General features: G+C 38.1%; 2 protein-coding genes across 3 annotated transcripts in view; one reads left to right on the top strand and one right to left on the bottom strand.

The window, feature by feature from the left end:
• Window positions 1-32,415: 32,415 nt before the first annotated feature.
• alg5 (ALG5 dolichyl-phosphate beta-glucosyltransferase) lies at window positions 32,416-120,090 on the bottom strand. Its single transcript, XM_028799281.2, has 10 exons — window positions 119,852-120,090; window positions 111,313-111,484; window positions 105,961-106,007; window positions 102,709-102,777; window positions 92,079-92,171; window positions 78,318-78,431; window positions 75,778-75,837; window positions 73,050-73,201; window positions 55,511-55,596; window positions 32,416-32,775 (listed from the first exon to the last, which is right to left on the bottom strand). Exons 1-10 carry the CDS (start codon window positions 119,915-119,917, stop codon window positions 32,660-32,662), a joined length of 975 nt encoding a protein of 324 aa, XP_028655114.1. The 5' UTR covers window positions 119,918-120,090; the 3' UTR covers window positions 32,416-32,659.
• A 6,732-nt stretch (window positions 120,091-126,822) lies between these two features.
• The window catches only part of exosc8 (exosome component 8), a 35,073-nt gene continuing 26,540 nt past the window's right edge, over window positions 126,823-135,355 (top strand). Inside the window, exons 1-6 of one of the 2 annotated variants that reach the window (XM_028799279.2) lie at window positions 126,823-126,878; window positions 128,121-128,157; window positions 132,888-132,951; window positions 133,368-133,441; window positions 134,234-134,279; window positions 135,293-135,355. The exon at window positions 135,293-135,355 is cut by the window's right edge and continues 43 nt beyond it. In XM_028799279.2, the coding sequence (XP_028655112.2) occupies window positions 126,838-126,878; window positions 128,121-128,157; window positions 132,888-132,951; window positions 133,368-133,441; window positions 134,234-134,279; window positions 135,293-135,355 (325 nt within the window). In that variant the 5' untranslated portion in view covers window positions 126,823-126,837. Of the gene's footprint in view, window positions 126,879-127,277; window positions 127,342-128,120; window positions 128,158-132,887; window positions 132,952-133,367; window positions 133,442-134,233; window positions 134,280-135,292 lie in introns of those variants that run through there. The other variant, XM_028799280.2, reaches the window with a different exon arrangement.

The raw sequence follows: 135,355 nt of genomic DNA, 5'->3' as shown, positions 1-135,355 counted from the left end.
TTTAGGACACCAATGATTTCTGGTGCTATGTAAACTCAGCGATGACGGGTAATCAGAAATCTAAACCGTGTCCTTCCCAGCTGCCTGACCCAAGCTATGTATTCCTGACATAACTGTGTCACTTATAAATTTGTGATATTTTTAAACGAAATTAGATCTTTACATGCGCTAAAGTGATAAGCAATCTGTAGACATATACAGTACAATTACTTACTAGGTGGCTTGATCTTTTACCTCAATATGTTATAATCTGCTTTACTCAACATTTGCTTTCTAATAAAGGTACTGTATAAGTACTGATTAAGTGGAATAAGACATACAAAGAAAAAAAGTTTCCTGAAAAGATAGTACAGTACTCCTTAAACAAGTGTATAGGGACACATTCTCAAGCAATTAATGTTGCTATGTGCTGAACTCACCCAAGTTTACCATCTGTTCAACACTACACCTGCTCATACTTTTGGTTTATATCCATATAATCTTACAAAGCATCGCTTCCATATATAAACTGATAATAAATTATAAATACAACACACCAGGGAATAACATTAAATTAAATAATTATATACTCCATGTCAGAATCAATGCTTCTAAACTGGTTTTATTTTGTATTGATAATGTTTGCCAGTTTTGGATAGATACAGCTTTTAGTTTAAATTAAGAATCCATTTTCTGTGTAAAACATCTATACGTATATTTATCCTTTGAGCCACCTTCTATCCTATTGATCTAATTGAGGGTCATAGTAATTGAATGCTTATGCCAGGAACATTGGGAGCAAGCCTGGAACCAACTCTGATCAAAGTGCCACTCTACTGCAAACAGCCCAGTTTTTCAAAGGACATACAGGTGCTGTTCATAAAATTAGAATATCATGACAAAGTTGATTTATTTCAGTAATTCCATTCAAAAAGTGAAACTTGTATATAAGATACATTCATTGCACACAGACTGATGTATTTCAAATGTTTATTTCTTTTAATGTTGATGATTATAACTGACAACTAATGAAAGTCCCAAATTCAGTATCTCGGAAAATTAGAATATTGTGAAAAGGTTCAATATTGAAGACACCTGGTGCCACACTCTAATCAGCTAATTAGCTCAAAACACCTGCAAAAGCCTTTAAATGGTCTCTCAGTCGAGTTCTGTAGGCTACACAATCATGGGGAAGACTGCTGACTTGACAGTTGTCCAAAAGACGACCATTGACACCTTGCACAAGGAGGGCAAGACACAAAAGGTCATTGCTAAAGAGGCTGGCTGTTCACAGAGCTCTGTGTCCAAGCACATTAATAGAGAGGCGAAGGGAAGGACAAGATGTGGTAGAAAAAAGTGTACAAGCAATAGGGATAACCGCACCCTGGAGAGGATTGTGAAACAAAACCCATTCAAAAATGTGGGGGAGATTCACAAAGAGTGGACTGCAGCTGGAGTCAGTGCTTCAAGAACCACCACGCACAGACGTATGCAAGACATGGGTTTCAGCTGTCGCATTCCTTGTGTCAAGCCACTCTTGAACAAGAGACAGCATCAGAAGCGTCTCGCCTGGGCTAAAGACAAAAAGGACTGGACTGCTGCTGAGTGGTCCAAAGTTATGTTCTCTGATGAAAGTAAATTTTGCATTTCCTTTAAAAATCAAGGTCCCAGAGTCTGGAGGAAGAGAGGAGAGGCACAGAATCCACGTTGCGTGAGGTCCAGTGTAAAGTTTCCACAGTCAGTGATGGTTTGGGGTGCCATGTCATCTGCTGGTGTTAGTCCATTGTGTTTTCTGAGGTCCAAGGTCAACACAGCCGTCTACCAGGAAGTTTTAGAGCACTTCATGCTTCCTGCTGCTGACGAACTTTATGAAGATGCAGATTTCATTTTCCAACAGGACCTGGCACCTGCACACAGTGCCAAAGCTACCAGTACCTGGTTTAAGGACCATGGTATCCCTATTCTTGATTGGCCAGCAAACTCACCTGACCTTAACCTCAAAGAAAATCTATGGGGTATTGTGAAGAGGAAGATGCAATACGCCAGACCCAACAATTCAGAAGAGCTGAAGGCCACTATCAGAGCAACTTGGGCTCTCATAACACCTGAGCAGTGCCACAGACTGATCAACTCCATGCCATGCCGCATTGCTGCAGTAATCCAGGCCAAAGGAGCCCCAACTAAATATTGAGTGCTGTACATGCATGAATCTAATATACAAGTTTCACTTTTTGAATGGAATTACTGAAATAAATCAACTTTGTCATGATATTCTAATTTTATGACCAGCACCTGTATAGTCCATGCTGATGTTCTTCAGTAGAACAACAAGAACCAAATCTGGATGGGATGTAAGTCCATCACAGGGCAGCGAGGACATGCTTACACATACACACACAAGCAAGACTAATGTAGAGGTGCACGTTAAGATAATGTGTGTCTCTGAAATGTGGGACAGAAAACTTGTACACATAAAGGTGCAAAATCCTTGATGATGGATTGTGAAGCTGAAGCAGTAACTTTGTGCCACCATCATTACCCATTTTCAAATTCTTTAGTCAAAAACAAGTGCAAAGCAGTAACCAACCATGTATGAGATATTGGACCACACTCACACAAGCACAACCTCTCATTTGGTCAATTTCGGCTAGTAAATGAACCTAAAAAATACAGCATATTCTTAGGATGCGGAAAGAAACTGGAGTACCTTGAAGCAGTGGCATAGCCAGAAATTGCAAAGTGGGGAGGCCTGGAAACAATTGAGTCAACAAGCCATAATTGGTTTTTACAATCAGAAACCTTTATGGGCCGGGGGAGAGTTCCTGGGATGGTGTCAGGGTGGGATCTACTTGGAGATTAGTGGGGCTTGATTTATTGCCATTTGATCTAAGGTTCACTGTCTCCCTTGGACATGAGCGGCTCAATTGATTAACGATTGATTAAAGGTCCAGGGTAGATCACATAAAAGCATTGGAAGGGCTCTGGCTAGGACCCCACCAGGACTTCTGTAGCTTCACCCCTGCCTTGAAGAATAATATTATGGACAATGACAGAATGTGCAAGCTCCATATGGACCAAAAAAAAAAAAATTCAAGTACTAGGAGCCAAGAGACAAGAGTGCTATCTCACCTTCAACATTCCAACCAAAACCCCATGGACTGAACTTCCTTGCATTCATTGCAGGATCACAGAGAGAGCTAAAGCACACGTTGGAGTTATACTGTAAGCTAGATGCCAGTCTACCACAGGACTGTTATACACACACAATCATATGTATGTACTGGGGTGACATAGAGCCATCAGTTCACAAAAGATGAACGTCTTTGGGATGTGTGGCAAGAAACCAGAATATCTAAAGAAACTCCAATCTAACATTAGGTAGCATATGCAGACTCCACATAGATAGAAACAGGACTGAAAATTGAACCTGCAGCTACAACTTCAAAACTGTGCTGCACCAGTATTTAATGTAATTAATCATTTTTATTTCCGCCATTGTAGTGCAGTGGGTTGGACTGCCACAGGACAGATACAGAGTCCTGGGTTCAAATCTGACATTTGGTCATTGTTTGCGTGGAATTTGCACATTCTCAGAGTGTGTGCATTTTCCTACCACATCCTTAAACACATACGGAATCAGTTAACTGGCAACTCAAAATTGGCCCTGTGTGTGTGTGGTTCTGGCCTGAGTGAGCCTTGTGATGGACTGGTGCCCTGTCCAGTGCTGTATTCATGCCTTTTGCCCAGTGCTGCCAAGACAAGCTCCAACATACTGAGAACATGAATGGGATTAAACAGGTTAGAATGTGTTGCATATGTTATTTTATTTTCCGGTTTTTATGGTCTTTTCATTCTCACAAAACACAATAAATAACATTAAGTTTCATATTTTAAGTTTATTGGTTTGGAGAGTACAATGTTGATTAGGGCTGAGCAGGGAAAAAATGAAAAATGAATAGTGTTTAAACTTGCTTTGGCCAAATACTTTGCTCCTGGAGAATATACAGTAGTTTTGTGACATGATAAGGCTATTGGAACTCTCTGGCCAAATTTGCTCATGCTAAATGGATTTCTGTTTCTTTCTGGGCATGTTATTTTATTTTCATGTAGTCTGTGAAGTTATTTTGCAGTGTTAAGCATTGTAGTGTGTGATATTCATTATTATACAGTAACTCTGATTTTATGCTTTAAATGATTATGTAGACATATATGTCATTTATTTGATATATTTACATATAGATATATACAGACATACAGTACATGCTTTTTTAAGGGTGTATTGGGAATATGAGACACTAAGTGAGCTGCTGACCAAAGCCCTTTTGTAACATAAACATTCAGAGACAAACTAGAAAACTGAATTACATATCAAGGCCAAGAAACTGCCAGAATATTTCTGATTATAGGGGGGACAGTAAGAGGAAAAGGCACATACTGTAGAGAAGAGTATCATTTATTCAGAAAATATTTCATATAATATTTGAATAAGAGAAATAAAAGCAGGCTGATACCACACACTGTTGCTGCTCTCTGTTTGTCACAATGGTATAACATCTTAGTGATAACTTGTTGAAAATCATCAAGCCGTCCTGCTTTGGAAGCTTTTCACTAACTCGAGTCACCTGGACCCAGGTGGTTTGACAAAGCCTGAGTCTCTGACAAAAGACTTGCCCTTCTTTTTGTTATATGAGAGACACTTGCTGGATGACAATGATGTAGTTCCTTCACGGCTCTTTGTTAAAACCTTAAATCAGCATTACAAATTTAGCTAAGTGGTATTTTTTCGTGGGTGGCACGGTGGCGCAGTGGGTAGCGCTGCTGCCTCGCAGTTGGGAGACCTGGGGACCCGGGTTCGCTTCCCGGGTCCTCCCTGCATGGAGTTTGCATGTTCTCCCCGTGTCTGCGTGGGTTTCCTCCGGGCGCTCCGGTTTCCTCCCACAGTCCAAAGACATGCAGGTTAGGTGGATTGGCGTTTCTAAATTGGCCCTAGTGTGTGCTTGGTGTGTGGGTGTGTTTGTGTGTGTCCTGCGGTGGGATTGGTTCCTGCCTTGTGCCCTGTGTTGGCTGGGATTGGCTCCAGCAGACCCCCGTGACCCTGTGTTAGGATTCAGTGGGTTGGAAAATGGATGGATGGATGGTATTTTTTCACTAACATTCCAGTATTTTGTGCTTTTCTGCCTGATTTGAGCTGTACAATGTGTGTTTTTGCAATAGCATTAGGCCACAAAATTAAAATCTGTTTTACAGTGATTGTATGCCCATAGCAATGTGTAAACTGGATATGTAGGAGTGTGTGAGGACTTAGGTTAAAAACAGTGTGGGGGTAATACAAAAGCTCCAAGTTAGAGTAGGTCTAAACCAGGGATCTACTTTAAGTTCTTACCTATTAAATCTGGTTATAGATGTGTTGACTTCTGGGGTAAGAGATCAATTCCCTCAGTCAATGTTTATTGCTAAAGACATTATATTGCATAACACAAAAACGAGCAAGTGGGGAGGCATTTGGAAGAATGGAAAAGGACTTTAGATGATAGAGGATTGAAGATAAATAGAGAATATTTGAAGTTTTAATTAGGGTCAGGAGTCAGAATTTAGCCTGCAGGGAAAACTGTTGAAAAGAGTGGATACGTTTGTATATCAAGGATCAGTGGTAGCCTAAGATGGAGAACTGGGTGCAGGGATAATTCTTACATTGCAGCGTAGATCACACAATTGGAGGAAGGTATCAGTAGTATTGTCCGACTGAAGAATTAAGGTGAATTTAAAAATACAATTTTTAAGACATTGGTAAGACCAGAAATGATATATGGAGCTGAGACATAGCCAGTAAAGGGAATGCAGGAGACAAAACTGGATGTGGAAGAAATGACAATGTTGGGATGGATGTGTGCACTTACAGTGAAGGATAGAATAAGAAATGAGAAGGTACAGTACAGTACAGGAAAGTAGGTTGGAGTGCGATGAACATGTGGTGAGGAGAGATAATGAATATGTAGGTAAAAGAGTAATGACAATGGAAGTACAAGAGAGAGAATTAAATTAAGTTTAAATGGAGGTGGATGGATAAAGTAAAAGAATATTTGAAGAAAGCAGGTCTGGCTGAGGAGGATGTGCAGGACTGGGCTGTATGGAGTGGATTGATCAAACACACCAACCCCACATAGAAGTGGGAAAAGATGAAGAGGAAAAAAAGAAGAAGTATGCCATAGCAAAACACAAGTTTTTCATTATTTCTGAGATGAAGATTGTATTTAAAGTTTACTTGCCTTTACCACAAATGTCTGGTGTGTAATTTAGACAAACACAGAAATGATAAGCTGGACAGCTTCACTTAAAGTTGTTATAATTCTCAATTTCAATAGTAACTGAAAGTCTCGCTTTTCAAAAATGTACTCTCATGTCAATTTTACTGGTAAAGTCCAGAGAAAACAGTGCAAATTTGATTTTTAATAGAAAAAGAAAAGACTGTGGAGAAAATGTGACAAATTATTTGGGGTATCGAAGACTGAACAAATCCTGCAGTGAAGACAAAACCAAAATGAGCTATGCAGTATGAGTGTGAAAACAGATGTTTGGACAGAGTACCTTTTGACTTAATAAAGCTCCCCTTACATGAGGCATGTTTTGACTGACAGCACTTGGTGAAGGCAATCCTGCTGTTGTACTTCAGATGATGAGGTGGCCCAGGTGGGGTTCTGGAAAAGGAATACACAAAATGTAAATGGATGTGAAGAGGGCCTGCCAGAGTAAAAGAGCTGAATTGGAGCTAATTGAAAGACATTCACCTCCACTTAAAAGCCTTTTTAAACAGACATTTAAAACAATGGCAATTTCATTTATGAACACAAGATAAATATGCCTGTCTGGGTGCTATGTTTAACTGAAAATCAATGCAATTCCAGGACATAAGATTCAAAAGGCAATTACTGGCTGGGTAGAAGCAGCATTCAAGTGGGCACACTGTGGACTGCTATAGATGACACTGAAGGCAAGATCTGAGGCCACAGTGTTCACAATAGTATTAATCACTTACTGCACAAAATACAAATATTGTGAAAAATCTAAAGGAAAAACACATAATGTGTGATCTGCATTTTTAAATGATCTGCATTTATATTCAATTAATTCTACAAGCAATACTTACAATAGTCAATTTTAATAATTAGAAGCAAATAATTTAATAATTTAGAAGCAAACATTCATTTAATATATACACAAATTAATTAAGCAAAAGTAAAAGAGGGACTTGCAGCCAAGTTAATTTGTCTGCCATCTTCTACATCAGTCAGTAACACTGTGGCCTGTAGGGAAAAACCACAGCACCAGTCTTTTAATATTATTGTCAAACAACCCATTTTATATGGGATGCTGTGGTGGGAAGACCAGCAGGGGTCTGTGGTGGAGAAACAAGAAAGGCAGGATGTTGGGGGAGCTTTTACAGGGTGAGGTGTTAAGGGGTGGGGAAGATGTTCCGACCCCGTACTTTCTTTTGTATCTGCATATAATATGCAGCAAGACGCAGGTGATTGAATGCTTTTATTGCACTGAGCAGCAATAAACTAAAATAACATTATCAGAAGATATGAAATCACCACCAGCTTTATTCTCCCTTCTCTTTAGAAAATGTATTGATGCCGAATCGTCAGAGCATACATTCGTGTTTAAAAGAGAATATCATTTTACACTTCAAAGTTAAGAAACTGTAACAACAGGCAATGCCTTTAGCTACCAGGCTCTCCAATTTGGAGACAGTCTGTCTGCTATTATTGGAATGTCCCAATGGTCTGAGCATTTAAATTCAAGCTGATGTGCTATTACCTAAACATTGAATTCTTTTATCTTAGCTTCAGCTCTGTTAATTACTGGGCAAAACTAAAGTATAACATTTGCAGCCATCAGGATTAGTTGTTCTTTTTCCATTTGGATTGATTATTGCTATCTCACTGTAGCATTTAGCACTACTCCTTCCACTACCACCTTTACAAGGAATAAAAAGTCAGAGTGATGGAGAAACAATGTCATCAGTGACGAAGATAATCATCAGACCATTATATGATGTAATCACAATTGTGAAAACCAAAGTGTAGCATTGCATTCTCAATGAGCTTTTAAACAATTTGGTCAGCCAGATTTTGACTTTATTAAAATAATCAGAAAATATCTAGGACTCCAGAAGCTTATTTATTCCATTAGTTTAATTTAACTTTCCTGGGAACATTATGAAAAAAGTATAAACAACTTTAAAGTTTTAATTTGATTACTATCAATTTACATACAGGTAGGTGTGTGTATATTGTGGCGGGGACCCTACCCAGCCAGGACGCCTGGACGGACCACGAGAGGGACAATACTTCCCCTGGGCCACGAAAGGGCAGCCGCCCTGGTCTGCAGGGGGGCCACGGGAACAGAGCTGGGAAGCTCATCCTTGTTGGGGCCCGTGGGCACCGCCAGGGGGCACCCAGAAGATTAAGGAGCCCTGGAATACAGCACTTCCGCCACAACCTAAAGTGCTACCGGAAGTAATTCCAAGTACACCAGGAATGCTTCCGAGTGCTCGTACCGCACTTCCACCACTCCAGGAAGTGTCATCAGAAGACTATCAGGAAACACCTGGGGCACTATAAAAGGGGTCCACTTCACTCCATTAGACAAGCTGGAGTCGGGAGGAAGGAGACAGAGCTTGTGAGGAGGGGAGTGGAGACGAGAGAAGAGAAAGAGAAGAGAGAGAGAGAAGTGAGACTATTGGGGTTTGTGCACTATATTGTGGGTGCAGATGTATTTAAAAGAAATAAACGTGTGTGTTTCTGGACATTTGGTGTCTGTCTGTCTGTGCCCGGGGGCTGTCTTTCCACAATATATATGCAGATATTCCATGGTGTTGTGTTTTCATAGTATTTTTATAATTGCAAACCTGCAGTGTCTGGAGACTGTCATTTGAGGAATAGTGCTATATGCAGTAAGAATAAATTTAACTGAACTGAACTGAACTGGAACAATAAAGCCAGGAAGAATTTGTGGGTGAAACAAAAATAGAGTACAGCACTTTTGAAGCTGCTTTCATTTTTGCAAAAGTAACGTGTAAAAATGACATGTCCAGTGGGTAATTATAATTTTATTTTAGTGCTACATATATGAGTGACCACTTAATTAATTCAGAAAATTTTGTCTTTCTCTTAAGCTTTAGCCACCATGCTGTCTCCTACAACATAAGCATAGGGATTCACACACACTTCTGTAGGACTTGATGGTAACCATGGTCAGTACCAGGAAGTGAGAAGGGCAGCTGTAAGGTCTCTGAGGGAAGATAAGGAGGCATTTATTAGAGGAATTTGTGAGCAAGTAACACATCATCTATGGTCTAGTGACCCACATCCTGCTAAAAGAGGAATCAAAGCATTATGCACACCCGAATCTGTTCCTCAGAGAGGCACAGTCAGGACAGGTGATGGAATGTTTCTTATGGATGATGCTGCAATTGTGACCTGTTGAGCGACTACTTTGAGCAGCTGTTTAAAGCTGATCCTCCAGCTAGGATGTTGCACATCTCACAGTTCTTGAGGGTGATCCTCCAATTAGCTGTGAACCACCCAGTTTCACTGAGATTGCACAGGCGGTGAACCAGCTCAAGGTAGGGGAGACTATAGGGATCTGTGGTAACCAGGGGGGAACTTATCCAGGCTGGTGGTAAGGTGGTCCTCCTTGGATTGCAAGCAATCTTTGCTTTCATTTGGGAAATGGGCATCATCCCAACTGACTGGAAAACGGGACTTGTTATCCCTATCTGGAAAGGGAAGGGTGATCACCTGGATTGTGGCAACTACAGGGAGATAATACTGTTCTCGGTGCCAGGTAAGTTCCTTGCTAGGGTCATCCTCAATTGGATCCGTGATCACTTGCTCACCTACTAGCGATCGGAGAAGTCTGGTTTAACACCTAAAAAGTCTACCATTGACCACATCCTGGCACTGAGGGTTCACATGGAGTGCAAACGCCAATATTAGCAGTATATCTTTACAGTCTTTATTGATTTTCATAAAGCATTCATCTCACTTGATTGAGCTGCCTTGTGGAACATCTTGAAATTTCACAGGATCTCTAGCCTGTACACTGGTACTGTGAATACTGTGCAGGGTGGAGGCAGAAACTTTTCTCATTTAGGGTGTGTTCTTGATACAACACTGTTCAATGCTTGAATGAACTGGGTGTTGGGCAATGTAGTGGAGTCCAGCAGCTGTGGAGCATCTGTCAGTGAAGATTCACTGATCTTGACTTTGTCAATGGTGCTGTAATCTTCATGGAGTCCATGGAAGCTCTGTTCGGGTCACTTGGAGTGAGGAGTCTAAGGGTCTGGGTTTGCGAATGTCCTGGATAAAAACCAATATCCAGGCCTTTAACGACATCTTGGGCACCACCACCAGCAGAAGGTCTGTCTGCGGAGAGAGTGTCGATCTTGTTGAGAGGTTTACTTACCTTGGCAGTGACATTCATGTCTCTGGTGACTCTTCCTATGAAGTCAGCAAACGGAAGTTGGTCCAAGCCTTTAGAGTCCTGATGTTTACTGTTCTGCTATATGGTTGGGAGACATAGACGCTATCCAGTGACCTGAGACAAAGACTGGACTCCTTTGGTACTGTGTCGAATCAGAGAATCCTTGGGTACCGCAGGTTTGATTTTGTGTTGAACGAGCGGTTGTTCACAGAGTCCCGAATGAGGCCCATTACCTGCATTGTGAGGGAGCGTCAGTTATGGTACTACAGCCATGTGGTGCGATTACCCAAGTGTGATCAGGCTCACAGGATCCTCATTGTTGAGGACCTGAGTGGCTGGACCAGCCCACAGGGAAGCCCACGAAATACCTGACTTCGGAAGATAGATCATCATTTCCGGGGGGTTGCCAACCAGGATCCTGAGCTGTTTTGCCATGAGGAGGGTGCAGCAACATGCTTTATTAGAGCATGCTCCCTAACTTCACCTGATTTGATTGTTTCTTCTATACACGTTTTTTTCAAATTAGGCCTTGTGAAGTGATGCAAAGCAAAGAGTGCTGTGACCACAAAGTAATGTTTAGCATCACATTTACCAGAATTATTACTATGAATCCACTTGAATTTTACAAATAGTTTGACCTAATGAGGTCACAGAAAGCCATCTTAAAAGGAATGTGTAATGGCAAAACTTGCCAGACAAAAATTGACAAGTGATTATTAGATTACAGTTATCAAGCTGTTAAAAAGGACACTCCAGAATCCTCTTTTTGTAAATCCTCAGTCAAACAAATCTCAAAAGCAGCTGGAGGAGTTTGTTAAGAATTACTACAGTGCCCTACATTGTTTCCCTCAGAATGGTGAAGGAAAAATTTGTCAAGTGGACTTTTACTCTTTGTAGGGGCGGCACGGTGGCGCAGTGGGTAGCGCTGCTGCCTTGCAGTTGGGTGATCTGGGGACCTGGGTTCGCTTCCCGGGTCCTCCCTGCATGGAGTTTGCATGTCCTCCCCGTGTCTGCGTGGGTTTCCTCCGGGCGCTCCGGTTTCCTCCCACAGTCCAAAGATATGCAGGTTAGGTGGATTGGCGATTCTAAATTGGCCCTAGTGTGTGCTTGGTGTGTGGGTGGGTGTGTTTGTGTGTGTCCTGCGGTGGGTTGGCACCCTGCCCAGGATTGTTTCCTGCCTTGTGCCCTGTGTTGGCTGGGATTGGCTCCAGCAGACCCCCGTGACCCTGTGTTCGGATTCAGTGGGTTGGAAAATGGATGGATGGATGGAAGATTTCAATAAAACCTGGAAAGAAGGAAAATAAGGGTAATCCCACCAGAGGCCTTTAAATCTGAGCACTTTATACAGAACTACAAGAAGATAAATGTGATAAAGCCTTGGAAAGAGAGATACAATGCAAAGAAACAGCCAAACAAGAGTATACTGTACATAGAGATATCATATTGAATTGACAGATGAGCCATGACATGATCGGCAAGATCTTGTAAAGTACTATTTGTTTTAAGCAGTTTCACTATCGCAAGGGTTTATAGTCAGACTGTTCAACTCAATCATTTACTACACTAAAGATAATTCAAGTCATATAATTAAGAATAACCACCATATAATTGGACTTCTTTAAATATCATCACTATCTTAAATATCATAACTATATTTAGAATTTTAAAATCTCATAAACAAATCCGTAAATATTTCAGCTCCCCACATCTTACAGAATTCCTCAGACAATCTGAAATTGCAGGTTTCCTTTATATGCCAATGATAAACTAACCTAGTGTAGGAGGTGTAGTCTTATCAGTAGGGCATTTAAACTCTGGAATGATTTACCTATGAATATTTTAGATGCCCCATCAGTCTCATCATTTAAATCAAGTCTGAATTCTCATTATCTTAGCACAACATAATCTTGTTAGAGCTGCATGCTGCTGTTACTTTATGTTACTCCTCTCTATTTCTTTTTAATTATTTGGAATAATTGTATTTGATTTGCCATTACTAATTGATTTCCATTTCCTTTCTCTTCTTGGTGTGTCATCACATATGACAGAGCTGTTTTCAGATTGTTTTGTTGTAAAATATCCTTTTCAGAATGCAACAGACATTACAGACTTAAAATCTCTCTCTCTGTCTCTCTCTCCATATGTAAGGTCTATATATAACATATACATGTACAGTATATATTGTAAAGGAGGATACGGACGGATGGGCGAATCAGGTTGTTTACTGGTACCTTTTTCAGCTGGGAGGCCATCATAGCAAAGGACAAAAGGAGACTACCTTCTGGGGCCACATGTTACCCCAAAACACTGGACGGCAGTTTCCCTCTGGTATGGCTCCAGCTTGGACTCCTGCACGGCTTCATGGGAGTTATAGTTCTGGTGGGCAGCCCTGTTACAGCCCTCGGGTGCTGCTTTGGCCCAGAAGTGCTTCCAGGTGGCTATCTTGTTGCACTGGAAGTACTCCTGGGTTCAGGTTGAAAAGGAACCGGTCCCTCCCTCAAACCCCATGCCCAAAACCCCACCCCCCAAGGATAAGTCGGACTTGGATATGAAGTTATGCAAGGAGTGGAAGAGGAAAAAAAACTAAAAATACTTTTTAAAAATTGTTGGCTTTGTTTTTTAGAAGGAGAAGAACATGTAAGAAGGTATTTTATGAATAATTAAATACTTCATTGGCAGTTGTGTTTGGGACACAGTGACACCATAGTGATGCTCTCTACAGGCCAATATATATGTAAGTTTTAGTATATACTGCAAGATTGTTTTGTATTTGAGCTGTGATTCATATAATATTTGTAAAGGCTCTGTTGTAGGCACAGAGCTGGACAGTTTGACATCCGTGGCAGAGCGACAGGCGCTGAGCAGGCTCCTGTCAATCATGGAGAATCCACTGCATCCACTAAACAGTATCATCTCCAGACAGAGGAGCAGCTTCAGCGACAGACTGCTGTCAATGTCCTGCTCCACTGACAGACTGAGGAGTTCGTTCCTCCCCCACACTATGCGACTCTTCAATTCCACCCGGGGGGGTAAACGTTAACATTATACAAAGTTATTGTCTGTCTGTATACCTGCACTGTTATCACTCTTTACTTTACTATTGTTTTTTATCAATATGTTGCTGCTGGAGTATGTGAATCCCCCTTGGGATTAATAAAGTATCTATCTATCTATCTATCTATCTATCTATCTATCTATCTATCTATCTATCTATCTATCTATCTATCTATCTATCTATCTATCTATCTATCTATCTATCTATCTATCTATCTATCTATCTATCTATCTATCTATCTATCTATCTATCTATCTATCTATCTATCTATCTATCTATCTATCTATCTATCTATCTATTATAGAGCCATGAACTCAGGAGTAGAAGTGTATTCAAATAAGTTTAATAATTGCTGGGCATTTTTAAGCACATGCATGACTACTGGTACATATTGTATACAGTAGTATGGGTAATTCTTTATTGTCTCTAAGGTGGCACAATGGTTTATTCTGCTACAACACAGCTTCAGTAACTTGAATTCAGTTCCCAGCCAAAATAGTGACTGTGTGTTTCTAGCACATTCTCCCACTTTCCTTTAGGGGCTAAATGTCTATAAATACTCAACTCACTAGTGTCTTAACACCCTGTTATTAGAAGATAAAAATGAACAAAAAAAGAAATTATCTCCAATAAGATTATTTTCTGGAGATGAATGAATTCTTAGAGGTACTTGCAGAAAGGCTCTGGGTAACAATGAAGGCTCTCTTAAGAGGACAAATGAATTCATACCTCTCTCATAAAATCAAACTGGAGACTAGGAAGGCGTTAGAACTGATTACAGAGACTTCTAAAATAGATCACAAATATGCAAGATCTCATAGTGAGGTTCTCTGTAAGAAAAGACTGGTCTTACAATCAAAATTTATTCTCTTTTGACATTCAACTGAAAGTCTTTCATCAGTCAGTCAGTCATTCTCCAACCCGTTATATCCTAACACAATCACATTTATCTCACTTACACATGTCCAAAATATATCCAGTGCAAGACCCAACTTTGGAGCGTTGCATTCTACATCACTAAGCCACATGTTCTGGAAATGCACTAAATTAAAATAATTTTGGACAAAAATCTATAAATACTTCACAAACAGCCTCAGTGCTACAATTACTCTTAATCCACTAACAGGACAATTTATTGTACTCCAGAATGGCATTAAGGCACGTAGAGCTAAGGTGTATGTAATAACCTATACTACACTAAAAGCACACAGACTTACCTCGCTTAACTAGAAAATTTCAACCCACCATCTATAACTCAGTGGGTAAGGGATGTTCTACATTGTATTGTTTATTGTATTAAATTACATAAAGTTAAATTCTCTCATAGAGGATACGTACAAAATGTTTTTTTTAAAATAGTTCAACAGTTAAAAGAGTTCTTTAATGTTATTTTAGAAAAAGCCTGCTCAGTCTATGAATAATTGTCTCATGTTATGATTTGTTTAATCATATTTAAAAAAATATTTTTTTCTTTTTGTTTTTTGCTCTTGTCTTTCTTCTTTCACTTTCTCTTGGATAGGAGTTGATTTTTTTTTTGTACTTTATGTTTTTTATACTTTGCCTGTACAAGTAAACAGCTCTATCTGTTAAGTTATTGTTACTTGTTTGACTATCATAGCATTGTAAAGTTCTGGTTTTTGAAAATGACTCAAACACTGAATTATCATTTGGTTGTTTTTGTGTTTGTTTCCATCCATTCATTTTCATAACTTCTTAACCTAGTTCAGGATTACAGGGTCTGAAAACCAATCAAGGAGATGATGGGAGCCATATCTTGACTGGGCACACTTATCATACACCCCATTCACTCACACCGGACCAGTTTAAAGTTTCTGATCAAACTTATTGGCTGTGTGTCTCATGTATAAAAGGTGCGTGTGCACTAAAATGCTGCACACGCCCTTTTACAAACACACTTTCAGATGTACAAAAACTAAACTTGACGTAAAGTCGCACACATTTTCACAGCAGAAACCCCCCTTGCATAGATTTCTGCTTAATTTTGAAAACTGGCAGCACCCAGCGTCAAAGCAGTGCTACTGTTTCTGTGTGGCCTCCCTTTTCTCAGATTCACATCAATGACACAGGATTTATAAAACATATCGGAATTAATTGCATATTGTTTACAAATTTAAGGCACTTGATTGTAATCATTCTGTAACAATATAATTGTGCATGCAATGGCCAAACTATTCCAAATACCATAGCTGCTTTAGCGTTGTTACTCTCAGTGCACCACTCAGAGCATTTTAACCCACTGTATCTGTGTGTGGAATCACAGCTATACAGTACCTGATCAGAAAGTCCTGGAGAACATTTACAGCACATGCTGCTTCAGGAAAGCCACCCGCATCTGCATGAACTCCACTCAGCCATGCGCACAACTTCTCCCATTCAGTAAACACTTCAGAGCTTTTTCTACACCGACTGTGAGGCTCAGAAACAGTTTCATCCCAAGAGCTATAAGCGCACTCAATCAGTCCATCAAGTGCTCCCAGTAGAACTGTTTGTACTTATAATTACAATTACCTCACTGTAAACTTGCATTACAACTGTAATCTTGTACAACCTGAGCCACTTTATGAACCATCAGCACTATCTGCACTATATGTACATGTATATTGTACTTATGCTTTCATACTATATATTGTTCATTAGAACATTAGAACACTCTAGACGAGAACAGGCCATTCGGCCCAACAAAGGTCGTCAGTCCTATCCACTTAATTCTTCCAAAAAAACATCAAGTCGAGTTTTGAAAGTCCCTAAAGTCTTACTGTCTACCACACTACTTGGTAGCTTATTCCAAGTGTCTATCGTTCTTTGTGTAAAGAAAAACTTCCAAATGTTTGTGCGAAATTTACCCTTAACAAGTTTCCAACTGTGTCCACATGTTCTTGAGGAACTCATTTTAAAATAACAGTCTTGATCCACTGTAGTAATTCCCTTCATTTTAAACTCTCTGTGCCCCCATTCCCTAGTTTAAACAATCCTCGACTAGCCTACTCATACACCTCCCCAATACATCAGTACCCCTCCGGTTCAGATGTCACGGCGGAACAGGTCCCATCTGTTCCAAAAGGAGTTCCAATGCCCCATAAACCTATACCCTTCTACCCTGCACCAAGCTTTCTAATCTCCTCAATCTCCTCCTTAACTGGACTGGTGCGTGGAAGAGGCAGAACTTCAGAGAAGATTGTTTTGCATTGTGTTATTATTGTTATTATATAATTTCATAGGTAAAAAAGTTTATGATGGATTTGCATATTGAATCTCATTGTACCATACAATGATTCATCTCAATAGAAGAGAGAGTATATTTACAGATGATGATAACTGGCTTCTAAGTTGATTTAGATTTCCAAGGGCTATCCTCTTGGCGCTGTTTTCTGTTAGAATATTAGGATGTATACTTTATGCCATTTTTATGATGAAATGCATTAAAGTACAGTATGTATATTACATTTTACAGATAAATTGTTAATTTAAATGTATACTGTTAATAATGAAACATGTGGAGGCACAGTGGCACAGTGGTAGCGATGAGCTGGTGCCCCATTCAGGGACTATTCCTGTCTCATGCTGTATGCTCGCTGGGACTGGCGCAACCCAGGACAGATAGATTGATGAAATAATTAAGCATGTATTACGAAGATTTTTCAATGTTTCTTAAAAGTTTTGAAGAATCAGCATTCTAAGCTTATAGCTGGCTTTAAATTTATTACAGAGCTTATATTGTGGCGATTGGTTATGTGGAGAAAGAAAATGGAAGGACAGGAACTGTGGGGTGTTACATTTGACAGACACAGTACTACTGCAATAAATGATTTCATCAAGGGTCGTGCACATCCCAGCAAGCATTCTGCAGGAGGCAGAAACAATCCCTGGATGGGGCTCCAGTTCATCGCAACCACTGCGCCACTGTGTCCCCATGTTTAATACATGCTTTAATGCATTTCATCATGAAAATGATATCAAGTGTACATCTTAGTATTCTAAAACGTTCAGAGAGCTATTAATAACATGACTGTAATGTATTCTGTGTGGCGAGCACTGCCTGTACACTCCTGTCTGCGAAAAAGAAAGCCCATTTAAGTAGCACATAGAACACATAGAATACGAAGCATTTAACATGCTACTTTAGTTAAGATGGGATTTGAGAAACTCTAGTAAATTAAACATCGATTTTAAGAAGTTTACGACGTTCTATGTTAATGACAAAATAAGCTACAAGATTAAAGTGGAAATTTAGAGATTAAAGTTGATATTTCGGCCTTTTTTTCTTCACTGTGTCCCTATTTTTTTTCTCCATATGACATTCAGATGGTGGGCTACGACTTGCATTTTCACGTCGACTTTGACATCTGGCCACTTCTTTATTTTGGGCTCTGTGTGACTTTCTGAGCTTGAACTTTTGAGTGTCATTCCATCCAGTTCCTTTTGTTGCTCACACCACTGCCTAAGCCACCAAAAAATACATTTTTCCTTGCCTCCACTTCACTGAGTAGAACCTCCACTTCGCATTTGGTAAACTTTTTCTTTTTTATTTGCGCTTTTGCCATTGTCTATTAAAAGAACACTAAACTAAAAGGGCTAGTTATATTGATTTACATATTCAAACATGCAAAATTCTGGGAGGAGTCAAGGTGGGGAGGCAGGCACATGCATGTGCATTGCATTTTATGCTGACCAGGATTTATGGAGTAGAAGTACGTGGAAGTTGGCTTACGCACGGTTTTGTGCATCTGAATTTTTTTGTGTGTACGCACATTTCCACTATTGTCTGTACACCATGTTTAAGTGCAAATTCTACGCACAGCATTATACATGAGGCCCCATCTCTTTGGAATATATGAGGAACTCAACAGTACCTGCATGGAGACATGGGTACAAAACCCATATAGACAGTGACCTGGGCTGAGATTTGAATCCACCTCCCGCAGTGAAGATGGCAGTACTAATCAATACACTACTGTGCCAATCGAAATTTGCTGCTAGTGCATATTGTGACTGCAAAAAGAATTACACAGTAGGCATCTATTGAAGTCTGAATCTTTACTTTCACTGCCAAATGAGTTTAAAACATTACTGTTTTACACATTTTTATCTTAGTATTAACTGCTGAACAGCTTCTTGTGTGGTGAGAAGTTCATGCCTGGTTTTCATACCATTCATGCATGTAGCGGTCTGATTGTGGCTTTACTTTACTTCAGTTTTATGAATATTTCAAAAGTGCTCCACCACTTATAAGCCCCAGTGTGGATAAGGGCAGACTATGACAGCAGAACATAAAAATGATACGCACTAAACTACACTAAAAAAAGCAATGCTACAGAAAAAATTAACACCATGAAACACATTATATATAAACACATATATCGTACATGAGTTGAACTTTATAAAGTAGTAAAACTTTGTCAATTCCAAATTCCAACCTTCCATACCTGATGCACTCTAAGCTAGATAATAATAATAATAATACATTTTATTTATATAGCGCCTTTCCCATGCTCAAGGCACTTACAGAATATAATAAAGAACGGCAGAATATACAGTATATAGCATTGTACAAACCAGAAAAATAAATAAAGAAGATTAAGACAGTAAATTCTGAAAAAAAAACAGACAACATAATTGATGGTCTCGCACACACATACAGGTTACGTTGGCATCTTGACAGAGAAGTAAACTGAGAGAAAGGTAATAAAGTCAAGTAGAGCTAAAAGCCTTCCTGAACAGATGAGTTTTGAGTTGTTTTTTAAAAGAATTCATGGAGTCAGCTGACCTGATTAATTTTGGTAGGTCAATCCAGAGTCTGGGCGCTATACAGCTGAAGGCCCTGTCACACATGGAGTGTAGATTAGTGAGGGGCACAACAAGATTACCAGAATCAGAGGACCTTAGTGGGCGGGCAGGCACATAGTGATGGAGAAGGTCACTGATGTAGTTTGGTGCGAGGTTATTTAAAGCTTTGTAGGTTATTAGTAGGATTTTATATTCAATTCTGTAGGACACAGGGATCCAGTGAAGACGGAGCAGGATGGGTGTGATGTGCTCGCTGCTGCTTGTTCGAGTAAGGACTCTTGCAGGTGAGTTTTGAATAAGCTGGAGCTGTGATATAAGATTAGAAGGGGCACCTGCCAGTAGGGAATTACAATAATCGATGCGGGATGTGATAAAAGCATGGACAAGTTTCTCAGCATTAGAGAAGGAGAGGAAGGAGCGAACACGGGATATGTTACTGAGGTGAAAGTAAGAAAGTTTCTTAATGTGATTTATGTGGGCGGAATAAGTGAGGGAGGAATCAAAAATGACACCAAGATTTTTTACAGTAGAGGCAGGTCTGATGAGATCACTGCCAAGATGGACTGGGAAGGAGCTCATTTTATTAAGTTGCATTTTAGTCCCAATTTGCAGGAGTTCAGTTTTATTGCAATTTAATTTTAAAGAGTTCTGCTCCATCCAGGTTTTAATTTCACTAAGGCAGGTTATGAGCTGAGAAAGCTCTGATGAAGTTCCACTTTTAACATTGAAGTAGAGCTGAGTATCATCTGCATAAAAATGATAACCCAATCCATAACTACGGATGATATGGCCAAGGGGAAGCATGTAAATACAGAAAATCAGAGGACCAAGGACAGAGCCCTGAGGGACTCCTTGTGTGACTGGCACGGAGTTGGATCTGCTGTTGCCAAGACTAACAAACTCTTGCCTATCAGTCAGATAGGACTTGAACCACTGGAGGGCAGTGCCAGAGATACCCAGCATGTTCTCCATTCTGGACAGTAGGATGTCATGTCTAACAGTGTCAAATGCTGCACTGAGGTCTAACAGAATTAATATGCTAGTTTGTCCAGAGTCTGCTGCCATAAGCAAATCATTGGTTACCCGTAGCAGAGCAGTTTCACAGCTGTGCCGCGCCCTGAAACCAGACTGAAAGGGTTCCATCAAATTATTAGAGGTTAGGTAATTGGTGAGTTGGGAAGCTACAACATGCTCAAGAACTTTTGACAGGAAAGGTAAGTGGGAAATAGGCCGGAAATTGTTAAGATTGTCAGCATCAAGGCCAGACTTTTTTAACATTGGGGTTACAGAAGCAATTTTAAAAGTGAGCGGCACGGAGCCAGTGTCAAGGGATGAGTTTATTATTGTTGTAACAGTCAGGATTATGGCATGAAGGCAGGATTTAAGTAGTGTGGTGGGGATGGGGTCCAGTACACAAGTAGTCGGCCTCATCTTACAAAGCAGGTTATTAACAAACGCAGAAGTGACTGGTGAGAACTTAGAGAAGGAGCTGGATGGAGTGGGAAAACAGGGAGAGATATAAACAGACAATGTATTTATGTTAGTTGAATTATTTAGATCTTTAATTTTGTTACGAAAAAGTGGAGGAATTCCTCACAGACTTCAGTAGAAGAGGTAGTTGGACCAGATGCGGGTTTCGAGTAGTTTATTAACTACAGAGAACAAAACCCTTGGGTTATCGTGGCCACTTTCTATTATTCTGCCATAATGGGTGTTCTTGGCAGAAGTTAGTGCTTCTCTGTAAGCTCTTTGGTGGTCAGAGAAAGCCTGGATGTGCACGGTGAGGCCAGTCTTACGTGACATTCTCTCAAGGCGTCGGCCAGCTGCTTTCATAGATCGCAATTCTGAGTTATACCAAGGAGCTGAGCGTTTAAAGGAAACCTCCTTATGTTTTAAAGGAGCTGTTTTATCTAATGCTGAGTGAAGGGCAGAGTTATAGTGGTCAACAAAACTATCTAGTGTTGATGGAATAGGTGAAGACAGTAAAAGATCAGAAATGGATCCAGAAAGGATAGAGGGACAGATATTTTTAAGGTTTCTGTAAGAAATTTGTCGTTTACAGGTAAGAGGAGGGAGAGGCAGTGAAACAGTGAAAAATACTGCTTTATGGTCAGAGAGTCCCAAATCAGTGCTGTAAATGTTGGCAACAGATAGTCCAGAAGTGCAGATCAGATCCAATATATGACCGCCAGAATGGGTTGGAAAATCAACATGTTGCGTCAAGTCAAAACAGTCCAGTAAGGATAGGAATTAATTTCTCAGTTTAGATGTGGGGGTGTCAATATGGATGTTGAAATCACCAAGAAGCATAATTCTCTGAGAGTAAGAGCTTAGGTGGGTCAAAAGTTCAATCAGATCGGATAAGAAGGATGCATTGTATTTTGGGGGACGATAAAGAACAATGAGTGAGACAGGACCTGATTTCGTTATTAGTTTAAGAGCCAGGCACTCAAAAGACAAATCATACTGCTGTTAAACAATATTCAAAGCAGAAAGGTTGGAAGATGAGTCTACAATTGGCAATGACATATTGACTACAAAATACACCAAATGTCACCCCGAAATAAAAAACTTGGGAGAGACTTAGAGTAACTATCAGAACAAAACAGAGGCTACTATTAATAGAAAAAAAAATAAAGGAAAAGCCTTACCAGCTTTAACAAGAGTACACTAATCAAAAATAAAGATTCTGCAATGCTGTGACTGATGATGCTTTTTAAATATTTATAGATAGATCATTTCATAATTTGGTGGCAATATAAACTGTAGTTTTATTTGTGCTTTGAACTGTATACACACTTTATTAAGTTATGTTAATGCACACAGGGAGCTAAACCACCTATAACTTTATTTATGAAAAGGGGACCTTAAAATTATAATTCATCCAACTATTTTATTAACACAGCAAGTTACAGACAAGGATTTTCCACAATTTCACTTTACATACATTTTAGTTTTTCTTTGAAAATGAAAAAGTGATTTTCCTTATATGTATATTGAAAATGTAGAAACATAAACATTAGTTTAGTTTTTCATATAAATCATTTTTATATACAACATTTTTAATGTATGTTCGCAAAATCTTAAAATATGTGCCCCTTGCTATCAAATCCCCTTGCAAGTTCCTAGTTAATCATCTAAACATATCCCTCTATTTTCCACCAGTGGTCTTATACTACTGAGAAGAAAAGTCACTTCATCTTCTGATGACTTTAAAATTATCAATCCATCTATCCATTTTCAAATTCATACTATCCATCTATAAGGTTGCAGAGGGGGTCCCTTTGAATCCCTGAAAAGCTAAGTCTGATTCCCACAGAATCCTCTTACTGCAGAAGAGGCTCAGTGCCTTTAGTCTATATGAGTAAGATATGCCCCCCAGTGAAAGGCTGCACTCTATGACTTTTCTCTATACAGGTTCAAGAAGAAGGCACATTATATTTTTTGGTAGTAAGGTGTCAAGGATTTCAAAAACCTCTTTCATTCATATTGTACATTGTTTTTTCAACAACTCTCACCTTACAAAATGCTGGAGTGTTTAAAAACCCTTCAATGTGGTCTTTTTAGAAATATAGAAATAACACATAAACCTAAATGCTTCATAAATATACATGATAAATATCGTGAATAAAAAAAAATCAATTAGAACTAATATATTATTAGATTGTAAGATATTCTTGCGTGCAAAAGTAAATGAACCCTTTTTCAGTCAGTAACTTATTCCACTTCCTTTCACACAATCACCTCTTATAACAAATTAATTATCAATTTCTGGTATCTTGCAGGAGGGATTTTTTCCTCTTCTTTTTATAAAATGACACCAGCTCTTTGCACGTTGAAGGATGCCTTGCATGGTCGGGCTTGGCCACGGCACTTAAACAAGATTCAGGTTAAGGCTTTGGCTTGACCATTACAGATTATGAATCTTCCAATTCCTAAATGATGTTCTCAGTGGATTTACATGAATGTTCAGGATCGCTGGCTTTGATAAAAACATTCATTTTAGTGTACAGCTTAAGTTTTCAAACTGATGGCCTGATATTCTTTTCAATAATTTTTTGATATTTCTCAGACTTCACGATTCTCTGAATGATATCAAGCTGCCCGGGACCAGACTAAGAAAAAACAGGACGCTCCCACCAACATGATCAAATTAGAGAAAAGGTTCTGTTGGTGGGATTTGTATTGGCTCTCCTGTTGTGCACAATAAGTCCAATCTGGGTTCATTTGTCCAGAGAACAGACTTCCAGAACTCTTCTGGCTTGTCCAGGTGCCAGACTGCTGATGGACAGTTTTATTCTTTTCTGACAAATGAGGCTTCTTCCTGGCATTTATCTACATATTGCTGATCTTTGCACCATGGCTCCAGAGACAACTAAAGAGGTCTGTAGATCTGTGGATGTTATTTTATGATTAACATTTATTTCTTTTATCATTCTCCTTATGGCCCTAGGTGAAATGTAATAAGGAGATCCACTTTTGGCAAGTTTGTAATTGTTTTAAATGCCCCCACTTTATTTACGTAACAGATCATTTGTGGAGTCTAAATCTTTAGGAAGCAGCTTTATCAATAATAAAAAGTCACTGACCTGCAATAATCAATGTGTTCTCCTCCCTAACACATCATTTCAAATCTTCAGCTTCATTTGATAGTTTGTTCAATTGATACTCTGTTATTAGCCAACCAGATCCTTCTTTAATGAATGCGGATGATTATTTTTTGTATCTTAATTTAGGTTACTTTAACTTAAATAACCATGTTTGATGATATTATGCAACTTTTTCTAGTTACGTTGACATTGTATTCTTAACTGTCACATTAATAGAATTAAATGACGCTGAAACAAAACCATTAAATTACTAGTCATTTAGCCCGTTACAATAACGGGCGCTAGAACAGTAGTGCATAAACATTAGTAGGTACAGTCTATATTAAATGGCAAGGGACTTTGACCTCATTCTTTTTGTTGGTCGTATTTTTCTTTCTTTCAGCCTTTCTTTTATTGATGTTTACTTGCTGAGCTGACTGTTCTTCGTGGGCTGCCGCCGTGTATTGTGTGTCTTTAATTTTCTGTGACAGTAATACTGTCTTGTACGGCTCTATTCAATAAGGGCGCGCACAAAAAGGCGAGCTTCAAAAGGGCAACCTCAATTGAGTGCGGCGAATAAAGACGTTCGTAGATAATTTAGTTCAAATGGCTCTGGAATATGTGAAGAGCAACAGGTGCAGATCTTTATTTACGCGCGCCTTTATTCGCTGCGCCCAATTGAGGTCGCCCTTTTGAGGCTCACCTTTTTGTGCGCGCCCTTATTGAAGGATACCGGCTTGTACGTCCGCTGGCTTGTACGTCCGTAATATACCTTTAATTTTCTCTGGCGGTAATACAGGCGTGCGCGTCGGTAATATGCCTTTAATCTCCTCTGACAGTAATACTGGCTTGTATGTGGCTGTAATATGCGTCACTGTATTGTGTACCTTTAATTTCCTCTCGCAGTAATACTGGTTTGTATTTCCGTAAAACGCCTCTAACTTTCTCTGACAGTAATATCGCGCATAGCACCGTGCTCCGCGCAGTCGCACTTCACCGGAAGACACCCACACACGGATACCTGGACGCACATAGGGATTTTATATATATAGATTTTCTTTTAACAAATCCACCTTGGGTACTGTTGCCATTATTCACCTATTTTATGTTAATCTTACTCAGAACTAACACTTTTTCAATATTCGAAACATGGTTTTCGCATTTTCCCTATACACAGTTCAATTAAGTTGATTTAATATTAATAATGACAATAATAATACATTTTATTTATATAGCACCCTTCACAGGCTCAATTTAACTTAAAATAAATAAGTTTTATGTACATGACTATCTTAAATTTGCATAATGTATGAAGTTTTGCATCAAGGCCTGAACGTTTTTATTAATACATCGACATGTTCCATGGGATTGCCACACCTCTCTCTGTACAGTTGGAAAGAGTTTTGATAAACTATTTTTTTCTGAGTGTTGTGGATTTTGTGAGGTTGTGGAAACTGATTTATGAAACTTCATCTTCTTAATACTAACAACACTTTACATTGTGAGACACTTCAACCACCACTGCTGTGTAGCCTCCCTGTGGATGATGTAATGGCAGCCATTTTTGCACCAGCACGCTCACTGCACATGAGCTGTTAGGCAATGACACAGTTACCCAATCAAAGACAGGGGACAATTAGGGGGCCAGAATGACTAGGCCATGAAGGGAAATTTAGCTTGGACATCAGGATTTACCCTGCTCTTTACAAAAGATGTCCAGGGATCGATGACCACAGAGTGTCAGGGCCTCTGCTTTACATTTCATCCTAAGGACGGCACCATTTCAACAGCAGTGTTCCCATCACTGCCCTCTACTGGCCTCACCAACACCTCTTCCAGCAGAAGGCCAAGCTTTTTCTGTACTGGCCAGGTCTGAACATGCATACCTTTAGGTGGATGATCTGGTCTGAAGTGCATATGGTATGGCTGCTGTTAAGAACACAAAACAAGTGCAAATCACTCTAAACAAGAAATGTGTTTCACATTCTTTACTGTTTGTGTTGATAAAATAAAAATGCGTATGTGAATGTTACTTATACCCAATATACCTAGTTAACTTGAAAATAATCTCAATGAATGGTATCAGGGATTTCTTTTTTATTGCTAAAATCACCTGCTAACCAGCAGTTTAATTTCTCAAAGTTAACATAAAGTAAGTATATTAAGTAAACACAACATATTATATTTAAGTAGGATGTCATTAATTTATTTAGTGGGAAAATTTGACATAAAACTTACTTAAATTAAAAGGTTTACTTTTTATTGTATGTTCACTTATTTTGCTCCTGAATAATTTTTGTCTAAAGAACTGTGAATTATTTTTCTAGATTGACATTTCACTCAAATAGGTGAATACTTTATTGCAACTAATAAAGACACAAATTCCGATTAAATATGAATTTTCTGATAAAAAAACTCAAATTATGCAGTCTGTTAACAAACTTTGAAGTATGTGAGCTTAATACACATATAAAACAAACGCTGCTCGCTGACTGCTGTAGAAGAAAATAATTTGTAGTTTTTGTTTCTGTGTTGCAATGAGTGTTGATATTTTTTAATCGTCTCATTTCGTCCTTGAGGTCGCCGCTTTGTTTTCTGCCAGTGTTGAATTTTTTTTCCAAGTGTTTGTCCAAATTAATGTTTGAAAAGCGTCAAAGTTGTTTTCGGCAAAAACGTCTCACTCATTTTTGTCTCCACGAATAAAAATGTGAACGCTACATGATAAATATCGTTACCCTGCCACTTTAAATAAAAAGAGACACTTCCATCACCTTTACGCACATTAAGTGCATTTGGACAACATACATCTTGTATTACGCAAGAAAAACTGTTTGGATTGTAGCACCGCTTTTCTGAAACGTTATTCATTACCTCTGTTTTAAATGCTCTCTTTCCTTTTTTCTTGAAGACTATGAGCGCGAAGCGAACAGACGCCCGACTACGACACTGTCCGGGTCTAACACTGCCCGTCACTGCCCGTGCGCGGCACTTTTCTCCCTTTTCTCACATCCGCAGAGAGGAGATGCGCGAGCACGAGGGCACCCAGGTTTACAGCAACGCCTACTGCACTTTCTGGAATCGCGTCTACAGCGAAGTGATGAGTGTTCACGGGCGCGCTCTTTCTCTTATCCCTCTGCTCGTCACCCCCCCCCCCCCCCCCCCCCCCCCCCCCGGGGGTGTCTTTTACTTTGCGGATGAAGACGGCTTGATATCCTACGCTGCGACTAGTCCAAAAGATGACGCAAGTTTGTCTGGCGACAGAAAGTCTGGGAGTTTGACATTTTCACGGAGTTTACAGCGGCTGCAACATTAATGCCAGTGCGATGTGCTCCATAACAATACGCGTAATGCACAGCGTGTCAGTCGGAGAGTTCACATCAGATGCATTCTTCATGGAAACTGTCGGCTGCAAATTAGCCCGTCGCGTACTCGACATGTTCCCATATTAAAGTTAAAAGGTACCGTCAATGCCTTAACCGGCCTCTGCACCTGGTGGCTTAAAAGGGCGTGCGATCACTGGAAAATCAATGTGCGCTCTATTTTTATGCGCAATGCCACCAAGTAAAATTCTTAGGCCTTATTTTTCATAAATCCGTTAGCCTTTTGAAGTATTTTAGCTATTATGTCGTCTTGTTAACGGAAACTTTAACTGCTTATGGCACATGAAGTATGCAAGGGTAACATTATGAATGCCAAAAGCACAAAATTGAAAGTTTTTTTTTTCCTTTCATGCTTCTAGGATTGTTTTCCCCAAAATATAGATTAATATTAATGGCATCCAGTATTTGCCTAAATACCAAAAGTTAACAGGTTTCTTACTATGCAACAAAATGCAATTTATTGCAATTCCTATACTAAAAAAAATGTAAAAACAATTTTTCTTTTTTTTAATAATGCCTGAGCATGGTATATATGAAGCATACTGCAAAGATCAAGGGTGTGTGACAGACAGAGGAATGCCATTAGCCTCTTTTCTCTGACTGCTGGTAAGAGGCCCTAAATAGGACCATTGACATCTTCAGTGCCGCTACCACTATGCCACTAATATCTTCACTGGCAACATGCTGCCTCATCCCTTTGTCCACTCACATATGCCAATCAGCTCTGCCTCACTCCATTCATTTGGGGTCAGAGGCAACCTGTATGCCACACTATCCCAGACTCTGCGTGCCAACCCAAGGACAGGGTCCATATCCGAGGATTGTTGGCAGCTACACATCAGGGCCAACGGGCTTTAGCAGCTAAGAGAAACAATCAAAGTGCTCTCTTAAGTGATGTGTGCCCCCACTGTGCTGCATAAGGAGGTGCTTTTTATAGCCAGCTCCTCTGGGTATTCCCACCCCCTCGCCTACCAGAGGAGCATGTACCTCTCAGGTCTGGAGTCAGGGGCGCACCAATACATTTATAGAATACTGATGGAAAAAGAATCGCAACCCTTTTTGTGCTTCATTTTGTCATATTTTCTGAAATAACAATCAATGTAATCCATAGAAAACCACAACAAAGAAAAAAAAGGCAGAAAAATAGCTGTGACCATTAACATCAGTCTTCTTGAAGTATCTAGTGCAGGGAAGATCAACTCCGATCCTGAAGCGTCACAGTGTTACTAATTAAGAAAATGGTTAGAATGAAAGCCTGCAGCATTCATTCTAACCATTTTCTTAATTAGTGCCACTGTGCCCCTCCAGGATTGGAAGTTGAACAACCCTGATCTCGTGTGACTGCTTCTCACAGCTTGACATAAATATTATTATTTATGTAGAAAGGCCCATTGAAGTTAATGAGCATTGGCAGGCAGAGGTTCTCACCTACAAATTTATGGGATTAAATTGCTCAGATGGAGCAATGGGTACCCTACTCAGGTGTGGTGTGGTCACCTAAGGGTGAACAGATCTTGAACAGTCACCTGTTCTGCCAGACTGCTGAATCCTTGCCTGCTAGTTTGTTTAGATTAAAACCAAGACTAATCCCCAACATCAAGTAGCACACCAATGGTTCTCTCCATTGCTTCTGAAGATAATCCATGTAATATGGAATACCCGGCAAACTGGCCTAAGTGCGGCTTTTGTGTTGCTGTGACCTACAGTAAACCTTGAATTAGTGAATTTTTAAAAGTAACCAGATAATAAATTGTTCCCTCTGGACCTGTTTGGGTAAAAGTGTACCAAATTATATTTGTGTGTTGGGCAAGTTGCAGTGCTTTGTTGCACATGCTGTATTGCTAATCAGAGTCTAAAACAAATTGACAACTTTTTGGGAAGGTAACTACAGAAACTAGTTCCTTTGTTTTGGAATAGTGTGCCATCTTGTAATGTTGGACATACTTTAATGCGAGTATCCCATCCTCAACATTTATTTATCTGTAGTATCTTCATCATTAAAAAAATACAGATTTTTAACCTCTCTGAATACACATCTTTTATCAATTGGCTTTGCGTACATTAAGTCTACATATTATTATAATAAAAGTAAAAAGAGACCACTTCGTAACTGAAGAATAAATTACCAAAACTCAGTGTTTGCTCATTTTTATTTATCTTTATCTTCAATATCTATCTAATTTACAGTGAAGTGAAAAATATCTGCCCCCTTCCTGATTTCCCCTATTTTTGCTTATTTATAACACTCATTATTAGTCTTCAAATAAATTTAGTACAATACAAAAGATGACCTGAGTAAACACAGTACACAGCTTTTAAATAATTTTATTCATTGGAGGAAAAAAGTTTGCCAACACCTATATTACCCATACGAAAAAGTAGATGCCTTCTTAGTCACTCAGTTAACCAATATGCCAAGTTTAAATGACAATGGGTTAAATTAGATGAAACAAACCCAAGGATGACTACTGGCAGCCCTATTGAATCTAAACATAATTTAAGTAGAACCTTTCTTGTGATGTGAAGTTGGCTAAAAGGTCTCAAAAAGCAGCACACTATGCCTCTATGAAAAGAAAGTGAAGTTTATCACTGGGAAAAGAGTTACAAAGCAACCTCTAAAACCTTGGGACTCCAGCAAACCACTCTGACAGCCATCACCTCCAAGTGGAAAAAACCCAGCAAAACTACTCCAAGAACATATAGAAAACTTGTCCCAGAAGAACTTAAGACAAACATTTAAGGAAATGTAGGTCTCTCTCAGCTCAGCTAATGATTTCACCATTAGAAAGACACTGGTCAAAAATGGTGTCCATGGGAGAGCTGCAAGGTGAAAACCATTGCTAAACAAGAGGAATATAAAGTCTTGTCTAAATTTTGCCAAAAAACATTTGGAATAATGTTCTGTGGACTGATGAATCAAAAGTGAAACTTTTTCGAAGATATGGGTCCAATTACATCTGGTGTAGAGCTAACACAGATTTCCAAAATAAGACCATCATGCCCACAGTCAACCATGGTGGTGGTAATGTGATGATGTGGGAATGCTTTGCTGCTTCAGGGCCTGAGTGACTTGCCATAATTGAGGGAAACATGAATTCAGCTCTCAACCAAAAAGTACTGAGGGAGAATGTCTTGTCATCAGTCCATGATCTGAAGCTGAAGTACAATTTGGTTATGCAGCAAAACAATGATCTAAAGCACAAGTGAAATACCACATCTGAATGGCTGAGAAGAAAACAAAACCACCAAAATTAAGGTTTTGAAGTGGTATCATTAAAGTCCCGACTTAAACTCCATTGGGATGTTCTGGCAGGACCATAAACTGGCAGTTCATATTCGAAAACTCATCAGTGTGGCTGAATTAAAACAATTTTGTAGAGAAAAGTAGGCCAAAGTTTTTCCACAACAATGCCAACGTCTGATCTCCAGGTACCGGAAAGCATAGGATTTCAGTTTTTGCTGCTAAATTTGGCGCAACCAAGACTTCAGTTTATGGGGTCTGTAACAAAGGCGCTATATAAGCGCCTGACCTGGCACAGAACAACACAGAGGCATGTAATAAATCAATGGACTTTTATTTTTCTTCAGCCGTGGGGCACGCCTTCCCCGTGTCCCACAGGCTCAACACAGTCCCAAAACACTTACAATAAATCCACAACACTCTTCTCTTCCTTTACCACCACCACCACCACTCCTCCTCCTCCTCCTCCTCAGGCTCAGTCCTCCTCCTCCCGACTCTCACCCTCGAGTGGTGGTGGCTGGCCCTTTTTATAACCCACCCGGAAGTGTTCCAGGTGCTTGACCACCTGGTCCTAATTGTACTTCCGGGTGGGGCTGTAGAATCGTCCAGCTGGGCTGTTGGAAGGAGACAGCCCTCCCTAGCGGCCACCCCGGGCCCAACCAAGCTGTGGAAGACTCCATCTCCCATGGAGCCCTGCGGGAGGTTGGGGAATCAGCGTCGGCCAGGGAGGCTGCCACCTAGTGCCCCGGGGGAGGTATTGAGCTGTCCATGGCTGCTCCCCTAGAACATACACAGCAGGGGCGTCCCGGCCAGGCATGGAACCCAGCCGTCCATCACAGGTCATTACTTTTTTTCTTTAATAAATCATTAATTTAAAAATATAACCAAGACACTAGAGTTTCTAATGGTTATTACTGCTTGAAACAACAGATTGTCAATTTATTTTTCACATAAGTTATGACTGCAAAGCTCCATTTTCAGCAGGTAGTCCATCCTTTAATGTCCAAATGGTCAATTCCCTTAGCTTATTCTTAATTGGTTGTTTAAATGTTAATTGGTTAATAGAAAAACCTTTGTAATTGCATTAGCACTGCTGAAACTGGTTATGCTGTTCACTTGGGTTGTAAGGTACTAGTATTCCTAAAGTTCAGTTCTGGCTTAAAAAAAATTCCAAAATGAAACAGCTTACTCAAGAAACACGACTTTTTGTTTTTGCAGAATGAAGTTTTTTCCATGTAATAGATTGCCAAGAAACTGAAGATTTCATATAAAGATGTTTGCTACTGTCTTGTGAAAAGATGACAAACTGGATCTAACTAGGCCAGAAAAAGAGGGGAAAGGCCCAGGTGGACAAATGTATAAGAGGATATGGACATCAAAGTCTGTAGAGTGAAAAACAAGCACCTTACATGTTCTCAGTTTGCTTCTTCATGAAATACACACCAAATATCAGTGTTGTATAACAGAGATGATTCCAAAATGCTGCACATAATATGCTTTCCAGTTATCTTCTATCCAATGCCTGTGCTTTTTGCCCATTTTAACCTTTTCTTTTTATTTGACAGTTTCAGATATTGCTTTTTCCTTCAAATTTTGCCCTCATAGGCCAGCATCCCATAGTTGTCTTTTTACTGCTGCAGATAAAGTCCTAAAAATGGGCACTATATTGGACCTCGTTGGTTTACATACATCAGTGCTATAGGTGAGTCAGTTTGGTGAGTCAATATTTATTAAAAGTAAAATGTTCACTAGAAGCTTGTGAAAATGACCAAGTCTGTGAGTAATTTAGTTATAAAGGTGACTGAATTTTTCAAAAATGAATGTTTCATGCACTTGCTGTGCAGAGTAAAATTTATGTAACCAAAAACATTCCATATATTTAATTCTTGGGTTGTGTGATTTATTTTTTGGTAACATATAATTCCAATGATAAACAAATCCATTTATGCTTTGAATCCTGACAGAAATCTACAAATAATATAAGCAGTGGGATCAAAAACAACTACTCCCTTATTTGTCATACAGTACTTCTTCATTAAAGTTTTGTATAAAAGGTAAATAAAAATAACACATTTTTTTTACTTATATAGCATAAACCCATTTTCCCCATTCACCATATATTTCAGTCGTGTTTTTTCTGGCACTCTAGTGTCCAGGCACCAGTGAGATATCTTAGACGTATAAAAATCAGATCTCTGCCCATTTGTAACCAACTCCAAAATGGGACCAGTTTGGAACCTAGAGGGGAAAAAGAATTAAAAAAAAAAATTAGACGAAAAATGAAAATTACAGTTATTCTAAATAATCAAAATAATTATAATATTGTTTTAAAAGTATCTGAATTTTAAATTTTAGGAATGTTTGGACAATTTCAATACACTCAAAAATATTTTGCTAGTAACCTTTTTAAGTTTAAGTAATTTAAGTCAAAGGTTTTAGATATGCTTTTATCTGTGAAGAAGGACAAACAAACTGTAATTGCCTTTACCTCACTATTAGCATGTAGACTTACCTTTTTCAACTGGAAGAATCCTAGCAAATCTTTTTTAAGTCAGTGGGTAACTGATGTTATATACTAAAAAAAAAAAAAATCAAATTCTCACTTAGTGGATCTGTTCAAAGCTTTTTAAAAATCTGGCAGGATCCCAATCAGTAACATTTTAGAATAAGCTTTTACATTGGGGAAAAGGATTTGCCTCCCTCTTCTCTACTTTCTTCCTCTGGCTGTTGGCCTTTCTCTCTTTTTTTGGATGGGTGTTGAACTGAGTTTAGTTTGTTAAGTTCGACTTGTTTGTATGGTTTTAAAAAATTAAAAAAAAAAAAAAAAAGATATACTTTTATCTATACCTAAAAATGTCAAAGATTACCAGCAGGTTAAGCCATACAAACCTGAGAAACAAAGTTAAAATTATAAAAGCTATGCTACTCAAAATAAAAATTAAATAAAAACTATATTAATATTTATCCATTTTCATAGCATTCTTAATCCAATTTCTGGATCAAAAGGAGGTTGGTTCATTTACAATTATCATTTAACATTGATGTTCAAGGTATAATGAACTATGAGCTTGAGAATTTGATCTATGAATTCAAAATCTTGTTCCTTAGGCATAATCTAAGCTGCATTTTAATGAATTACACCAAGAGTGTCAGAGTGAAGGCCCACAGGTTCTTGGACCTTTTGAAGTAAGCCTATTTAATCAATATTCAAAACATGATACATATACCTCTGATGACTGTTAATTTTCTCAAATGCCCTCTTTAATGTGTGTTTTATGTACATATATCTATATAATTTCACTGGATTACATTTACAATTAGCAATAAAATGAATCTCCAGTGACTGATTGTGTTTATTTATGCAGCGCATGGTACCACAGCTACTAACCTGCAGTTAGAATAGAACCAGCTGCTCGTAATGACCCAACAAAAAACAGTGTGAAGGTAACATGCCATACTGGCCATAAATTACCGTTTTAGCATTACACCAAAAATGTGTCAGTCTCATGAAGGAGACGGTAGCTTACATATGCCACTGCTGCCACTCTGCTTAGTTTTTAAAGACACACAGATGTCAGGGCTGGCCACCTGATTGCCCTACATGATTCTTTTGTCATTTCCATGGACTCAGTTGTTGCATGTGGACAGAAAACTCACTGCCATTTCTACCTATTTTCAATGTGATCACAATTACTTTCTGACAATTTCCAAATGCAGTCTGCATGATCCAATATCACCAGCACACTCATTGTACACCCAAGTTTTTTTAACGTATTCATGTACCATCCAGTTATTGGGCATGTTAAAGCAAGTGTGAGTGGATGTGATTTAGCTACAAATTGTCGTGTGTCCATACTGTGGCTCTCACTTGAGTTTATGCACTGACGTAATTTTCTTTAACTCAATACTGATTTTGGTCCCATGGTTACCAGCAGCTTTCCCAACCCATTGTAATGTACAAGAGAAGAAAAGTAGATAAAGAGGGAATACATTGAAATTAGGGAATCCATTCCCGGGCTCCCGGTCATTTTTTATTCCCGTGAATGAAACTGCTGTAATACCCGGGAAAATGGGAACGGCCAAGCTCGCATATATAGCGTGTAAAAGTGTAGAAATTAATCAAGAAATAACAGAGATATAGTTGAAAGTAATTAAGGTGGCGCCATTGCTGCAGCTTGCACTTTATCAGACAACAGCTTTGAACAACTTGAAATTTCAATGCGTCAGTCTGTTGCATCTGCATTATCTGTGCCAAGAAATTTGCCATCACAGAATGATGACAAGAAACTGGATGCATCAGTAAAAGCTGAAATGGCGGTGTTTCAGAGCAACGGCAAGCATGGGCATTGTTTAGAACAAGTGTGTCAGTATCTGATGAATGTGCCGCCTACTTCAGTGGAGGCAGAGCGTACTTTCTCAGTGGCTGGCGTACTTCTGCACGAAGGTGCGCTCTTGCCTGGACGACCGCACGCTGGACACGTTAATAATAATAATAATTCATTCATATAGCGCTTTTCTCAGTACTCAAAGCGCTATCCACACAGGGAGGAAATGGGAAGTGAACCCACAATCTTCCACAGTCTCCTTACTGCAAAGCAGCAGCACTACCACTGCACCACCTGTGAGGACGTTGTGCTTTCTACGCTCTTATTACCGCAACTAAAGATACATGTACTTATATGACAGCATGAATAAGGTTAGTCTTTTATTTGTGTCAACATATTGCAGTAGTTTTATTAAAAATAAGTGTTGGTCGTTCTAAAACTGTTCACATGTGAGATGCCCGTGCACTGTGTCATCCCCGGGAGCCTGGGATTCCCAGGAATGAAATGCGGATTCCCAAATTCCCGGGAATGGATAAACCCGTCCGGGAATGGATTCCCTAATTGAAATAAAGTGAGAGACAGAAGGCAAAATATAGAATTCACAATTGTGCTGAGGATAGAGATACCTGTGTCTCACCTCGGTAACAAAATTAATGCACCTTGTTGATACTGTATATTCAGCCCGCGTTGGTTATATAAAGTGTTAATTTTGACCCTTAATGAAACTGGGTTTGATACCCCTGAACTACACTGAAAGTAAAACCTGAACAGGAAATTATTTGCAAAGTTTTTTTTTTTTTTTTTGCAGAAGTTTACACCTCAATATATTTTTTTCTTTTAAAATAATTAGGGGGCTCTGCCCCCTGCTCACTTTGCTCGCCAACCCCCATGCGAGCGCTATGCACGAGCCACTTCTCAGTGCTGCTTGCGTATAGGGAAAGGGATGTACAATTTAAACAGATTGTTATTTTCATGGGAATTGTTACATATGCATAATAGAACTGACTATTTTACATTACAGCAAGTAATTAACCATAGTAAAAAATAGTAAAACATAATAGATTGAAAGAAAATTATGTTTCATGTTGCGTTAGAGGTATTCGTTGCATTATAAGTTTTCGTTCTGTTTGGCTTTGAAAATAACACGCAAATACTTTTTAAACTTACACTTTTACAGTAAAACTTCAATAAAAACAATATTTGGAATTAACCTTTTGTCAATATCGCATTGAATTTTGATTCCGTATTTGGACTTCCATCGTGACAACACAATGTATAACTGCCCGTGAGTGAATATTACTTCTTTCTCTCTAATAAATAAACCGACTTTTTAGAATATTTGTCCCTGTGATTTGTTGTCATAGAAAAAGCTATTCTAATGGGAAACTGTAAACGTTTTAATACGAATGGCAAATCAAAATCTCCTTTGGTGTCTAATGTTATCCACGAAAAATGTACTGCATTACCTTTCTTGTCGCCTGTTAAAATTTTACATGTCAGAATTCTTCGACCAATTCTGAATACAACTAATCTTGTCCTATTGCGTAGCCCAACACTCATTCATAAATTTCACAATAACATTATGATACATCCTTCTTTCAACAGTAATTTGGCTGGTAGAAGACATATTCTATTGCTACGCATTTAACCAATTTGCCGTTTAACCGATCAACAATTTTCATGTTAATTCGTTTGACTTCATTGTTTCTCGGTGCTAGGATTGCCCGTGTACTCATTTCTTCTGTTGATAACTCTTCGGGAAGAAATTCTTCTATAAGATTTGGACATAATAAGTCTTCTTTTATTGGGAACTTAAAAGTGAGGAAAGCATAAAAATTCTTAAGAGCTGAGAGCACAGGAACTGTGTCTGACAAAACCATTCACACGAAAGAGAGGTGAGAGGACTGCGGGCATGAGCCATTAACCATAAATGGTTGAGATGAGGACGGGACTTGAAAAAATCTCTTGGCAATTGTCTTATCTCAAGATTTTCTTTTATAATAGAGAGAGACAAATGAAAAGAAATGAAATGAAATGCCAATTTCAACTAAATGGCCTAAGCCAAATATCAAAGCAAGATTACCCTCCACCAATTACTTTTATAAGTTTTATTTAGAAGATGCAGACTGCCAATGTTGCTCTCCATGAGACACTTAAGGTCTGTCTTCCCAGATCCCTCGATTAAGTGCAGATCTTTACACATATCAAATGAATGCACAGACATGTAATATGAGCTTGAGTAGAAAGTAAGAATAGAGTTGTTCAGTGCTGTTTGTCATCAACAAAGTTTATTTTAACAACCAGAGCTGCAATTTACAAGCACTAAAAAGCGGGAGCTTGAACAGGAGTCAGGGGTTAAACTGTTGCTTCCCATTTTGAAACAACTATGTTCCTTTTCAAATCCTTTATATATGCATCTAACACACACACAGGATAAATCGGCACTACGTAACTTAAACATAAGCCCACTAATTAGTTTTCTTCATTTGACCTAACCCTGATAATTCTGTTTTGCTCACAACTATGCTGCTCACTAATTACTGTATGTTCTTATGCCATAAAACCAACTGAAAGCATTTTTCCCCAAGGTTCAAAAACAAATAAAATTGTCAGTCCCAGTTCTATAATGCTGTATTGTAACGTGATATGTTATTTGACTATAATAAATGCATTATATTAATTCTGCATCCAAAGGCAGAACTATGGGACAACCCTCAAAAGTACTAGTGGTGAAAATACTGTACATAATTCTTTCAATGTTTCACTCTAAAATGAGCATATCCAAAGTCTACAGTTCTTGCACACCTTGGCAGTTATGGGAGACTTGTTTTGATCAAATTTTATTTTGTCCAGATTTAACTCTTTAGTGTAACCCTTACAAACAGGCACATTCACAATTACTAAAGATATAATTCTTTTGCAGAGCTACATATTGGCAAAAATTATCAGTCCTGTGCATCATGAAGACCTGCTGGTCTATACCTCACTACATGATAATACAATATGTCAAGAGTATAAATAAAAAAAACATTTTGCAACCACAGAATGTTTTCCAAAAGTTAATTATTGGTGCTTTTCTTTAGAAGTCACTATTTACCTCAGTCTGGGTTTGAAATTTTCAGCTGTTAATATGACATTAGAACAATCTCGATGAGAACAAGCCACTCAGCCCAACAAAGCTCGCCTGTCCTATCCACTTAATTCTTCTAAAAAAAACATCAAGTCTAGTTTTGAAAGTCCCTAAAGTCTTACTGTCTACCACACTACTTGGTAGCTTATTCCAAGTGCCTATGGTTCTCTGTGTAAAGAAAAGCTTCCTAATGTTTGTGCAAAGTTTACCCTTAACAACTTTCCAACTGCGTCTCCGTGTTGTTGATGAACACATTTTAAAATAACAATCCCAATCCACTGGACCTTCATAATTTTAAACACTTCAATCATGTCTCCTCGTAATCCTTTTTGCTTAAATTGAAAAGGCTGATCCCTTTTATTCTTTCTTCATAATTCATCCATTGTGGTCCTAGAATCACCTTAGTAGCTCTTCTCTGGACTTTTTCCTAGAACTGCTATGTCCTTTCTGTAGCCTGGAGACCAAGACTGCACACAGTACTCCAGGTGAGGCCTCACCAGTGTGTTATAAAGTGTGTGCAGAACCTCCTTGGACTTGTACTCTATACATATTAACCTAACATTGTTAACCTTATTAATTACTTCTGAACACTGTCTGGAAGTTAATAATATAGAGTCCAATATGACTCCTAAACCCTTCTCGTAAGGTGTACTTTCGATTTTCAGCCATCCCATTGTATATTCAAACCTAACATTTTTACTACTCACAAAGTAGATTTACTGAAATAATTTCATCTGCTACAAATCTACCCAAGCCTGTATGCCGTACAGTCCCTCTGTAATGATTCAGTGGATTCCAGATTATCTGCCAATCCACCTATCTTGGTATCTTCTATTCCTATCCAAATCACTTATATCTATTAAAAATAGCACTGGCTCAACACTGACCCCTACGGGACACGACTCTTAACATCAGCAGGTACTGATGAGGTTCCTCGCACCATCACTCTCTGCTTCCTGTGTCTGAGCTAATTTTGCACCCATTTATAAACATCACACTGAACTCCCACTTCTTTTAGTCTGATACCCAACCTGTCATGTGGCACCTTACCAAATGCTTTCCGAAACTCAAGATAAATAATATTATGTGCTCCACTTTGATCATATACTTTTGTTGCTTTCTCATAGAATTCAAGCATGTTAGTAAAACATCATCTCCTTTTTCTGAGCCCATGGTGACTGTTCAGTAAAACTCCTATTCTTGCCAGGTGTTGCTCAATCTTATCCTTAATAATTCCTTCCATTAATTTTCCTGTAATGCACATTAAGCTTACTGGCCTATAGTTGCTTAGATCTGCCTGTTCACCCTTTTTATATAAAAGGATAATATTTACCACTATCGAGTCCTTTCAAATTTCTCCAGTGTACACTGAATTCCTAAAAATATGCATCAAGGGTTTATATTTGTACTCGCTAACCTAAAAAATGTACACCCTAAGTAAAAGTGACAGACAGCCTCACACTACATCTGTGTGTTCTGTAAGCCATGTCTAGAGTTTTTTTTTTGTACTATCTAAGTGTCCATTCATAATGTTTGAAATTTGTTAAGGACCAACCTGTACAATATTACTGCAATACAGGGGACATGATAAGATAACAATCTTATTTTGTTATATTTAAACATATTAAATGTTGTAATTCAATTATGCAATATATTGAAATTTATTCCCTTTTGTTTCACTAAAGTTAAAGGTGACTCCAACAGTAAAAATTGTTTTAATTTGCTGCATTCAATAAAGAAAACCCTAGAAACAGAGTATCTTATTTGCCTTCACAATAATACTGAGGATACTCATTTATGGTACATAACACAACAATATGCTGTCTAACATTAGTAGAGTGCAAGTTTGTAAGGCTGTCAACTAATAATTGAGATTATAATGTTTCATATTTAAAATTTAGTTTCAAGTATATACAAATCTGATTTTAAATTCTACAGCATGTTTAAATTACAGGATGTAATAAGATATTTTTACAGTAACTAACTAAGTTTCAAGCACAAGCAAAACAGATTGAACACTGTTCCTCAAATGCTAAGAAACATTCCATGTTAACTATCAATGAGGAAAAATGAATATACTGATACTTTACATTCATTTTTCCAGAGTTTTAGTTTTAATGTAAATCAAATTATATAAAATCGAATTGAGTAATACATTATTTAACATTAGGCAAGTTTTTATTTTTTTACATACATCTTTGCATTATGTTTTGATTTATAGCTTTTCCTCTGCAAAAACAACCAAAGAAGTGGAAATAAATATTATATTTCCTGTTAAAAATAGGTATGTTCAGACTGACAATTTTGGAAGAAAAATGAGGAAAGGAATCAGTAAAATACATATATAGTATCATAAATATGATGCACTAGACCTGAAAAATAATCTGAAAAGTTGGCACAATCGTACCAAACCTTTCATAGAGTGTGGGGTGAGGGACTGATAAGTAAAAAAACAAAAACAAACAAAAAAAAAACACTAAGGGATATTTTGAAAAATTGTCTACTGATACAACTGTTATAAAAAGGTAAGTATTCTTGTGAACAGCTGATTGTTTAACAGTGTCTATTGATTAGTTTTTATCAGACACAGAATAGATATGAGAAATAATATGAATATGTCTTAGAGCTCTATATTTAAAAAATATGTAAAAACAGGGTGTGTAATTAACAGATAAATCTTTGAAGTTTGATATGTCTGGAAACAAAGCAGACAAATCTCCAAAATGGACACATGTATAGTAAATGAACTGTAGCAAGAGGAAACTTGTTTTCTCACGTAATTAGAACTTTGAGTTGTTTACTTTCTCATCTTGTGGTGCTAATGAGAAATTCTGATATGTGTTTACCTCACCTGACACATAATAATTCAATAGATAGTGTTCATGTTAATCATCTGCTTGTTTTGGTGCATTTCAATGTAATAGTTAAATAAAATATTTCAGAACAAAGTTAGGATGAAGATGTGAGAACCTGTTATTTAAAGCAATTAGGAGACCAAGCCATACTATACATGTTCTGACAAATGTTTAGTACTGTATTAGTTTATTCCAACCCACTATTTTTTCCTTCATGCCACATACTGTAAATATACCTGTCTATATTCAGGCCTTTTCTATTATGCCTACCCAATTTAAAAAAACACAGGTGACACAATTATTAAAATCTTTTGGTCAATGAAGTGCTGCACGCTTCATTTGCAATTTACATTGTATTGGCTGCATATAGGTAGTCGCCTAATAGTCGTCTAATGGTTAACTGCAGTGCAAACTATCTGCATTAAAGTCAACCTGCAGCTGTATTATTGAAGCCTTTCAGTGTTTGGCATGTTGTGAGTGGCAGAATGTTTATGTCTTCCTAACAGCAATTTATGATTCACCCACTCTTTATGGCCACAGGCTTTGAAATGGGCTGAACTATCACCCTATCACCTGGTATCCTGTGGAAGAGTGGATTCAGAAAAACAAATAGAAAAAGATTCATGGTTCATTGAAACACTTTGGTTTTGACTTCACTCTTCCCCATTTCCTTAAAGTTCCCCCATCATATGTAATGAAAAACGTAGAGTGCAGAAGTAAAAAACTGAAAGTTAGAGTGTGTAAAAGAGCTGTGTACTCTGCATCTGTATACTCTAATAACCTACTACAGTGGTGTGAAAAACTATTTGCCCCCTTCCTGATTTCTTATTCTTTTGCATGTTTGTCACACAAAATGTTTCTGATCATCAAACACATTTAACCATTAGTCAAATATAACACAAGTAAACACAAAATGCAGTTTTTAAATGATGGTTTTTATTATTTAGGGAGAAAAAAAATCCAAACCTACATGGGCCTGTGTGAAAAAGTAATTGCCCCCTGAACCTAATAACTGGTTGGGCCACCCTTAGCAGCAATAACTGCAATCAAGCGTTTGCGATAACTTGCAATGAGTCTTTTACAGCGCTCTGGAGGAATTTTGGCCCACTCATCTTTGCAAAATTGTTGTAATTCAGCTTTATTTGAGGGTTTTCTAGCATGAACCGCCTTTTTAAGGTCATGCCATAGCATCTCAATTGGATTCAGGTCAGGACTTTGACTAGGCCACTCCAAAGTCTTCATTTTGTTTTTCTTCAGCCATTCAGAGGTGGATTTGCTGGTGTGTTTTGGGTCATTGTCCTGTTGCAGCACCCAAGATCGCTTCAGCTTGAGTTGACGAACAGATGGCCGGACATTCTCCTTCAGGATTTTTTGGTAGACAGTAGAATTCATGGTTCCATCTATCACAGCAAGCCTTCCAGGTCCTGAAGCAGCAAAACAACCCCAGACCATCACACTACCACCACCATATTTTACTGTTGGTATGATGTTCTTTTTCTGAAATGCTGTGTTCCTTTTACGCCAGATGTAACGGGACATTTGCCTTCCAAAAAGTTCAACTTTTGACTCATCAGTCCACAAGGTACTTTCCTAAAAGTCTTGGCAATCATTGAGATGTTTCTTAGCAAAATTGAGACGAGCCCTAATGTTCTTTTTGCTTAACAGTGGTTTGCGTCTTGGAAATCTGCCATGCAGGCCGTTTTTGCCCAGTCTCTTTCTTATGGTGGAGTCGTGAACACTGACCTTAATTAAGGCAAGTGAGGCCTGCAGTTCTTTAGACGTTGTCCTGGGGTCTTTTGTGACCTCTCGGATGAGTCGTCTCTGCGCTCTTGGGGTAATTTTGGTCGGCCGGCCACTCCTGGGAAGGTTCACCACTGTTCCATGTTTTTGCCATTTGTGGATAATGGCTCTCACTGTGGTTCGCTGGAGTCCCAAAGCTTTAGAAATGGCTTTATAACCTTTACCAGACTGATAGATCTCAATTACTTCTGTTCTCATTTGTTCCTGAATTCTTTGGATCTTGGCATGATGTCTATCTTTTGAGGTGCTTTTGGTCTACTTCTCTGTGTCAGGCAGCTCCTATTTAAGTGATTTCTTGATTGAAACAGGTGTGGCAGTAATCAGGCCTGGGGGTGGCTACGGAAATTGAACTCAGGTGTGATACACCACAGTTAGGTTATTTTTTAACAAGGGGGCAATTACTTTTTCACACAGGGCCATGTAGGTTTGGATTTTTTTTCTCCCTAAATAATAAACACCATCATTTAAAAACTGCATTTTGTGTTTACTTGTGTTATATTTGACTAATGGTTAAATGTGTTTGATGATCAGAAACATTTTGTGTGACAAACATGCAAAAGAATAAGAAATCAGGAAGGGGCAAATAGTTTTTCACACCACTGTATAAGTGGATCTCTTGTTTTTAGCTGTACTGCAAGTTTAGGGCTTTTATTTTTGGCTGTATAACTTACAATAAAATACCGTGAAAAACACTTAAAATCAGTCTTAACCACTCCAAATGTGTGCCAGAGCACATCTACCGGTCTAGCAGCATTTTATGTAAATTACTGTGATTATAATGTAAGAAAACAGAATAGCATAGCATTCCTTTACTTTATTCAGAACTAGCAAAATACCCACGATTCGCAGCAGAGAAGTAGTGTGTTAAAGAAGTTATGAAAAAGAAAAGGAAACATTTTAAAAATAATGTAACATGATTGTCAATGTAATTGTCGTAAGCTTATTTTAGTATTGAGACTGAATTTGATGATTGTATAAAGAGTTTAATTTATGATTGTAAATGTGTATGAGAAATGCACATTTTTAGGATGTAAGGATCTCTTTGTAAACGACGTTTGCAGTTCTGCCCTCGGGCTGTAAAATGACCAAGCTCTCTGCTGAGCATACTGTTCAGCATGCAACGTACAGTTGGCCATGTGAGAAGCAATCTTGTGTCAAGTCCATGCCAACCTTTTTTAGAGTCTGGCCCTGTGACTTATTTATTGTCATAGCGAAGCAGACCCTTACTGGAAATTGGAAGGCGTGTGAATTTGAATGGGAGGTCAGAGGGTATGAGAGGGAAGTGATAAATAAATACAGTCTCCCCTGAGCCAGTTCCAGTGAAGACAGTTGCCTCAATGTGCAGAGATTTGATCTGAAGCCTGATGCCGTTACAAAGTTTTGATGGTTGTAAGTTTTGTAGTAACATAATTGGTGCACTGACCTTCAAAAGTAGAGTATGCGGAGGCATGCCCGGAGGATGAAGAGTGTGAAGAAACTAAATGAAAAGGCAGCAGTCACCAGAAGGAAGATGTGAAGCAAGGCGGACAATAACAGGCTTGAAGCGGTGGAGTAAAGAAGAAGGGAGCAGTGAGCACAACGAACAGCTGAGGAAAGTAAGGAAGCGAGTGAGGAGGCATATGAACGTGGGATGTCGTTAATGTATATAGGCAGGGAGCCAACCACGTGGTAGGTGCGCGGACAGCAGCCGTGCGGAAAAAGGAAGGGACTGGGGGTGGCCCTTGTGTGTCTCTGCTGTGAAATAAATCCTCTGTTAACGGAAATAACGAATGAAACCACCAAAAGAAGAGGTCACTTCCGAAAGTTCCTTACGGCATAATGGTGAGAACCGCCAAAAAGATGACGTTATTTTCCAAAGTTCGTTACGGGGCACGGAGCGAAATGAAAAATACTTAATGTTTGTAAGTACAGCGTAAAGGATGAGCATGGAAATTTAGGCTTCCTATGTATACTGGAAGTTTCATAAATAGTGAGGAGGGATTCCCCCTATCTATATATACAGTTTAGGGGTACACCCATCTTCCCCCTTGGGTGTTGCAATAGGACATGAAACATACCTAACTTTTGTAAGTACACTGCAAGGAATGAGCATGCGAAATTTCAGCTTCCCACCTATATGAGGGGTTTGCCTTTTATATGTATAGATTTGCAAGGATCATTGTTCTACAGTAAAACTGTCGTGTTGAATCTTTATCTGTTCCCCTTCACAAAGATATATTACATTATTTGAAACAGTGTTAAAAGGATGACATTGCGAAGATATAATGCAGATGGTAGCATAGTATTAGCAAACTTCATATTTCACTTGTGGGTTTTGAATATTCATAATTTGAGGTTATAGAAGGAATTAGAAGAAATTATGTGATTATCCTTGAAAAGTAAGTCTTGCTCCATTAGAAAACTCTAGACGGGAAAAGACTACTCAGCTCAATAAAGCTTACAAATCCTATCCCCCTAATTCCACCAAAATAACCTCAAGTCGAGTTTTGAAGGTCCCTGAAGTCCTACTGTCCACCACACTACTTAGTAACTTATTCAATATATCTATGGGTCTAGTCTTCTTACACTATTAGCTTTGTGCTGCAGTCATAAATAACTATCATCAATTTACTAGCAATTCCATTGTCAGTCAATGAGATGCTATTCTCTCCTACTCTAGCTCATGGTAATTATATACAGTATTCCATATCTCTTTAAAATATACAGTACACATCTAGTACATGGAAGTCATTAGGTACCCAGACTTTAAGAGACCTCTACATTGACCATGTGTATGAATAATGATGAACTACATCGTAAATAGTGAATTCCTGCAACTCACCTCTTTTGTTCGTAACAAAATAAAATGTTTCAAAAGGCACCCCCCCCCCCCCCCCACCCCAACTTGCCCAATGTTTCATCAATATCTATGCTTGAATATACAGTATTTAACTAATAATGAGAAGAATATCAGTTGCATTTTTTGTCATAATGTGTATCTTTCATTATAACAAACACAGCTGGACATTTAGGTTTGCTTGGATTCACCTCAAATGCTGATTACCCAATTACACAAACAAATAAATGTTAAAAAAGAGAAACAATATCACAAGTAATGTCACAGAATACACTTGACTTGAGCTTTTCTAGTTTTCATCCTCTTTCTCTGTACATTTAGCATTCATTTGTTCACTCAAGAGGTTGATGCGCTTGCTGCTTCCTGAGCAGCTTTTCTTTTCTCCAGCCTAGTGGCCCACTTCTTCTCTTCTTTCATCTGCATCATTTTGCGTTAAAAGTGATTAAGTCTGTGTTTGGGTTGCAATTACTTAGAACGTTTTCCTTAATTTTTCACTTAAGCTGGCACTTAAGTCTTCAATCTGCCTCAAGAACGATTTAAGATACGAAGAGGTAAGGGAAGTGATGGTGAAGGTGGTAGGAATAAGAACGGCGCACGTACATATGAGCTGCATGGCTGCCCTGCTGGCCACTGCCGAAAGTTGATTCTACAATAAAATAAAATAAAAAGAGGAATAACCTTGGAGGTCTATCATCACCCCAAAAGCGGATAGTAGACGTCACGTAGTATATTTGTACCAAATTTCAGGTAAATAGGTCAAACGGTTTATGAGCTACAGGTGATTTAAAATCCTTTACAGGCAAACAAACAGCCACGGTAGTGTATTATACATAAAGATAGTTCAGCGTTTGTGCACAATCAGCACTGTTACAGCTCAGGTTTTACTTAACTGTGTGATACAAACAAATCAACTTTGTAGCTTTTACCTATGTTTTATAACAGATATCTTATTATTATGTATCATCTTGATATACATAATTTAAATGCTTTCAGATTAAGATGTTAAACTGTATTTGTTTTTATAAACCACTGACGTGTGTAATTTTGCACTGGAACTATAAGTAATACTAAAAATATAACAGTTCTTATAAAAGGTTATTTGCAGACTAGTACAGAAATCTCACAGAACAACTCAATTTATTTATTGTGAAATTCATAAAATGATTTTTGTTAACTACTCACCCTAAATCTCTTAAAGTGAGTAATGGTGCTTCTCATGTGATACAAAAACTGTACAGTCCAGGCATCAAAAACACTCTGTAAAGTGTCAATTAACTAAGGATTGTGACTTGAGTGCACCTACACATCATGTCAGAGGGAAAAAGCCCAAATTAGAACCTCAGGATCTGACATCTTGATAAACACTTACTATAAATCTTAAAAGCAGCATATCAACATTTATTTTATATATGGCACCTCTGACATGTCCATTCCATTGGTTTTTACTTATTTTAATATATACATGAATAAAGTTTTGCTGTTAAGCACAGTGCTTCTTGTGCTGTATAAACGTATTATTTAATTAATCTATTAGAACATATTTCTGTAAGTGCTATCATTATTATCTTCTGTGATTTTTACACATAAACAATGTTTATTATAATAAATTCACTTTAATTAGTTTTAATCACTGTCTAAATATTTTTTTCCCATTTAAATAGCTCAATGGAACAACGACAATAAAGCAAAATTTAGGAAACTGGTTTATAGCACGATTGCTACAAATCTTTAGAAAGTGCACTGCTGCTACAAAACACGGTCTTATGATCTACAATTAAGCAACTAAAAAGAAAAAGAGCAAAAAAAATGAATAAAATTAAAACATCTCTCATGTAAAAAGGCAGAATTTGTGTAATCTCTCTCATTCTGGGAAATCTCCATAATTGTGCTTTAAAAAAACTTAACCATAGTTATTTATGTTTTGAAATATGGTTGTGTTTCATGATTCAATTTTAATATGTACTGTGGATTAGTATGTACTTTAGGTTAGATACAGTAGATTAGATGCACAGGCATACAGTTACAAGAAAATAAGTTATTTTTCAGCGTGAACACATTAATTTTCTGCATGTAATGATAGGACACCTAGCATTCATGCTTACTGCCTAAATTTTAAAAATAACTCCACCATATTTTTTTAAACATCTATGACATAATGTCTGTGTTACTTAAGGAACATGATTTACTGCAAGCTGTGAGCTTGAAATAAAACCAACTCTTTATTTAAGCTACTCATTTCTGTGTCAACATACCAAAATTATTATCGAAATGCAAATTAGGAAACTGAATCTAGACTAATCAGTTAACAAGTGAGAAACCCTGCTTATATTATACTAAGAAGTGGTGCATGTAGTAAGAAATTATTACCTTCTGTTATCTTGTGAAGAGTTATTTATTTATTTGTAAGAACTGGTGAAGAATACAGGATTAAAACTAAGAGAAATGACAAAGAAATGTAATAAAAGACATCCACTGAAACCCATTACCCTGGAAAAAATTTAGTGCCTGTGTGAATTTTTTTTAATAATTGGATACATTAAAGGTTAGTATTTTCAATTTATGAGTTTCTTTTTACAGCCAGCATTTCAGATAGGCGCAGTGTCTCAAAAAAGAATTGCTACTGACATTCTTTAAGTATAATCATACTGAGATCAAAATCACTGTTTTGTTGTATATGCTACTAATTTTGATGTAAGACTGAAAAATGAAAAAGAAAAAAAAAAGTATAAAATCAAGTATTTGCAAACGCAAAGGAAGCTGTGATTATAGTTGTGCGCTCCAGCTTGACTGGAAAGTGTGACAAGGAAGTTCTGAAAACAAACTCTTTTCACAAAACATCCTGGGACTACACAGGCTTCATACAAGCTCTGATCTCCTGCTGAACTTCTAATTTCTCCTTGGGGACAAATGAAGTAAGGTACAATTTACAGGTGTGTCCATTTCATGAAACACTTGCTTTGAAACAACTGCTTTGGGTTAAAGTGTCTACAAAATTAATGATAAAAATTATGAAGCACTCAGTACAATACAATATTTAGTGTTTTATTTCTGAATCACATAAAGACTTGCTATGCTCAATTTCACATCAAAAGAAGTTATTATTATTCTTATTATGTGTTTTACCTTTAGGAAGTGTACAGAGAGGTGCAAATAACAAAAATAGATTAATAACTGTGGGTAAGGTGTCAAACACATGGATTTCTGTCAGGGATGATTCTGTACAACTTTCAGGAGGCTGCATCATATGTCAGGTATAAAGAGATCCATAGTGTGAAGTATCAGTTATGTGTGCAGAGAATCCAAAATATCATGTACAGTCATGGCCAAAAGTTTTGAAAATGACAAATATTAATTTTCACAAAGTTTGCTGTCTCAGTTTATGTGATGGCAATTTACATCTACTCCAGAATGTTATGAACAGTAATCAGATGAATTGCAATTAATTGCAAAGTCCCTCTTTGTCATGAAAATGAACTTAATCCTAAAAAAACCATTTCCCCTGCTGTTGTGAAGAAGGCTTCAGAGCACCCAACAAAGTTTAGCAAGTGCCAGGACTGTCTCCTAAAGTTGATTCAGCTGTGGGATCAGGACACCACCAGTACACAGCTTGCTCAGGAATGGCAGCAGGCAGGTATGAGTACATCTTCACACACAGTGAGGCAAAGACTTTTGGAGGATGGCCTGGTGTCAAGAAGGGCAGCAAAGAAGCCGAGAAAGCCAAGAAAAACATCAAGGACAGACTAATATTCTGTAAAACGGTACAGGGATTGCACTGCTGAGGACTACTGGGGTAAAGTAATTTTCTTTGATGAACCCCCTTTCTGATTGTTTGGGGCATCCAGAAAAAAATTTGTCTGGAGAAGGTAAGATGAGTGCTACCATCAGTCCTGTGTCATATCAACAGTAAAGTATCCTGAGACCATTCATGTGTGGGGCTGCTTCTCAGCCAAGGGAGTGGGCTCACTCACAATTTTGCCTAAGAACACATCCATGAATAAAGAATGGGACCAAAACATCCTAAGAGAGCAAATTCTCTCAACCATCCAAGAACAGTTTGGTGATGAACAAGGACTTTTCCAGCATGATGGAGCACTGTGCCATAAGGCAAAAGTGATAACTAAGTGGCTCAGGGAACAAAACACTGAAAATTTTGGGTCCATGGCCAAGAAACTTCCCAAACCTTAATTCCATTGAGAACTTGTGCTCAATTCTCAAGGGTCAGGTGGACAAACAAAATCCCACAAATTCTGACAAACTCCAAGCCTTGATTATGCAAGAATGGGCTGCCATCAGTCAGGATTTGGCCCAGAAGTTGACTGACAGCATGCCAGGGTGAATTGCAGAGGTCTTGAAAAAGAAAGGCCAACACTGCAAACATTGACTCTTTGCATAAACGTAATGTAATTGTCAATAAAAGCCTTTGAACCTTATGAAATGCTTGTAATTATACTTCAGTATACCATACAGTTAGGTCCATAAATATTTGGACAGAGACAACTTTTTTCTAATTTTGGTTCTGTACATTACCACAATGAACTTAAATGAAACAACTCAGATACAGCTGAAGTGCAGACTTTCAGCTTTAATTCAGTGGGGTGAACAAAACTAGGCAACTAAAGCATTTTTTTTAACTGTAGAAACATCTGACAAAAAGATCTAAAAACACTGAAGCAGCAAACTTTGTGAAAATCAATACTTCTGTCATTCTCAAAACTTTTGGCCATGACTGTATAAATCTGTCTTTGACCTCCCCTGCCAGCTGATGTTTAGATATCATTTGACACTCCTCAAAAAATGTAGTACAGGGTGTTATACAATACAGCCAGAGCTGGCTTAAGGAAAGGTAACAAAAACACCAAAGAGGCCTATAAGAAGAAAATACAAGACCACCTCACAGAGGACAACCCACAGGGGCAGCAACTACAGGTCTGTTGGCTCAAATGCCTCTCTGGCAGAGGAACTGAACCATTTTTTTGGCTGGTTTGAGGTGAGGAGGTCCAACATGACCACATTGACAACACTAGCCCCCTGCATCGACATACTCACTCTGTAAGAACATGAGGTGACACAAGTGCTCAGGATGGTGAACCTAAAGAAGGCCACTGGCCCTGATAGAAAATCTGAGAAGATACTCAAAGCAATTGCTGACCAGCTTGATTGGGTATTCACAAACATTTTTAATCTTTTTCTGGCATTAGCCACTATTGCACCCTCCCTAAAATCGTCAATCATTAACCCTGTCCCTAAGAAAATAACCACTGACAGCCTAAATGATTACAGACCGGTTGCTCTCATGCCGGTAGTAATGAAGTGCTTCAAGAGATCAGTCTTAGGGTTCATTTATACTTCACGGTCAGAACGCATATGCGCCCGCATCATGGCTGCCATGCGTTTCCAGCGTTCATTTGATGCGTCCTCTGAGCAGGTCCTCAGAAATTAACGCGACACATGCGCGAGTTGCAGTACCAGCAAAAAGTCAGGGGGCGCAATGTGCTAAAAGTTGGAATGTGATGTTAGAGTCTCTGGTGACATGTGACGGAAAGCCGCTTTGCGGATCCTATGAGATTGGTGTGCGTGCTTCGATGTTTGATGAATGGTTCGAAATGGTGAAGCAAAATGCCAACATACAGATGCATTCGTGGTGCTTTTATATTCAAGCGTTGCATATTCCCCTATCGCAGGGGTCGGCAACCCGCGGCTCTGGAGCCACATGCGGCTCTTCAGCCTCCTTGTAGTGGCTCCCTTTGGCCTTGACAAAAAAAAAAAAAACATGAAAATGAATAATGGCAATTTCTTAATTTAAGTTGTATTTATATATATGTTTATTTACGACTACTACTGTTATACATTTTAACATCTAATTTAGAGAGTTTAATTCTGCGTGGACAGAAGCAATTGCCTTCACCGCCAACGACGCTGGCTTACCGGTGTGCTTAATATGTGGCGATAAATTATCGAACAACAAAAAATGTAACGTTGAAAGACATTTTCGAAACAAGCACTCAGCATTCAAAATACCCAAGTGAAGATAAGCGAAAGAGAGCAATTTCGGAACTGCAACGGAAAGCTGAACAGAGCAAACATACTTTCAAAAAGTGGATCACTTCTACACAGTCAACTACAGCTGCTAGTTTTGTGGCAGCTCAAGAGATCGTAAGGAGGGGTAAGCTGTTCACAGACGGAGAATACATGAAAGAATCGTTCATAAAAAGATCAGAGCATCTATTCTCCGACTTTAAAAACAAACGGGAAATTGTTCAGAAAATGCAAGCTGCATTTAGAGAAAGATTCAGTGAGTTCAGAAAGGAAAAACACACACTCTCTCCTTCCCTGTCACACCCCTGGACATCGACCCATCCCTGCTGAACACATCCGTATTCACAGGAGTGAGTAAGTAAGCCCGATCTAGAAATTGAACTGGACGACATGGCAGATAAAGATTAATGGGTGTCCAAGTTCAAATGCCTGACAGCGGATCTTGAAGAAGTCGCCCGTCAGAAGGCTACTGTCGCTAAAGAGCACAAATGGAGTGATATTGAAAACCTCCCCAAACCCGACAAATTTGTTTTCGACACATGGAGTGCCATTCCCGAAACGTATATGAACATGAAAAAATATGCACTTGGAGTCCTGTCCGTCTTTGGCTCAACATACTTAACAACAAATTTTCTCAAGCATGAACTTCATAAAGTCCAAATATCGCTCCCGCCTCACACATGAGAGCCTGCAGTCCTGTGTGAAGGTCAAAGTCACATTGTACAGCCCCGACATAGAGATGATCAGCAGTGAACTTCAGGAACAGAAGTCACATTAAACAGGTGAGAACAATAGCATTTAATATGCTACTATTTTTCAGAAAAAAAAAACACATTCATTTCGGACCCGGACCTGATGTAGTTTTTTTTGTATGTTCAGGTGCTTCAGTTGATTCAGCACACTGAAATGGAATTTAATGTTTACTTTTTTAAAGCTGCTAAGCTACAGCTAAATGTTTTATTTATATTAAAGTGGGCTAGTTTTTATTTTAATTTTACACAGGTATAGGAAGGACCCAAATAGGCCTGCATAGTTCAGTTTAATTTATTTCAAAGTAGCCCTACACATGCACACTGCACTTCTGTTTGTTGTATTCCGTGGTTGTAACATGTAAAATCTAAAAATAGATTAAAACTTTTAAAAGTTTATAAGCTGTGTTATGTTTTGCGGCTCCAGACTATTTTTCTTTGGAGGAAGGGGGGGCAAATGGCTCTTTTCATAGTGAAGGTTGCAGACCCCTGCCCTATCGTAATGACACAATACATTTTAAAAGTCTCACATACCGTCTTCTGTGCCGTGTTTTTGTCTAGGGCTTCCTCCGGTACTGACAGCAGCGGCAAACAGCAATAGATTGCCACACTGAGCACATTAAATGTATGATATTCCAACTCTCTGCACCTTTAGTATCCTCAGATTTACACTTGATATCACTTTCATGATGAAATGCATTGAAGTATGTATGTTACATTTTACAGATAAATCGGTAATTTCATTTAAATAATAAATACTGTTAATTACACACAAGGGGATGACATGGTGGCGGAGCGTTAGCGCTGTTGTCTTGCAGGGAGTCATGTCGCTGATATTCCCTGCCTGGAGTTTACATGTTTTCCTGCTGGGTTTCCACAGTGTGCTCCGGTTTCATTCCAAAGATATGCAGATTTGGTTACACTATAATGACGCCAGCGTGTGTGTGTATGCTTGTATTCACCTTGCGATGAGCTGATGCCTAGTCCAGGGATTGTTTCAGCCACGTGCCCAATGCTAGCTGAAATGGACAAATCCCTGGGCTGATGGATTTAATCATTAAAAATCCTTTTCAGAGATATTGCGATAAGGTGTCATCAGAATTTAATGGGTGTTCCAGGCAATTCACAACACTGCGAAGCCGAACCTGTTCTCCCCGTGATAATATCTTGCACTGCCACCTGGTGGATTCCTCCAGATTTACGTAAAGTACATGCGCAAGTATAAACAGTACAACGCTTGCGTAGCAGGAGCGTCCGCTGCAGCATGCGCCGTGTCACGTGAAGTATAAATCCAGCCTCACACTCACTTTCGACCGGCTTCAGTTTGCTTACAGGTCAAACAAGTGTAAGTAAGGTGCCATTGCAACCACTCTACATGCTGCGCTAAGCCATGTAGACCAAAAGTGGGAGCTATGTAAGTCTGCTCTTTGTAGACTACAGTTCAGCACTTAATACAATAATCCCTGACATATTGGTAAGCAAGCTAATAGATTTAGGCCTCCCCTCCTCCACCTGCACCTGGATAAAGGACTTTCTGACCAACCGCTCACAAAGGATTACAATTGGCCCTCATCTCTCCTCTTCCCTTCTGCTCAACACAGGATCTCCACGATTCTGTGTGTTGAACCCAGTAGTTTACCCTTTATACACATATGACTACACCCCTACCCATCCCACAAATACTATCAATATGCTTGCAGACACTACTGTAATAAGGTTCATATCAGAAGGAGATGAGCCGGCCAACAGAGATGAGGCCCAGAGACTAACAGAATGGTGTTCAGAGAATAACTACAAAAACCAAGGAACTCATTCTGGACTTCAGAAAGCATAGCACAGAACCAGTTCCTCTCTACATCAACAGAGACCATGTGGAAAGGGTTCATACCCAGAGAAGAGCAACTAGGTTGATTCCAGGACTAAAGGGGTTGAAATTATGAGGAAAGATTAAAAGAGCTTAGCCTATACAGTTTAAGCAAAAGAAAATTACGAGGTGACATGATTGAAATGTTTAAAATTGTGAAGGGAATTAGTCGAGTGGATCGAGACTGTTATTTTAAAATGAGTTCATCAAGAACACAGGGACACAGTTGGAATCTTGTTAAGGGGAAAATTTCGCACAAACATTAGGAAGTTTTTCTTTACACAAAGAACAAGAGACACTTGGAATAAGCTACCAAGTAGTGTGGTTGACAGTAAGACTTTAGGACCTTTCAAAACTCTACTTGATGTTTTCTTGGAAGAAATAAGTGGATAGGACTGGCGAGCTTTGTTGAGAGGAATGGCCTGTTCTTGTCTAGAGTGTTCTAATGTTCACACTTTCAAATTCCTGGGAACCCACATCTCTGAGAACCTTTCCTGGTCTGAGAACACCATAGCAATGGTCAAAAAAGCGTAACAGGGACTGTACTTCTAAGAGTGCTCAGGAAAAATAACTAGCAAAATCTATTTTTTTTTCTAAGCTTTTTATTGTTCAACCATCGAGAACATCCTGGCATACTTTATCACAGTATGGTTTGCCAGAGGCATTGCAGAAGGGTCTCCAGAGAGTCAAACTCAGCACACAAATATCACAGGCTGCTGTCTGTCTGCCCTCCCCGGAAGACACTGCCTGCTCTCACTATCTCACCAGAGCCACAAATATCATTAAGGATCCTTCACACCCTGGTCACCACCTGTTTGACCTGTTGCCCTCTGGTCGGCGCTACAGATCTTTGAAAGCACAGAATAGTTTCTTTCCAATGGCCATAAATACATTGAATAAAAATAAGCAAATTAAGGCGGGTCAAACAATTTTGGTCAGTGCTGGGAAACATACTCACATACTGCTGCTGCCCTTGTGCAGCTACTCCCCAGTGAAGTGGTATTATTTATTATTTATTGTATTACTACAGGTTTCATTTTTTTAACTCATTTATCTTTTTAAGTATATACATATCTGTAACCAGCTGGTACAAAATGACAATAAAAGCTTTTTATTCTATTATAATTCTATTCTATTAATCCATATTCTGCAATTTATCAGTCACCCTTATACTGAACAAATAGTAAAATCTCATCTTTGACTCCATGAAAACAAATTGAAATCGAAATACAGTAATTAATTATTATGGAAAAGAAATAAGATTTTAAAAGTCCTAACCACAAAAAATTTTCTTAAATGACTACTATGTTAGTGATTATGCTATTCACCTGTGGCAGACATAAGAAATTAAACGTACTGTATATTTAAAACCACTCACCTTCGATTTCTGTCCAATTAACAGCAACCTCTGCAATGGGTATATTTAAACACTGTGCAATATATAAAAGTTCCACATCAAAGGCCCTGCAAAAAAAAAAAAACCAAAAAAAAACACATTAACTCTTTCATGGTAGAGTGTACTGACGAAATCTAGACTTTGTGCTATTAAAAAAAAGAATGGAGAGCAGCAAAGTGGGTAGATAACACCGCTGCGCATCTGTGTCCATATGGGGAGTCAGTATATTCTACTTGTGTTGATGCTTTTTTTCCTTCCACATCCTTAAAAATGTGCATTTTAGGTGAATTTATGATTCCAAACTGGCCCAGATTGAGTGTATGGGGTTTTTGAGTGTGGGAGCCCTGAAATGGATTAGCAACTTGTTCAGGGTTGGTTGCGTATGTTGTTGAGGCAGGCTTCAAAACCCCACAACCCTAAATTAGACTAAGCAGACTGGATAATATCAAAGTTTATAAGATAAGAAAATCATTTTCAATTACATACTTTGTTGAGGTTTAAGATAAAAAAAAAGAAAATACAACTTTGAAAGCAAACAAATTAGAACAGTGGAAATAAAAAAAAGTTAAATATGATTTATTTAACATAAAAAAAAAAAAAAAAAAATTATATATATATATATATATATATATATATATATATATATATATATATATATATATATATACACACACACACACAGGGCTCCAGATGGTGACTAAAATGGTCGCCAATGCAACTTGATTTTCTATTTTGCGACTAGTTTTTTCATTCCAGTCGCCGGTGGCGACTCTCTCTCAATCTAAGAAAAGCTTTAAATTTAAAGCAGCAGAAACGGCTTTTAATTATGTGCGAACACTCTCAGCCCGCGTCTGCCTTTCCTATTACACTATCACATGATTAAAGCCAAACCGAAGTGAGGCATCATCCGACACGCCCACTCTGCTTCAAACGTCATCTCGCTAACTGCTGTGGATAGGGATCTGAAATAGAAGAAAATCGGGCCACTATTACTCCTCGTAACTTTCCACGTAACATGCGAAATGTTCTAAGTTTCCATGTAACACGCAAAATGGCCAAACGAAAAATTTCCGACTTTTTTTCAATACCCACTCGTCCAAATCCTGCCTTGTCAACTTCTGAACATACCGAAGATAATTCAGTCAGTGGGTTATCTGAGGTACAGCCACCGGCGTCCGGAAATGTACAGTTATTAAAGGATGACAACTCCGTCCCGTTAGCAAAGTCTTCTGCCCCTGCGGCTCTGACGCCTGGAAGACAGTTTAAAGTGGCTTGGTTACAGGAGTTCGCTTGGTTACGGTATGACAAGGGAAAGATGTATTGCAGCTTTTGTGCACAAGCTGGACAAAAATTGCTGGTAAAACAGAATTCATTTGTGGTATGAGCCATTTTAAAAAGGAAACTGTGAAAAAGCATGGTGAGAGTAAGAAACACAAGAATGCCAGAGACTGTGTGATCGCTAGGTCTGCTCCTCGTGACACCCCCATAGCAAAGGCAGTGCAATGTGCTTGTGAGAAAGTGACAGAAAATGAGATGAAAGAATTAAAAATAAAATTCAATGCAGCATATATGATTGCACTGGAAGAAATACCGTTCACAAAGTTTAAATCTCAAATTCTGCTGATGAAGAAGAATGGCATGGATGTGTCAAAAACATATGATAATGATACAGCATATGCAGAGTTTGTAGGTTGCACTGCAGATGAATTAAAATGTAATATGCTGGAAGAAGCTTTAAAAGTAAACTACATCTCCATTATAACTGATTGTGGAACAGATGTCTCAGGGAAAGACAATGTCATCAAATACTGTAGGTATGTATCTGATGGAACACCTAAGACTCATCTAGTAGGTTTGGCTGAGATTGATTATGGTCATGCAGAAGGGATTCAAAACACCATTAAATCACTGCTTCAGAATGCTGACCCAACCAACCCAAATTGGTGGGTACATAAAACGAGTGCTTTTGGAGCAGATGGCGCAAGCGTGAACATGGGTGCAACAGGGGGAATAGGATAAGAGCGTCTGCTAAATGATGTAAATGTAAACCAGTGGGACCCAGGTACACCCTTCTACTGTCCGGAGAAGTCTGGCCAGAAGTGGTCTTCATGGAAGAGTTGCAGCCAAAAAGCCATACCTCCGACCTGGAAACAAGGCCAAGCGACTCAGTATGCATGAAAACATAGGAACTGGGGTGCAGAAAAATGGCAGCAGGTGCTCTGGACTGATGAGTCAAAATTTGAAATATTTGGCTGTAGCAGAAGGCAGTTTGTTCGTCGAAGGGCTGGAGAGTGGTACAATAATGAGTGTCTGCAGGCAACAGTGAAGCATGGTGGAGGTTCCTTGAACGTTTGGGGCTGCATTTCTGCAAATGGAGTTGGAGATTTGGTCAGGATTAATGGTGTTCTCAATGCTGAGAAATACAGGCAGATACTTATCCATCGTGCAATACCATCAGGGAGGCATATGACTGGCCCCAAATTTATTCTGCAGCAGGACAACGACCCCAAACATACAGCCAAATTTATTAAGAACTATCTTCAGCGTAAAGAAGAACAAGAAGTCCTGAAAGTGATGGTATGGCCCCCACAGAGCCCTGATCTCAACATCATCGAGTGTGTCTGGAATTAAATTAAGTGACAGAAGGATGTGAGGATGCCTACATCCACAGAAGATCTGTGGTTAGTTCTCCAAGATGTTTGGAACAACCTACCAGCCGAGTTCCTTCAAAAACTGTGTGCAAGTGTACCTAGAAGAATTGATGCTGTTTTGAAGGCAAAGGGTGGTCACACCAAATATTGATTTGATTTAGATTTCTCCTTTGTTCATTCACTGCATTTTGTTGATTGATGAAAATAAATGATTAACACTTCCATTTTTGAAAGCATTCTTTGTTTACATAATTTCTTCACACCTGCCTAAAACTTTTGCACAGTACTGTGTATGTATATTATATATATATATATATTTATTATATATATATATATATATACAGTGGGGCAAAAAAGTATTTAGTCAGCCACCAATTGTGCAAGTTCTCCCACTTAAAAAGATGAGAGAGGCCTGTAATTTTCATCATAGGTGTACCTCAACTATGAGAGACAAAATGAGAAAAAAAAAATACAGAAAATCACATTGTCTGATTATTGAAGAATTTATTTGCAAATTATGGTGGAAAAAAAGTATTTGGTCAATAACAAAAGTTCATCTCAAACGTTTTCTGTAAGTCTTCACAAGGTTTTCACACACTGTTGCTGGTGTTTTGGCCCACTCCATGCAGATCTCCTCTAGAGCAGTGATGTTTTGGGGCTGTCGCTGGGCAACACGGACTTTCAACTTCCTCCAAAGATTTTCTATGGGGTTGAGATCTAGAGACTGGCTAGGCCACTCCAGGACCTTGAAATGCTTCTTACGAAGCCACTCCTTCGTTACCCAGGCGGTGTGTTTGGGATCATTGTCATGCTGAAAGACCCAGCCATGTTTCATCTTCAATGTCCTTGCTGATGGAAGGAGGTTTTCACTCAAAATCTGACGATACATGGCCCCATTAATTTTTTCCTTTACACGGATCAATCGTCCTGGTCCCTTTGCAGAAAAACAGCCCGAAAGCATGATGTTTCCACCACCATGGTTTACAGTAGGTATGGTATTCTTTGGATGCAACTCCGCATTCTTTCTCCTCCAAACACAACGAGTAGAGTTTTTACCAAAAACTTCTATTTTGGTTTCATTCCTCTTCTGGATCATCATCCAAATGCTCTCCAGCAAACTTCAGACGGGCCTGCACATGTACTGGCTTAAGCAGGGGGACACGTCTGGCACTGCAGGATTTCAGTCCCTGGCGGCGTAGTGTGTTACTGATGGTAGCCTTTGTTACTTTGGTCCCAGCTCTCTGCAGTTCATTCACTAGGTCCCCCCGTGTGGTTCTGGGATTTTTGCTCACCGTTCTTGTGATCATTTTGACCCCACGGGGTGAGATCTTGCGTGTAGCCCCAGATCGAGGGAGATTATCAGTGGTCTTGTATGTCTTCCATTTTCTAATAATTGCTCCCACAGTTGATTTCTTCACACCAAGCTGCTTACCTATTGCAGATTCAGTCTTCCCAGCCTGGTGCAGGTCTACAATTTTGTTTCTGGTGTCCTTTGACAGCTCTTTGGTCTTGGCCATAGTGGAGTTTGGAGTGTGACTGTTTGAGGTTGTGGACAGGTGTCTTTTATATTGATAACGAGTTCAAACAGGTGCCATTAATACAGGTAACGAGTGGAGGACAAAGGGGCCTCTTACAGGAGAAGTTACAGGTCTGTGAGAGCCAGAAATCTTGCTTTTTGTAGGTGACCAAATACTCATTTTCCACCATAATTTGCAAATAAATTCTTTAAAAATCAGACAATGTTAATTTCTGGATTTTTTTTCTCATTTTATCTCTCATAGTTGAGGTATACCTATGATGAAAATTATAGTTCTCCCTCATCTTTTTAAGTGGGAGAACTTGCACAATTGGTGGCTGACTAAATACTTTTTTGCCCCACTGTATAATATATATATACACACACATACACACATACAAGTAAATAAAAGTAAATATGGCACGTGCAAAGGCTTTGGTGCCCTTTCCATTATAAGGTCCCAGAACACATTACGTTAGGTCTAATCTGGCTTATCTTGTTAGGTGTTAGTTTAATCAAGAACTGTCATAAGGAATTGTTGGCTGATGGCAGTTTTACAGACTAATGAATTATTTTACTCTTCAAACACTGTGCAACCTCAATAACCCTGATCTCTTCTAAGCAACTAACCGAGGACCAAAAATTAAACTAAGTTATACCTACAAAGCAGGTATAAAAAAGTTGTCAATATACTTCTCACTAACAATTTTCACAATCTGAAACGTCATAAGAAATGGGAGTCAGGAGGAACTGTGGGGGTCAAGACATGATCTGGAGACCAGGAAAACTGACAGAACAACTTGTATAATGTGCAGGAAAGAAAAGCAAAACTCCTATATGACTATAGGTAGATGTAACTGAGAAGGGAGTGGTGATGCACTGCTTGCACTGTGTAGTGTTACATACATGAAAAGACCTTCATTGAAAAGGCATAAGAAGGAAACCTTACCTCTAATCTCATCACAGAAAACAATGCCTTATGCATATTGACGCAATATCTGTATAAGACGGAGACATTTTGGAAACAAGTGCTGGGGACAAATTAATTTAAAATCATCAACAATGACAAAAGGATAACAAAAAGAAACAGCAGGTGAAGAAAAGAACACCCTGACAAATGTTAAGCACAGGATTGGATCTATCAACTTTGAGGTTGTGTGGCAGCTCAAGTGCAAGTACAGGAAAGAATGAACTCCAATAAATATCAACAAATCCTCAAAACCATCAGACAGTCAGTCAGGAAACTGAAGCTGAATAAGGATAGCTTCTAAAACAAGACAACAATCTAAGTCTACTATGAAGTACCTCAAGAAACACAAGATGAAGGTTTTGGAATGGGCCTCATAGTCCCCAGACACGGACATCACATGGGTGGATCTTAAACGTGTTGTGCATGCAAGACAGCCCATGAATACCTCACAGCTGGAAATGATCTACAAGAAAGAATGAGGAAAAATTTCCAAAACAAGAATTCAAAGACTTATAGCTACACAAAGTGTTTGTAAGCTATTATTTTTGCAAAAGGGTGTGTTACTAAGTACTAATATATTAGGATGCTGAAATGTTTGCAAATGCCACATTTGTTCTTATTTATTTATCAAATAAATTGAAACTGTACATTAACATTTTTTGACAAAGTTTTTTATTTCAAATGTTAACAATACACATTATGTATTTCGTCTGGGGGGTACAAACCTCTGGATAGAAATGTAGTTTCAAGCAACCACTTTTGTGAGAGAAAGAAACTGGTCTAAAATTCTTATGAATACTCAGATCCAAATTGCATTTTTTTTCCAATAAGGAAAGGACACTTTATAAGATTTAGGGGCCATATATTAAAGTAGCATTAGTACCATTCTGAAACCAAGTCTACACAATAAAGGACAGTTTGTGAGCTTCAATTTAGAAATCATGGTAGACTTCTGAAATATGACTTCCACTGAAATAGACTTCCACTTCTGAAATAAGTTTATTAAGTATGTAAAACGTTGACATTTTGGGATCCAGTAGTAAAACATCTAGAGGCAGATTGCTTAAACTGCACCTACAGTGGTGTGAAAAATATTTGCCCCCTTCCTGATTTCTTATTCTTTTGCATGTTTGTCACACAAAATGTTTCTGATCATCAAACACATTTAACCATTAGTCAAATATAACACAAGTAAACACAAAATGCAGTTTGTAAATGGTGGTTTTTATTATTTAGGGAGAAAAAAAAATCCAAACCTACATGGCCCTGTGTGAAAAAGTAATTGCCCCCTGAACCTAATAACTGGTTGGGCCACCCTTAGCAGCAATAACTGCAATCAAGCGTTTGCGATAACTTGCAATGAGTCTTTTACAGCGCTCTGGAGGAATTTTTGGCCCACTCATCTTTGCAAAATTGTTGTAATTCAGCTTTATTGAGGGTTTTCTAGCATGAACCGCCTTTTTAAGGTCATGCCATAGCATCTCAATTGGATTCAGGTCAGGACTTTGACTAGGCCACTCCAAAGTCTTCATTTTGTTTTTCTTCAGCCATTCAGAGGTGGATTTGCTGGTGTGTTTTGGGTCATTGTCCTGTTGCAGCACCCAAGATCGCTTCAGCTTGAGTTGACGAACAGATGGCCGGACATTCTCCTTCAGGATTTTTTGGTAGACAGTAGAATTCATGGTTCCATCTATCACAGCAAGCCTTCCAGGTCCTGAAGCAGCAAAACAACCCCAGACCATCACACTACCACCACCATATTTTACTGTTGGTATGATGTTCTTTTTCTGAAATGCTGTGTTCCTTTTACGCCAGATGTAACGGGACATTTGCCTTCCAAAAAGTTCAACTTTTGACTCATCAGTCCACAAGGTATTTTCCCAAAAGTCTTGGCAATCATTGAGATGTTTCTTAGCAAAATTGAGACGAGCCCTAATGTTCTTTTTGCTTAACAGTGGTTTGCATCTTGGAAATCTGCCATGCAGGCCATTTTTGCCCCGTCTCTTTCTTATGGCGGAGTCGTGAACACTGACCTTAATTGAGGCAAGTGAGGCCTGCAGTTCTTTAGACGTTGTCCTGGGGTCTTTTGTGACCTCTCGGATGAGTCGTCTCTGCGCTCTTGGGGTAATTTTGGTCGGCCGGCCACTCCTGGGAAGGTTCACCACTGTTCCATGTTTTTGCCATTTGTGGATAATGGCTCTCACTGTGGTTCGCTGGAGTCCCAAAGCTTTAGAAATGGCTTTATAACCTTTACGAGACTGATAGATCTCAATTACTTCTGTTCTCATTTGTTCCTGAATTTCTTTGGATCTTGGCATGATGTCTAGCTTTTGAGGTGCTTTTGGTCTACTTCTCTGTGTCAGGCAGCTCCTATTTAAGTGATTTCTTGATTGAAACAGGTGTGGCAGTAATCAGGCCTTGGGGGTGGCTACGGAAATTGAACTCAGGTGTGATACACCACAGTTAGATTATTTTTTAACAAGGGGGCAATTACTTTTTCACACAGGGCCATGTAGGTTTGGATTTTTTTTCTCCCTAAATAATAAAAACCATCATTTAAAAACTGCATTTTGTGTTTACTTGTGTTATATTTGACTAATGGTTAAATGTGTTTGATGATCAGAAACATTTTGTGTGACAAACATGCAAAAGAATAAGAAATCAGGAAGGGGGCAAATAGTTTTTCACACCACTGTATATGTGTTGTCTAGGCAATTCTTAGAAGAAATTCAGAAACCTTTTCCTATGACACAAGTGAGCTAGATACTTTTGATATTTATTTGTTAAATTAGATTTTGTGTAGTAAAACAGATAATTCTACTATCGTGGGCTATCAGAGTGCGGATGAAATTCTTACACTTTGAGACACTCTCAGACCATGAAGGAATGTGGTAACTAACATTAAACAATTGTAATTATTTTTAACTTTAATTAAAGCCTGTTTCACATGGGAGTTGCTATATTTGTATGCTAATTTCCATTAGTCTCATAGCTTTGGTGGGAGGTTGTCAGAATATCAATAAATCCTGAAGTACTGTTATTATTTATGTGCTTCAGACTTGTTCTTATTTGCACATTTATCAACAAGGGCAGGAACAGATCAAAGTAATTAAATCAAGATATGGAATGGTCTCATTAACAGAAGAGATGATTACATTTTGAATGTTCCAATCGTAAGTGACAAGCAGACCTAAAATACGATTATGAAAGAGAACATTCCAAAGAAAAAAACAGCATTAAGAAGTAGAAAAACATGTTTGCTCTTCCACTCCTAAATTAATATAGTTAAGTAAAATATTAAGATAACTGCATAACAATTTGTAGAAAAAGCAGATAAATGGCTGCTACACTTGACTATAAATGAGGACTATGGGCCAACAGCTCCGTAAATTAACAATAAAATTGGATTTGTTTTTCATGTGTGGTATTATAAATTTATATGATGTAATACTGGTAGTTTATAACCTAGCCACAGGGGATGCACAAACCAGGGGGTTTCTTTGTGCCGGTCCCAAGCCCGGATAAATGGGGAGGGTTATGTCAGGAAAGGCATCCCGGGTAAAATTTTGCCAAATCAATATGCGGACAACAATACAAATTTCCATACCGGATCGGTCGAGCCCCGGGTTAACAATGACCGCCATCAGTACAGTACAGTACAGGGTGCTTGAGGAAATTGGGCTACTGTTGGCCGAAGAAGAGGGGGGGAGACGTGTCTGGAGGCAGGAGGAGAGGAGGAAAGTAAAGAGTGGAACTGAGGGTAGGAACTTTGAATGTTGGCAGTATAACTGGTAAGGGGAGAGAGTTAGCAGATATGATGGAGAGAAGGAAGGTTGATATATTGTGTGTGGGAACAGAGGAGACGAGGAGATGATGGGTATGTATGGTGTCAAGGAGAGGAATGAAGAAGGTCAGAGGATAGTGGATTTTGCCAAAAGGATGGACATGGCTGTGGTGAATACATATTTTAAGAAGAGGGAGGAACATAGGGTTATGTACAAGAGTGGAGGAAGATACACATAGATAAATTACATCCTATGCAGAAGAATTGATCTGAAGGAGATTGAAGACTACAAAGTGGTGGCAGGGGAAAGTGTAGTTAAGCAGCATAGGATGGTGGTGTGTAGGATAACGTTGGAGATCAAGAAGAGGAAGAGAGTGAGGGCAGAGCCAAAGATCAAATGGTGGAAGTTGAAAAAGGAAGACTGCAAGGTTGAGTTTATGGAGGAGGTAAGACAGGCACTGGGTGGCAGTGAAGAGTTACCAGACAGTTGGGAAACTACAGCAGATGTAGTAAGGGTGACAGCAAGAAGGGCACTTAGTGTGACATCTGGAAAGAGGAAGGAGGAAATGGAAACCTGGTGGTGGAATGAGGAAATACAGGAGAGTATACAGAGAAAGAGGATGGCAAAGAAGAAGTGGGATAGTCAGAGAGATGCAGAAAGTAGATAAGGCGCAAGGTGAAGAGAGAGGTGGCGAAGGCTAAAGAAAAAGCGTATGATGAGTTGTATGAGAGGTTTAACACTAAGGAGGGAGAAAAGGACCTGTACCAATTGGCTAGGCAGAGGGACCGAGCTGGGAAAGATGTGCAGCAGGTTAGGATGATAAAGGATAAAAATGGAAACATACTCACAAGCGAGGAGAGTGTGTTGAACTGATTAAAAGAGTACTTTGAGAGGCTGATGAATGAAGGGAACGAGAGAGAGAGAGAAGAGGTTGGATGATGTGGAGATAGTGAATTAGGAAGTGCAACGGATTAGCAAGGAGGGAGAAAGGACAGCTATGAAGAGGATGAAAAATGGAAAGGCTGTTGGTCCAGATGACACACCTATTGAAGCATGGAGGTGTTTAGGAGAGATGGCAGTGGAGTTTTTAACCAGATTGTTTAATGGAATCTTGGAAAGTGAGAGGATGCCTGAGGAGTGGAGAAGAAGTGTACTGGTGCTGATATTTAGGAATAAGGGGGATGTGCAGGACTGCAGTAACTACAGGGGAATAAAATTGATGAGCCATAGTATGAAGTTATGGGAAAGAGTATTGGAAGCTAGGTTAAGAAGTGAGGTGATGATTAGTGAACAGCAGTATGGTTTCATGCCAAGAAAGAGCACCACAGATGCAATGTTTGCTCTGAGGATGTTGATGGAGAAGTTTAAAGAAGGCCAGAAGGAGTTGCATTGCATCTTTGTGGACCTGGAGAAAGCATATGACAGGGTGCCTCGAGAGGAGCTGTGGTATTGTATGAGGAAATCGGGAGTGGCAGAGAAGTACGTAAGAGTTGTACAGGATATGTACGAGGGAAGTGTGACAGTGGTGAGGTCTGCGGTAGGAGTGACAGATGCATTCAAGTTGGAGGTGGGATTACATCAGGGATCGGCTCTGAGCCCCTTATTATTTGCAATGGTGATGGACAGGTTGACAGATGAGATTAGACAGGAGCCCCCGTGGACTATGATGTTTGCTGATGACATGGTGATCTGTAGCGATAGTAGGGAGCAGGTTGAGGAGACCCTGGAGAGGTGGAGATATGCTCTAGAGAGGAGAGGAATTAAGGTCAGTAGGAACAAGACAGAATACATGTGTGTAAATGAGAGGGAGGTCAGTGGAATGATAAGGATGCAGGGACTAGAGCTGGCGAAGGTGGATGAGTTTAAATACTTGGGATCAACAGTACAGAGTAACGGGGATTGTGGAAGAGAGGTGAAAAAGAGAGTGCAGGCAGGGTGGAATGGGTGGAGAAGAGTGTCAGGAGTAATTTGTGACAGACGGATATCAGGAAGAGTGAAAGGGAAGGTCTACAGTAGTGAGACCAGCTATGCTATATGAGTTGGAGGTGGTGGCACTGAACAGAAAGCAGGAGACAGAGCTGGAAGTAGCAGAGTTAAAGATGCTAAGATTTGCACTGGATGTGATGAGGATGAATAGGATTAGAAATGAGTACATTAGAGGGTCAGTTCAAGTTGGATGGTTGGGAGACAAAGTCAGAGAGGCAAGATTGCGTTGGTTTGGACATGTGCAGAGGAGAGATGCTGAGTATACTGGGAGAAGGATGCTAAGGATAGAGCTGCCAGGGAAGAGGAAAAGAAGAAGGCCTAAGCGAAGGTTTATGAATGTGGTGAGAGAGGACATGAGGGTGATGGGTGTAACAGAACAAGATGCACAGGACAGAAAGATATGGAAGAAGATGATCCGCTGTGGCAACCCCTAACGGGAGTAGCCGAAAGAAGAAGAAGAAGAATATTGGTAGTTTAAGGAGATATGCCTATCTATCATTAAAACTTTCTTCAGTTTGTTGTGGAAACCTACAGTAAGAAGTTCTTTTAAAAAAGTAAAACCATCATTGAAAGTGTTGATCACATAAATACTATAAGGTATTTTTTTAATAAACAGGTATCGGAATTTGATTTTAAAACACAAGTACTAAAAAGAGCTTTATTGTCTAATGAAATTTTGTTTAATACATAATGTTTTAGGATGCTTTAATGTAAAGAAGTTACCTTGTATATAGAACCATGTACCTGTATCTAACAAATTATTTATATAAGAAACCTAGTAAAACATCTGTCTTTAAATGAATGTCTAATTAGGTGTCTCTATGAAAAAGCAACCAACCAACTAACCAATCAATAAAGAAATGAAAAGTAACTACGCATTTGCCGAATTCACTGTTTTTTCCCTAATCCCCAAAGTATATGCTGCTTTAAGGAATTTTGTAATTCTTCAGGAGCTTTTTGATGCATGAATTGTCAGGTGAAGAACAATTGTAAACTTTCCTTACCACATAATATTCTGTATATGGACACAGCAGCAGTCAAACATATTGCTGAGACACCTTCTTTCAATTAAACTAGTATTAAAAATATTGCTTTTAAAAACCATCAAGCCTACATAACATAGCTCACGATACACTTAGACTGCTGAAAGAATGACAATAGAATGGCATTATACAGTAGTCTGCAGAACCTTCATTGGGTTATGTTTCATTTAGTGAATTTCTTTCAACAACTTTTTTTTTTTTTTTATAGCTCAATGCTTAACATATCTAGTATGTTTGAATAGCATAGTATTTTAGTACAGGAAAACATTAATCCAGAGTACTAGGTTAAGAAAGAAAACAAAATTAATAATTAGAGATACACCAATACAAATTTCTATTTGTAGTTAAAAGTGTTTATTCTTTAACAAAGACTCAGCATTTCACATGGCCAACCACATTAGGCACCTACTTCTGATATGTTTCAGGTTAGTCTAAGATGTTATATTAAATAGTGATTATGATAAGTTTTGAATACTATGACTGCTTATTAGTGAAAAATTGACTCAGTGACCATATAAGAACGCACGCATTTGTTTTGACAAGGTCAGTCATTATTGCCCAACACAGGTTATCCTTCCTACCTTGAGTCTATGTTTCTCTATGTAAAGTAGTGCTTAACGCCAATTCATCCATCCTTACGTTTATTTACAATCTGTTTAATTGAAACTCAGCACTGCTGGCCATGCTTTATTAATATTTTCAACAACGTTTAGGAGAACTGTGACTTCATCAAAGGTGAAAACATAGAAAATACAGTATAAAGACTATGCAGTTTCTTTGCATGTAAATATTTTATTTTCCCTTTGCTATCCTTCATACATTTTGTTCTCCTCTTAGCGTTCAATTTTCCTTTTCCTCATTCTATAACCACTAAAATTCTACTTTAAAAAACGATAAGCTTTTGCATTTTTAGTAATACTTACCTCTAATTGCCTTCTAGGATCTCTGTTAATATTATGCACTCTTTAGTTAAGTACTGGAGTTAATTTATAACCTGCCTTACTCATACATTGAAAGGTACTTGTAAATTTAACTCTGATTCAAATTTTGGGACAAATGTGTACTCAATTATATGAGAAATACCTTTTTGATAAACTACAAAAGCTACCCTATCCATTGACTAAGCAGTTAAGACAGAAATAATTGTTTAGTGTTTTGGGACCAGCAGATCAAGGCACCAATAATTAATCTCTACTTTCCTGCCATTATTTCATCATTAATTAGTACAAACTGAAGTGGAAAAAAAGAACTGGGGGAATGTTTCTCTTGTATATTGTACACGAATGCTCGATTTTTTATTGGTTCAGTTTAACAAATAATTAATGTATTATATCTATTTTTTATTTCTTTAATAATATACATAAGAATAGTCAATATACTTGCTTAAGTCAGTCTATTATTTATTACTTCTGTTATACTACAAGGTTGAAAGAATTGAAAAGAGGGAAAAAATAAATAATCTTTTTAATCTTATTTTTACATTTCCTGAAATACAGAGCCACAATAGGCTGAAAAAGTGAAAATACTACTATCTAAAGTTAACTATCACACACTTAACTACAGTTTAAAGAAACAATGTATTAAATGAAACTCAATATTTAAATAAATACTTGCCTTAAATCTATCCATCCATCCATTTTCCAACCCGCTGAATCCGAACAGGGTCACGGGGGTCTGCTGGAGCCAATCCCAGCCAACACAGGGCACAAGGCAGGAAACAAGCCTGGGCAGGGTGCCAACCCACCGCAGGACACACACAAACACACCCACACACCAAGCACACACTAGGGCCAATTTAGAATCGCCAATCCACCTAACCTGCATGTCTTTGGACTGTGGGAGGAAACCGGAGCCCCCGGAGGAAACCCATGCAGACACGGGGAGAACATGCAAACTCCACGCAGGGAGGACCCGGGAATCGAACCCAGGTCCCCAGATCTCCCAACTGCGAGGCAGCAGCGCTGCCCCCTTAAATCTATACATGAGAAATTTTGTTTTAAAGCAAAAGCCACAGAGAGCATTTTTTTTTTGGCAAATTGGCTTATTAGTCATATATAGTGCTATAAAAATCACTCACCCCCTAGGAAGTGTTATCATTTAATCATATACAACATTGTACCACAGTGGGTGTAATTTGGGTTTTGGACACCAATCATCAGAAAAAAAAAAAGACTCTTCAATATTAAAGTTACCAGAGATCTCTGCAAAGTGATCTAAAGGAATTACAAATGTAATACACAAAATAATTGACTGCCTAAGTATTCACCCCTCTTTAAGTCAGTATTTAGCAGATGCACCTTTGAGAGCCACTGTAGCCTTCAATCTGTATGAAAAGGTTTCTCTATCAGCTTTTCAAATCTGGACACCATAATTTTATTCCCCATTCTTGTTTACCAAGCTCTGTCATTCTGAATGGGGACATGAGTAAATAACCTTTTTCCAAGTAAAGCCACAATTTCTCAACTGGATTGAGATGTGGACTCTGACTCAGCCACTCAAAGACATCAACATTGTTACTTTTAAACCATTCCTGTGTAGCTTTGGCTTTAAGCTTGGGATTGTTGTCTTGCTGGAAAACCAATCTTCTCCCAAGGTACAGTTTTCTTGCAGACTACATCAGGCTTTACTCCAGTATTTTTCTACATTTTTTTATCCTGTATCATCATTTGCCTTCCACAGCCTGCTGCTGAAAAAGCATCCCCATAGAATGAATGGTGCGTTTTTGATAATGTACACAGTCACTCTTCCCCCTCCCCTCAGCCCACAGCCTCTTTCTCGGATTAGCGTGAATATATCACTGGTGCAAACAAACTATGATTCTTAGTATGAAACTATGATTTCTTTATATGAAATTTCATACTTGGACCACGAAATTTTTAAAACCATTTCTTAGCGCGCACCTATGGGCCCCGGGCAACCTACATTTCAAATTTCAAGTCCTCACGGTTTGGGAGATTTCGTGATGAGTGAGTCAGTGGTATTTGGCTTTTATATACATAGATTACAGTTTCTTTCTCTTTGCCACTGTCCCATTAAGCTGTTACTGGTAAAACACCCATGCAACACTTCATAACCTTTTCACAGAATTGCTTGGAGTGTTTCTTTAGTATTTTCTGTGTAGATTAGCGAACAATACTGACTTAACACAAGGTGGACAGGTGCATTTATACTACAATCAACTGAATTCACTAGACTATAGACAGATGATCTCCACTAAACTAATTCTGTGACTTCTAAAATCAACTGGTTGCAAAAGTGATGATTTATGTACGTCATATTAAAGTGGGTGAAAACTTATGCTAATAATTATTTTGTGTTTTATATTTGTAATTAATTTAGACAACTTTGCAGCGATCTTTTTTCACTTTGACATTGAAGAATCCTTTTCAGTTGAGCAGTGTCAAAAAAGCCAAATTAAATCCATTGTAATTCAAAGTTGTTTAATAATAAAATGTGAAATCTTCCAAGGGAGGAATATTTTGTATGGGCACTATATGTTATAATCATAAATGTATTAATTCCCAGCTTCTGTTAAAAGAAATCTTTTGGGTAGTTTCCATATATTTATATTGCTATTATTGTCATGTGTACAGAGTACAGTGAAACTCTTACTTGCATGTGCTAATCTATAATGAAAATGTTGCCACTCCCCAGCATTAACCATCCAAAACTTTTCTCACCTATATTTGCCTGATTAAAGAGGACTTGAGAAAAAATATTACATATAATGTACACACAAATAGCGCATACAGTATAATATTGAAATTGATACATTATTTGATCAAAGTATCCTTCAATTTACTTAAATACAGCAAAAACATTACCATACAAATGGCTATTATTGCTGAAATGACTGATTTATAGTTTACTAGACAAAGAGCCTGTTTCAACAACGTAAGATGAAACAGGCACGAGTGTGTGTCAACAGTGTATGAAGAACAAATGATAAGTAACGAAGAAGTTGTTTTGTAATGATTGTAGTCCGCTTTACTCATTACTGTACAGGCTTGTACAGTTACTTGATGAATTTTCCAGGCCTATAGTATAATACTGAATGCTGAATGTTCCAGTACAATATGGAATAGTAATAAGTATAAGCACCACAAACCTGATATAGGTGTATTGAATGAATGCGTAATTGAATCAGAATGCGTAATTAGGCCTCGAGCTGTAGTCGAAATCGCCTTTCAGGCCTCTAGAGCTTTAATCGAAGTTGCCTTTCTCTTTGAATTTTTTTGGCCGTAAATCCGCCGCCTGCCGCGATGTTGGGGTTGGATGTCGGTCTCGTAAGGTTTTTCGGGCAGCTGCGCAGAAGGCGACGGTGCATTTGGCTTCGGACGTGCACAGAAGGCGACAATGCATTTGGCTTCGGACGTGCGCAGAAGGCGACTGCGCATTTGGCTTCGGACGGACGTGAGTGAGTGAGTGAGGAGGCAGGCGAATTATGTATTAAGATTATTCACATAATTGCACAGCACCATTTTAAGCTGCCGTTACTTCAATGTCCTAATGGTACACTTTCTTAGTTAATCCTTAATTAAGTAATGCTAATAATCAATGTTTCATGCTAGATGGCTATTACAGTAACTGTAATTGTATTAGGACAGCTAAAAAGTGTTATTCTGCTCAATAAAGCAAGTGAATTGTCAATCGTTGTGTTCAAAAATGGCCAAAGTGAAACTGCTTTCTCAAGAAAACTGCTATTCTATTGCTATTTTGCAAAATGAAGGTTATTCCATATGACAGAGTGCCAAAAGAATTGAAGATTTCATACAATGGAGTTTATTACTCTGTTGAGAGAAGATGGCAACTTGGATATAACTTGGACAGAAAAAGAAGATACACAACTGCAGAACAGGATTAGTACATCACAGAATATAGATTGAGAAACAGATGTCTTACAGGGCCACAGCTGGTTTAGCAAAGAAGTAATGCAGGAATATATTTTTACAAAAATAAATGCCAAAAGATTAGCTAATACAAGAAACAAGTACATTAACATTGAAAATAAAAGATTGATATAGAAAGCATATGGATGACTAAGTCAGTAGGGTATGCAAACTGCAGTTTTCATTACTCTTTGGACATTTACTGTCAGAATCTTGAAAAATGTGGTCACTATGTAAGCAATGTGCTTGTGACATTAGCCCCCAAGATCACATATGGTATGCAGGATGGGTATGGTTGCCAGTAAAGACTAAAATATGACCGTGTTAACCCTTATTATAAATGAGTGACAGTACATTTTACCCATGAAAAGAAAAGAGTTTGATCCTGAGCTGCATTTTATATAGATTCAACACTATCCCAGTGTACAGTGACATCTGTGTTAACAGGCATATAGCCTTAGAATGTCACTGTGTCATCTACACCACCCTAGCAATTATCATTACTGAACCCAATTAGCCTTTTGATATTGTGCACAGACATACAAAAAAATAGATAACGCTAACCATCTCGCAAGTAGCAAATATATAGGTTAATTCAATGAAAGATGAAGGTTATGGATCAGATTATTTCTAACACTGAGGAATGTCTTATGACAGTTATATTTTACATTTAATACATACCATCTTTCCACATGCAAAATAGAAAAAGTCCTTAGAGCTGCCTCTCGTGTAAACATTTTAAAGCCACACTGGGTATCTCGAATTCCCCGGACACAGAAGAACCAGACCAGAAAATGGAACGCATACATCAGGAATGTTCTAAATACAGAACGCTGATAAAATAAACAAATTTGTATTAGTGGAATAAAGTAATACCCAAAAATGTAAAATAATGTGCAACATTCTATATTCTATTACACTAAACTGCAACACAGTAAAAATTCACTTAATTTATAATAATAAAATATTGATAAGATAAATTCATTTTGCAACCTGAATTAAACTTTGTTTACTGGCATCATGAAATATGGTAACCAATTCACCCTGTGTGCCTATTCTTAATTTAAAAAGTGCCCAAGTAGCAGAAGCAGTTCCTTCAACAGTATATCAATGAATACTGTACATCATAATTAACACTACAACTGAAGAATCTTAAAGCCAATGAAAATGAGTGCTCTGCTTCACAGTACAAATAATGAACATAAACAGAAATATTTAGGGAAACAATTTAGTTATCACTAAATTTCTTAATTAAAGCAGTCAATCACTCTAAGAAGTTGAATCATTGTTCAAGAGCACATACTTAGTGGTGGAGATATTTACTTGCAGTACATACACATAAAGGGGCCACTTTATTAGGTATGCCTTCCTAATAACTTGTTGGGCTTCCATTGGCTTACAGAACAGCTGGAAATCACATCACTGGAATGCTATGAATTGCAAAGTGTCCAACGTGATTAGAATAAGATTTGATAACAGGTGAGGCCACTGCATTAAGGTGATTTTGTAGACTGCTGTCATGAAGGGGCTCACCTTGTTGGGAATAATGCTCAGATATTGTGACATTCAAATGTTACTGTACTGTATCAATGAATACAATGTACCACAAAAATATTTCTCATTCCTGTTAAACCAGCATCACCAACATGCACTGCAAACAGCTAACATAATGGATCCACAGACTTAAAGGGTTTTATAAATACACTTATTCTGGCACCAGAATGGATCAGCAGAAATATGAATTCATCAGGCCAGCAATGGTGTTCATTACAAAAGAACTTCATAGCTAAAATAGCTGCAAAACCTCACAGCTTGAGCAAAGGAAACGGTTTATAATGCCACTAAAGTTGGCTTTCTGGTGCCTGCCTATTGGCTCAGTATCTAAATAAAAGCATAGAAGGTTGGTTGCTGGTGCTGTGGAGAGTTTAAGTGAAATTTGGGCGAGCAAGTTAAATAATAACACATCTCAATCACTTTATTACACTGTACCATCAGGGGACTGGCAGAGGTAAGTGCTATTCAATGTGCTAGCTAAGAATACAGCATACTATCTCTGTGCCATTAAATCACACCATCCAGCAGATTTGCACTGTAATTATCAACTGCTCTTATTTTACTCAATTAATTTGGGAAATCCTGCATTTTTCAACTGTTCCATCAAGTATAAAATTCTGTGGACAAAGCAGAATCAGTACAGGTTCCAACTGCTATTCACAAAAAGCTCTCTCCAACTTAATCCAACTATAATGATAAATTACAAGGAATTTTTTTGTCTCTTATACTTTTCATTTGCGGCATTGCTGTTCTACTGTATATACTTTATGTTTAAGGAGGTTGAAGACGAGGGAGAGAAAGCCACAATGACCCTCCTCTGTTCTGTTTCCTTTCTGGTGTCTCTGCTACATTGTCAATATACAGTATTATTATTACCCCTGGCAAATAACAAAAAATAAATTAGGAACCTTGGGATTAAACTTTGAAAAGATCTGATCTTCTATTTTCACAGTACAATATGTAAGTGGCGCTGGGTTCCCACTTGGACTAGGTCATCAAATTTGCCTATTAAAACAGACAGTGCACCTCCATAGGTTATTGTTCTATAGCAATGCTACTGGTAAGTGTTTTTGTTTTTCATTCCTTCATTGTCAACTGGGGATATGTCAATTAGAATGATAAAGGACTCAATATTTTGTGTGTTCAGAGTAGTTTATATCTTAATGTATGTACATGCTGGATGGTTTAACAATGTACTGTTAATACACTGTTAATGTGGACTTCTGTATGTGCTCTGAACCTGTACTCAGCAAAGATCACTCTAAAAAATAAATTTAAAGTAAAATACATCCCAAAAAAGCAAGAGTACCTCATGTCAAGATTTAGCACAACAGGCTACTGGATCACAAATTTGCTGGATAGCACATATTTATGTTCTTTATAACTGCATGAGGCTGACCAGCCCTAGCATAGGGCTACTATATTTCAAATATTAAGTAAAGAAGAAACAAAGAGTAGTAAGTTTATAGGGTCACTATTGTCACTTGTATTAAATATTTGACATTGGTACTAAAATTGTACATGAGCATGAAGAAATATTTAAATAATATAGGTAAATGCAGTGATATTTTGACAAAAATAAAATTAAATGCATACTACATCATTTTAAACAAAGACTATCACGGCTGTTTTCAGATATTCTTACTAGTGTATTAATAAAGTAGTGGAAAAACAACAACAAAAAAAAAATTACTTAATTGGTCCAAAATTTAAAAAAAAATAATAAAAATTATGAATCTACTGCAATGGAGCACATGTATGGGTGGATCACACAGTTTCCCATTATACATTTTAGTCTGCTATATTTTTTACATTCATTGCAACTACTTCAACACCAGTCTTTTGTGAAAATTACCTTAGCTACAGATTCTTTCTCCAGGTGTGCTCGAGACCCACATGATATAGCCATCTCATTCTATAATAAAAACAAAAAAATAGTACATTTCATAATCTGTTTGTCTAAAATGTAACATTAAAATAAGTCATAAAACATGAAGAATACAAAACAGATAATGAACATGCTTTCAATGCGTTTGTAAAGAAGCACACTACAGTAATCCCTCGCTATATCGCGCTTCGCCTTTCGCGGCTTCACTCATTGCGGATTTTATATGTAAGCATATTTAAATATATATCGCAGATTTTTTGCTGGTTCGCGGATTTCTGCGGACAATGGGTCTTTTAATTTCTGGTACATGCTTCCTCAGTTGGTTTGCCCAGTTGATTTCATACAAGGGACGCTATTGGCAGATGGCTGAGAAGCTACCCAACTTACTTTTCTTTCTCTCTCTCTTGCGCTGACATTCTCTGATCCTGACGTAGGGGGATTGAGCAAGGGGGCTGTTCGCACACCAAGACGATACGGACGCTAGTCTAAAAATGCTGAAAGATTATCTTCACGTTGCTCCCTTCTGTGCAGCTGCTTCCTGAAGCGACATGCTGCACAGTGCTTCGCATACTTAAAAGCTCGAAGGGCACGTATTGATTTTTGTTTGTTTGTTTGTTTTTCTCTGTCTCTCTCTCTCTCTCTTTCTCTGCTCCTGACGAGGGGGTGTGAGCTGCCGCCTTCAACAGCTTTGTGCCGCCGGTGCTTCTCATACTTAAAAGCCAAACAGCCCTATTGATTTGTTTGCTTTTCTCTCTCTTTCTGACATTCTCTGATCCTGACTCGCACTCCTTTGAAGAGGAAGACATGTTTGCATTCTTTTAATTGTGAGACTGAACTGTCATCTCTGTCTTGTTATAGAGCAAAGTTTAAACTTTTGAAAAAGAGACAAATGTTTGTTTGCAGTGTTTGAATAAAGTTCCTGTTTCTCTACAACTTCCTGTGTTTCTGTGCAAATCTGTGACCCAAGCATGACAATATAAAAATAACCATATAAACATATGGTTTCTACTTCGTGGATTTTCACCTTTCGCGGGGGTTTCTGGAACGCAACCCCCGCGATGGAGGAGGGATTACTGTATTAAGAAAAAAAAAATTATTCCAGTTTCAGCATTTCTTTCAGCATAAAAGAAATGTTCATCGAAGACAGAACACTTTTTAGAACAACTGCAAGCTAGCATAAAAAGCAACTCCATGTGACGATGCAGGTTCAGCTCCATGCTCCCATCTTCTATTAGGGAGCCCTTGAACCCAACACTGTCGGTAATGTCACCGATGAGCTAGACAGTGAGGCAATAACATTAGAGAAAGGGGATGATGTAACAAAGTGCAAAAGTGCTTTTATTTACAGCCAATCAACAAAAACAAATGAGTGTTCAAATAAAGTGCTGTGCATTCAAAGTTCAATAAATCCAATAAATAAATAATCCATTAAAAACGAGTGTCATTGTGGAGGTTAAAATACAAAAACACAATCTTTTAAAACCGAGTTAAAACGTTGTGCAGGAAGCAATCTTTAAAAAAACCAATGACAAGCCCAGTGCTTCTTTTAAACTAGCGTCAAACTTGCTTCTACCATTAGGGCCCGGCAGCAAGTGAGACGCTCTCTCTGCAGCTGACCTTCTTTATATGCTTCTGCTTCTACTACTGTCGGTCGCCTTACCGATCCTTGGCTCCGGTTGGCTCCCCCTGGCAGTGACTTGGGATTCCCCAACGACCAAGGCTCCCACACTGGAGACACCACATCCCAAGTCCCAACCCCCGCTGCCTTCCGCTGCCATAAGTGGAGAGTCACTCGTCTCCTGGTCACTTCCGCCCTTCAAACCAAACTCTACGGAGTGACCACCTCTACTACTTACCCGGGTGTCGGCCAAACACCCAGGCTGCCTGCTCAGCTGCCACGAGCCTGCTCACGCTCGCCCGCACCTGCTTGCTTGCTTGCTCGCTGCTTCCTCCAGCAACCTCCATGTACTTTTCTTTCTTTTTCATCCTCGTTCTCTTTTCTCTTTCCTCTAACTATCTCGGGCTTCTCTATATATAATGGACGTGGCAGCTGTGGCAATCAACAGTTCCTGGGATCAATTACGCTGCGGACCATTCCTCACCTGTGCACTTAGATGAGAAACGCCCGCAGCACGAATCCTCCCGGAAACCGCTTCAGCCACACTACCACGCACCTCGATTCGCCACAAGTGCAGTGATTATTTAAAAAACTGGCCTTTGCTGGGAGAGCTGTGGACCCACAACACCACACTCCATCTTAGGACCCGCATACCAATAAGGCCAGAAATGTATAACATACAATTCAAAGACATTTAGAAAACCTTCTCCGTAATCAACTTAACTTAATGGCTGTCATACTCCCTTTTAGTACACTTGTTCCCTGTTATAGTAGACAGTTTATTTTAGGATAGTAACAAATATTTCTATATACAAACAACTAAACGTGTCATTAAAAAAAAAATAATGTGCTTACTGAGAATAATAAAATGTGTAAAATTCATACTTACTGGCTGTAACTGCAGGTCTTTAAGACTAGCCTCCACTTTTATTATATCTTCAAATTTTGTAGCCCCATCTGCATCTGCCATAAGGATGTACTTTCCTCGACAGCTTAAGGTGCCCTGTAAGTAATAAGGACTCATAAAATGACAATGTTTTGGAAAGAAAGGTGAAATGCAATTGGTCTCTGACTGCTTGTTGATTTAAAGAATAGAACACCATATAACTGCTTATTGGATAAAAGGGATCAAAAAACAGAAATCTGGACACATGCAATTAATGTACTGTAAGTGAACACCAAGAAAATGGACAAGGCCTTCTGTAGCAATTTCATGTTTGATGGAAATATATTTTAGTCCATCCATCCTCTTTCTGAACTACTGTAGTTTATTTAAACTTAGGTTTTACTGGAATCTATCATGGGCAGTTAAAAAATAACACACAAGTCTTTTGAAATATTAAAACAGGTTTGTGGGAAATTCATTGCTGTGTGAACATTATTCATAATTGCAGATGGTGCACACCTATAAATCTGCAATCACACTGCCCAAATTCCATTTATAAAAACACAAGTGACTGAAACTTTTTCCTGTTTAATGTCTAATATAAAACATAATGGACAGCTATAAAAAAAAAAAAACAAACAACAAACAAACAAACAAAGATGATTTCAAAAAGGCACATCACAAAATGCAACATACAGAAGGACATCATTGTATACAATGTGATTTATGTTTTGACAAACAACTTAATTTAAAGACAAAAGACCAGCAATGCATCATATGTGGATACTACATACTTCCTGCAGTACTTCTGTTAAAACATTAACATTTGCATTGTTGCTTAAATAAGTAATATATAATGATAAAGCTAACAGAATGCTTTTGTTTAAATTTGATACTTACATTTCATGGTCATTCTTCAGAAATACTGAAAATGTTCTTGGTTTTTGTAAAGAAACCTGTTTAAGCTGTTTGGTAACAAAAACCTAATGCTAGTGCTGGGCGGTATGACCAAAATTCTATATCACTGTATTTTTCAAAATGATACCGGTTTCACGGTATTTGACAGTATTTTTTTCCCATACGTAAGTGGATGTTAACCACATTTTCCACTGCAATTTCTGCAGTAGACTGGCTAAGAATGACCTATTCCACTGTCATGAGAATTGTACATTGTACAACAAAATATTTTAATGTGCACACACTTATTAATACAGGTTTGCATGACCCCATAAAGTGATAGTTTTCAAGGGGGTGGCACTAATGAAGAGAAGGAATCACATTGCATGACAGTTGCAGTCAAAATATAGAACCTTTTTATTAAACAAATTTTGCAAACAACTTAATTTTGACAACATATTTTCAACCATCCAAAGAGGCATTTAGACTTGGTAAAATATCCACAGGTGCTTGTCAAATGTTGTATTGCACTGAACATGACTTAGAAAAGGAATAAATAGTAAATATTTTTTGTAAACCAACTACACTTTCTGTTAATGTTACCACTCTCTGTCTAATGACACGTTAGCTATATGGATTGTAATGACGTTGGTTATCTCGATCGACCGCTTCCTTTTTTTCTTGTAGGCAGTACCTTTGGCAAACGTGTCTGACTCGAGCATCCTCTAGTTTTTTTCAGTTTTACCTGAGGGAATGGAGGGTGCCAATCTTCATTCCATACATTCATGGTACACCAAAGCATGTTTGCGGCTAAGGTGGTGCAGCAAATTTCTCGTGTTGCCGCCTCTGGCGACAACTTTAGCTCAACAGCATTTGCAGTAAATAGTTGTTTGGTTCACATCCGACCTTTTAAAACCAAAATATCTCCAGACAACAGACACGGCTCCTTTTTTTCGGCAAACGTTCTTCTGTGTCATCATGTTCAACTTTATCATCTGCTACAGCTTCTGAATATTCTCTGACCATTTTCACTGCTTAATACCTCCACTAGTGCATGTACTCCGTTGCATGCATGTTTAGCGGTGTAGCAGTGAAAAAGGTCCCCCCTTAAACAGTTTCCCGCTGCGCCACATTCCGAACGTTGTTTAAGCTATTTAAAACGGTATTGCGGTATAAGAAAAATCCATATCATAACAAAAATAAAAAACAGTTTTCGGTATGAACTGGTATACCTTCCAGCACTACCTAATGCACACTTTTACTTTCTCCATACACAGCATAGGAAATGGTGCTGTAATCAGTTAAAGTTCTGACTGAGTCTTTGTTAAACATACTCATTTTAGACATCTCTGAACACGATTTAACCATTAATGATCACTACTATTACAATCTAAATATGTATAGTGATTTTCTTAATAAATCTAGTTCTGGGGAACTTCTGCTTTACTGAATATATTTGTTTTTTTGTTGGCTGCATCCCAAAAAATATTTATTTTTAAAAAAATATTTCAGTATAAAATTAGAAAGTACACAAATTTTATTCAAAACATTTTTAACATTTCCAAAGAATTCTGGTCTACCACCATTTTTATATTTACCATGGAGAAAGGTTTTTGAGCATGGAACGGTGATCTAATTTTTTGAAAAAATGCTTCGTGTTTGAGAATAAAAATACTGTACTCTACATATTTGTCTGTGGTGATTTTCAAAACTTACAATCATTTTTGAGAAAAGAAGAGATATTGGTTGTGTTATTTACAAAATGGGAGCAAGAGTAAGAATACAGAAATTTCCATGACACATTTGGTCAATTTTTTTTTTTTAAACCGATGACCGTAGACTTTTAGTCAGGTCTAATTAACAAATATATTTCCATCTTCATTGCCAATATTTTCTCTCTACCACTAGCAATGTAAGTGTTACATAATAATGAGACTTGGCTTGAATTTCAGTAACAAGATTTCACATTTTTTTAAAAAAAATTAATCTTAATAGCTGCATGCTCAGTGACACACAGCAGCAATGAAATGTAATACATATGTATTCTACAATTTGCTCTTTCTACAAAAATACTGGTTTCTCAACTGATCAATAATTATTCTGGATACAGTACACATATCGTGTGTTTAGGTTTTGTTAAAATTATAGACAAAGATTGTAACATCAAAATATATCTGAGTAAAATAATTAATCAAATAAAGAAATTGAAAAGGTGGTATGTGTATATTAGAGAGGTATTACTTAACTTCACTGATGAGATAATAAAGGCAATATATTTTATCAAGGGATGGCAATTGACATTTTTATGGCCTAAACCAGACTTAGTGGCATCTGCTAAGTCAGTAAATTATACTCTATGTCTTTGGGGGAAAAATATATATTACTCAAACATGCAACAGCCAAACATTCTGTAAAGAAGAGCTAGATGAAGATTTAAAGACCTTTTATTCTTTGGTTAACTTTTACATACAAAAAGTATCTAACCAATAGTGACAAAATATATTTATTTACGCTTAACTAGCTGGACCCACAGAAATCACACATTTAGTGAATACAGTAGATGTAATAATAAGAAAAAATATAAATACAAATTTTCAGTCTTGGGTGCACAGCTTGTGAAAATGTTAATAATGGATCACCATTATAACACAGCTCACAACAGCAGAAACTGCCCAATACAAATCAGCAAAGAAATTAATATTGTTTTATACCTTGTTAGCTTGCCAATACATTTATGATTTCTGGTAAAGTGCTGTACCCCCCCGATATCCTCCTTTTTTATATTATTTGTCATAATAATGGCTTTAGATCTTTGGATAAAATGCAGTATTAGATTAAAAAAAACAGTAAACATATAACACCATTTCTAAATTGCTGCTTAATACACAGTATTTGCTAGATCTTTGGATAAAATGCAGTATAAGATAAAAAAAACAGTAAACATATAACACCATTTCTAAATTGCTGCTTAATATACAGTATTTAAGTAATAAAGTTAGGTCAGTAGGAACAAGACAGAATACATGTGTGTAAATGAGAGGAACGGTGAGGATGCAAGGAGTAGAGTTGGCGAAGGTGGATGAGATTAAATACTTGGGATCAACAGTACAGAGTAATGGGGATTGTGGAAGAGAGGTGAAAAAGAGAGTGCAGGCAGGGTGGAATGGGTGAAGAAGAGTGTCAGGAGTGATTTGTGACAGACGGATATCAGCAAGAGTGAAAGGGAAGGCCTACAGGACAGTAGTGAGACCAGCTATGTTATATGGGCTGCAGACGATGGCACTGACCAGAAAACAAGAGACAGAGCTGGAGGTGGCAGAATTAAAGATGCTAAGATTTGCATTGGGTGTGATGAAGATGGACAGGATTAGAAATGTGGACATTAGAGGGTCAGCTCAGGTTGGACGCTTGGGAGACAAAGTCGGAAAGGCTAGATTGTGTTGGTTTGGACATGTGCAGAGGAGAGATGCTGAGTATATTGGGAGAAGGATGTTAAAGATAGAGCTGCCAGATAAGAGAAAAAGAGGAAGGCTTAAGCGAAGGTTTATGGATGTGGTGAGAGAGGACATGCAGGTGATGGGTGTAACAGAACAAGATGCAGAGGACAGAAGGATATGGAAGAAGATGATCCGCTGTGGCAACCCCTAATGGGAGCAGCCGAAAGAAAAAGAAGAAGTAATAAAGTTAACCAACATCTTTATTGCCAGTATGAAAAGGTAACTGCCTCTGTACTTGTCGCTCAAACATTTGACTAAAAATATTTGATAAATAGACTAAGCTGTCTGAACACAGTTGAGATTCATTGGCTCTAAACCTCACCATATACTGACCCTTATCATGAAGGTGAAGTAGTAACTACAAGGTTTCTAGAAAAAACTATTCCTCAATTAAAGGAAATTCCTGAAGAGATGAGGAAAAAAAGATGTTGAATCTTAATAGTCAGGAAAATGTTACAATGCCATTTCTAAGGCTCTGGAACTTTACTGCATCAAAGTGAGAGTTATTATTGTCAAATGGAGAACTCTGGAAAAATAGTGAATCTTCCTAGGAAAGGAAGGCCTGCCAAAATTACAGTAAAAAGCACATTCCTTCAAAAAGTCACAGACAATCAAAGGAGGACAGTCAAACAACAACAAGCCTTTTTAGCCTAAGCTAAGAACAGTGTTTGTTAATGCAAGATAAGAAGGAGTAGAAATGGGGTTCAAAGGAGAGTATATGGAATATGTTTAATGAACAAATAAGTCAAATCAGACTCTTTGGATGACACAGAGACCACTATATCTGGCATAATGCTACTACGGCATTTGACAGTAAGAACATCAGACCTCCAATAGAACATGAGGGTGGGAGCGTGATTGTATGGGAATGCTTTGCTACCCCACGACTTGAATTGTGCACTTTCCTAGACTATTTTTATGGAGAGTGTCTGGTCATTTGTCTGTGATCTGAAACTGAAGCAGAACCCAAAACACAAAGGCAAGTCTAAAACTGTAAGGCTCATTAAACAATTAAAGCTTTGTAGTGTCCTAGTCAATGTACTGACTTTAACCCAACCAAGATGCTGTGGCATGACCTAAAGCAAGTAGTTCACATTGTTAAACCTACCAATGTGTCAGAGTTAAAGCAGTTGTGCAAAGATGAGTGAAAAGACTGATAACAAATTACAGTAGGCTTATAGCTGTGATTATCACTGCTAAAACTTCTGCAACCAAGTACTGAAATTAAGGGTGGCAACTAAGTTTTCACATGGGTGAAAGACGTGTTGGCTAATTATTTTTCCCCCTGAATAAAGAAAGCAAGGATTTTAAAACTGTACTGTGCTTTAACTTCAGTTCTCTTTATCTAATATCACATTTTGTCTACAGGTCTGAGGCACCTTAGAGTGTGAATTATGTCAAAACAGAGAATATTAGGAAGCTTGCAAATACTTTTTCACAGCACTGTAAGAAGATATTGTAGAATATTCCTAGAAACAGTCTGTTGGCAGTTGGGCATTTATTTAGAGCACAGTTAGAGAAATATAAGCTTTCAGTATAGTAAATGAAACATTTTTACTTTCACTGTAAATTCAACAATATGATCACAGTAACCAAGGTGTGAAATACAGGGTCTGGCCTTTTAATTAACCCAATGGACCCCCAGAAAGCCTGAAAATCAAAATTGAGGGGGTCCTTTTAAACATGTTATAGTTTTATAAAATTACTCACTGCCCATTACTGACTCTTTGAGAAAACAGTGCAGCATTGTGCAGAAAGCTCTTCACAAGCAGGGCCGTGAGCACTTCTTGGGCTGGACGGGCTTACATGCCTGACTGAGATCAGCCTGTCAAGCAAGGATGAATGGCATATCCTTTAAACAAGGGGAATTCAAGGAAGAGGGCAGAGACTTTTGCAGGAAACAAAAAAATCAGTGATAATGCACAGCGAGACAGCAACTGCTGCTACCGTGATACTGATAGTGGTCTGGCTGGGAATAATGGGAGGCTAACAATGTCTTGTTCTCTGTTCATATTTGTTGTTTTTCACTAGTAATAAAGATTCGAAAGTAAAGTTGTTTATTTTGTTATACTCTTAGGTCGTGGTACTGCTGTGGTACAAGTGTTCTATTGGGATGAAATTCTGGAAGTACTACTGAGAAACGTTAATTCCCAGCAGGCAGGAGAAGTGTGCATGGGCCGAAGAGAGGAGGCTTTGACCAGCTGCATACTTTAAAAGGTGTCATCATTCAGAAGGAAAGGATTAAAGTAGAGCTGCTACAGTCTTTCATCACATATAGCATATGTATCATGAAAAGTGTCTGTTCTGCATAATTTTGCTTAGAGGTACAAAGTGCTGTGGCTTTTGTTTACAGAGTGCACATTCATGTATTATCTGATTCATCTGCTGAAGACAGTCACATCCTAAGTGATGACATTCTTTATAGTTAATTTATTGTATATCCCATGATACCAGAGGAAGACTTGAGGATTCAGTCTGCACAAGAGCACAAAACAGGAGGCTCTGATTACTACTGGGTATTATGCACACTGACGCTAGCTCTGCATTTGCACGTTTAGAACTGTGTTTTGATGGAAAATGCACAACTATAATGTCATTTATTTTAAAACCTATTCAACATATTGTTACAATAAAATTATTTTCTTATGTATGACAAAAAAAAACATAGAAGAGCCTCTACAATTTGAAAGCTGTTATTCTACTAAGGCTATGTCCACACTACTACGTTTTCATTTAAAAATGTTTTTAAATGAAAACATTCTCGCATTGTTTACAAAATAACCCTTGTCCATACTGAAACGCTCAAAAACATATATGATGGTGACCTTCGTCTACACTGGGCATGTGCGCATCAGTGGCAAACTCCTTGCAGGGACCATGTACTGAAATATTCAGAGGGTCATGAAAATTAAAATTCCTGTGTGCTTCAATCGCTTTCAAAAACATCAGCACATGCAGGACTCTTGATAGCACGGACAGAGCATAGAAAAAGAAAGAAGGCAGGGCAAATTGCCCCTGTATCAAGTCAATGTGCTGATTATACTTGAAAGTAACAGTCTTCAGATCTAGTGACAAATGTCTTATCATTTATATAAAACAAAAAAAAAGCAGTCCACAACAATCAGAGCACATCTTATACCAAGTGACATTTGCAAAACTAAACCGATAAAATATAGATAGACAGACAGACAAACAGACAGATAATGCAGCTTCTATATTGTCACTTTACTGCATTGTGCTTGTGTGCATCACTCTCTGTTCTCCAATACTGCAGCCTTACTTTGTTAAGCACTTTGTTTTAGAATGCACTCCTCTTTACTGAGCAGAATAAGTTTAAGTCCTCACTTGTGGCGCAGGGGTAGTGCTTCTGCTTTGCAGTAAGGAGACTGTGGAAGATTGTGGGTTTGCTTCCTGGTTCCTCCCTGTGTGGATAGCACTTTGAGTACTGAGAAAAGCGCTATATAAATGTAATGAATTATTATTATTATTATTAAGTAATACAACACTGATTAGAGGCTGTCAACCAAGTCAAACTGATTTTACGGGGCTCTGAATTTTTCACTACAACAGTAACACCGCCAGCTGTGGGATTTATAGCAGAACTAGCTACCACTAAGTAATTTGCTTTTTTTGCATGTATGCTGCATTCCGACTTTATAAACACATACAGGTAAGCAGCACAACAATCGCCATGGAAATCAATTCTTTTTTGCCCGCTATGTAATACAATGCTTTTCTTCGATGAAGGATGAGCAGTCAGGGAATACGCCATAGTAATAAGCAGGATCCAATCAGGGAGGTTTCACAGAACAAGCTCAAACCAATCAGAGCACGATTAAAGTATCACTTTCATTTATGGAAAATTGCATTTACATCCATCCACAGCAAAACACAGTGGCTACATTCTCAGAAGTTTACAGTTCTGGATAGGGTTGAAAACTATGGGATATCAAGGACAAAAGGCAAAAACATAGACAAATGTACCTGTTTTCATATTAAAATGCATTAATGTGAACAGGACCCGAGACTGCTGTACTTTAAACAGCAAATCTTCTTGTCACGGCTCAGTCAATTCTCCCTCCATTGTGCTTATCTTCATCTGCCTTTCCTAAGTTTACTTACTTGTGTCTACCAGTATTATAAAATTGGAATCACAAACTTTTGGATAGTTTTTCAAGCCCTTCTGAATCTTGCTATAACCAACTCATCTTTTCTGAGGCATGTCTTAATAGCTCTTTTCCTTTCTCTTTCTCTCTCGTACCATTACCAACCCCCCCATCCCTCTACAACTGTTCCCTTGCCACTTATATTTTTTCTTGTATCTGTACTTACTGATCAGTACTCATATCTTAACTCTGTATATACTACTACTTGAAAATTCAAATATCACACAGATATATACGAATTCTCATTTGTATGCTGCCTTATTTATCCTACTGTCTATTACATTTCAATGTACTATTTGCACCCCCCTTTACTGCACCTTACTATTCTTATTTGCACTTTCTGGTTAGAAGCATAACTGCATTTTGTTGCACCTGTACAATGACAATAAAGTTGAATCAAATCTAATCAATGGGGCTCAATACCAACAGGTGTCCTGAAGATAAATATAAAAGGTGCATTTTAGGATTTGTTACTTTCAGAGGGTGTATGTGAAGTTCTACGTTTAAAAACTCTGTGATGGATGAAGCAATAAATAGATAACGTACTGCCACTTTCTAAATTACTTTTGTCTATTGGCTCAATGACAGCAGGAAATGTTTAGGCTGGACCTTACAATTCAGTTTCAAACTAGAAAGGAGGTGAACAGGAACACCTTTTGCTTTATTCTTCAACAAGAATGACACTCATCTGCTCTGTTTATGCTCATTAATGCCCATTAAAAAGTAGCTGACAATGTAAGGGCAAAAATAAACAGGCATTTGTTTGAATTTTTGCCTTCACGTATCTGAACAACAAATTCAGCCCGGAGAAAAGATTAATTTTTAAATGGAATTGAGCAAGATAAATAAAAGAGCTACAATTAATAGTGTATATCAAGGGAGCAGGATGAGTGACAATGTAAGGGGAGAAGACAGCAAATAAACCACCACTAATAAAACCAATATACTGACTGATTTGACCTTAAATGCAAATAATTGGATGGATGGATGTTAATAAACTGCTAATCTGAGCTGCCAAAAATGTCTGTCCATAAAACATAATTTTCTCCTTATTGCTTTTTGTCACTTTTGCTTTTCTGTTCATGATACAATTGTTTTTATTACTCATATCTGCATCTTTCTTTTAGGTCTATGGAAGAAGAATTAAATTAAAGGGCAAGACAGTCAGTCACACAGTGGTACGACAGGGAAACGGAGGTAAAGGAAGGAAAGGTGGAGAGGGGTACTAAGGGAATGGAAGGAATTTGTTAGTGAATTTGTGGTAATTTGAAAAGGTTAAAAGGGTGAAAGGATTGTATTAAAGGAGTAACATGAACTACAAACAGTAAATGTAAATATTAAGAAATAAAGATGTTCTGTAAGATGGTATGTGGAGGAGGAATTAAATACGAAAAAAATCTCAATCTTAGTATGACTGATCAAACATCTTTAGCCACTTTTGTAGGCACTTGTGGCAGACTTTCCTCCATCTCATTATGTATATCTCTATTTATAAAAAAAATCTTGGAAGCAGACGATATGTGATCTTCTCAAAAGACAATTTGATGTCCCGCAAGAGACACTTTAACATCACGCGAGACAAGCAGTGAGACAAAAGGACAGCTGCTGTACAGGCTTTTAAATGATCGACGCGCAGCGCAACAAGCAGAACACGCAGCATGAGAAAGACAACAGCTGGTCAGACCGCATCTCCTCAGCGTGCGTTCAGCCCCCCCTCCCTTGACAATACGAGAGATGCGAAGTGGCTGGAGCATAGCGTGCCCAGGGGGTGCTGATGGGAGGGGATGGGCGAGCAAAGGGCAAAGTCCCCTAGTGTGTGTGTGTGTGTTTTATATATATATTTTCAAATAAGATATGAAGTTTTATTTTTATTATTTTTCTGCCATTTAGCACAGTTTTTCATAGTAATGCTGGGGAATGTACAAAGCCTTTGCAAGTGTAATGCTTCAAAACTATTCTTCATTTATGATGCTGCATGCTCATCAGAAAATACATAGTCTTACATCTAGTAGACAGCTATTACAGGTTTGTTTTGGTGGATTTCTCACTAAATACCAATTTTCCCTTGTGGAGCAGAAAAGTCAGAGCCTTGTTGAAAATAAAAGATGTGAGGTGATTATTAAACTCTGGATATTTTTTTCTGCAATGGGCTGGCACCCTGTCCAGGAATTATTCCTGCACTGCAGCTGATGTTACCTGAGCTAGGTTTCAGATTCCCTATTCCCCATCACTGCCAAAAGAGATCCTACTTTGCTGGGCCCTTGAGCAAGACCCTTAACCTGTAATTGCTCCAGGGGCACTATACAATGGCTGACCGTGCACTCTGACCCCAAAGGGTATGTGAAAACTAACAAATTGCTTATACAAGAAATTGTATAAGGCGAAATAAAAAACAACAAAAACTGCTTCTGAATAAGTGGGTTAAAAAGATGAATTGATGGATATTTCTAGTAAGTTTTAAGGGATTCAAGCTTTTACTTAAATTCTGTCTGTGACAAGTTTGTGTAAAACGTGGTAATACACACTGATGTGACATTTCACAAGTATGGACCCCCTTATATTAAACCTCATAAGTAAGTCTGTAATTCAAGCATTCACATTATTTTTGAAATTAATGCTAGTTTCCATTCCTCACATAGATATATAAAGTCATTTAAGATACATTACAAAATATCTTCCTCATTTTCATTTAAAATTAACAGAACAAATGAAAATCCTTCCACTGTTTAAAATCATTTTAAGCAACAGAGTGCACTTCTTAATTTTGATGGATTAGAAGAAAATTTCAATAATTAAACAGTCTAGTTTACAGTTTCCCATCTACTAAAGAAAACTCATCAACACCGTGAAACATTCTGAACTTCACTTCTCCCAAAAACATTAAAGCAGCACCAATTCGCAGTAACAACTGGTAAGTTATCATGTATTATGGAGATAACAATAAATTCAAAGTTTCCAAACAAAGCAGCACATTCTATCACATTCAGTTTACTGTGTTTGAACAGATGGGTAGATAAGAGTAGTGTCAATACATAAAGGAAATTTTTTCAGCTTTTACTGTGACTAGAACAATTTTCTCAAGATTGTTCTTACAAAAAGAAATAAAATTTGAAAACACCCACATAATGAACTCAACTGTCAAAGATGTTAGCACTCTTAGTTCGATGCATACCTATGCTTCACACACACAGCAGGTAAAGTGAGAAATACTAAGAGTAACTGTCTGTATAATTAGGAATTGAGGCAAAAGTATGCAGGGATACCTGGGGTGGTCAAAGAGAGCTCTAGAAGAAGAAACACTTTAATTTTCATTCTGGGGACATTACCAACTCCATTAGTGGTTGTGAGTTATGGGGATGCCTCGAAGCATCCCCAGAGCAGAGCTATAAAACTGTCCTTTGGCCATAGGTCAGTAAGGCTTAGAATCCCTAGCTGAGTTGGAGAAATGGCTCAAGAGGGTGGTGTGGCTAGAGGTTAACATGAGTAAGAGATATTCTCGTGTTTGTGGCTTTGTTGTGTTGTGTGCAAAAGGAGCCACTCCGGATACTGAGTTTACCTTTTACTTATTTATTGTAGATTTGCTCTTTGTATTATTTCTCACTTGTGTAACATTTGTATTAAATAAGTCACTACATTTGATAAAGTTTTGATACTCTTTTTTTTCTGCTAGTTTGGCAAAAACAGCTACCCAGTCACACTTCTAAGATTTTAGCACATTTATGTTTGTGGTATGGCAGGTCTCCAGCTTGATAATCAGGAGCCCGTTTCTAATAAATAAATAATACAACATCTGGCTCTGTTTCTGTGGGTGTGCGCTCAAGCAGCTGCAGGAGGTTAATGAGGTAATTGGGGTGAGGTGCACCTGCACGTAGGGGTGCAGCCTGTCCCAATGGCCTTAGTAGCTTTCTGTGGTGCTCAATGGAGGTGTTGCACTGCATAGAGACGTAAGGAAAGCCGGCACAAGGAAGGAAAAAAGGAGAACCGAGAGAAACAAAAAATGGCAGAGGTTAAAGTGAGGAGAAAAGAGGCAGAAGCGAGAGTAAGCTGGTGTAAGAGAGAAGCAGGCAGACGGGAATAGAGCCCCAGCGACGAGCGTGTGTGGTCAGCATTTAGTAGGGGGCTAAAGGGTCGCACCTGCTGAGTGACTAGGGTTACGGGAGTGACCATCATGTTTGGAAGTGTACTCTCGCCTGGAGGAGCCACTGAGACGGTAGCACTGGGAGTGCAGCACACTTTCATCAGGTGGAGCCATGATCAGCACTGGTTGGTGCAGAGCAAAACAGGGTCCGGTGGCTCTCTGTGGAACGTCGTTTTCTTGGCAGTGACACACAGGCCAGGAGTGAATGGGTGTTTGCGCCTGTTGATTGACATCTCTCTGAGCTGCGAGGTCCACGTATGATAAGCCAGAGAGATGTCTGTTTTTAAAGGGAAGCACCGGGGACTGAGGATTTTAAACAAGACTCCTGCATTGTTTTAACCTCATTTTTAATGGATTAATTCTTTGGATTTTTAACCTCCACCAATTCACATTTTATTGGAATATTTATTTATTGAACTTTGCAGTGCACTTTTTGGGACAATGTTTGACTGTTTTTAATAAAAGCACCGAGCTACTTATGCACCTAACCCCTGCCAATGTGTTATGTGTTTGTCCTCATCCTGTCATGACTATCGACAGTGTCGGGTTCAAGAGGCTCCTGGGGTCAATTGGGACCGTGGAGCCAACCCATACCGTCACAACTTTCTATTCGAGTTGAATGTGTGGACTCATAATTTTACATTAGCATGCATTTTCTTACAGACAGGGAAAAAAGTGTGAAGGACTAATTTGCACAAGCTATATTTGAGAATTTAACTCTCAGAAATTTGAACTAGAAACCTTCATTTTAACTTGAGATATGAATTTCTCAATCATACATTCATCTCTCAACCAAGACACTACAGCAATATACAAAATAATACTGAAATATATTTTAAACTAATTGTTTTATGTAAAAATGTTTGGTGTATATTTTTGTATATTGCAAATATAGGTAATGTTCTCTTGAAGTTCTTTATATATAGAGGTTGTTACAACACCAATTTTTCCACTTGATTAGACTCCATTTCAAGATGTATTTTCCGACAATACATCAACATTATTAAGAACTTATTAGATGAACACATGGATAACTGAAATGTAAAAAGAGAAAGAGGAAACTCACCAACTTCACAGCACCACCCTTGCCCCGATTCTTCACCAGTGTCAGCACTCTCACTTTATCATCACCATACCTCTCTGTATACTTTAATGCAACCTGAAATGAAGTCAAAGACTGTCATTAAATACAATGGTAAGAACAGAATGTCTCTTTTATCTTATGGTTAACAGTAAAACATAAGCTCATTTAAATTCAGAAGTCCTATAAGGCATCTAATCCTAATAATTGCTACTGCAGAATACCTTCATCTGACTTTCATTCAAACAATTTTCTAAATCAAAGGACACATCCTAATTTGAATATTTAAAGCTACATGACACACAGTACTTTTTTTCAAATACTTTTCCAGTTTTTCCTCAAATTACTTGTTAAAAATACTAGGTCACTGAAAATGGTGGGATTTCAATGCTTAGTGTATCAGTAAATATGAGACAAGTAGCAATGATTTTACTAATAACTGTCACTACAAGTATCACTACTTGGTTCATTTTAATTCTGATGCCCTTTCTCCACAGATTAAACACGGAAGAGTACCTTCCCACAGTTCGGAATTCAATTACACAAAGGAGACAAAGTCGCATTTTTTTCAGCATAGATACAGTTCTGCATATTTCAACAAAGAAACATACCGTTGTGAGAAACCATGACTTATTTTGTCCTCAAAACTGTATTAATTTAAGCAAAATTAAAATACAGTTATGCACCGCTTAATGTTCATGATATGTTGTATGAAATAGGCTAATATATTTAGGGCGGAGTGGTGGCTCTGAGATGAGGTGCTGGTATCCAGAAGGTTGCCGGTTCGAATCCCCGTCACTGCTAAAAGAGATCCTTCTCTGCTGGGCCCTTGAGCAAGACCCTTAACCTGTAATTGCTCCAGGGGCGCTGTACAATGGCTGACCCTGCGCTCTGACCCCAAGGGGTATGCGAAAACTAACAAATTCCTAATACAAGAAATTGTATAAGGCGAAGAACAAAAAAAAAAAAAAAAAATGCGATTTGGGTGTTGTGAAAATATCACATTAGATACAGTACTTAGCAAGGCTATTTGGCATACTGTAGTGTACCTCTTTTGACTAAACACAGTCAGATAACGCTGAGACATACAAGATTGAGTGCTGCTGCTTACATGTCAAAGTATACACTATAATATGGTAACTAACCTATTTGTAAGCTTAGAAAGTTCCCATTAAAATAACACTAAAAAATACAGTACAGTACTGGTAATGCAATTGTTTTGTATGCAAGAGACATAAGATACCCATGTTGTGTTTGCTACATCTGGTTAAGAGCACTATGTCCAGTTCTCCGATTGGGATTTCTGAACTCTGTTATAACCTTTCTTTGTGATCAAATTTTTTTTTGAAATACAAAACAGTTGTACGGCACTATGGCCATGTGGCACGTTTCCCCGAGGGTGATCCAACTCGTAGGATCCTCATTGTTTGGGACCCGAGTGGCTGGACCAGGCCAAGGGGTCGCCCACGTAACACCTGGCTGCGGCAGACAGAGGGTCATTTCTGTAGGGCGGGACTGGACCACATGTCTGCCAAGGGGGTTGCCAACTGGGATCCCGAACTGTTTCGTTGTGTGGTAGGTGCGGCAGTGCACTGTACCAGTGCATGCTCCCCAACTTGACTTGACTTGATGTATATGCTGTTGGATATTGACCAAATGGACGTTATGTGGCAGATAGCTGTACAACAAATAGCTAAATAACAAGAGGTTTGTGGATTGCACTAGGTAAGAAATGTCAGATACTGTACTTGAGCAGTGAATGAGAAGTTTCTGTATTTTGGCTGATTTAAGTAGGCAGTTTTCAGATATGAATACTGTACTGGGGTGAACAACATTTTGTTCAGGTGTATGTGGCAGTGCAAAATATGGGTAGCTATTGTAACATGCAGCAGTGACAAAATAACACCGTTATCTTGCCTTGTACTGTACATCTGTGGACAGCTGCAGTTTAAAGTCTGTGCAAATATAAACATCATTTAAGTAGTTTCTGCAATCACTATAAAATTGTAACATTGTTTTTGGTGTGTCTATTCAAACATACTGTATATTCTATCCCAGGAATTTTCTGGTAAATTAAGTCGAGGTAACATATGTACAAAGGCTGAAGATGATATCCTGGGAAATTCATAATGGATATTTCACAGGTCGCAACTTATTATGATTCATGAGAATCTTTAACCTCAGCCATTGTCTGAACAAAGCTGTAAAACTCCACTATTAAGCACACAAAAATGTCTCAAGAGAAACTAAGCAGCTGATGTATTTAAACCTTAGCTTAACAATTAGCTTAACAAACAAACAAACAAACAATAATGGAGCTTAACAGTTTGTCTAGCATAGTTAGTAATCAGAAAGGTATCTGTAAATAGTGAGAAATTTGAAATAAGGTAGCTATTATCAATCCAAGCTGAACCCTGCCACAGGGGATGCACAACCAGTGTGTTTCTTCTTGTTGGTCCCAAGCCAGGATAAATAGGGAGGGTTATGTCAGGAAGGTCATTCATTGTAAAATTTTGTCAGTTCAATATGCAGAAAACAATACAGATTTCCATACCTGATTAGTCAAGGCCCAGGTTGCCACCATTACCATTAGCCAACAGGATACTGGTGGAAAATGGGCTACTGTTGGCAGAAAAAGGAGAAGAAGAGGGGAGACGTGTCCAAAGGCAGGAGGAGAGGAGGAAGTTAAAGACAGAAGTGAGGGTAGGAACTTTGAATGTTGGCACTATGACTGTTAAGGGGAGAGAGATAGCTGATATGATGGATAGAAGAAAGGTTGATATATTGTGCGTACAAGAGACTAAATGGAAGGGGAGTAAGGTCAGGTGGATCGGAGGTGGACTCAAATTGTTCTATCATATTGTGGATGGGAGGAGAAATGGAGTAGGGGTTACCCTGAAGGAACAGTATCTCAAGAGTGTTTTGGAGGTGAAAAAAAGAGTGTCAGACAGAGTGATGATTATAAACCTGGAAACTGAAGGTGTGAAAATGAATGTTGGGTGTGCAATGGATGAGAGACGATTTCTGGAGTGAGCTGGATGAAGTGATGGAGAGTATACCGAAGGGAGGGAGAGTGGTGACTGGAGCAGATTTCATTGGACATATTGTTAATGAGAACAGAGAAGATGAGGAGGTGATAGGAAGATATGGTGTCAAGGAGAGGAATGAAGAAGGTCAGATGATAGTGGATTTTTCAAAAAGGATGGGCATGGCTGTCATGAATACGTATTTTATAAGAGGGACGAGAACAGTGTGATGTACGAGTGTGGAGGAAGATGCACACAGGTAGATTATATCCTTTGTAGGAACATCAGTGTAAAGAAGATTGTACACTGCAAAGCGTAGTTAGGCAGCATAGAATGGTGGTCTGTATGATGATGTTGGAGATAAAAAAAGAGGAGGAGAGTGAAGGCAGAGCCAAGGATCAAATGATGGAAGTTGAAAATGGAAGATTGCAAGTTTGAGTTCAGGCAGGAGGTGAGGAGGCACTGGGTGGCAGTGAAGAATTACTAAAAAGTTGGGCAACTATAGCAGAAGTTGTAAGGGTGACAGCAAAAAGGGTGCTTGGAATGACATCTGGACAGAGGAAGGAGTAAAAGGAAACCTGGTGGTGGAGTGGGGAAGTACAGGAGAGTATACAGAGGAAGAGGATGGCGAAGAAGAAGTGGGATAGTCAGGGAGATGCAGAAAGTAGACTAGAATACAAGGAGATAAGGCACAAGGTGAAGAGAGAGGTGGCTAAAGAAAAGGTGTATAATGAGTTGTAGGAGAGGTTGGACAGTAAAGAGGGAGAAAAGGAACTGTATCGATTGGCTAAACAGCGGGAGCGAGTTGGGAAAGGTGTGCAGCAGGTTAGGGTGATAAAGGATAAAGATTGAAACATACTCACAAGCAAGGCGAGTGTGTTGAGTAGATAAGAAGTAAGGACAGCTATGAGGAGAATGAAGAACTGAAAGGCCATTGGTCCACATGACATACCTGTGGAAGCATGGAGTTGTTTAGGAAAGATGGCAGTGGAGTTTTTAAACAGACTGTTTAATGGAATCTTGGAAAATGAGAGGACGCATGAGGAGTGGAGAAGAAGTGTACTGGTACCGATTTTTTAGAATAAAAGGGATGTGCAGAGCTGTAGTAACTACAGGGGGATAACACTGATGAGCCACAGCATGAAGTTAAGCCTAGAGAGGAGCTGTGGTGTTGTATGAGGAAGTCAGGAGTGGCAGAGAAGTATGTAAGACTTGTACAGGATATGTACGAGGGAAGTGCGATAGTGGTGAGGTCTGCAGTAGAAGTGACGGATGCATTACTTCAGGGATCGTGGAGATGGCATTTCATCAGAGATTGTCTCTGAGCCCTTTCTTATTTGTAATGGTGATGGTCAGGTTGACAGACGAGACTAGACAGGAGTCCCCATGGGCTATGATGTTTGATGATGACATTGTGATCTGTAGGAAGCAGTTTGAGGAAACCCTGGAGAGGTGGAGATATGCTCTAGAGAGGAGAGGAATGAAGCTCAGTAAGAAAAAGACAGAATACATGTGTGTGAATGAGAGATAGGTCAAAAGAGTGGTGAGGATGCAGGGAGTAGAGTTGACAAAGGTGGATAAGTTTAAATACCTGGATTCAACAGTACAGAGTAATGGTGTGGAAGAGAGGTGAAGAAGACAGTGCAGGCAGGGTGGAGTGGGCAGAGAAGGGTGTCGGGAGTGATTTGTGACAGACGGGTAACAGAAAGAGTGAAAGGTAAGGTCTACAGAATGATAGTGAGACCAGCTAGGTTATATGTGTTACAGATGATGGCATCGCCCAAATAACAGGAGACAGATACGGAGGTGGCAGAGTTAAAGATGTTAAGATTTGCATTGGGTGTGACGAGGACAGGCAGGATTAGAAATGAGTGCATTAGAGGGTCAGCTCAGGTTGGACGGTTTGAAGACAAAGTCAGATAGGCGAGATTTCATTGGTTTGGACATGTGCAGAGGAAAGATGCTGGAAATATTGGGAAAAGAATGTTAAGGATAGAATTGTCTGGTAAGAGGGAAAGAGGAAGGCCTAAGAGGAAGTTTATGGATGTGGTGAGAGAAGACATGCAGGTGGTGGGTGTAATTGAGCAGAAGACAGCAGAATATGGAAAAAGATGATCTGCTATGGTGACCCCTAACAGGAGCAGCCAAAAGAAGAAGAAGGAAAAGATTATCAATCCAAGCTTTCTCCTGTACTGTTTAAAATTCTGCTCATGAATTTCACAACATTATAGAACACCCTACCTATCCTCATTGATTTTTCAGTATTAAACTCTGGCCTTCACAGAATTCTAAAGACTTACTGTGAGCACTCTTTCAATTTTGTGGTTCCAGCTATCGAAAATTATCTCCTTCGAGCTACCTCTGATGTTCTGTCAGCACTGTACTGGAAATTACAGTACACCTTTACTATTTACTTGCATTTTAGATTAAGTAAAGTGAATACTACTTAAGTCAATGACAACTACACATCTACTATACAATGCTAAACTCAACTTATACTACTTATGAGTTTTTACTTTTAGTCTATTGCTATTTATCATTATTTGATTTTTACTTTTGTACTCATCCTTATGTTTTTTTCCTGATATTTCTCATGTAATAATTGGATGAACTTGATGCCACTGGTTGGGTACTAAGGTTGATGCTGCTTTGTATGTGACGAAGCATACAGAATACTTGTTTATTTCAAATTATTTCTAGCATAATATTAAATAAAGAAGAACAATAAACTGTATGTTCTCATACCTTCAGAGTATAAAAATAATACTTTCTTAATGGATTTAATATTTTAGTTACTGATGAGATGTATTTTTATGTGGCTAATTTACTGTTCTTAAGATATTACATCTTGTCAGACAAAAAAGTCACAGATCAAAGAACGAGATGGACACTTGACACATTTATAGCTAGAAACCAGACTACTAGGCGTCAGACTCTGCAATAAAGAACTGTTTATTAGGTAAAAGGTCAAGTCGAGGCATCACAGGGTTAACAAAAAAAAAAAGTGAAACAATAGTGCCATCTGGTGGCAATTAATACTTCTTAATTCTAACATTTCAAAGCATTCAAGAAAGTGCAAGCTTTTATTAACTCAATAACAATACTTTATGAAATTGAAAAAAACAGAAAAATATGAAGTTGATCAAATGCAAGAAACCAATACTGACTAATATTCAATAAATTAAATATAGGCTAAATATTAAATTCAAAACATCAGACCCCATGCCAACCACAAAAACCAAGAAAATCAAAAAATATTAAATAAATATTATAACACATTCAAAAAATGAAAAACACTTGTTATATCTACAGCTTTCAACTTTTTAATGATAATTCCATGTTCTCTAAATACCTCCTGCATATACATTTTATGCAAATCAAAACTTCTTACTACAAATATGTAAGCCTAAATGAATCAGGAAACAAACCCCTCAACATAAAACAGTATGGCCTGTTGACTTGCATGCAACTATGAAAATTAATGCCTTTTGATCATTTGCTTGCAAAAACAATTGTGTTTATCAAAGACTCTGTGCAATTACAACAGCCTTGCTTGTGAGAAAGATACTGTGCATTGTAACTGGAGTTTTCATCTCCAAACCTTAATATTTCTCAATAATCATTAATTAAAGCACACAGCAAACTGTGGTTTGCTAAGCAGTTTCCTTAAGTATTTTTAATATGAATTTGCTGAAAGAATGACAGATCTCTTCAAAACAACTTACAGAGCAGACAGTGCAGAAAACCAATGTTTGGCATACAGTATATTTGAACGTTAAGGTTACAAGTTTTTATTTGAAAGGAAAGGGAGGTACAGCAAATCCCACAAAGGCATATGTTTTACCATTATTTTGGCTCCAAACATATTATTACCCATCTATATATATATATATAAAATTCTTTTCGTGTTTTAAACGGAAATTACGTATGACCACAGAGGAACAGGAAAAACATTCTTAATAAACCTGATTCTTCCCGAGAGAGCGAATGGTGACATAGCTCTGGCTGTAGCGTCATGGGGAATCGCTTCTATATTATTAGATGGAGGCCGTACAGCACATTCGGCATTGCAATTACCATTAAACCTCGCTCGCTACGAAAATCCAATTTGCAACATACGCAAGGGCTCTGGAAAGGCAAATGTCTTGCAACATTCAAAGATAATAGTTTGGGATGAGTGCACCATGGCACATAAAAGAGCATATGAAGCCTTGAACTGAACAATGCAAGATCTCAGAGATCCTACCAAAATAATGGGAGGTACTGTCGTTTTACTCGCAGGAGATTTTCGTCAAACATTACCAGTTATTCCACGAGGGACATCAGTGGATGAACTCAACGCGTGTTTAAAATCAATGCTTCTCCCACGGTCAGTTATGTCGCGTGTTCTCGGGTAGGTACACCAAAAAATGTATACATTTATGCACGTAATGGTCAAACCAAAAATGTAGTTTACCCAAAAGCACTGCAATAGTACTCCATGTATCTTTACTTCTTGAATCGCTTCTACATTATTAGATGGAGGTTGTACAGCACATTCGGCATTGCAATTACCATTAAACCTCGCTCACAACGAAAATCCAATTTGCAACATACGCAAGGGCTCTGGAAAGGCAAATGTCTTGCAACATTCAAAGATAATAGTTTGGGATGAGTGCACCATGGCACATAAAAGAACTTATGAAGCCTTGAACCGAACAATGCAAGATCTCAGAGATCCTACCAAAATAATGGGAGGCACTGTCATTTTACTCGCAGGAGATTTTCATCAAACATTACCAGTTATTCCACGAGGGACACCAGCAGATGAACTCAACACGTGTTTAAAATCCATGCTTCTCCCACGGTCAGTTATATGTCGCGTGTTCTCGGGTAGGTACACCAAAAAATTTATACATTTATGCACGTAATGGGCAAACAAAAAATGTAGTATACCCAAAAGCACTGCAGTAGTATACTCAATGTATCATTATTTCTTAAATGTTCATGTTTTACTGTTTATTAATTTATACGCTTCTTATATGTTGTTCAAATTCTTTTATCAAAATACCAGTAACTTGACTTGAGCATTCATAGTATTCATCCTCTTTCTCTGTACGTTTAGCATTTGTTTGCTCAGAGGTTGATGTGCTTGCTGCTTCCTGAGCAGCTCTTCTTTACTCCACCCTAGCGGCCCGCTGCTTCTCTTTCGTTGGCATCTTTTCGCGTTAAAACTGATTAAGTTAGTTTTTGTGTTGCAATTACTTAGTACGTTTTCTTTAACCTTTCACTTAATCTGGGACTTAAGTCTTCAATCTGCCTCAAGAATGATTAGCGAAAGTGGTAGGGAATGAGAACGGTGCCCATACGCATCCACCGCACAGCCGCCCTGCTGCGCGCTGCAGAGAGTTGATTCTACAATAAAATAAAATAAGGATAAAAAGAGTAATAAAATCATCACCCCGAAAGCGGATAGCAGACATAACATAGTATATGTGTACCAAATTTCAAGTCAATAGGTGAAACGGTTTGCGAGCTACAGGTGATTTAAAATCCTGGACAGACAAACAAACAGACACGGTAGCGTATTATAGAAGATTTTACTGTTTAATAATTTATATTTATATGCAATGTGCTTCTTATATATTACTTCATATTCTCATATGATAATGATGTTAATAATGTTGTTTATATTGATTTCTGTTATTGTAAGTTCCCTTTATTTGTTGAAAAATAAAATTGGCAATTAACAAACTTATTTTATAAATACTACATTTTATTTTTTTCCCTTGCACTCAGTGAGCGAAGCCACTGGGTAATCAGCTAGTTATTAATATAATTATTTATGTAATTAAATTATTAATATTTATACAATAATAACAGCAATAATAATACTTACATTTAAACAGTGCTTTTCTTACTACTCAAAGCACTTGGTAAACTCCACACTGGGAGGACACAGGACATGAACCCATGAGCTCCTTACTGCAAGGCAGCAGCGCTACCACTGCACCATACGGAATTTAATCTCCCTAAGTCGGATGACTTATTTCAGGGTACAACATTTTGCACTAGCCTACTGGAGAATTCCTGTCATGTGTACTATTTTTGTGTACTTTTTGTATTCTCCACTATGTATTCAAGCTATTACTCTCAATAGACAGTGTGAAAAACAGGGCTTCACTCTATATGAACTGAAAGAAAAAAAGAGAAACAGTTCTATACAACAAAAACTTGCACTGTACAGTTGTAAATAGTAGGATTTCAGACCAGCTCCTTTGAGAGAAAGAAAGAAGTACATCACATGACAGGATGGAAGCTATTGACCAGAAGATAACACTGATTGTCTTTTTATAAAAAACTGGAAATTAATGTCTAGTATGCAAATTTAACACCATAAATCACACACTTGCCAAATGTATTAAAGCTTTCCTGTTATGGACCATCAGTTTTGGGACAACCTCGGGGGTATGGGAATGAGCCACTGACTCCATTTGCAACTTGCATGTAGAAGATCAGTGTCTGACAAAATCAACTTGAATTAAAATGATGTTTTATGGCTATGCTTGAATTAAAATGATGTTTTTATGGCTATGAAGTATTTACTTACATTGTACAAAAACAACAATTAAACTACACATTGTCTTGAAGATTGTTATGTCTGCAGCATTAAAATGGTGCAATATAGATGGCAAACTAGTCCTTCTTTTACAATTTGTATTATTTTTCAAAGAATCTTAATACACCGGAGACCTTACGGCCAGGATGAATGTATGAAAGTTGAAGAGATGCATGTCCCCCTCCCTCTAACTCACTTTTAGCAGACGAGTTGAAATTATGAGGTTAGTACAGCAGGTTAATTAATTACAACATTTTAAATCTATGCCTCTTTTCAAAGGGTAGTTGCCATTACTTAGGGCCTTTTGAATTTTGAAACTTGTCTCCTGCATGTTGAGTTCATTAAACATGTGGACGTCTCGATGCATGCTCAATAATCCAGGTAAGGAAATCCTAGAAATTTGATTCTGTTCATCTGGACAAAGTTTTTAAGTGGGAGAAATATTTCAGAGGCCATTTACGTGAAAAAGGAACGACCATCTCTGAACAGAGAAGGGGGCCTAAGGGTACATCTGTCGCCATCTTACAATGCTGTGATTGCAGCCATTCCTCAACCCTCTATGAATGGTTCACACGTCTACTAATCAGTGGACAATTTGCATATCACTGATCAACTGGCCCTTTGTCAATGGTGCTAGTCTCTGTGATTAAGCAAAGGTACTGTTTATAAGGTTGGGGAAACCTGCAGTCAATTGAGACTGAGGAAGAGACTTGGATAAGTCTCGAAATATTTCTCCCACTTAAAAACTTTGTCCAGATGAACAGAATCAAATTTCTAAAACATGTGGACGTACTACTGTATATAATATGTCACGGTAATCTAGAAATTACAAATTACAGTGTTAATTCTAACAGGATAAGCTCTGGCTCCTCCATGATGGTTCAGGAAAAGGTCCACAATCCACATCATCATTAACAGCATTTTGAGTACTGCAAGTTAACTCCAGAGAGACATCAAATTTATTTTAAAAAGAATACAAGACTGTACTCACCTCTGTAGTTTTATCTTTGCTACCATCATCAACCACAATTACTTCATAGGTAAAAGATGGATCTTGTTTCTGAAAAAAAAAAAAATACAATTTTTATAGAGTTTTATTGACTATATTTACTTATCAAAAGGAATAATTAGGTTTGTTGTGCATAAAAATATTATTTTAAATACCCAAAGAGCCTGGTGTTCTTGAAAATGTGAACATTTCTATAGTATTTGTCCAAAACAAATTCCTGTCAAATGTCTTAAGTCACCACCATTCACAATATTAAAGTTATCATTGTTATGTCTTCTGAAGATTAGCAGTAGTAGCAGTATAGTCATATGTACAGAGTAGTAGTGAAATTTCTTACTTGCACGTCTGAGCGCCACTCTCTGGCTCCAAGAGACAGAAAGTGGATTCAGAAAGACTAAAAAGCCTTTCTGTACTCTTTATTGTGCTGTAGCTTTAATTTTAAAGGGAGATTGTTGCCATTTTTGCCCATAAATCTATACTTTATAACAATAATGACAAAGTGAAAACATGTACGAGAAAGGTTTTCAAACATACTTTATTAAAAAATTAAAAAGTGAAATCTACAGTATCACACAAAAGTGTGTACACCCCTCACATTTTTGTAAATATATTATATCTTTTCATGGGACAACACTGAAGATATGACACTTTGATACAATGTAGTCAGTGTACAGCCTTTATAAGAGTGTAAATTTGCTGTCCCCTCAAAATAACTCAACACACAGCCATTAATGTCTAAACCACTGGCAACAAAAGTGAGTACACCCCTAAGTGAAAAATGTCCAAATTGTGCCCAGTTAGCCATTTTCCCTCCCCGCTGTCATGTGACTCATTAGTGTTACAAGGTCTCTGGTGTGAATGGAGAGCAGGTGTGTTAAATTTGGTGTTATCACTCTCACACTGGTCACTGGAAGTTCAACATGGCATCTCATGGCAAAGAACTCTCTGAGGATCTGAAAAAAAGAATCATTGCTCTACATAAAGATGGCCTTGGCTATAAGAAGATTGCCAACACCCTGAAACTGAGCTGCAGCACAGTGGCCAAGACCATGCAGCGGTTTAACAGGACAGGTTCCACTCAGAACAAGCCTCGCCATGGTCGACCAAAGAAGTTGAATGCACGTGCTCAGCATCATATCCAGAGGTTGTCTTTTGAAAATAGACGTATGAGTGCTGCCAGCACTGCTGCAGAGGTTGAAGGGGTGGGGGGTCAGCCTGTCAGTGCTCAGACCATACGCTGCACACTGCATCAAATTGGTCTGCATGGCTGTCGTCCCAGAAGGAAGCCTCTTTTAAAGATGATGCACAAGAAAGCCTGCAAACAGTTTGCTGAAGACAAGCAGACTAAGGACATGGATTACTGGAACCATGTCCTGTTGTCTGATGAGAACAAAATAAACTTATTTGGTTCAGATGGTGTCAAGTGTGTGTGGCGGCAACCAGGTGAGGAGTACAAAGACAAGTGTGTCTTGCCTACAGTCAAGCATGGTGGTGGAAGTGTCATGGTTTGGGGCTGCACGAGTGCTGCAGGCACTGGGAAATGAATGCCAACATGTACTGTTACATACTGAAGCAGAGCATGATCCCCTCCCTTCAGAAACTGGGCCGCAGGGCAGTATTCCAACATGATAACAACCCCAAACACGCCTCCAAGACGACCACTGCCTTGCTAAAGAAACTGAGGGTAAAGGTGCTGGACTGTGACAAGCATGTCTCCAGACCAAAACCCTATTGAGCATCTGTGGGGCATCCTCAAATGGAACGTGGAGGAGCGCAAGGTCTCTAACATCCACCAGTTCCGTGATGTCGTCATGGAGGAGTGGAAGAGGATTCCATTTGCAACCTGTGAAGCTCTAGTGAACTCCATGCCCAAGAGAGTTAAGGCAGTGCTGGAAAATAATGGTGGCCACACAAAATATTGACACTTTGGGCACAATTTGGACATTTTTCACTTAGGGGTGTAATCACTTTTGTTGCCAGCGGTTTAGACATTAATGGCTGTGTGTTGAGTTATTTTGAGGGGACAGCAAATTTACACTGTTATATAAGCTGTACTCGGACTACTTTACATTGTATCAAAGTGTCAAATCTTCAGTGTTGTCCCATGAAAAGTTATAATAAAATATTTACAAATATGTGAGGGGTGTACTCACTTTTGTGTGATACTATATATATTTATATAAGTAATTAGACCCTTTGTTGTGGCACTCCAAAATGTGGTTAGTTGCATCCTGGTTTCTTTAATTATGCTTGTCTGAAACTTGATTAGAGTCTACCGGTGGCAAAATGGACCTGATTGCACATCATTTACAAAGGCATGTGTACCTGTGTTTATAAGGTTCCACAGTGCATGGCAGGGCAAAAAACAAGCGATGATGTCCAAGGAACTTTCTGGAGACCTCCACGATAAAGTTGTGGTGCAGCATAGATTAGGGCAAGGGTATAAAACCATTTCTCAAGTTTTCAGTTTTCCCAGGAGCACAGTGGCCACAATATTTGTGAAAAGGAACAAGTTTGGAACCAGAAGAGTAAATCCTAGCATACCATACAGGCAAGAGAATGCTGAAGTGGCTTAGGAACAAGTCTCTGACTGTCCTTGAGAGGTCCAGCAAAAGCCCAGACTTAAACCTCATGGGATGGTATTTTACAGACACTTCCTATCCAATCTAATGGAGTGTGAAAGGATCTGCCACAAAGAATGGGATGAACTGCCCAAATCCAGGTGTGAAAAGCTTAACTCCAAAAGAGATTTAATTAAGATTCTGTAAATTTTGCGAAATGGGCTTCTACAAAGTACAGTAGTGAATTAACGGCCTGAATTCATATATGAATGTGAGATTTCGGTTTTTGAAATCCTTAGAAATTTGAAAAATCTTCTGAAAACATGTTTTCACATTCTCATTATTGGTTATTTAGTGTAGATGACCAAAATGGGAAATTTATGTGTTTAAAAGTAAATCCACAATACAATAAAATGTGCAGCAAGGGAAGGGGGTCTGAATACTTTCTGAATCCACTCTACATACGTATATTATATAAACAAAAACACATAAGAGAACACTCATTCAATTATGACAGGCATATGAGTAACTATGATACATGGATGAAAACTGTCCTTGAATCCAGTGATGAAAGTAACTACTGCCTTATATCATTTGCCTTTATCGCCCTTTCCATTGAATAACACTGGCCCTGTTACACTGTTATTTTCATTAAATAGTAAGTTTTACAAACCTGTCTTTTTTCTAGAAAATCCAGAGCTTCATCCATCATTACAGGTACTATAATAATAGAAACAATGCAAATAATTATCCAGGTTATCATGAAATCATGGCACAAATTTATATAGAAAATGATTAACAATTAAGCAATATGCATTACTAGTTTATTTCAAATCAAATCAATCAAATCCAAATCTTTATTTTCATTGTAGCAATGAGACATTGTACAACAAAATTTTAGGTGCAATTTTCCAGTGCAAAAAAAGTTATGCCTCGATAGAAAAAAGTATGGAAAGCCATAAAAGCAGCCCAAAATACTTCTCTATCAATTGTTGAATGTAAAAATATATAATTACAGGAGTAAAATATAAGAAATCCTTTTCAAGGGGTGTAAATGAATGAGGTGGAGAATGAAAAAAGTAAATAATACACAGCTTAAAAAAAAAGCAATATATGAATTTGTTATAGGTTTAAAAACTAAATAAATAATTTATTACTAAAGAAGGTATTAAAATTAACAACTATAGACACTGCATAAGGAGTGAGCATTTTCATGAGCTTAGTACTTAGTTAACCTAACACGCTATCTAAATAGCCACTCAAGTGCTGGGGCTGGAAGTTCTTTAGGGTTCAGTTACTTGAGTGTCCTTTTTAAGGGGGAAAACAAAAGTGGCAGTTAGAGAAAGAAAATGTTTTCTGCTGCTATGAAAATTACAATACTGTATGTAAAGAATGAACGCCTATAGTTTAAACTACAGATGCAATTAATTTCCAATAAGGACAGAGTAATATTTTAGAACAATTAGAAAAAAAAAACAGTGTAAAATAAGTATATAGTGCAAACAAATTATTGTGTGAAAAAATGTAGTTACTATATTAAAAGAGACAATAATCAAAAACACCTTACTTCTATTTTTAAATATTTTTTTTAATGTCTGTATCAGACGTCATTTACTTATTTGGGAATTTGAGAAGCAACTGGTGTTCTCTCAAACTTGACTCCACTTGACATGGCTGGCTATACAGGAATATAGCACCAGGCACCAGGACACTAAAAACTTGGACCTTTGTCCTTTTGTCTAGATATCAGGAGCGCCACACACCCCTTTCCAGCGACCTCATGACCCCCCATGCTCTCCTAATCTGTCTACCTACTTCATAGGAAGAATCACCAGAGACATGAATGTCACTGCCAAGGTCGACACTCTCTTCACAAACAGACAACCTGCTGATGGCTGTGCCCAAGAGGTCATTAAAGGCCTGGATCCTGATTTTTATCCAGGACACTCGCAAGCCCAGACACTCACGAGTCCTCACTCAGTGTCTCGAGAGCCCCGATCAGAGCCTCCATTGACTCTGCGAAGATCACAGCATCGTCAACAAAATCAAGTTCCATGAATCTTTCTTTACCAACAGATGCCCCACAGCTGCTGGACCCCACAACCCTGCCCAAGGTTGGCCAAGTTTGGGCAATTCCCAATCACATTAAAAATATTCTAATGTAGTAGAAAAAGTATCTTTTTACACAATACTTTATAAACTCACAACTTGTTTGACCCATTACAATTTATAATGTCTAATGAATGGATTTGCAGCTCACAGTGATATAAACTACTGTTCAGAATTGGCAAAATGTTTTGTATTTCGAAAACCCTTGCTGTAATTCTCTGTCCCATTTGCTTAAATTTATTTTCAACACTGCTTTGAATTTTAAAATAAAATGTAATTTCAGTTTGAATATTTTTCATTGCCAGGGGCATTGAGGAACCTGAAATTACAAGCAGCAATTAGCCCCTGACAGCATGCCAATTCACGGAAATTATGTTTTTTTTTTTTTTTAAACAAAGGAAGTCCCTTAAATTATAAGAGGGTCAAGTTCATGAACAACTACTCTTTTGATATCAGTTAATAAATTGTTGTTGAATAAATTAAAGTAAAAAATATATTTACAAAAACTGAACAGTGTATAGACAATGAATCTTGTGCTGTAAAGGGGGTATAATATTTTCCCATAGAAGCCTTGGGGGAAAGGAGCCCTTTTTAGTGTCATTTTGTGTGTGAAAATACCAAAATGTACATATTACAGACCTGATGATTCTATGAGCAGTGTGCGTATGCATCAGCACATTTCAAATTCCAGGATTTTTTATGACTTTCCTAGTACCAACCACCGCAAGAATCCAGGACAACTTTAAACTTTAGTGATTAACATCCACAGCAAAAAATAACATGAACCTAATATTTACACATTTGATCTTAAATTGCTGACCACTTGCCAAAATTGACATTAAAGCTCACACTGTTTACGCAGAGTGAGAGAGCTGCACCCACCACATGACAAACCAACTCAGGATCCAGATTAGGACCTGAGTGCAGCCATGCAACAGGTGACATCTCAGCACCACACTAGTTCAGGTAGAATGGAACCAGTGTGAGGATTTTTATGGTGGTCGGAGTGCCAATTCTGCCACCAACCCCCAAGTTTTTCCCTGCAAGTAATAGCATAAATGGTGCATAACTGTCCAATTCTAGGCAGGGCTGCTACATTTTTAAACAGATAAACCATTTTATGGACAATAAATGCCCCATTGTACATGTGGTGTGCACAATCTTTAATTTCAATGGTGGTAGCTTAAAGTATGACTAGCCCAACTAGAGCTCTCACTAGTGCTACAGCCACCTAATCCACTGCCACTCGAACAGCTCACTGGTATGACAGTCAAGTATGAAAATAACCCAACAAAGGGTCCAAAAAAATTCTCAGCAGAATTACTAGCTTCCTTGCTCCTCTTCAGTTCATAATGTTTATTTCTTTTCATTTTGCTTTTCAAAGCAGACTCACCCATATTCCCAATGTCAAACTTCTTCATAAGAGTAATGGCACCCAGCCACGTGCTTATATGATTTGTCTTGCTGAAGCCAATCCTTGTAGTCAGCATTTCCCAAGTTAAACATGCACTTTCCTGGCATACTGACTGCTCAATAAGTCATAGGGACACATCTAATATACAGTCTAATTACCCTGCAAACTATTTACCACTTAACGCTAACTCAACATGGAGACTCTGAGCAGTAAACGCACAATGATTTTAATCTTTAAGATCTTTAAACATGAAATTAATGCCAAATGTGGTCATTTTTGGGGTTTTACCTCTTGATATGTGATTACTGTAATTCACTGTAATATTTTCCGTGACTTTATGTACTATTTACATTTTGTGTTTAGAATTTCAAGGCCTTTTCAGTACTGGATTTGGTCTTGTTCATTTTTCATGACTTTCCAGGAGCCTTACAAACCCTGTAATAAGGCATCTGCCTAAATTTATAACTGTGTAGGTAAAAAGCTGGTTATGGTGACTTTACAGTTTTTCTAGGAAAATAATCTGCATAATCAAGGTGAGCAGGTGAAGGGGGTTAAGTGAAATGGCTGGGTTGCCGTTCTCCTGCCTTAAAATGGCTCTGCTCTTTGAATTGGTCACCCTATTTCATTTCAGCATTACAAATAAAAGCATAGTAACCATTTGTATGTATGTTTTTTCTTTTAACTTTTACGTTGTTACACTTTCTGTTCTAATTCTTAAACTTACTGTCAGTAAGATATACATAAAGTAAGGTACCTAAAGTAAAGTTTTTGAAATGTTTTCTAAAGTGACATAAAAAAAAACTTAACACGATACAAATTTATGGGCCTACTTATTTATTTTGTTTTTGCAGGCCTTGTTTTCAGTTAGGCACATTAAAATATAATTTGGCAGCATATGGGGCATACACTTGACTATCTGAAAGTCAGTTTTGATGCCCAACAAGAGCCTTCACTCATAAATTATAAGATTGTATGTTACTCAAGGCAACATCTGGTATCATTTCGGTAGTGTGCCATTCATTGTTACTTATCTGACACCAGCCCAATCTATGACCCCAAAAACCAAGAAGCAAACTATGACATATGCTTATCTATGACATTTGTAAATCATTTTCAAACATACAGTACTTACGTTAGGTAAACTTATAGAGTATATATTAAGAAACATACAACATTAACTGATAGTAGCATCCTGTTATAATGAAAGACCATAACAAGATAATTTACAATTAAAGAGATATGGTAAAACAGTTTACACACAATGTTTACAACTGGATCACAGAAAGGTTAAGTGACTTGATGTGAGTCACACAGTAAATTGGAAAAAGGGAATGAACTGGCAGACATGGTGTTTAAGGTCCAGTGCTTGAGGTACTAGGCCATATTTCAGCCCTTGATGCTGGAAACCAACTATCAACTAGTTGGCTGAAAATCTATAAGACTTGGACATTAACCACCATCCAATGGGAAAAAGCTAAGTAAGACATTTGTTTAAAACTTGTCACACTAACTTGTGTCATTCTTCAAAATATGACAATGACAACAAAATATATTGTACAGGAATATTCCACCCAAAAATGAAATGCCTTTTTGCTAAAATATTGTTAAAATAGTTACTTCCAGAATTATCAGCGCACACATAAATAGGAAAGCTGAAGCCTCATGGGAAGGGCTTTTTAAATTGAAGACAGGACTCTTGACCAATGAGGGGGACAGACAGGTCTTCAACAAAAGAAAAAAAAAAAAAAAAAAAGAGTGTTTTGAACATACAACTGGTTAAATGACATATGAATTATACAACATAAGTATCCCAAGATTTTTTTCTTTTTTCCATGCAGTTTTTCACATCATTTGCTGCTGTACAGCATTGGTGACTACTGCCTTCTATGATGTCATACACGTCTTTCTCTCCATTCTGCATGAAAGCACGAGATTAAAAATTTTTCACAGCCTCCACTACACAGTAGTTAAGAGTAAGTAACATATTAAAAATATAATTTATGGGTGGAGTATTAATTTAAATGTGACTTACTCTGATTAATAATTAGATTTCTAGATTTAAGAGAAGAATACAGCTTATAAGAGAGCTGCGAAAGCAGGTCTGGCTTTACTTAACAGAAATTAGGCAGTGCAACATCTTAAACGCAAAGCTGAAGACAGAATTATCTTAACCACAGTGCATGCCATGAAAATTTAATGCATGAATCAAATTAATCTAAACTGTTTGCATCCATATTATTGAAATGCTTGGGCAGGACTGTGGATTGTAGGTATTTAAATTTGGCAGCAAAAATCTGATAATACATAGAGGTAACTCATCTTGAACAAGAATATTAAGGAATAAATGGGTCAACAGAAAAATGTGCAGTTACGGAAAGAATTTTGTACTGTGCGGTCAAGCAAAAATGAAGAAAAAAGCACAATGTTCTCAGAAGTAATTTAGAATGAATTTTTCAGAAATTCTCCAGAACTTTCTTATAAATATTCAAAAACTAAACTCACATCGGAGTTCCTCATTGTATGAAGGCACGATTACAGAAAGGTCCCTGGACGGCTGGTCTTGAATGCTGGGAAAAGGCTCCTTTTTGCCCTTTTTACTAAGAAACGTTTTCTCCGACTCCTGACGTGGAATACTTGCCATTGTATATGCACTAACATGAGCAATCAGGGCAACCTTGAACAAAAAAAAAGTAAACAAATTAAAATGATTATATTTTAACAATAGCTATTCTTAATTAGCACATAGTGTGAAAACAAGTGATTTCTTATTTCTTTATAAAAAGTCACTACAACTGTGGTGAGGTGGTTAAGGTACTGATCTCTAAAGAATAAGTTTAACAGTTTAGTATCCTCTTCTGACCTATTGTGAAAGTCACTTAACCCACTATTGCTCATGCTAAACATTTTACATAAAAAAATTGTAATTTCTTCATATTATGATTGCAATATACTTACAAGTTAGTTCAGATAAAGGCACACGTTAAATAAATACTACTACTAAATGCATTTTGAATTCTTACATTTCGTTTTACTGTTAAGTTCAGAAAGTCTGAATAGTAAATAATCTTCGCGTACTCCTAATTAAGTAATAATAAAAAAAAAATCATGGTTGAAAATTTTTCATTTTTAGTAAACTAAAACAGTTTTGACAAGAACTGCCCATACAGGCCAACAAAACTCACCAATTCATTTAATCTAATTTCTGCAAGTTTTCAAAGCATCTTTGAAATTTGTCAGGAAGGAGATAGTAAATAACAAAATAAGTGAAGGGAAATGAAATATAGTTATTTTTAAAATGAAATAAATTGGCGTTTAAAAACTGTGTTAGCACAGCTGTGTAACTGTTTCATTTATTAATACTTTGCATTTACTGTATATAGTTTATCAAAGTGAAACTGAAATTTCAGTGTGTAAAGGATAGGCGAGATTTAAAAGCCACCAAGTCTCATTTGTTTGCACAGTTTCAATAACTGTCATAAAAAAGAAACTGAGCCACGTCAAAAGAACTCTTGAAATTTGGTTACTAACATTTTGTTGATTTTTTATTTTACCTTTATATAAACAGTGCAAAACTTAACAAGCTGTTAAAATAAACTACCCTAAAAAGATTTTTAGTTGCCTACAAAAAAATGCATAAAACAAACAAAATAAAGTTTGATCAAAGGTAATTTTTAGATTTTGAAAAATACCAGGAGATTATTACAATAATAAATGTAATTTAGCTCAGCTTTCCTCTTAATACAAAGAAAAGCCAAGCAAAATGACACCTTTTATTGGCTAACTAGAAAGATTACAATAAAAGGTGTCATTTTGCTTGGCTTTTCTCTACATTCATAATGGCTAACACGGTACAACACCCTAGTACTCTTAATACAAACAAAAACATTCAGGAGAAAAAAAAAATCTTTTACTGTTCTGGAATGGGCCAGATCACACTGTAAACAACATTCACAATAAGTAATTAGTGATTCAAAACTGGATCAATGTGAACACAAGTGTGAACGCAAGGCGCATGAATAGGCCCTGAAGTGACTTGTTAGCAACAGGATTTGGAAGAACAAATCGCGTGTGAAAATGTTAAGGGATTGCCACTTTTACAAGCCATCACAACCTCCACTACAGTACTCCAGTGATAGATAGTTTCATATTGTATTTAATACAATGGTATTAAAAAGGCAAAATTATTAGTTTTGTAGAACACACATTAATTTTGTGAATTCTATTTTCTTGTACTAACAAATCAAACAAGCAAAATAGTCTTCACAAGTAAAATGGTCTTCAAAGACTTTCTGATTACTACAGGTCTTTGCCATTGGAATTCTCTAGGCTGTATTTTTAAATATCTGTTGAAGATTGACCATCATATACATTTGTGTTTGTTTGTATATATATATATATATATATATATATATATATATATATATATATATATACATATATACATACACACACACACAGTACTATGCAAAAGTTTTAGGCAGGTGTGAAAAAATGCTGTAAACAAAGAATGCTTTCAAAAATGGAAGTGTTAATCATTTATTTTCATCAATCAACAAAATGCAGTGAATGAACAAAAGAGAAATCTAAATCAAATCAATATTTGGTGTGACCACCCTTTGCCTTCAAAACAGCATCAATTCTTCTAGGTACACTTGCACACAGTTTTTGAAGGAACTCGGCTGGTAGGAAAATCCAAACATCATGGAGAACCTTCTGTGGATGTCGGCTTCCTCACATCCTTCTGTCTCTTCATGTAATCCCAGACACACTCGATGATGTTGAGATCAGGGCTCTGTGGGGGCCATACCATCACTTCCAGGACTTCTTGTTCTTCTTTATGCTGAAGATAGTTCTTAATGACTTTGGCTGTATGTTTGGGGTCGTTGTCCTGCTGCAGAATAAATTTGGTGCCAATCATATGCCTCCCTGATGGTATTGCATGATGGATAAGTATCTGCCTGTATTTCTCAACATTGAGAACACTATTAATCCTGACCAAATCTCCAACTCCATTTGCAGAAATGCAGCCCCAAATGTTCAAGGAACCTCCACCATGCTTCACTGTTGCCTGCAGACACTCATTATTGTACCGCTCTCCAGCCCTTCGACGAACAAACTGCCTTCTGCTACAGCCAAATATTTCAAATTTTGACTCAAAGCACCTGCTGCCATTTTTCTGCACCCCAGTTCCTATGTTTTCGTGCATAGTCGCTTGGCCTTGTTTCCACGTCGGAGGTATGGCTTTTTGGCTGCCACTTCTGGCCAGACTTCTCCGGACAGTAGAGGGGTGTACCTGGGTCCCACTGGTTTCTGCCAGTTCTGAGCTGATGGCACTACTGGACATCTTCCGATTTCTAAGGGTAGTAAGCTTGATGTGTCTTTCATCTGCTGCATTAAGTTTCCTTGGCCGACCACTGCGTCTACGATTCTCAACGTTGCCCATTTCTTTGTGCTTCTTCAAAAGAGCTTGAACTAAACATCTTGAAACCCCAGTCTGCTTTGAAATCTTTGTCTGGGAGAGACCTTGCTGATGCAGTAGAACTACCTTGTGTCTTGTTGCTGTGCTCAATCTTGCCATGACATGAAACTGTCTTCCACAACCTCACCTTGGTAGCAGAGTCTGGCTGTTCCTCACCCAGTTTTAAGCCTCCTACACTGCTGTTTCTGTTTCAGTTAATGACTGTGTTTCAAGCTACGTGTGACATTGATGATCATTAGCACCTGTTTGGTATAATTGGTTGATCAGACACCTGACTAGAATCCTACAAAATCCCTGACTTTGTGCAAGTGTACCTATAAGAATTGATGCTGGTTTGAAGGCAAAAGGTAGGAATACCAAATATTGATTTGATTTAGATTTTTTTTTTGTTCGCTCACTTTGCATTTTGTAAATTGATAACAATAAACAATCATTATTTCTATATATATATATATATATATATATATATATATATATATATAGTAAATATTTATATATCTACTCTATATTTATATAAAATCCTAAGCCTAAAAGTGCAACGATTTTATGTGACGTATTTTGTCACGCTTTAAATTGGGCTTATTTTAAAACCTACGTACAGTAATCCCTCCTCCATCGCGGGGGTTGCGTTCCAGAGCCACCCGCGAAATAAGAAAATCCGCGAAGTAGAAACCATATGTTTATATGGTTATTTTTATATTGTCATGCTTGGGTCACAGATTTGAGCAGAAACACAGGAGGTTGTAGAGAGACAGGAACGTTATTCAAACACTGCAAACAAACATTTGTCTCTTTTTCAAAAGTTTAAACTGTGCTCCATGACAAGACAGAGATGACAGTTCAGTCTCACAATTAAAAGAATGCAAACATATCTCCCTCTTCAAAGGAAACAGAGAGGAAAGCAAAAGCTGTTTCGCTTTTAAGTATGCGAAGCACCGCCGGTACAAAGCTGTTGAAGGCGGCAGCTCACACCCCCTCCGTCAGGAGCAGGGGGAGAGAGAGAGAAAAACAAAGTCAAAAATCAATACGTGCCCTTTGAGCTTTTAAGTATACAGAAGGTTGCAACGTGAAGATAATATTTCAGCATTTTTAGACGAGCGTCCGTATCGTCTAGGTGTGCGAACAGCCCCCCTGCTCAATCCCCCTACGTCAGGATCAGAGAAAGCGCAAGAGAGAGAAAGAGAAAAGTAAGTTGGGTAGCTTCTCAGCCATCTGCCAATAGCGTCCCTTGTATGAAATCAACTGGGCAAACCAACTGAGGAAGCGTGTACCAGAAATTAAAAGACCCATTGTCCTCAGAAATCCGCGAATCAGCAAAAAATCCGCGATATATATTTAAATATGCTTACATATAAAATCCGTGATAGAGTGAAGCCGCGAAAGGCGAAGCGCGATACAGCGAGGGATCACTGTATATATGTTTGGTATCATTCTTTTCAGAATTTATGGAACTTTAATGTGATGTTGTTAGATTTTCAGATTCTTATTCTGTTTTTAAATTGTAAACTACTGAAGAACTCACGTCCAGCGAGACGAGACTTAACGAAGAGTGCCAAGAGATTTAACCACACCCGGGGCTGGAAATAAAAGACAAAGAGTAGAACAGCTGCTGTACAGGCTTTTAAATGTTCGGAGTGCTGCGCAAGATGCAGATCACGCGGCACTGCAAGCCAGCAGCTGATCAAGCAAAGAGGAGGTAAAAGAAAAAAAACAAACTATATTTGTTTCCCATTGTATCACCGTTTAAGAGGGGATTTCAGAGGAGCGACCGCATCTCCTTGGGGTGCATTCAGCCCCCCTCTTCACAACGCAAGTGGCAGATATACATGGTGAGTCAAAATTATGTTAACACTAATGGTACTGCTATGTATATACTTATATACAATTTTTGTGGACAAATTATGTACCACAAATGGTACATGTTTTGAACATGATGGCAAACAGGTTGAGACATTCCTGTATATCATATTACACATATGAAGTACGTTTTGTGAATAAATTGTTTCCGCCATTCAAATCTTCCTATATAATACGCTACTGTGGCTGTCCTTTTGTCTGTCCAGGATTTTAAATCACCTGTAGATCGCAAACTGTTTGACCTACTGACCTGAAATTTCATACACATATGCTACAACCTCTACTGTTTGCTTCCGGGGTGGTGATTGACCTCCAAGGTTATTCCTCTTTTTATTTTTATTTTATTTTATTGTAGAATCAACTCTCAGCAGCTGCCAGCAGGGCAGCCATGTGGCGCATGCTCATCCCTACCACCTTCATCGTCACTTCCCCTATCTCTTCATATCTTAAATCATTCTTGACGCAGATTGAAGACTTAAGTGCCAGCTTAAATGAAAAATTAAAGAAAACGTACTAAGTAATTGCAACACAAACATGGATTTAATCAGTTTTAACGCGAAAAGATGGAGAAGAAAGAAGTAGCGGGCCACTAGGGTAGAGAAAGGAAGAGCTGCTCAGGATGCAGCAAGTGCATCAACCTCTGAGCAAATGAATGCTAAATGTACAGAGAAAGAAAGAGTATGAAAACTAGGAATGCTCAAGTCAAGTGTATTCACTGCATGTTATCGTGCAGTCCGCCGTTACAGAAAACCCTCAAGCATACTTAAGAACCTCAGACTTGGATACTGGACAGCTGCTGCTGTCAATAACAGGCTTTTAGGTGGCAGTAAGATGGACAGTCAAACCTGTTCAGATGTACATTTGAAGGCATAACATTTAAATACAGTAATAACATAGTAATAATAACATAACCAGCTAACACTCTGAATGTAAGTTGGAACATTTTTAGATTAATGTAAACATTAGCGAAATTTAATTCAGAATTTTCTGAAACCCGGCTTTAAAGCTAACAATACTCTTATAACAGGCAGAAAAAGTCCAGAGAAGTGTGACTAAGAGGATAAATTAGAAGGAAATTATGAGGAAGAGCTGAGCCTCTTCAGTTTAAGCAAAAGAAGATTCAGAGGAGACAAGTGTTTCAAATTAAAAAGGGAATTAGTCCAGTGGGTCTAGACTGTTATTTTAGAATGAGCTCATCAAGAACACGGGGACACAGTTGGAAACTTGTTAAGGGTAAATTTCGCACAAACATTTGGATGTTTTTCTTTATATAAAAAATGATTGACACTTGGAATAAGCTACCAAGTAGTGTGGTAGACAGTAAGACTTTAAGGACTTTCAAAACTCGAGTTAATTTTTTTGGAAGAATCAGAGTTAGGTCCATAAATATTTGGACAGAGACAACTTTTTTCTAATTTTGGTTCTGTACATTACCACAATAAATTTTAAATGAAACAACTCAGATGCAGTTGAAGTGCAGACTTTTAGTTTTAATTCAGTAGGGTAAACAAAACAATTGCATAAAAACGTGAGGCAACTAAAGCATTATTTTTAACACAATCCCTTCATTTCAGGGGCTCAAAAGTAATTGGACAATTGACTCAAAGGCTATTTCATGGGCAGGTGTGGGCAAGTCCGTCGTTATGTCATTATCAATTAAGCAGATAAAAGGCCTGGAGTTGATTTGAGGTGTGGTGCTTGCATGTGGAAGATTTTGCTGTGAACAGACAACATGCGGTCAAAGGAGCTCTCCATGCAGGTGAAAGAAGCCATCCTTAAGCTGCGAAAACAGAAAAAACCCATCAAAGAAATTACTACAATATTACGAGTGGCAAAATCTACAGTTTGGTACATCCTGAGAAAGAAAGCAAGCACTGGTGAACTCAGCAATGCAAAAAGACCTTGACGTCCACGGAAGACAATAATGGTGGATGATCACAGAATCATTTCCATGGTGAAGAGAAACCCCTTCACAACAGCCAACAAAGTGAACAACACTCTCCAGGGGGTAGGCGTATCGATATCCAAGTCTACCATAAAGAGAAGACTGCATGAAAGTAAATACAGAGGGTGCACTGCAAGGTGCAAGCCACTCATAAGCCTCAAGAATAGAAAGGCTAGATTGGACTTTGCTAAAGAACATCTAAAAAAGCCAGCACAGTTCTGGAAAAACATTCTTTGGACAGATGAAACCAAGATCAACCTCTAGCAGAATGATGGCAAGAAAAAAATATGTAGAAGACGTGTAACAGCTCATTATCCAAAGCATACCACATCATCTGTAAAACACGGTGGAGGCAGTGTGATGGCTTGGGCGTGCATGGCTGCCAGTGGCACTGGGACACTAGTGTTTATTGATGATGTGACATAGGACAGAAACAGCCGAATGACTTCTGAGGTGTTCAGAGACATACTGTCTGCTCAAATCCAGCTAAATGCAGTCAAATTGATTGGGCGGTGTTTCATGATACAGATGGACAATGACCCAAAACATACAGCCAAAGCAACCCAGGAGTTTATTAAAGTAAAGAAGTGGAAAATTCTTGAATGGCCAAGTCAGTCACCTGATCTTAACCCAATTGAGCATGCATTTCACTTGTTGAAGACTAAACTTCAGACAGAAAGGCCCACAAACAAACAGCAACTGAAAGCCGCTGCAGTAAAGGCCTGGCAGAGCATTAAAAATGAGGAAACCCAGCATCTGGTGATGTCTATGAGTTCAAGACTTCAGGCTGTCATTGCCAGCAAAGGGTTTTCAACCAAGTATTAGAAATGAACATTTTATTTCCAGTTATTTAATTTGTCCAATTATGTTTGAGCCCCTGAAATGAAGGGATTGTGTTAAAAAAATGCTTTAGTTGCCTCACATTTTTATGCAATCGTTTTGTTCACCCCACTGAATTAAAGCTGAAAGTCTGCACTTCAACTGCATCTGAGTTGTTTCATTTAAAATTCATTGTGGTAATGTACAGAACAAAATTAGAAAAAAGTTGTCTCTCTCCAAATATTTATGGACCTAACTGTAAGTGGATTGGACTGGCGAGTTTTGTTGGGCTGAATGGCCGGTTCTTGTCCAGATTGTTCTAATGTAATTTAGAAAGTTTTTCTTCACAAAGAGAACCAATGACACATGGAATATGCTACCAAGTAGTGTGGTTGACGGTAAACCTTTGAAACTAGACATATTATTTTGGAAGGCATGTTCAGGAGTACTGAGAAAAGCGCTATATAAATGTAATGAATTATTATTATTAATGAACACTGTCTGATGTCCCAAACCTCCACTCATCTAACAGACACGTTTCTTCTAAACCGCAGCCTATTATGGCAACATTTGGTAAAAGGCAGAAACCAACGATGGACGGATTTCCTTTCCACTCGAGGGTAAACGTTAAAAGGCTGCTTATTTTCTTCATGTATTATTAAATATTTACTTTGCTTGGCCCACGACCCTGAACGAAAGTTATCAATACCGAAGCATCGGACTCAAGGCAGGAACCAACCCTGGACGGCACGCCTGTCTTGAAATGAGGATACCATTTGATGTAAATAACTTTTTTTGTTAATATTCATATTCTATGCTCTGTGCATACGACACACGTATCTACTAAGGTTGTCTGGTAATATCATCATACTAGTAACAATGGCTATAAATATTTTTTTTAAAATCTACTGTTGCCATTTTGAGAGAAAAAAAATACTCACTACAAGTAAAACAACGGCAGCGAAGATCGCCAAAGCCTGAATAATTTCACAAATGGTGCAATCCATTCTCCATCACGGGCGCCGCTTTTACGGTAGTAAGCCTTCTAAATCAAAGAGTGTTTTCGACTCCCTATCGTACAAACACTGTCATTAACCACACGATACCCAAGCAACCAGTCTCGGTTGTACACGCCGCAAGTGCAACAGTCAATTCGCTACACCTATGCGGAACTGTTTACCAACCGACTAAACGAATTGCAAGAGCGGCGTTCAGAATCTGTGACGGTAAGAAGTTGTACGTGAGCGGCCGCTACTGGACAGGAAGATTAACGAGATGATTTTTTTTTTTTTGAAATGTTACAGAAAAAGACAAGAAAAGGGCATCTGAATAAACACTCACATGGCAAATTATAACAGTTCTCCTGTTTGAATATTGAGCAAACGGGTCAGTGGATGATGCAGTCAATATGGGTCTGCATTATATCCTGCAACATCTTGACAGCCCAGGGACCTATGCAAGGATTTTCTTTGTGGACTTCATATCCCAACTCCTCCACTTTAAACTCACCAAGGGTTCTCTTTCTGCGTACCAATTTGCAGACGGGGTAAACTCACCTCTAGGTCTTGTACAATCAACACTGGTTTCCCATGGGATGTATGCTCTCCCCCCTCTATATTAATAACTGCAACTCCAAGGACCACACTGTCAAACTCCTCAGATATCCAGAAATGGTTATCAGCCTTCATAAAGAAAGGAGTCTGAACAGCTGGCCCTTTAGTATGGTCAGAACAATCTGGAGCTAAACACACTCAAAACTGTGGAGATGACAATGGACTTTAGAAGCCAACCCCCCAATGTTAACTCAGTGAAAGAGGAAGTGAAGTATATCTGGAACATCAAGGGGCAATTACAATATATGGAGAGTGAAATAGTGAACGCTCTGAACTTGCACTTTTCTGAAGTTTTCACACGTGAGGAACTGGATAAACTCCCTGCAGTAGTATCAGGGACTTCTAAGGAAGGTACTGTGTGATTTGGAAAGGGAGAAGTACTGCTGAGATTAAATAGGCTGAAACCTAACAAGTTACCAAGACCAGATAACATTTATCTCAGAGTGCTCAAGGAGTAGGGTTGCCAGACGTCCCTTATATACGGGACATTTGATCATTTTGTCCCCTGTCCCGTACTGTCCTTTTAGGGACACCCATTTCATTTTCAAATTTCGCAATAAAAATATATTTTTACTACCTTCTTATGGTACTTAGTTGTAACTTTATAAGTAATTATACGTTCTTTTCTCAGATTCTCTTGATGAAAATAACCCAAATGTAACGAGGGAACGAGTGTTTGCTGCCTGTTTGCAACTTCTTCAGTTACTATGGTTGGCTGAGGACAGCGACACTCTTACCGTTTTGCTCTCCAGCCGCGCTGCTGTGCAGTTCTGTATCAGCACTGCAACATAACAGTGTCAACAAAGTGTGGTGTTACTACTTGCCACGGCCCACTTTTTTCTAACTGCCTGTATTAAATAATAATATTTCTCTGCTGTCTGTATTAAATAAATATTTTCAAATGATTTCACTTTTACAGAATTTTTTTTAACTTGAATATTAAATAATTTTCTAATTATTTTACTTTTGTTTTCCTAATAACCCATTAAAGTCCTTGCTTTCTGTTTTTAACTTATGTCTCTACTTTTATATAATATAGGTCTGGGTGTGTAGGGATGCATGTATAAATTTATATATATAGTAATATAGAGAGAGATTTTAAGAGTGTCCCGTATTTCTAATTTTCTAATCTGGCAACCCTATCAAGGAGGTTAGTAAGTGGAGAAATAAACCCTTGACACACAGATTATTTTAAAGTCTCTGCATAATGAGGAAATTCCTACAGACAGGAAAATAGCAAATATTATTCTGATATAAAAAGGGGAATTGGGCAGGTGCAAGTAACTATATACCAGTAAGCTTAATGTGCATCACTGGCAAATTGATGGAAGGAATTATTAATGAATAGATTCAGCGGCACATGTCAAGAACAAGAGTTTTAGGGAAATGCCAACATACTATAGGTACAATCATGTTTTCATAATATGGTGGAATTCCATGAGGAAGCAACAAAAGATTATGATCAAAATGGAGCATATGATATTATTTCTCTTGACTTTCTGAAGGTATCTGAAAAGGTCCCTTATGAGATGTTGGGCATCAATGTAAGACATGAGAGTTCTGGGTGTAATGTGCAGAGAGGTTCATAATTGGTTAAAACACAGGAAGCAGAGGGTGATGGTGCAAGGAACCTCATCAGAATTTGGTGATGTTAAGAGTGGTGTCACTCACGGGTGGTGCAGGGGCCACTGCTATTTTTAATATCCATAAATAATATGGAGAGGAATATAAATAATAAGCTGGTTAGGTTTGCAGATGATACCAAGCTAGGTGGATTGGTAGATAATCTGGAATGATTTGAATCAATTTATAGGGACTTGGACAGCATACAGGCTTGGGCAGATTTGTGGCAGATGAAATTCAATGTAAGTAAATGAAAGGTGTTACACATAGGAAATAGAAATGTTAGGTTTGAATACACAATGGGAGTTCTGAAACTTGAAAGTACTCTTCATGAGAAGGACCTTGTAGTCATAGTAAACTTGTAACTATCAACCTTCAAGCAGGGTAAGCCATTAAGAAGGTTAACAGAATATTAGGTTACTAGCTAACCCGCGGCGTAACATACACCGCATAATTATGTATTGATGGGTGAACACTTGCTGAACGACACAGTTGTCCAAATGGGGTGGGTTTGTGGATACCACTGTGAGTGAATGAAAAGATGGACCTCTGGACAGAGCAACATACAATTGTCCGTGACTGAAAGCGGGATCGTCTGTGACGATGGAGGCCACGCTGGTGAAAGTTACTTCGTCGGTAGGGATAAGTAAAATTTATTATTATTATAAGTTTCAGCACTTGTTCATTAAGGTGTAGCGAGTCTTCGTTGTTGACGCTTAATATAGCTTGCGTACTGAGTTGTTCCGGAGTCACAGTTGAGAAACACTTTTTTAATGTCTTTTAAGCACAGGGAAAAAAATGAACATGTGAAACATCCATAATGTAATAAGCCACCAAGAAAAGTAACATTGCAACAATGCACGCTACGATCCGATCGCTGTAAACAGAAGTGAAAACAAAATCGAGGCTGGTGCATTCTTTAACTGCCTTGTAGCGCAATGGTAGTGCTGCTGTTTTGCAGTAAGGAGACTGTGGAAGATTTTGGGTTCGCTTCCCGGTTTCTCCCTGTGTGGATAGTGCTTTGAATACTGAAAACACCGGTATATCAATGTAATGAAGTATTATTATTCTTATGCGTCCAGGGCTCTCTCTCTCGCGCACCTGTATGTATGTGTGTGTGTATGTGTGTCGCTCGCACTCTCTCGCTCGCTGCACGTGTTCCTGCAGGCATACCAGTAAGTGAATGAAAAGATGGAACTCTGGAGAGAGCAACATACAACTGTCCGTGACTGAAAACTGGTTTTGGCAGATACATTCACATCTTTTTGAAAGTTTGGCCCTGTGCCTTATTAATTGTCATTGCAAAGACCAATCTAACAGAAAATTGTCTTTGCTCAGATGCATGCGCAGGCTCTCTCTCAGCAGCACGCGAGCCCCCTCCCCCTCTGTCTCTCAGAAGCACCCAAGCTCTCTCTCTCTCTAACATTGCAGCAGTTGTATAAACACTTTTTTTTAATGAGTTTTAAGCACAGGGGGAAAAAAAGGAACATTTGAACAAATCCGAACTTTATGTAAAAGCCAACCAAGATAGTAACATTGCAGGAGTTCACCATTTTTAATCAGGCGACTGACAGTAGTGGAGTCAGGCACAGAGAAGGTCAGCTGCTGAGAAAGCGTCTCGACTGTTGCAGGTCGGTGAAGCAGGTGAGACGCTAATGAAAAAGAGGCACAGGGCTTATTGGTTTTTAAAGACTGCTTCCTTCATTGTGTTTTAACCTCAGTTTTAAAGGATTGCGTGGCTCTCTCTGTCGCGCTGCCTGTGTGTGCGCGGCTCTCTCTCTCTCTCTCTCTTGGGCTGCCTATGTGTGCCTCTGTCACTTTCACGCTGCCTCTGTGTGAACCAAGGTTCCACTGAGGTTGACTAATGAAAAGTCAAGGTGGCTCAGAGCTGCATGTGGACTGTGGCACAGACAAACAGAAATGACGGCATGTTTTCCGAGGCGTCGCATCCAAGTTGGTGGGCGTGGCTCTGCGAGTTGTGGTCGTATCCAATGGTCTTAGAGTTGGTGGGCATGGCTCCTTCCTGCGTGTGCCATGGGCATCTTACTTGTCGGTGGCTTAGTGAATCCACTCCCCTTCCGGCGTGCTTTCCATGGGTGGCTACTTGTCTCCAGGCTTAGTGAATTATATATATAGATATACAGTATCATGATGTGTAGAGTACAAGTTAAAGGGGGCTATGCTTAAGTAACACACTAGTGAGGCCTCATCCATAGTACTATGTGTAGTTTTTGGTCTCCAGGCTACCAAAAAGACATAGCCCTACTGGAAAAAGTCCAGAAAGGAATAACGAGGCTGATTCCAGGACTACAGAGTATGGCTTATGAGGGAAGATGAAGGAATTGCACCTTTTCAGTTTAAGCAAACAGAGATTAAGAGGTGGCATGACTGAAGTTTTTAAAATTTAAAAAGGAATTTGTACTGTGGCTCCAGGCTGTTACTTTAAAATGAGTTCAACAAGAACATGGGGGCACAGTTGGAAACATGACAAGAGTAAAGAAAGTTTTTCTTCACATAGAGAACCATAAGTACATGGAATGAGTTACAAAGTACTGTAGCAGACAGTAAAATGTTACGAGACCTTCAAAATTCAAGTTGATGTCGTTTTGAAGGAATTAAGTGGATAGGATTGGCAAGTTTTGTTGGTCTGAGTGGCCTGTTCTCATCAAACGTTTGTCTAATGCTTCAATGTTCTAACTATTTTATCTGGGGTCCCTTCCTAATCACTGGGATTCTGGATGCAAAGTAAATAATAAAATGCTTTGCTTTTTCTTTTGACTCATGTCATTTCTTTTCCCCATTGACTTTCTGATACAGCTTGCCAGTCCCTCTTCACTTGTCCTTTCTGGGGCCCAGCTAACTCACGTTACCCCCTGGCTAATCTAGCAGGTTGCCCAAGGTATGGATGCAGCACCCACCAGTGACTCCAGAAAATCTATGAAACAACATCCATTTTAAAAACAAGCTGTGAGATGACCCCATCATTTATGGCTCTCTTGTCACAGGAGGTCACATAGGTGGCTCTTTGACAGACTCAGCTAGGGCATTTTTTTTTTTATAGGGGTATTCACTTTAGAGTACTGCCAATACAAACACTAGAAGGAAAGTATAAAATGTTGCATAGACAAGCAGTGAGGCCTTATAGCTGTGGCACAGGACTACAAACCAAAAAGCTATCAGTGTCAATACTGCCAGTTACTCCTTGTGATGCCCAGAGTGAGCCATTAAATGAACTGGTGTACCAATAGTATCACAATTCATTGTGACAAAGATGCAATCCCCATAAAAGGGAAAATATCCAGTGAACAGACATTTGTCTGGGCAAAAATGCCTTGTTGATGCCGGAGGAGAATGGCCAGACTGGTTCAAGCTAACAGAAAGGCAACAGTAACTCAAATAAGCACTCGAGCAACCGAGGTATGAAGAAGAGCATCTCTGAATGCACAACACATCGAACCTTGAAGCAGATGGGCTACAGCAACAGAAGACCACACCAGGTGCCACTTCTGTCAGCTAAGAACAGGAAACTGAGGCTACAATTTGCATGGGCTCACCAAAATTTGCATGGGCTCACCATGTCCATCCCTTTATGACCACAGTGTGCCCATCTTCTGATAGCTACTTCCAGCAGGATAACATGCCATGTCAAAAAGTTCAAAGCATCTCAAACTGGTTTCTTGAACATAACAAGGCGTTCACTGTACTCAAATGACCTCCACTGTCACCAGACCACAATCCAGTTGAGCACCTTTGGGATGTGGTGGAACAGGAGAATCACATTATAGATGTGCAGCAACGTTGTGATGCTATCAAGTCAATATGGACCAAAATCCACGAGGAATGTTTCCAGCATCTTGGTGAATCTATGCCAAACATCTTGGTGAATCTATGCCACGAAGAATTACGGCAGTTTTGAAGGCAAAGGGGGGTCAAACCCAGTACTGGAGTGGTGGCTCTGAGGCTAGAGATCTGCACTGGTAATCGGAAGGTTGCCGGTTCAAATCCCGTAAATGCCAGTAGGGACTCTGCTCTGTTGGGCCCTTAAGCAAGGCCCTTAACCTGCAATTGCTGAGCGCTTTGAGTAGTGAGAAAAGCGCTATATAAATGCAAAAAATTATTATTATTACCTTAATAAAGTGGCAGGTGAGAGTTAGGGTTACCACTTTTAATACAAAAAAATAAGGGACGCATACTGCAGCGGGGGCCACATCCCGTATTACCCAATCAAAAGTAGGAAAGGAGGCATCTTCATAAAATGCGTGTGGGATGATTTGCATGAGACGGTGCTTTAAAAAAAATACGGGACAAAACCCGTCCCGTATTGATTCAAAACGGGACGCGCAATTTCATTCTCAAATACGGGACGATTCCGTATTTTAAAGTACGGGTGGCAACCCTAAGAAAATAAATTTCATGGGGAAAAAAAAGAATTAAAAATATCACCAATGCAGCTCCATATACAGAAAAGCAAAGCTATGGCTATTAAATCACTAATACATTATCATCCATCTACTTAAATGAGTTCAAGGTCTCGGATGACTGGAAACTATTTCGTTACCTTCGGCCAAAATACAGGAACTAAATCTCCGTTGGCGGTAGTCCATCACTGAACACACAATATAATGTTACTAAATGACCAAACGCAAATGCTTAGACGACCACAAAGGGCAAGCAAACTCCATCAAAGAGTAATGAATACAAACTCGCTCACACAAGCTCCTTGGCATCAAACGTGAGAAATTGTGTTACTATTCTTTAAAGTAAAACTCGTTATTATAACAAAACATTTTAGATTTGATTGAATTTATTGTATTAATTACTTAAATTACACAACTTTGTTAGCTATCTTACGATCGCGAGAGTAAACTCTGACGTCACAGCATAAGACAATTCGCTATTCGAGTTTTGTCGTCGGCAGATTCCCTAATCGTGCTTTGCATACTTTGTACTGTACTGTTATAACATTACATTTGTAGAAGTTATCTCGCGCATAACAAAATAAATAAATAAAATTAACATCATGAAAATATGAAGATGCAAGACAATAATTAAAGAAATGAGCTTTAAAAATGAGGTCATAATAATAATAATAAAATAGACGTTACTACAAATAGCAAGCAAATGTGCTGCGTTCGATTCAAAAGTTGACTTTGTTTCCATGTGATTTAGGAAGGCAGCATGGCGGCAGGATTTAAGTAAGTGGGAGTGATGCTACGAGTGTTCCAAAGGGAATGGATGTGTGTTCTGTAATAAAAAATAAATTCAGTCGTTTATAATCAGACCTTTAGACCTTGATAATCAGAATGTTTTATAGAATTCAGCATGTAAAACTGAAGAGTGACATCACGTTTAACATTAGTCTGTTGATCCATTTTTAAAGAATGCGGAGTTATGAACATTACAACGTGGGTGCTTCAACGTTATATCAGTTTTGTGCAAGTAACCTGTGTGTGTGTGTGTGTGTGTGTGTGTGTGTGTGTGTGTGTGTGTGTGTGTGTGTTTTAGTGTTAGAAGTACCCGCAACTGTTGAGAAGGCTCATCTTAAAACATAAATAAAAAGAAATAACGGACATGCAGGCTTTCCTCTTTCAGATCACATTTGTGGCTGCTTGCGCAGTTGTAGGATTCACAGGATTAAGTGCATTAAGTGAAAGTTGTAGAAGTAGCGTAAGAAACAAGAAGGCTGAATACCGTACCACTTTTTATAAACCAGATTGTTTTTGATTTGACCTTTGAATATTGTGTTTTCAAAAATCGATCTGTTCATTAAGTTAGTATTGAAAACAGTTTTCCCAGTACAGCGTTACGGGCCGCAGGGACCGATCCTAAAAAGCAATGGACATAAAACAGGAGCCAGCCCTGTCCTGAACACACACAGGATCACAAAACACCTGCTCATACTGCATAACAGTTCAGTGCGGACAGCTGACTTAATAGTTTGGCTTTTTAAAATCTTTTTTTTTTCCCATTGTAGAACAGTTGAACCCTTGGAATATCACAGAAAATTTTTGGTAAGTAGTTAATTTTTTGTCATTCCTGTTTATTATTTTTCATTTGATAGAAGCTTAAATCAAAGGCAACCACAAAAAATCATTGTGCACATAACAGATGAGAGTTTAGGCAAGACCACGGTAGAAAGGGGCGGTCAGATTAGTCTGAAATAAAGGTTTGAATATTCCTATTTAAAGTAAGTATATATTAAATATACTGTATATGTTCAAATGTTAGTTAAAAATTCTGGGTGCTAAATGTATGATTAAACTTTCTTTTTGATATTGTTATTAATACTTATGAATTTGTAATGCATGACATGCTTATGACTTAGGGACTGTTGTTTAAAATATGCATGTGAAGATTTAAAATTTGAATTGCAGTGATTTTAAAGTATATCCTACTCCTTGTTATTCTTTAGTGGACATTTTTATTCACATCAACTTAGAAAAAATCTGTAAAAGTACATTTGAGTATTTGTTAGGAAACTACGATGTTAGTGAACAATACGCAACAAAACTTCAACAAGTTTAAGTTTATTACCATATGTAGTCAGTACAATGAAAATCGTATTCTGACAGTCCTCCAGCAATAGACAAGAATACACAACAACAAACCAAAAACACCTGGGTGAAACAGAAATGCAAAAACAGACAGAAGTAAGAGTCACGTGCAAATAAATAAATAATTCAGTGTAAGCTGTGCTGGTAGATGGTCTCAAGATGGCCTTCCATCCTTCAGACAGTCACTAGCCTGTAGTGCTGAGGGGTGGGGCAGTGGATGGGTTCTATTTAAAAGCCTGATGGCATAAGAGAGAGAACTGTCTTTCAGCCTTGATGTTCTAACTGCTATGCTCTTATTGTGTCTCCCTGATGGTACTGTGAGTGGGTTGTGTTCTTAATAATGTTATGGTATTATGCAATGCAAAGAACTCTGGTATTATGGATGTCCTGTAGTGCAGGAAGTGCTGTTCCAATGGTATTTTGTGCTGATTTTACCACCCGCTGTAGAGCCTTGTGGTCCCGTGCTGTATTGTTCCCAAACCAGACCGTGATGGAGTAGGTGAGGATACTCTCAATTGCACATCATTGTGGAGGATAGTGCTTGGCATGCCAAAATTCCTTGGCCATCTCCAAAAATACAAACGCTGCCGGGCTTTCCCTGCCATGTCTGTGACGTGGTAGTTCCCAGTGAGATCCTCAGAGATGTTAATGCCAAGAAATTTTAAATGTGGCCATTGTCTCTCCAATGTACAGTGGTGGGTGCTGATCGCTCTTCCTCCATGTGTCAATAATTAAGAAAGAGATTACTGTCCTGACACCACTTCACAAGGCCAGCCACCTCCCTCCTGCATGCTGACTCGTGACCTTTAGAAATCAGTCCAATGATGGTGGCATCGTCCAAAAAATTTAATTACACTGGTGTCATGCTGGGAAGCGACACAGTCATGGGTAACAAGCATGTACAGCATGGGACTGAAACCACACCCTTGTGGGATTCCTGTATGTATGATTTATTGTTTTGGAAATGTTGTTCCCCAGTCTGACCGACTCGTATCTGCCTGTTAACAAGTCCAGGACCCAATTGCAGAGAGTAAATGGCACACCTAGAATGGAGAGCTTGAACTGTAAAGCACAAAACATGTAGGCTATATTTAGTACCGTTGCTTAATGAAAACTAGCGGTCTTAAAAAAATATAACCAACAACCTTGGTGCAAAGTCTTAACTATCCATCCATCAGTTTTATAACCCACTTACCAAGTTTGGTCTCCTTGAAGCACAAGGATAATCTCTAGACAGACAAGTCCATCTTAAGTACATGCAAGAGATTTCATAGTAATAAATGGATTTCTGCATACTGCACGAGAACTAGACTATAGAGAAAGTCTCTCCAAAAAAAGAAAAAATCAGCGATAGACTGAGTGTAAAAAGTGAATTTGAAATCCATATATAATGCAGCATTTGATGCCACACTTTATGTTGGTGACCCTGAATATTTTTTCTGGCCTAGTAATACATTCAGTGTTTAATGGCTAATCATTTCTGATGTATTTTGTTTATCCATATTGTTTTATAGCATCTGTTAGAAACGTAAAATGATTTTTTTTGACAAAATGTAAACAACCCTTTGTTAGGCAAAGATTTTCAGGTTGGATGCAATGCTACTGATTAGTTTTGTGAATAAGACCATTTAATATTATTATTGTTATTATTATTCTTCCGGCTCCTCCCATTAGGGGTTTGCCACAGCGGATCATCATCTTCCATATCTTTCTGTCCTCTCCATCTTGCTCTGTTACACCCATCACCTGCATGTCCTCTCTCACCACATCCATAAACCTTCACTTAGGCCTTCCTCTTTTCCTCCTCCCTGACAGCTCTATCCTTAGCGTCCTTCTCCCAATATACCCAGCATCTCTCCTCTCTGACTTTGTCTCCCAACCGTCCAACCTGAGCTGACCCTCTAATGTCCTCATTTCTAATCCTGCCCATCCTCGTCACACCCAATGTAAATCTTAGCATCTTTAACTCTGCTACCTCCAGCTCCGTCTCCTGCTTTCTGGTCAGTGCCACCATCTCCAACACGTATAACATAGCTGGTCTCAGAAAAACAACAGGATTGAAAAAAGTAATAATAATAATAATAATAATACATTTTATTTATATAGCGCCTTTCCCATGCTCAAGGCACTTACAGAATAAATAAAGAACGGCAGAATATACAGTATATAGCATTGTACAAACCAGATAAATAAATAAAGAAGATTAGGACAGTAAATTCTGAGAAAAAAACAGACAACATAATTGATGGTCTCTCGCACACACATACAGGTTACATTAGCAGCTTGACAGAGAGGTAAACTGAGAGAAAGGTAATAAAGTCAAGTAGAGCTAAAAGCCTTCCTGAACAGATGAGTTTTGAGTTGTTTTTTTAAAAGAATTCATGGAGTCAGCTGACCTGATTAATTTCGGTAGGTCATTCCAGAGTCTGGGCGCTATACAGCTGAAGGCCCTGTCACCCATGGAGTGTAGATTAGTGAGGGGCACAACAAGATTACCATAATCAGAGGACCTTAGTGGGCGGGCAGGCACAAAGTGATGGAGAAGGTCACTGATGTAGTTTGGTGCGAGGTTATTTAAAGCTTTGTATGTTATTAGTAGGATTTTATATTCGATTCTGTAGGACACAGGGAGCCAGTGAAGATGGAGCAGGATGGGTGTGATGTGCTCGCTGCTGCTGGTTCGAGTAAGGACTCTTGCAGCTGAGTTTTGAATAAGCTGGAGCTGTGATATAAGATTAGAAGGGGCACCTGCCAGTAGGGAATTACAATAATCGATGCGGGTAAAATAATTTCCAATTTAAATTTAATTACATTTAAATTTTACAAAGTACATTTTTAAAAGAAAACACATAAAAGAGTAAGAGTCAGGCAATTCTTACTTCATAAGAACGAAGTTTCATTCTCCAGTATTGAGATGTAAGAACAACTTTCAACTATACCTCAAAATTGGTTTTCTAGAATATTCAGAAAGAATTCAGAATACAAAAGAAAGTTTGGCAACAGAATATAATAAGCTCTAATGGTATCTGATCTGGAACAGTTCTGTACATTAAAAATGGTCAAACATTTTAAATTTAAATAAAAATATTAATCTGATTAAAATGAATGTGCATTCATTAATAAAGTTCAAAGTGGTAAAAATGACATCAAAAATATCGTATTCAGGTAAAAGGGCTACTTAATAGGTGTCTGCTTGATGCCTCTCTATCGGATATACAGTAAATAGACTCAAATGTTATTATGTGTAAATGGATGCCCTGTCATTCACAAATCTCCTTTTCTTCAATAACCATTCATGTTTCATTTATTCTCCTTATAACACTAATATTTCTTTTAAGACCATCCTGTGATCCTGATTTGAGTCATAGGTTTGGGAATCTCTATACTAAAGTATTTTATATTTACTCTTTAAATTGTAGTACTAGGGTGTTGTACCGTTTGTTAGCCATTATGAATGTAGTGAGAAGTCAAGCAAAATGACACCTTTTATTGGATAACTAAAAAGATTACAATATGCAAGCTTACATCTTGCCTGAAGAAGGGGCCCGAGTTGCCTTGAAAGCTTGCATATTGTACTCTTTTTAGTTAGCCAATGAAAGATGTCATTTTGCTTGACTTCTCACTCTTTAAATTGGGGAAAAAAAACAATGTTGTATGAAAGCTATTCATTTAAGAATATTTGACAGTGAAAATACCAGAACTAAGTTTCATATTTAATCTCTGAATAAACCCTGCCTTTCTTTTTTTGGATAAATTATTTATCATTTGTAGATATATTGCAAAAATAATTTCATTCTTTCATTCACTTTGCACCACTTATCTGAAGCCGGGTTGCAGGGGCAGCAGTCTTAGCGGAGAGGCCCAAATCTCTTTTTCCCCCCAAGTTATATTTGCCAACTCGTACTGTGATTCCCAAGGCGTTCCCAGGCCATCTGGGAGGTATAATTCTTCCAGTGAGCCCTGGGTCTTCCCCTGGGTCTCCTCCCAGCTGGTCGTGCCCATACAACCTTTTGAGGGTCAGCAGCTCTAGTGGGAGGTGAGTTATTGCCCAAAGTGTATATACAGTACTGTATTATTACTTAATTTATTTATTGCTTAAAATTTTCATATGGTTTTTATATGGTGTTACAGAAAAAAATATTTTATCCCCCCATTATCAGTAGCAATATCATTTTTCTTTTCAACAGAAAGAGAACTGTAGGCCTGATGGAAGAGAGTTGGGTGAATTTCGAACAACCACATTGAATATTGGTAAAATATATATTTTATGTTTAAGGAAAATATAACCTATTTGACCTCTGAATATACTTTGATTTTTGTAATTTTAAGTAATGACATATTGTTTTAATTTTTTTCATTAGAATGGTTGTATGTTTTCTTAAGCAGATTTTTCTCAATATTCTGTCTATTCCCTTAACCTACTTATTTTAATACATGCTTAACCTGGGAACTATAATATTACAACTCTACTATTATTAGTTTACCAACATAAGTTTTGTTTTTTTGTACTTGACATATGAATTTTTAACATTATGTGAATATTGAGTCATTTCCAAATGCTGATCATTTATATAGTATCCTTTCATTATTATAAAATGTGTTAGACTCATTTTTTAATTGTGGAATTTTGTCATGTTTTTCTTGTTTAATCATTTATATTGTCTTAGGTTCTATTACTACTGCAGATGGCTCAGCACTAGTAAAGCTTGGTAATACAACCATTATTTGTGGCATAAAAGGAGTAAGTGATTGATTAAACATTATGGTTTGGTTTATACTGTCAGTGTTATGTAATTCTGTGAAAGTATGAAGACTTATGTGTAGATTTCCAACAGGGATATATTTAAGTTCTAAATATAAAATCGAAAAATATTTTTTTGCATCTGTTCCTTTCTGAAAGTTACTCCGTAAGTTAGTGTGCTCACCATCTAGAATTCCTTGTTACATCACAAAGCTTGTTCACACAACTATAACCAGCATATATACATTTTATACAAGTAATTGGTGTTTATATACTGCCTGAGTAGAAATGTCATTGAATCTCATTTTATAAAGTAGTATTTAACTGTTTTATTCTTTTTTTTTGGGCAGCCCATTAAGGATTGTGCTTGTTGTTGCTGGGATAGGCCTCAAATCTTGGCGCTCTTGTAACTGAAAAGCTGAGTTGAGAAAAGGGTTTAATTATTTTTTTTTTTTTTACTTAGAAGTATTAACAGTCTTTATACTGCTGCCGGATTCCGTAATCTAACACCAGATAAAGTCCACATTTAATGTCGATAGCTCAGTTCAGTGCGTGGTTTATTCCTGCTTTTGAAGGAAATACACATCAGAAGTATACAGATTAGCTCAATTTGAGCAGTGTGACACAGCAGATCTGAGCATATTTTTTAATGTGTTTTAGAAAGCTGGCTGTCTGAACTGTTTTAATATATTAATTTCTGTGAATTGTGTTGATAATCTACATTTAGCTGCATTAAATATATGCTAAAGAGACGTGCACTTTAATTTTTATTTCAAAATTAATTTGTTTTAGGAGCTTGCAGCCCCACCAGCAGATGCACCAGACAAAGGTTACATTGGTGAGATATTTAAAATACTATAATCTACTTGCTGGGGTGGCATGATGGAACAGTGGTTAGCACTGCTGCTAGCACTGAGTGATTTCCACAGCCTTTTACTGCTTGTGTGAAGTTTGCATATTTACATAGGTCTAGATAGATTGCACTACGGTTATTTTAGTTCTCCATGTTGCATGTCAGGTTGTTTGGATTCACATATATTAACATGGTTAAATGGTTCTAAAGTATTATAATAAACAGTTTGTCTTCTTTATTTAGTTTTAAAATCAGCACATTTTGCATTATTATATGAAGATATTTTTTATAATACAACTTTAATTCCAGATATATTTGTTACAGTTGAAGTTATAATATAGCAATATGACTTATATTTCTATTAACAAACTAAAAAAGTTCAGTGCAATCACAAATGCACTCAATCCAGTAAATTACAGAAATAGTTAAAGCATGGCTTGAACCTAGATGTTGGCAGCAGCAGTTTTATTTAGAATAACACTTAATTCATGTCAGATTCTAATGAGACTGTTCAGAGTTCTAAGCAAAGAGAAGTTTTAGGAAATGTAAGACATTGTTTTCCCATTGGGTTATGGAGGATGTATTAGGATTGTTACATTTCAGCAAGATTAGTCAACACATTATGTAGTGTAGGAAATCGCACTGACATTATCTCTAGATACTCTAATCCTATCTGATATTATAGCAGTCACTGCTGTAAAAGAATTTAGAATGATAATAAATTAAATCTAATATTGAGATTGTCACATTAAACAATTACGGAGTATTAATTTAAGTACAAATATCATAAATACATTGTTTGCAATTTTTTTTAGCCTGTTTATCTGCTAGAGTATATCAATGTATAAATTCAGCACAAAAAATGTAAATATGTAAAGTTTAGCTAAAATGTTGATGCTTAATTTTTCTGTAACACTTATCTGTCATTTCTCAATTATCATTTTTGATGTCATGTTCTTGATTTAAAAAAAAAAAAAGTTACTCAAATTTGTTTGCAGTGCCCAATGTTGATCTACCCCCACTTTGTTCATCACGGTTTCGGCCTGGACCCCCAGGGGAGC

Source organism: Erpetoichthys calabaricus, chromosome 4 (genome assembly GCF_900747795.2).
Source record: "Erpetoichthys calabaricus chromosome 4, fErpCal1.3, whole genome shotgun sequence".
NCBI classification, from domain to species: Eukaryota; Metazoa; Chordata; class Cladistia; order Polypteriformes; family Polypteridae; genus Erpetoichthys; species Erpetoichthys calabaricus.
The sequence above is the reverse complement of the archived record's forward strand: the minus strand, read 5'-3'. Positions and strand labels throughout refer to the sequence as shown.

Excerpts from the sequence above, each read along its gene's own strand:
- alg5 (XM_028799281.2), bottom strand. The coding sequence starts at position 119,917 with ATGGATTGCACCATTTGTGAAATTATTCAGGCTTTGGCGATCTTCGCT. Across the intron at positions 102,778-105,960 it reads ATTTTCTAGAAAAAAGACAG|AAACAAGATCCATCTTTTAC; the intron begins GTTTGTAAAACT and ends TTTTTTTTTCAG. Across the intron at positions 92,172-102,708 it reads GCAAAGATAAAACTACAGAG|GTTGCATTAAAGTATACAGA; the intron begins GTGAGTACAGTC and ends ACTTCATTTCAG.